General features: G+C 39.3%; 1 protein-coding gene across 2 annotated transcripts; it reads right to left on the bottom strand.

Moving 5' to 3' along the window:
* Positions 1-68,506: 68,506 nt before the first annotated feature.
* BBOX1 (gamma-butyrobetaine hydroxylase 1) lies at positions 68,507-128,131 on the bottom strand. 2 transcript variants are annotated; one of them, XM_045825399.1, is made up of 8 exons: positions 128,107-128,131; positions 118,376-118,629; positions 117,087-117,201; positions 98,230-98,428; positions 84,564-84,669; positions 79,534-79,730; positions 70,497-70,663; positions 68,507-69,072 (listed from the first exon to the last, which is right to left on the bottom strand). In XM_045825399.1, exons 2-8 carry the CDS (start codon positions 118,592-118,594, stop codon positions 68,912-68,914), a joined length of 1,164 nt encoding a protein of 387 aa, XP_045681355.1. In that variant the 5' UTR covers positions 118,595-118,629; positions 128,107-128,131; the 3' UTR covers positions 68,507-68,911. The 2 variants fall into 2 exon arrangements, with proteins under 2 accessions (XP_045681355.1, XP_045681356.1); XM_045825400.1 differs by having other exon boundaries at positions 118,376-118,632; positions 128,107-128,123.
* Between the last annotated feature and the right edge of the window lie 16,048 nt (positions 128,132-144,179).

Raw genomic sequence — 144,179 nt, 5'->3', positions numbered from 1 at the left:
GAAAAAAAAAAAAGCCAAAAGGAAAAAAGCAAATTTTGGAATCAGAGTATATACTCAGTTATTCATCCGGCAGCAGTAAGTGAGGCCTGCTAGGTACCAAGCACGATGAGGTACAAAAGGTAGTTATTCAGTATGCACTCACTTATGCATTTATCGGCTCATTTTATAATGACAGAGCCCCTGCCAGGTCGCAGGCACTGAGGGCGTGCCAATGCCTGGGCAGCCTGGGCCCCGCCCTGTGTGGGAGGTAGGCAAGTGAACCAGCAGTTGAAATACCCGGTTTTGATAGCAGACCCTGACTCACAGTCCTGGAGGATGGGCAGGAGGGAGCCCAAGGGAAGATGAAGGAAGTTAGGCTGTGGGGTGAAGGAATGTACAGGAAGAGAAACTGGCTTTTGTGAAAGCTGGAATGCACGTTTCCCAAGAAATGCAATGGAGGTCCGTGTGGCCAGATAGCGAGAGGAATACTACTAGTCTCTAGGGGTGAGGCCCCAGCCTGCCTGGGTTAGAATCACTGCTAGGCCACTTGTTACTGTGTGCCTTCTGCCAAGCTGTCAAACTTCCTGTAACTCACATTGCTTGTCTGTAAAATGGAGAGGAAGAAATGTCAGGCTGTGATAAAGACTAAATTGAAGAAATACATGTAAAGTGCTTCTACCATACCCCATGTGCAGTAAGTGGCCTGGAAGCATCAGCCGTAGGGAATGATGGACAGAAGGCTTGGAGAAGCGAGCAGTTCCACTCACGTGGAACGAACTCCAGTGCTGGCCAGGCACTGCCAGCAGGCCACCACCAGCAAGTCAAGCAGAATCAGAAAGACCCAGCAGCTGCCCTCAGGAAACTTGCCATATTCAGTGGCTAAAAGCTTGGACCTGGAATCAGAGAGACCTGGACTCTAATCTCATCTGTGTGAGCTTGGGCTTAATTGCCCTCTTTGAGCCTCATTTTTCTCTTCTGTAAAATGATAATGATAGTACATTCCTTATAGGGTTTGAGTAGGACTCAATGAGATAATTCATGTGAAATAAAGAGCTGAAGACACATGGCACTTAACGATGGTAGCTATTATGGCAGTTGGTATAAGGTTAAAGAGAAATAACCTGAACATAAGGGGGACTATCTGATAACAACCAGGAGGATGTGGCCCTTGGACACTGGCTACACTCTCTCAGAGGCTTCCCATTGTTCTGGAATAAAGATGTTCCCGATTCACTGGCTTCATGCCCTGTCTGCCTTTCTGGCTCTTTCTGTATTTCATCTATCCTGTTTGTATATACACTGCCTAGAAAGTTCCACTCCAAAACTTTCAGATCACAGGTGAAGCACCATTTACCAGAGGACACGTTCCCTGACTTCAGACACGGTCAAGTTGATGTCGCCCTGCCACACGTGCTCATAGTGTCATCTATTGTGATTAGCATCTGTTATTCTATTCAGAGTCATGCAGCCAGAGGTCATATCTGCTCTACATACATCTCCAGCACTTAGTATGGTCCCCATAAAAAACAAACCAATAAATATTTACTAAGTGAATGAATAAACAAGAATGCAGTGTAAGAGTATAACCCACCCCACCGTTCCTTTTCCATTATTCCTGTAAATGATGACCTGTTAACTAATATGTGATCGCAGGTACACAGCCTGTTTGCTTAAGAATTCTAGGAACTACCTCCAGGAGAAGCAAACTCCAACCTTCAGATGCTCTGTCTCCAGGTTTGCTGACTTTCAACCCGTCAGCTGAATGGACTTGGCTTGCATGGAATCCCCTCAAGGGAGAACCCTCAACCCCCTCCTTTTGATTTCTCTGTTGTTTTTTTTCTTCCCCCTTACAGAAACTCCTGTCTGTGTCCAATTGTTAAGACGATCTTAGTGATGAGAGAGTCCACCCTCTTCTCAAGCTGCTGGCTTTTGAATAAACCTACTTTCCTTCCACCAGCCCCTGTCTCTTGATTATTGGCTTTTGATTGGCAGGCAGCTAAACCTGGGTTCAATATCAAGAATAGACTCTTAGGAATGGAGAAGCTGGAACCTGTTCCCAAGGCCCCAGCCTCGTCCACAGAGCAGTTTCCACGGTCCCTCTGTGTCCTCTAAGTTAGAACAGCAGACCGCAAGACCCCACTCCGGTGTCTGGACGGCAGTGCAATCACTACCTCGTGCTGTAAGGAACCAGAGGGCTGATTAAGAGCTTATGTAAATGTTCAAACCTTTGGCAGCCTTCATTTCCTTCGATTTTGCCATGACTCAAAGCAAGGGAATTTTTCAAAAGGGAGAGCTTTCAGAACAGACCCACGCCCAACTGTGGAAACCTTAGAAGAATGGAGAGCAGGGAAGGTCCCTGGGTGAGGGATTAGGGGGGTCTGAACAAGTTCTCAAAGACATATGGAGACAAGATGTCAGTGGGAGCTTGTTTCCCTGACAGACTCTGAAATGCTTTTAACCAGCAAGTTTCCAAGAGGCTTTTAAGTGAAGAGGGTAATGGTGTAGGTTTATAAATAAATGAATGTCTGTGGTGACTTCACTTCGGTTCATGTGACAGGGCAGGCTGCGGGACAGGGGCGAGGAGATGATGCCTTGCATTAACAGCTTAATTGCTTCTTCTGCCTCTGGGTTCAGTGAGCAGGAGGAGAGAAAGCCCTGGATGCGGAACTGGGGACCTTTTCTCCTAAGCTTAGCCTGGTCTCTGATGCGAATGTGACCCACGGGTGTGGGAGTAACTATTCTCTGCCTCAGTTCCTTCTTTTGACCAATGATTGGAAAAAACAAAACAAAACCTCATCAAAGTGTTCTAAAATTGACTTGTAATAGCAGTTACTAAAACTTGAGTCCTTACTATGTGTCAGCATGTGTATGGACTCCATGGAGCTACACAACAACCTATGAGATAGATTATTATTATTGCCCCATTTTACAGATGAGGTCACTGAGGTACAGACAGGCTAAACACCTTGCTCAGTGTCACACAGCTGGCAAGTGGTAGAGCCAGCATTTGAACCCAGGCTGCCTGGCTCTGGAATCAGCTTTAATGACTGTGCTAGACTAAGCTGTCTTTTCTAGGTAGGAGGACATGGGTTGGGAAGGGCTTTGAAAACGATAAAGCCCCGTCACCGGCTGGCTGGCCAGGAGATGGACTGCCAAGGGTGGAGTGGCTGCCAAGGAGAGACATCATATCTCTGTGGCATCTCCCCCTCCAGAAGCTGAGGTTTACATTTTTCTGGCTAGTTCTGGGGGAGAGTGCTGAGACCCTGGACTTGAATCCAGGCCCAGCCATTGGTGTGTGACTGTTGGGGGAAGTCCCTGATCCAATCTGAGTTTCACAGCTCACCTGAAAAATGGCACTGTCAAGGTTTCCAGGTGCTGTGTGGATGACGCGAGAAAACGGCAGCATGAAGTGAGTGCTCAGCTGGGTTTCTTTCCTCTGCTTTGTACCACGGTCCCGAGGAGTGAAGTTATTTGGTGTGAGCTGCACTCTGAAACTTGTTCGAGATATTCTCTGAGTTCTTCAGATAGCCTGTATTTTATGTTGAAACTGTTTTTCAGATCAGGAGAACTGATAGTTTTCTGATTCACTCCCACACATTTGTCCATCAAAGAGCGATTTCCTTCTGCTTTGGTCTGAAGCAGATGGCAACTTCCTATGGTGTGTTAGCTTTCTTGGGGGTAGGGTCTCAGCACCATCCAGTGATGGGCTGGAAATGGACATGAAACACAAGACCACTGGACTCCATACACTTTTCCTGGGCACTGTCTCTGTGCCAGGTGTCTGAACCCAGCACTTTGGCCATTCAACCAGGAAGCCAGCTGGCTGATAGGCTGTGCCCTTGGCTGGGGGCATTGAGCACCTGGAAAGGGCTTTCTATCAAGGAAGAAGAAAGCTGGGAGAGTCACAGATAAGCCTGTACCAAAGTCCATGGTAGCTGCTTAGAGTTATTTATCAGAGACCAGTGAGGTCAGGAGGGATAGAGATTATATAAGAACTGAAAAGCTGCATTGGATCTGGAGAAGGTCAAGATCCAGGTGAAGGTGGTTCTAGATTAGTTCAGGTAGATATATATGACCTGAATTTATGACAAAGAGGATACATGGTATGTGATAGCACCAGGTGTTAGCTACAGGCAGGAGGGGGTGGGACAGCTGTTCAGGTGGCGCATTCAGCGTTGGAAGACAGCCAGGTAAAACCTGGATTCCCCGAACACACCAGCCTGGGGACAAACATTTAGGTGAGGAGATTACATTGTAACAGAGAGGAAAACTGACTCTGGTCCTCAGCCCCTACTTAGGTGGTGATGATAATATTTGCATGTATTGAACACTTACCGTGGATCAGGGACTGTGAACAGGCAATCTTCTTTAACCTTTATAGCAAGCCTGTACTATTAGGATCTATTTTTTCCATCTGAGAGACGAAGAAGCTGGGGTCAAGAACATACTGTGACTAACTATTGGTCAAATAGAAAACAGAAGGCTGGACAAGTCATTTCTGACTCCTTGGTTTTCTCTCTCAGTATTTTTTTTTTCTGGGCTCCTGAACTTTCTCCATCCACATTTCTTTTTTCCCCTGGCAGGGTTCTGAAAGGCTTGTGTGGTCTAATTGATAACCGGAAAATTTTCTTGGCTATTGTCATTTCTCCCACCCGGGGCTTCTCAACAAAGACCTGGGGTGCCCTCTCTCCCTCGGCTGACTCTGGCCCCCTGCACCTAGGAGGGCTTCCCTCAGCAGGGTTAGGGATTCAAGGTGGGGGCAAAATTTGTGAGGTCAGGCTAGAGGACCCAGAGTAGCAGCACCATACTGGGGCCTTCACAAAGCTGGCCCACCCATTGACAGTTAATGGCATTTCAGGACAGAACTTGAGCTTTCTCCTTCATTGAATAATGTCCCTGCCCATTGAGAAGTCTTCCCTATTATGCCTATTTACCTGTGTTCTATAGTGTTCACCCCAGGTCTCTGGAGGTAGCCTGTTGGTTCCAGTGTCCTTGTAACATTTTACTCAAGGTCTTGTGGGTTGTTATGAAATCACCTTGGCGAATCTCTGATGGCCCCTTGGAGGGAGGGAAAATTAGACTCCTTTTTCTTGGACAGAAAGTGTCAGCCTTGGTCCATGTCCTCAAGGGGTTGATATTTTCATGGACACAGATTAATGGAACATTAGAAATATCCCTCTGGTCAGTCCTGTCCTGCATTCTTTCTTCCAGGTTAGGGGTCTTATGGCTATTTTGGTATCTGCCAAGTTGTGGAAGGTTGTCCCTTTCGTATACCTAATTCACTCAATATATATTACTTGTGGTGCCTACTGTGTGTCAGGGGATGTTCTGGATGCTGGCAACACGACATACGCCATGTTTTATAGACCTTGCCATCCCATGGGGTGACTGACCTGAGAATAGGGAATTGGCAATATGATAAGCATTTTCCTCAAGGAAGTACCGGGTGTTCCAGAGACTCATAAATGGAACATCACTTGAGATCAGGGAAGACTTCCTGAAAGAAGGGACAACTAAACTCTGTCCACACTTGTGAGGAGTTGGTAAAGGAGTAAAACTTTCCATAAATTGTGTCATCAAGGCTTGAGCATTTTCTTACTCCAAAGGGGATAGTCATATTCACTGTATAAGTTGGGACTGAGCAGAAGATTACAAAAAGGTGAAACATTCTAATTAAAGACTTATCTAAAATAAAAAAAGGTCAGAGTTCCTTTGTTCTATCCCCCTCACTCTCAGTGCAGGGCAGACTCACCTACCCATGGTTAAATTCTTCGAGTCTTAATTGACATTGACAAACAAGAGGGTGTTAAAAAGGCCTGTCACCAAGAGGTAGTGAGACTCGAAACCTTGTCATGAAAGCAACAGGTTGTATTTTGAAGGGTATACAGTAAGGCAGAGGCATAACCACAGGAAGTCTCATATATTGTCTGGGACACAGTAGACCCCTATATTACTCCTATCCTTTACTCTCTCTCTCTCTCCCTCTCTCTCTCTCACACACACACACACACACACACTCCAGAAGGAATGCCCTGAACGATGACTCAGAGTCATTAATAATATGACCACTTGTGCAGCCCAAAGATTAGACAGCCACAAGCCAAGAGTCTGTTATGTTGAAGTGGCACTGGGTGGGAAGCACTCTCTCCAGAGACTGGGGCAGGGTATGACTTGCCAGAGAAGGGTTCATAGAATGTTTAGACTGTGACTCATAAAGGTCTTAGAGGAATAAATAGCTCTCTTTCTGCTGTGACTGTTGACAGGGCTGGTGACAGCTTACCTTTGCAATTGCCAAGGAGACTCTGACTCTGATTTTTGACAAGTTCAACTTTCCTAACTAGCCAGGCCCTCCAGAGAGACCACATGACCAAAGATCTGGCCAAATGCAAAGGGCAATGAAGCAATGGGTGATATTTGGAGGCATGAAATCAGAAGAGCAAATATCTCCCCTCAGCCAAGGAAGAGTCATCATTGGGAAGGGAGAATTGGAGAAAGAACATTTTCTGCTTCCAGGATCGGGGAAACATTATCCTGAATCTTCGTGTGGCCAGTTGGCCTAAGACTCCCACTTTGTTAACAGTTTTAGAGCTTCATAACTCTGGGGAGATGAAAGGTAGTCCTCCTTCTGGAGAAAACTATATAATTTAGGATGTATTTGGCTACAAGTAACCTGACTGATAGTAGCCTAAACCATGAAGATGTTCAGTTATCTCACATAACAGGAGTCTAGAGGTTAAGTACTCTAAAGTGATAACAGAAGCTCAATGGTGTTATCAGGAGGTCAGGTATTTCTCCATTCTTCCAGTTTTTCATCCTCCATATGTATGTAGGTCATTGATTTTTCTACTCTTTGCCTCATGGCTGTGAGATGGCTGCCACACCTCTGGACGTCACAACAGTATTTATAGATAGAAAGGTGGCAAAGGGATAAGGATATAGAATAGCAAAACATCCCTTTCCTGGAATCATTTTGCCATTTTATCAATGAAGGAACAAAAGTATCCCAGAAGTCCTCCCAGATGATTTACATAGATCTAATTGACCAGAATAGTATTAATCAAAATTGGGTCACTTGTCAGTCCTTAGCTGCAAAAGAGTCTGGGAAAATGATCATCTGGTAAATGTTAATGGAAGGCCATAACTGACTTAGACCAATCATCATTCCATCCCCGCAGGGCTGGGCACCTTTTCGTCTTGAGTAAAACTGGTGTTCTGTTGGCAAGGAAAAAGTTTATTGGGGGCAGAGAAATGGTTTCTGTCATACACCCTTAAGAAAGCTAGTTAACATTATCATGACACATCATTAATAAATTAAAAAAAACAGGGATAGACATGTGAATTTGCAAAAATTTCAAGACAAATATTTATAGGAAAATGATGGATTCCAAAGACTATTGTTGCATGCTAATATATTGTAGAGAAAAATAAGTTACTTAACATGCCCTTTGTTGTACTAATCATTTGAGAGGCAGGTCTCCACCTGCTCTTTGAACCTTCAGGTTCTTTGAACCTTCCCACTCCCTCTAGGCAGAGATAGGCAGTCTCTCCCCTCTCCCACTGCACTTTGCATACGCCTCAATTATACAAGTCACCACACAGAATTCAGTCAACAGAAATGTATTGTGTCCCTACTCTGACCTTGCCCTGTGCTTGCTCTCTGTCTGTCTGCATCAGTTCTGGAGAGATCTTCCATGGCTCCCCACTGTCATCAGATAATGGGCATTGATGGAAGGTAAACTCAGGTGAATTTTTAACTTAGTTCACAGGCTCTTTGTACTGACTCAGGCTTACTTCTCTTGTCTCATCTCCTTCTCTTTCAATCCTGCATTTCATCCATTCTCAACTCTGTGGAAGCTACCCATTTCTTCTCTCCACACCATTGCACCACTATCCTGCATAGAACACTTGTCTTTCCCTTCTGGCCAACTTTTACTCATCCTTCAGGCTTCAGCTTATACACTGTTCCCCTTGGACAGCCTTTCCTGGCCCTCAGGGCTGGGCTAGGCAGCCTTTCTCTGCGTTCTTTCACACTCCACATGACACAATTCTAGTCATGCTGTGGTGTACCTGCTGGTACCTCCAGGGCTTCCCTGGAGGTAGGACTGGGTTGCATTTACCCCTTCATTGACAAATGCCTGGTGCAGTGCCCAGTCCATCCTGATGGATGCTTGTTGAAGGGTGGAGTGACGCAAGTTATTGCTCACATATGCAATGCTGGCTCGTATGGCAGAGCCCAGAGCTGCAGCTCTGGTCCAGAGGAGATCTCGAGCACTTGCTGGGGCCAGAAGTGCAATGAGCACTGGGCCAGTTGCCCTGCCTGCTGTGTGACCATGGACAAAGCCATTCCTCTCTCTGGACACCAACATTTTTCTTCTCAAAACAAACAAACAAACAAAAAAAACAACAAAAAGAGAGAAAGAAGAATGATTTTAAACTTTTTTAAAAGTAAGAAAATCCCCCTTTGTTCCATTTTCCAAACGAACTATCACACTGAAGTCTGATCACAAAAACGTAATAGGGGAAGGGCTCTGACTGAAGCTGGGGCAGAGTTCTACGTTTCCCTTCCTGCCCTCACACGTGACCACACAATTAGTGGCTTAGAACAACATGGATTTATTATCCTGTGGCCCTGGGGCTGGAAGTCAGAAGGGTCTCGCTGGGTGAAAATCAAGATGTTGGCATGGCTGCATTCCTTTCTTGAAGCTCTCAGGGAACACCATTTCCCTGCCTTTTCCAGCTTCAGGAAGTGGCAGTTTTTTGGCTCATGGCCCTTCCTCCATCTCCAAAGCTAGCAAGGTTGCATCTGTCTGACCATCCTTCAGTAATCACAGCTCTCTGTCACTGCAGCTGGAGAAGGTTCTTCACTTTAAAGGCCCATGTGATTAGATTGGGTCCACTTGGGATAAACCTGGGTCATCCCCCCATCTCCCTTGATTTCATCACATCTGAAAAGTCTCTTTTGCCATGTAAGGCAACATATTCACAGGTTCTAGAGGTTAGGACATTGACATCCTTGGGCAGCCATTATTCTGCCTATCACAAGGGTCAGGGGAGGAAAGTGGGATGCGTAGGAGCCTTTGCCTATGGCTGGCCTCCCCACTGGTCCCTGGAGCCCCAGAGCACAGCGTAAGACCTCCATGGTCCCTGAGACCTCTTTTAACTTTAATAACTGGGCTGAACATCTGTGGCCTTGAAAAGTTACTATCTCTCTGTCCCTCATTTTCCCAACTGCAAAACGTGAGCAATAAATCCATCTGCCCGATGGACCTCTGCTGAGGTGACAGGAAACAATATGTGCAAAGTGCTTAACATTGACTGCCTGGCATGCAGTCAATGTCCAGCCAGTGTGGGCTGTGTTCATCACTAGGTGCCTAAGTTCCCTTTCCATGACAATACCTGGCTCCAACACCCCACTTAGAAATGTATCTGCAACAGATGGGAGGAGAAACTGATTTTCCTGGGTTATGGAGCCACCATGCTGAAACTTTTAAAAGTTTCAATGATTTTCCCTCAAAAACAAAGCTTATTTTTGTGCCTCTGGGATTAGAGACATTTTGTTCTTTGAGCATATGGAAAAAACGGTGCATCTGGTGGGTACCAGTCGGAAAGTAGCCAGGGTCAGCGCCCACCAGAAAGCAGTGGGAGGCCCTGGTGTTGATGTAGGAACATAGAAAAGTGGCTGAGGCTATGGCCCTGGGACAGTTTATGACACACAACCCCTATGGAAGTTTACCAAATATCGGGCTAGAATTTTATAGCTTCTGGAACAAGAAGCACTGTATTCCAGATGACAATAAGAAATTGGGCCTTCTAAAGGTAAACAGGCCCTCATGGCACTTTTGAAGAAACTTTCTTTTGTCTCCTTTCTCTTGTCTCCAAGTCTTACAGTGTCATCTTTGAGTCAGAGCCAAGTGGGCACGGACTGTCAGTGACGCTCGTTGTATTCATCCTCTCTGATTCAGTCCTACTGCTTGGAGGCTTCTGCCCAAACTCAAAATACGGAAAAAAACTGTAGGCATGAAGATGTTAATTGCAGCTTTATTTATAATAGCTCTAATTGGAGATCATCTCCAATTGTCTGTATTAGGAGGACGCCGTAGTAAATTACGGCGCATCCAGATCACGGAACAAACAGAATGCTTACGGGGAGCTTTGGAGAATCTGAGAAACTGCTTGTGGCCTGTTCCCTGAGAAAACAAAAATGCAGGACACACGTTCGTATGTGTAGTCTGACCTCTGTGTTGTTAGGAAGTACCGAGAGGGGCAAAAGGAGGTTTACAGTTGTTCATATCATATAGAAAATAATACCATAATTAATAAATTATACTACAAGAATAAACTGTTTTGTGTAGTCACAACTGTAAATGTCCTTGTGCCCCACCCTCTATATCAAAGAGATTTTCGTGCTTGTTCCCAGGTGTTTGGAGTATGGAAAAGGGTTCCTTTTCTCTTCTTATTACTATTTTTGTCTTTTTGATCTCTTACAATGGGATGAACAGTACATTGTTTAAACATCTTGGGTATGAAGCCAGTCTGCCTTTGTCTGAGCCCTTCTGCCTATTGACTGACCTCTTAATCTCTCTGAACCTTAGTTTTCACTTAGGACACGTGGGAGTAATAATCATTATTCCAAGCTTGTAGTCTAGCTGTGAGCATTAAAGAGAGAATCCAGGTGAAGGGCTTTGTACGCAGCACTTTGTACACAGTAAATGCTCAAAAGATGCCAGCTGGTATTATCATCTTCTGGTTAGGAAACAATGTCCAACAGAACAAGAAAGAGAAATACATAGTCTGCTGTCCCACCTTTAGTTCAAAGACTTACCCTAAAGGGTTAATTCACAAACTTTCTATTTCCCAGTCTTTGGTCACCGATAATATTTTGGCAAACAGCTAAGTGGTCAGCAGCTTAAAGCTTTTTGAATGAAAATACTCAGTTCTATTTGGAGAATAACCTAAGATCTTGGCTTTCTCTTTATCTGCCAACAAGTCCTGCTTTTCTCCCTTCTCTGTAAGTCAACTTCCACCCCTCAGCACTTTGGGGTAGGCAGAGGGTCTCCCTAGATGCACATCTGTGTGCACACTAACTATGCAATAGTTTGCCGCATGTAACAGAAAGATGACCAGAGTAGTGTATAATGAGGGTATTCGTGATTCATTGTTGCATGACAAACTGCCACAGACTTACTGGCTTAAAATGCCATGCATTTATTGTCTTACAGTTTCTGTGGATCAAGATTCGGGGCATGGTTTAGTTGGGTTCTCTGCTCAGCCTTTCACAAGGCTTGCGAAGAAACTGGGCTGCATTCTCATCTGGATGCTTGGCTGGAAAAGAATTTACTTCCAAGTTCATTCAGGTTGTTGGCAGAATATATTTCCTTGCAGCTATAGATGAGGGCCCTGGCTTCTTGCTGCCTGGAGGCCATCTCATCTCCTAAAGGCCACTCACAATTTCTAGAAGATTCTCTCAGTTTGTAAAGACTTCCCACAGTTTCTAGAGGCCACCGGTAGTTTCTTGTCATGTGGGCTTTTCCAGTCTGGCTGCTTATTTTATTAAGTCAGCAGGGAGAGTCTCTAGAGCAAGTCTGCTAGCAAGATAATGCTACACAACGTAACGTTATCAAGGGAGTGACATCCCATTGCCTTTGCCGCATTCTATTGGTTAGAAGTAAGTCACAGGTCCCTCCCCTATTCAAGAGGAGTGGATCACACAAAGATGTGCCCACCCTAGTTGGGGATTATGGGGGCCACCTCCAGTCTGTTCACCACCACAAGAAAGGGGGCTATTTTTTCCATGGTACCAAGATACCTGAGCCCAGGTACATGGGCATTGAAGGAGCATCTCCATGCTGACACTTCTTTCCATTTTACTATCTTTCATCCTTTTGGTCATAAGATTGATGTTGATGGTCTAGGCTCACACCTTCATTCGAAGAAGGAAAAATGGGAATGAGAAAAAGACACACCAGCTAAGTATGACTTTTTATCAGTAAAGCAATAGATTCCCAGAAGTCTCATCCATACACATCCATTTCCTCTCATTGACTTTAGCAACCATAACCGTATCACCTGGACATTCCACTGCACAGGCCAATTGGAATCTATAGGTTTTAATAAACTGTATCCATGTGACCTCAATAAAATGAGCATATTTTCAATATGCAGGCACATGAGTTAAAGCTTCCAGTGAGGGCTAGCCTATGAAAAAGTTATGGAGCTTGAATGAGAAAATTGAGGATAAATCCTTTGCACAGGGCCTGGCACATCTCAATCAAGGTTGCTTCTTTTCTCCCTTTCTCCCCTTTTTTCCTGATTGCCCCCACCTCTCAGTTGGAATGCTCCAAACAAGCAGCTCCTCCAGAGTTAAGCACCCTGATGTTGGAGTTCAGAGGAGAGTTGAAGAGGGAGGAATGTAATAGCCCCAGCTGGAAGCCTGCCAGGGGACTAGCAACTGCAACACCCTTATTTACTCTAGGGAGGAGCAGCTTGGAAACTTTTTATGAGATTCCAGAAGCAGCAAGGTCATCAGTTTTATGGCCATGCCACTTAGTTTGTAAATACAGCCTTTGAATGAGAATGCTTGGGCTCCATGACAAGAACAAGGCTGATGTGATCTCCTTTGGAACAGGGGACAACAAAATAAATAAAAGATATTCCATTCCACAGGACTGCGAGGCTTTCTGAGTCACTTCAGACCCCCAACAAACAATAACAACAAACCAGCTGTACTTTCAGAGGGCTCCGTTTCCAGGTTGCCCCCCAGCAAAGCCCCTGTGTGTGTCTGAGGCAGGTAATCTGATTTGTCAGGTCCCAGGCAAAGCAACATGTGTTTACTATCATGCTCACTTTCCAGCCAGCTGCAAGTGTCTGGAGGAAAGCTCTTGGTCAGGCCTGTTTGCTGTGATAAAGTCAAGGCCGAGGAGGAGGGCTGGGGCCCAGCCAGCCTTTGTGTGCTCTTGTAAATAGGAACCAGCTCCTCTAGGGACACCTGGGCCTCTCTCTCTAATTGCTCACTGGACCGTGGCTTTTATTGCAGCTGCATATTTACTAGGCTGAGCCCAGGAAACATTCAGAATCCATTGTCTGGCCAGCTGCCAGGGCCAGCTCCGATTGCATTTGGCCATGGGGACAGGGTCACCCTAACTTTGGGGTTCTTTTCTTTTGGGCCACAAGGCACAAAGACAGAGCCAGCTTGTGTATGTCTGTTTATGGGGACTGAGGGAGAGTGTGGTGAGAGGAGGCAGGAAGTGGTAGAGAGGCTGGAAGACATTTTTCATAAGTGGGTGAAATTTTCTCCTTTATAGGCACAATTCCTGGCACCTAATACACTTTTAATGAACATTTGTTGAGTGAAGAAATGAGTGATTTTATTCATTTAACTAATATTTATTGAATGCCAGTTGGGTAAACTCTGATGACACAACACAGGACTTGACAGACAAGATTTGAATTATCTTGGAACTTGAGTTCCAGTGAGGAGATAAAGACAGCAAATAAAGGAGAAAAATAATGACAGAGAGTGATAAATGCTGTAGGAATCTTAGAAGGCAGGCCAGTGAGGAAGAGAGTGTCGGGGATGAAGCGCTGCTTTAAGGTAGGGAGCCCATCCTTCCTGAAGGGAGATATCTGAACTAAGACCTGAATTAAGAGGAAGCTGTAGTCATGGATCCCGAGGGGATGTGTGTTCCTGGTGCGACAGGACACATTTCTGGAAGGCAGAAGGCAGGCTAAAGGTACAAGGGAGAGGAAACTATAGTCCAAACACCTCAGCTGAGGAGGGCACTCATCTTTCTTTCAGAACAAGGGCAAAGATGAGAAAGTAAAGAAAAGTGTAAGGAGTAGGAACAAGAGCTAGTGTTGAAAACAAGGCATTGAATGGAAAGTCTGTATGTAGAACAGGTGATTGTCTGCCCTTGCACCGGGACCCCTGGTGGCTAAGCATCTAACACCAAGGCAAGCAAATGGAAGTGGTGTTCTCTGAAGAGGTTGGGTGGCCCTAGAGAAATAACTTCTCTGTTGAGGAATTTAGGGGATCCTGCAGTGTGACGGTCACCTCCTGCCTGGATGCCTTAAAGAGAAACCTGCTAGTTAGCTCCAGACTCGCCAGGTTACACAGAGCTCCTCAGCAGCTGTTGATGGCTTTCTTTGTCAATAGGGACAATTAAGCTTCACTAGATATGTGAACAAACTTGCAGTATAAATAAATGAATAATATGTCTGTTTATTACATTCTTGGCCTATGAAAGTCTTTCTAGGGGCCTACAGGGCTGGAGGGTTCTTGGGAGCCAGGGAGCCCCCAAACTTCCAAAGTTGGGTTTTTTACATTATACAGAAATGCACAGATAGGACTGAAAGAGGAAGAAATGCAGTATTCATCTTTGAACTCATGTCTTATTACTGAAATACATGCCTGAAATATATAGTGCAAATATATATTACATATGTCTTGCAATTCATCTTTGAAGAGCACCATTATGTCACATTGTATTTTTGAGTGTTAAAAGTGTAACCTTGTTCAATAAATACATTTCATAGCTTTTAAAACTGTTATGACATTTTAAAAATTTTGCAATGAGTCCTAACAAATGGAAAAGACCTGGGAACCTGAATTGTCTGCATTGGAGTTTAATGTATACATTTAAATGTGTAATGTAAGCATCATTACATATTTGTTACAGTTTCTTGGATGATTCTCTCTCACTAATGCAAGTTCCTCTTGTATATGAATTTTAATGGTTTGTCTCTCAGACAAAATCCTTATATCTGAGGTCAAGAAAAATCCTCACGTGGGACAGAGCGAACAATCTGGACATTATCAGCCTGCTCAGGGGGAGAGCACTGGGCTTCCCCTTAGAGCATTTCCTACATGGTAAGAGAAGTCCTAGATAATAAGCACATGAAGTTAAAACTGCATTAAAATGTAGGAGATAAGAGGTTTAGGAGGATCAGAAAGGTGGCGAATGGGAGAATATTGCATGCCAAAAGAAGCCCCGATGCTTTCCTGAAGCTCAATGCCAGCTCCATGCCGAATGCCTTCTGTAAAGGTTCCCAAGTCAACTTTTGCAGGCTTTCCCATCATTACTACCAGTCAGTTAAAGTCCTACCCATTTGTCAAGGTCCATCGAAAAGGCTGCATTTTCTGTAAAGCTCTCCTTGAATTTCCAGATGGAAGTAATCATTCCTTTCCACATATTCTCATGGTGCCCTTAATTCTCTGTCTCTCATCTATCTATCTATCTATCTATCTATTTTTCTATCTATCTATCTATCATGTATCAATCATCTATTCTGTACTGTACTCTCTGCTGGGTACTAATATTTGTACCATGCCTTTCAGCTCACAGAGTGACTTTTGTGTGCATCTTATTTAATTCTCAGCAACTTTATGATACTAAAAATAGAGACACACTGGTCCAGAGAGTACATTGGCTTCATAGATTGTGATACAAGTTAGATAAAATCATGTGAAATATCTAAAATTCAGTAGCCAAAGAGTGTAGGATTCTGTTAAGTTGGACAGAAAAGACATATTCACATAATTTTGGGTTTTATTACATTAAGAAGTCTACCACATTAGAAGGAAGAGACTTACAAAAATCTTAAGTGTCAAAGAAAACATAATCTAATCAAGGGATCAGACTGAGCATGTTGGTGAGGTGAAAGCGAGGTTTTGTATAACTTGAGTTCCAGGATGTGACCCTGCCCCATCTGAAGTTACAGAATCATTGACATAACCTATAAAAATAGAGCTCAGTATGTCACATCAAGGTTACCAAAATCTCTGACCACTAGTCATCCTAGGAATGCTGAGATGGCAACTCCCCATACTTCTTGGGATGATTTAATAGTTTTCTTAGTTTTTGTAAAAAGCACCACCCAAGAAGCCTGAATTTCTAAATCACATGTTCAGCCAAGTGGCTTACTGTGCGAGGTAATTTTAGTTAACAGGGGTGATGATTGTCTTTCTTACTGAGGAAGCAAATTTCATTTTCTGGAAGTTTTAGATTATGTATACACACATTTAAAATAATTAAAACTATAGTTTAAGTGTTTTTATATTAAGGAAGAGTTAGGCCATGTTTGATATTTCTGTATACTTCTACTGTTTAAGAAAATTTGACCTCTTAAAATGATATTCTTGTAATTGTAATTTAAAATATATAATTGAACAAGTATTGAGACACAACTTTAAATAACTACATTAAGTGGAACTTCATGCCAATTATATTTGTAAGCATAATTTATGAAGCTAATTGGGAACATTTGTTGATCAGATAATTGATGTGCTTAAAATGAAAATTAAGTTTATAAATGCAGTTTAGACTACTTGAAGGAATTCAATGACCTACGTTTGCAACTGTAAGTTTGCAAATGGTTAAAGACCCTTTCAAAGTGATTGAAAAAAAGTGATGGTCAAAATTTGCTCCACTTATAAGTAGAAAAATAAGAATTGTAAGCAGATTGTAAAACTCAAGGAGAAAACATATTTTAAAATGTGTAACATTAATAAGTTGACCATTAGCTTATAAATCTAAGATACACTTCTCAGGATACAGTCTTTTCAGGATACAGAACTCTCAGGGCATCAAAATAACCTGGAGTCACAGAGGTGACCCCTCCAGGGTCACATGGCTATTAAGTAGCACAGTCACAACCAACCTGAACCCAGGGTCTAGATCCTGTATCTTTCAGTTGAATTCTGCTGTCCTTCTTGACTGCATTTTTAGTACCTCTTTTATAGCACCTGTAATATTTTACCTGGCATTTGAGTTATTTATCCGTGTCTTATTTTGACTACTTGCCTCTCTCCAGCTGCCAAAACAGGATCAGACTCAGACATGGGGTGGAGTAGGGGAAAACTCAATAAATATATCAGATTCAAATGATTGTGGGTCATAAATAGCCTCTGAGGAGCTGTGGCTGGCATGGGGGTTGCCTATAGAATGCTATCTCTCTGTGACCATTTAGCTTTAAGGGGATCTGAGTCTATAACCCTAATGAAGTAGATGCAAACTAGATTTATGATGTCTGTCTACCTTATTTTAAGATTTGTTTCCATGGATATCTTTCAATGTCTTCCCACTGCTCAGAAGACCTTTCTATGCTTAATGAGACTGGTGTGGTCCAGCCCCTCCCCATCTCTCTAGACTCCTTCTCCACTTGTTCTGAGTTTATGACCTTCATTTGGTTCCCTGAACAAACCAAGATTTTCTACAGATGAAGTTAGGTCTTTACATAAAACACTCTTACAACTCTCTGAACCTCTCCTTCATGACACTCGCTATAGGTTGTAATTATATATATTTTTATTTGTAGTCATTTAGTTAATATCTTCCTCCTATGGAAGGTCTTTAGCTCTGTGCACTTTGCCTATCTTGCTCATCATTATGCTTCATGCATTGTAGGGGCTTAATGAATACAGGCTTTTACTACTGTTGTTATTAACATTTAATAAATGTCTGTTGTTGGGATGAGTGAATGAATGAATATGGGAGGATCGACTTGATGGGGATCTTTTAGACTGGCCTGATCTCCACTGGGCTGGGAAGGATTTTAGATTGAAATCTTATCAGGCAGATAGGGGACATGATGGCTGAGATTCCTTCCAGGCCAGTGAACCTTTTGCTCCAGGATGGCTGTTTGTCACTTCGCTTTAGCCATTGCTTTTATCATTCTCACAGGAAACTCTGTGTGTGTGTGTGTGTGTGTGTGTGTGTGTGTGTGAGAGAGAGAGAGAGAGAGAGACAGACAGACAGACAGACAGACAGACAGAGACAGAGAGAGAGAGAGAGACAAACAGAGACAGAAAGAGACTGAGACCGTGAGACAGAGAGAAAGAGACTGTGCTGGCATGCAAGGCAATGGGAAATGACTCTGGGAGGCCCCCTGCAAATGACCCTAGTGTCCCTTTGTGCCTCATTCAAGCAAGTGAGACCCATTTGGCAGGGAGTGGGCCAGCTGAAAAATGTCAGGCCCCTGAACATCAATGAGTTTTGCATTTCCAAATGATGGGTTTATGATTAAACTCCAATAACTCAAATGCACCATCCGTGAAGAATGCCAGTTTCAACTGGTAATTCTTGTTCTCTTTTAATCCCTTCCCCCCTTTATTTTTTTAATTTATGCCTCAAGGTCTCCCAAACCACATCAGTGGGCGGTTGATGAAATTTTTTTGATGACATGGAGATGCTTTCCTGTGATAGTGAATCCATCCTGAAGATTTTAGGAAAAGACACCAAAAAGCAAGAGGCTGGAAAGGCAGACAGAGTTCCTAAAAAATAAGCTGTAGGATCCTTGCTTTCTTCCTTAGAGAGACTGGAGTTACACTGACATCTAGCTGGATGGAGAGAGTGCTTTCAGCTGGTGTTTTCTACTTTAGTTGTTAGATGTTGGCTGATCAGAAATTAGAAGAAAATATTTGGAAATCTCTTCCCTACCTTAAATGATAATATTAATGCATATTTAGTATTCATGACATACTAGCTGTTATGAATTCCTTTATCTCTAATTATTCCCAATGACCCTGTCAGGTAGGTGTTATTGCACCCATTCTCCTGGCAGGAAAACAGGCTCAGGGCTTCTGTAACTTGACCAGCACATACCTTTATGAGGTGGCTGAACCGGTATTCTAATTGGGCTTGTCGACTCCAAAGCCTGTGCTCCTTCTCTGAGTCTGGCGGAGACCCAGGGGAAGTTTGGGTGTCCTGTCCTCTCCCAGGGGAAACCTGCTCTCTGGGAAAAGTCTTTCAGTCACTGTGCTTATTTGTTCTGCTTCTACCTTTATAATTCCTGTTTATGTTCAGAAGCCAGGCTGAGTCTCCTTCCAGATATGTCAGTCCCTGTAAAAGCAACCAGCTGCCTCCCAGGCCCTTTACTTTCTCAGTGATAACATCTTCATTTTCACAGACTAAGAGCTCTGTTTTAAGCCATGGGGCTGCCTGGTTAGGAGGGAATCAATGAAGCTACTCAATAATGACCTAAAATGGAATTTGAAAACCCAAAATGGAATTTGAAAACCCACCCGGGATTGAAATGTCCAAGAGAGTGTAATTCAATTTTCTGTTTATCTTTCTCTGTGTGTTTTTAAGATGTTCTAGTTGAGATTTTTCTGGCTGATGAATGGGTTTCAAGCTAACTCTGTTCAAACGGGATGGAGGGTAAGATATAGAAAAACAGTTTCATTCTCACTTTGATGAAATGATTGAGCTGAGCATGTGGGTGGTAAAAGGGGTGTAATAAGAGGAGGAAAGGCAATACAAAAAGGCAATACAATTTTGGGTTCTTCAAAAAAATGCATTAACTGATGTGAAGACTATTATTGCTTATGCAATGGGGGTGTTTTGGCTTTCCACAGAGGGGAGTCTCCAAGCACGTGTCTGGGGTGTCCCACTCATGTGGCGAAGGCTTTCCCTGGCTTGTGAGCTCTGAGACACTCAGCTAAAGGCTTTTCCCCTGGATAGCTTCTTGCAGATGGAAGCTTGTCTACAGCAAGTTGACACATTCCTATTGAGGTACAGTGTTGATGACCTGACTTGGTAATATTTTATTTTTTAAATTTTAAAATCTTTTAGTGACCCAAATAAAAATAATCACATGTTCTTTTAGGCATTTTCTGTAAGGAAAATACTTTTTTTGTTGTTTAAAAGTTAGAATTTATACAAAGTACATTTTAAATTAATTAACATAACATTGCCATCTTTTCAAGGCTGCAAATACTTCTATCACATTTTCTTGTTTCACATTTATTGAGTAGACACTCTCCCCGATGCTGGGCTACAGGCTAGATTCCCTTCCATTCCACTAAAGAATAAGTCGTAAGTCAGTTAATGAATCTCTCATTGCCTGGAATTTTGATTTTTTTTTTGTATAAAATTGTGATGTTATAGGCATTGCTGTGATAAATTTTCTGAAGTGGAGTTGCCAGATCGGAGTGACAACTGCACTTCTAAAAATATATGTTTAACAAGTTAAAAATATGTGTTTAAATTCCTCTTCTGGAAAGCTATACTATTTACATTTTATCTACGAGTGTGCATTTCCTCCATGCTTTAGCCTACACGTGGTGACTTCTTAACCTACCAATAAGTAGTATAAGGAAGCTGACAAAGTTGGAGACTAAATACTATCCAGGAGTCTCAATTTAATAAACACTCATAGACAGTAAGTGTGAGTGAAGCATTCTGCAAGCCGGAAAGAATACAAGTACTGCTGAGACCAGCCGTTGTCTGTAAGAGACCCACTGTACAGTGGGGAATTGGGTATGAAAGAGCAGAGTGTGTCTGGAGAAACACTGGCAGACCAGTGTGGCTGGAGCTAAGGGTGTGAGAGGGGATGAGACAGAGAAAGGAGAAGTGTGGGGCTCTTGAATTTCTCTGTAAGGGCATGGGCTGTTCTGGTTGTGGATAGACATAAAAGCTTTGGATAAAGCAAATATTCTGAGTGGATTTGATGTTTTGAAAATCATCCGGGTTCCATTTCATCTTTCTCCTTCTTCCCTTTGTAATTCTTCTGCTCCTGCTTCCTTTGGGAAGAGTGGGTTGAGAGAGTACATGGTTGTTTGTGTTGGTCTGCGTTGTTTAATTCTTAAAACTAAAAGTTTGGGAAAGAGACTTTTTTTTGTGTGTTGGCATTCATGTGGAAACCTAGGGGAACTTAAGAATAAAATGGGAGGCCAGTCAGAAAAGCTAATAACCTCATTAACAGCATTTTCCTTTTTTCACTCTGGGACAAAAAAAAATGAAGATTGATTTTGGAAAAACATTAATAATTTAGCTTTTTAAAAAGGCACTTTCTATTGCATTTCAAATTAATCAGTTTTAAAATTTTTAAATTCAATAATAATAGTCTGACCTTATGTTTCTGGAAATTAAATGTTATGCATTGCACTCTGTTTGAAGAGAAGTCAGCACTACAGTTCGGTTATGCAAAGAGTGGTATATTTAAAAACCTAACAGGTTAGAAATATGGATATTAATGAAGAAAGGACAAATCAAAGGAAGGAAGGAAGGGTCAGAGGGGTAGGAAAAAAAGAAGGGAAATTGAAAGCTTGAGCATAGTTTTTCGAGTCTTTTTTTCTGAAGCAGGTAAAAAGAAAAATTCTTTACAAACACAAACCTTTATTGTTCTTTTTTAGATTAATTTGGTAAACAGATTGCAACACACACAAGACTTGGTGAACCAGTACTTAGTTGTCAGAACAGAAATCTCCTGACATATCACATCCCTTTCACACTTTGTCACCAGTACAGAATGAATCCCAAAGCAGTGTGTTGGACCGGGGTTGCTGTGCAGTTGACAACTGGTTTTCCTTAAATATCCATTTTCAATTCTTCTTGAGCTATAGACCATACTCATTTTGTTTCACTTGTGTGCATTTTCCTTTTTAATAACTGGAACCATGTTTGTCCACTATGCTTCTGGTACAGAAAATTTTTACTAATTGGTTCTTATAATGTCTTACATATTGACCAGAAGTTTTATTCACTTTCTTGTTTAGAAACCAATACTAATAAAACAAGAAGCATCATTATATTCAGGAATTTCTGAAATGGTTAGCATTATGTTTGATCAATCACCTATAATCTGCTAGCATAAATATCTCTTTTGTAGAAATAGAAGGGCCATTCTTTGTGTGTGTGTGTATGTGTTTTCAAATATGTTTCATTTCTGAGTTTTCAAATATGTATTATTTCACAAATGAAGAGTTACATTCTGCTTAGAAATTCAAGGGGCATTTTTCCAAGACACAAACAAAAGGAAGAGACTCAATGAATGAAGACCACCAGGAGGCTCAGAAATAACTTACAGTTTCATCCTACAAGGAAGGGTCATTCTTTACATTCTTTTATTTTATAACATTCATTTACACACATTTGCAATGTAAGTTTATTATGGAACTTAAAGGAATATCCATATGATTTTCTTCCCTAGTCTTCTGCCTTAGACATTTGACTCTTTAAAAATGTTTAATAAGTTTTCCCAAAGAGGCCTATGTCCCTCCTGCATTTTTATCTCCTGTACTGTAAAGGTGTTTTCTATGTACAGCTGGAAACTTCCCAACTTTCTTTAAATTCAGCTGTTTTTGGATAGGCCCATGATGTTCTATTTGAGGCTAATCTTGCAAGAGAAGGAATGTTAGATTATCCAGGTCCATTGGCTCAGCCTCCAACTGAATGATCATAGGTCCTGGTTGAAATGAAGGGAATTGATGATCCTGTCCTGAATGGATTATTGATGGAGGCCCTGAATTGCTCAACCTGACCCTTTGGCCTTCAAATCTGGTGTAACATGAAAAACCCCTTCTAGAGCCATCCTTCTTCATGGCAGTGTCAGGAGCCTTTTGTTTGAATATCTGACTTGTTGGATCACTGAAAGGGAGACAGGGTGTACTCAGAGAAATGATGTTTACCATGGGCATGGAAGAAGACTGATGGAGAATCTCAGCTTATCTAAAACCCAGAGGCCAGGCCTTGATAACAAGCATTTATTTCCAGAAAGAGGAATTTTGCAAAGCACCAAAGCATGGCTGTTATGGCACAAATAGGATCTCCTATCCACCATCCCCTGGAATGTCTTTTTGGAGACTACAGAGGTGTCTTTATGAAGATGAAATTATATAGTGTTTATGAGCCTAAAATCTTAACAATTGGTAATGGCAAAGTGAAATAATCTTGGTTTGGGTGAAAGTGAGGTAAAATATAAGTCGTAAATTTATTCATGAATTTCCCCTCCCCTTTGCTAATACAAACTATCAATTTAAGAACTTAATGTTGTAAGTGCTTTATATAGACTTATCACAACCTTGATTTTATCATCCCCTTGTATGTATGAGAAAACTGAGGGTCAGAAAATTTAAAGGACTTTCCTATGATGCAGAGTCGCATCCACACATCCACAGAAATACATGGATGGAGCCGACCTTGACTCAGTGGGAATGATAACCTACCAATCCCTTGGATGTTAACTAATGAGGATCTCTGTCCATACTCCACTGTTAAAGCAAAAGCCCAAATAGTAGACAGTTAATAGCATAGTTTCTTCAAAAATGCAATAAAAATATAACAGTCTATCCAAGTGAATTTTGTGAAAACAGCAAAAATTTATTCCTATGCCTTTAAAAAAAATTCACCCTAAACAGTAACTGGTAGAGTTGTCATTGGTAGAAAATGGTGCCCAAGTCTGGTCAGATTTTCAGATGACAAGCACCACTGCTACCATTTCTCGCTAACTTTAACTTCCCAAGAGCCACAGAGGATTCATGCTTACTTGAAAGACTTTCAACCAAGTGTAGTAGAAACATAAAACTTGTTTTGCTTATTCCCCAGTTACCCAGAACATCCCAGTTAAAGTTTCTCTATATTGATTTTTTGCATTTCAGGGAACAGGAAAGGACAGTGTGGGTGGGCAGCATGAGTACCAGGAGAGTAGCAGATGAGGCTGGACAGCTAGCATGACCAGTTCAGAGTGGGCCCTGCGAACCCTGAAAAGGATGGAGGGTTTATTACAGTGCAAAGGGAAGCCATTGCAGAGATGGAGCCAGACAATCACATGACCTGATGTACAGTTTTAAAGGGTCATCCCAACTACTTTGTGTAGTTAATATTTGTGCAGTTGATGCATTGTAAGGGGACAGAAGAGACCATGACAATAGATGTGGGAGGTGGCAATTTGACAGAAAAAAGTGGATGTATTTAAGTTGTATTTTAGAAATAGGAGTTATCGGTTTGGTGGTGGATTGAATGAGGGGGAGGAGGAGGGGTAGTGAAGGATGACTCAGGTTTTCTGTTTGAGCAACTGGATAGAAAACGGTGACATTTGTCGAGATGGAGAAGACTGCCGCAATAAGGGGCCTGAAGGAGAAAAAGAAGATTTCAGTTACAGATATGTTAAGCAGATATTGAAGCACAAGCATGCAATAAGCAGACGCAGGTATTGATTAGGAAGCCCAAGGAGCTATGTGGAATGGGATTTAAATATGACAGGCATTGGTATATAGAAGGTTTTTGAAGGCTTGGAAGTGAGTAAGAACCCTTGAGGTTAAAAAGACAAGAGAGCAGGAAAAAGGGCTCAGCTTTCTGCTTTGAGGACTTTAATATTCATTAGTTTAACAGAAGAGGGAAAGCTGACAAAATAGACAGAGTGAATGGAAACCAAAGGGAGAATATTTTGAAAGGGAGGGAGTGGTCAATTATGTCAGCTGGAATCAAGTACGATGAGGATTGCATTGCAAGGTTAAATACACATTTACCAGGGAAAATCGTATGCCACGGTGGTCTCAAAATTAGGGATTTACAGAGGTCTCAGGACATGTATCGGGCAAATATTAAGAGTTTATTGTTAGTTGGTAGAGCATAAAAGTTGCTTTAAATCACTTTTTAATCCAACTAGGTTATCAGTATAAGCGGGGTAGGATTTGGGGCAAAGTCAGGAATCCTTATCCAGTTGAAATCCTCTAATACACAGTTCACACAGAACATAAAGTTCTTAGCAACGTGCATCATAATTAAGGAAGGGAGAAAATTTAGGGAACGTTCTTCACAAAACCTAGAGCAGTGTGGACTAGGCATAGTATATTGTCTTTATGGTCACAGCAGAATTATTAGGTGCCTTTTTCACCATTTGACAGACTTTTGAGAGAAGATACAATAGGGGGATCTTGAGAAAACCAAAGGTTTTATTAGACTTTAAAGACCAGATCTTGCTTTGGGGGTCCCGAACAGAAACTGGGGTTCTTTTTAAAAGCAAGAGAAGCAGGGTATCATCTTCTTTTTAAAATACATTTTATTGATTATGTTATTACAGTTGTCCCATTTTCTCCCCTTTATTCCCCTCCATCCTGCACCCCCCTCCCACTAGCATTCCCCAGCTTAGTTCATGTCCATGGGTCATACATATAAGTTCTTTGGATTCTCCATTTCCTGTACTATTCTTAACCTCCCCCAACTTTGCACCTACCATTTATGCTTCTTATTCCCTGTACCCTTTCCCCCATTCTCTCCACTTCACCTCCCCATTGATAACCCTCTAGGTGATCTCCATTTCTGTGATTCTGTTCCTGTTCTAGTTGTTTGCTTAGTTTGTTTTTGTTTTTAGGTTCACTTTTTGATAGTTGTGAGTTTGTTTTCATTTTCTTCTTCAAAATTTTGATCACCTTCTTTTTCTTTGATAGGTCCCCTTAACATTTCATATAATAAAGGCTTGGTGATGATGATCTCCTTTAACTTGGCCTTGTCTGGGAAGTGCTTTATCTGCCCTTGCATTCTAAATGATAGCTTTGCTGGATAGAGTAATCTTGGATGTAGGTCCTTGCCTTTCAAGTCTTGGAATACTTCTTTCCAATCCCTTCTTGCCTGGAAGGTTTCTTTTGACAAATCAGCTGACAAGTCTAATGGGAAGTTCTCTGTAGGTAACGCTATTCTTTTCTCTTGATGCTTTTAAGATTCTCTCCTTATCTTTCATCTTGGCTAATGTAATTATGATGTGCCTTGGTGTGTTCCTCCTTGGGTTCAACTTCTTTAGGACTCTCTGAGCTTCCTGGACTTCCTAGAAGTCTATTTCCTTTGACAGACTGGGGAAGTTCTCCTTTATTATTTGTTCAGATAAGTTTTCCACTTGTTGCTCTTCTCCTTCCCCTTCTGGTACCCCTATAATTCAGATGTTGGAACGTTTAAAGCTGGCCTGGAGGTTCCTAAGCCTCTCCTCAGTTTTTTTGAATTCTTGTTTCTTCATTCTTTTCTGTTTGGTTGTTTCTTTCTTCCTTCTGGTCCACTCCATTGATTTGAGTCCCAGTTTTCTTCCCAGCACTATTGGTTCCCTGTGCATTTCCCTTCATTTCACTAAGCATAGCCTTCATTTTTTTCATCTAATTTGCGACCAAATTCAGCCAATTCTGTGAGCATCCTTATCACCAGTGCTTTGAACTATGCATCTGATAGTTTGGTTATCTCTTGTATTTGCTCTGGAGCTTTGATCTGTTCTTCTGTTTTGGGCCATTTTTTTTTATCATGTCTGGTCAGTTACCTAGTGAGGGGCGGAGCCTTAGGTGTTCACCAGGGTAGGGCAACCCAGTCTCTGGGTTGTGATGCTGTATGTGGGGGCAGGGTCCAAGAGGGAAAAATGGCACTTGCTCCCCTCTCTGTTGGATTTCAGTCCCTTCTGCCACTTCCCCCAAGCAAACTGGGCCTTTCTGGTGCTAATTCATGTGTGGGTGGGCTTGTGCACATTCTAGGACCCCATGGGTCTCTCCAGTGAACTCTCCTGTGAGGCTGGGAGTCTCTCCTGGCACCTCAACCCCCACAGGTGTTTTCAATCAGGGTCCTGAGGATCTATTTCCTGGCTCTGGGACCCTGTGTTGCTCGCAGTGCCTTGCTTCACAATGGCTGCCTTGCTGGGTCTGCTGGTTGCCACCCCGTGCCCAGGGTCCTCCTGCTGTGGTCTTGCTTGCTTGGGATGCCTTACGCACCTGGTCCCACCACTTTTTGTGCTTCAACCCCTCTCCATCTGGCTGCCTGACTCCACCCCTCCTACCCAGTCTGGATGAAAGTGTCTATTTTAGCTCCTTGGTTGTCCGACTTCCATACAGTTCAGTTTTCTATCAGTTCTGATTGTTATTCTGTTTCTAAATTGTTGTTGTTCCTCTCTTGGTTGTGCAAGGAGGCAAAGTGTGTCTACCTACACCTCCATCTTGGCCAGTGGTATCATCTTCTTATATGATTGATACCTAAGATTTCCCTTCAGCTGAATTTGAAAATAAACTGACCAAACCTGCTTTGACCAATTTAGGCTTCTCCTGAGGTTGAAAACAAATCAGAAGACTAAAACAGAAGAAGAGATTATATCCAAAGGGGTGTAAGAGATTTGTGACAATCACTACAGAGAATCAGAGGGACACCCATGCATGGCTGGAGGGACAGAGAGGAATGGGACACAGCTCACCCAGAGAGAGCCCACGGCCAAGTGGGAATGGGGATTCTGTTGTGAAGAGACCACGTGTCTCAATTCCCACAATAGAGTAGTTTTATTTATGGGAAGCCAGTTTCTCTAAGTCCCAGATCATTTCCCAATATCCTTTACATGAGGAAAATATTGAACATAGGAAAGAAAAGTGTTAAGGACATGAGTGGTAGACCATTTGAGTTTCTTTTAAATATAATTTTGAATAAAAAAATCAAACTGCAGAAGAATGAAAACTGTCTGATTCCATTTCTAAGTCATTTAAAAACGAGTGAAACAAAGAAGCAAACGAAAAAAAAAAGGAAGCACCATCTAAGGATATAGCCATAAGCAGTGAAGCTCAAAAAAGAAGCCAACAGAATGAGGAAAAAAGGCAAAGTTGAAGAGAGTGGATACTTGGCAGGGTAGTGGATAGGTGGCCTGAAGGAGGGGCACACAAGTAGCTTCTAGTTCATAAATTAAGGGGTAGATTATGGTGTTTATTATATTTTATGCTTTACTACTTTTGTGTGTTAAATACATTACTTTGTAGATAGCAACAATTGCATAAGAAAGCAATAAAAAAGGAAGACCAAAATTATAGGATCTTTTCAGCAGACAGAATAAATGGGTCCAAAGTGTGCCATAAATACCTCACTGAGGCAGGAGGACCAGTCAGGCCTTTCAGAACAAAAAGCATCTGGCTGCTCCTCCTCTACCCACCTTCCGCCTCTGGACTGATCTGCCTCAGGGTGATAATGCTTTGAAAACTTAACCCTTGTCACTTAGCTGAATGACCTTGACCAGGTCCCTTTCATTCCCTGTGCCTTAGTTTCTGAAACTGAAATTACGGCTAGTTGGTCAGTACATGCATACCTTCCCGCATTCTGTGACCCTGGCAGACAGGAATAACTGATCACAGCACACATTGTCTCTCAACTGGGGAGAGACCTCTCAACATAGTTGTTTTCAACATAGGACTTCCATCAATTGGTCACAGGTAGCAAGAGAGAGAAGTCTATATTCCTAAGACTTGCTGAAGTTCCTACCAAGCTTGCCATTCCCTGTGTCCCTTTTCTCCTGTTCTATATTTAGTCACCCTAATTAGTTTGGGGGCTCTTTAATGTTTGGTACTGTGCCTTATTTCCACGGCATCACCCATTCCTCGGGCTGTTCAGTGGACACTAGAGTCCTAGTGAAAACTCGCTGGCTACACAGCACCATTTCCTCCACCTTTTTCATCATTCATATCTCAGATGAAGACTGAAGAAAATCTTCTAGAACCCATTGAACAGATTCCGCACGTTTGGGAACTAAATCCAAAAGAACCAGAATCTAGTTTCAGTTGGCGATTTGTGAAAAGGGCAAAGGAACTTAGATTTTTCTCTCTCTTGACTTCACTGACCCACATCTCTCTCAGGGCTGCACCTCATCTGTTAAGTCTGTGGAATAAAGGAGGTACTTTCTTTGATTCTCTGATTCCAATTCAGTGGACAGAAATTGAAGTTGTCAGCGAGAGAGCTAAAACACAGAAGGATGTTTTACGACCGAGCCCTGCACGCCCTCCAGTGGTAGGAAACAAATAACTCAGGTGAAAACAGAGAACTCAGTTTTTGCCTAAACAAGATTTTGGAACTATTATACATTTTTCTTTTGCACTCAACTGGATATTGTGGATTCTAAATATGTTAAAAATGCTGCAGTGTTGTGCAAGAGTGTTATGTCATGCTTTCAATACATAGAATGTCAGAGCTAAAAGGAATCATAAAAATAATTTATCTGATTTTTCATTGCACCGAAGGCAGGACACGTACAGAGGGAGAGGGAGAGGGGCAGGGCTGATGTGGCGACCTCCACCTGCCAGCTTCCAATAGGCGTTTGCTCCACTCTGCCCCTCCACTTCCCTACAGCAGTACTTTTTGAACACTTGCCATGCACATGGCATTGTGTTACAGGGGAATAATGATAACAGTTATCAATTATTGAGTCTTAGTCTTTGTAAACTACTATTCTAAATGCTTCACACTTATTTCTTACTGTCACAGCAACCTTATGTGATAGTATTATCCTTACTTTGTAGGTGAAGAAATGAGGTCCAGAGAGAGATGAAGGGAGTTACTACTCGAAGAAGTAGACCATAGGCCCCCCTACACTCAAGTCATTTGCAGCCTACTGAGAAAGACGAGCTTGCTTCTCTTTGCTGGAAGGAAAGGTGGATCTGTAATTAACTGATTACTTTGTCTAGGACACTTTGGAGCCAGGACACTAAGGGCTGAGAAAGAAAGTGGGGTTTCTAAGTGGATTTCTTAGTATTGTTAATAGATGGGACTCACATGAGCACTTTAGGTCAAGGTGACCAGTAGGTTCCAGCTCTCACAAGCACTCCCACAGAGCGGTGCCCACTCTCTGCTGGACTCTGTCTAATGGTTCTATCCGGGCTCAGGAGGAAAATGCGTTTGAACAATTCCTTATGTCTGCTATGGGCCAGGGATGGGGCAGTTGGCATGACGGCATGCATTTGCCATAATTGCTCCAAATAAAATGGTTATTCATATTTCCTTTATTAGGCTAACATTTTCTTTATTTTTATTTTTTGAATAATATTTTTAAAGAATGGTATTCCTTAACTGTCTTTGCGAATCACATTTTGGGTGGAACTCTTAAGTATATACCTGCTCCATCCTGCCAAACATTACCCAGTGGAAGAAATTTAAACAATTAAAAAACATATCGTGTGAAACCAAGAGCTCTAAAGGCTCCTTTTTAGGGGGAAAATAACAAGAGCAACTTTTGAAAACTCTATCATAGAATATAATGTTCACCACCATACTCCTCCTTCACGTCTGCAAATCCATTCCGTAAGAAATCAGTGGCCTGGGGAAGTGAAGGAGCCAGGCCAAGTGGCATCACTGCTGTTTTGCAGAGGAGGAAAGTGAAGACTGGATGGGGTGGGGGGAGGGGGGAGTGGTCAAAGGTTACACAGCTGGCCGGTGATAGAGCCAGAATCAGAATGTAAAACTTTGCGTTCTAATTATGCTCACCTGGTATTAAAGACTTTTTTTTTTACCAGCTAATTACAAAGACTATTCAATAGATTTAATGTATAGATTTTATTGTATTCTAAAAGATAGGAACATCCACTTTTTAATGAAGACCAAAGTTTTTTTTGTTTATGGTCATCTTCTAACACCTCATGAACATTTTGATAGCAATTCTGTTGTCACAATTCTGATATCACATTGTTTTTGTTTGATACTAGTCACACATTTATATCTGGTCTGAGGATAAAATCCATTTACCATTGTAATTACACAAAATAGACACTTTTGGTTTTTAGAGAGTAAAACTGTAAAGTCTGAGGTCATTTTCAGGTTCAACCCCCCTGCTTCCCAGTTTAGAGCTTTCCAAGGATGGAGTCCATAACGAAGCAGGACTTCTGAGGAAAAGAGGCAGGCTTCTTTTCTCCCTTGGAATTGCCATGGGACCTGGTGGCTGCTTCTTTCACCCACCCCTCTGATCAGTTTTACTGGGACGCCTTGCAATCCATGAGGTAACTGATGTTTCAATGGAAGTGGCTATAATTTTAGTTTACATCTTCGGGAGCACTCCTTATGGCATTTGATCTGAAATGTGCTGAACATTTGTAATTGGGAAGCCAGTGTTTTCAAATACATGGACACACACAGAGAACCTCTTTCAACTTTATGAGAGTTTATAGAATGGGAGAAGCCACTGGTTAGCCCTCATGCATAAAGCTTGCTCCCTGTATATCAGCCACCGTTTTATCATCCCCACGACACACCCTGCACTGCCCCCAATTAAGACCCATCCCCAGATGCTGTGCAGCTGTCCTGCAGGGATAACCTGCCACCAGCCCATGCTGCAGAAGTCTATTCAGGGTGAGAAACAGGCCCAGAATTCAGTAATTAATGAGGGTGATGGGAACTTGTAAACACAGCTGCCGGCTGCTGGCTTCACAGACCTGCCTGCATATGGCAAATGAAGAAATATCGGGTGGTAACACAGCCTCATTGTCTGGGCCTCCTTAACTGAACGTGACAGCAGATCACCAACAAGGGAGCCAAGAGCAACATTCCAGGCTCTGTAGAGGCACCTACAGGCTGAGCTCCTTTGTGCCTGCAGTTTCTCTCCTTAGGGTCAGCCTGGTGATGGGTGAGAATTTTGGAGAAGAGTAGGAAGAAAGCAGCCCCGTGTTTACGGGAGGCTATCTTTTGCAGTCATTGAGCACTTCGGTCTTTTGTGAGTCCCCAGAGGAGACAGTATCTGACCTTTTCTTTGCAACTGCCTTTTAGTAGTTACTACTTACCCTTCACCCCAAACTGGACCATGGCTATTTCTTTCCAGGGAAGACCCTGTCATCCTTTTAGCAGACAAAATTGATTGATATATGACAATGATAGCACCTTATTTTTCAGAAAATCAGAGGCTACAAAATATTTCCACACTTGCTTTTTCGTAAGAACTCATTGTGCAGATGAAGAAACTGAGGTTCAGAGAGGTTGAAGCACCTTGAACAAGGGCATATAAGAAGCAAGTAATGGCGATAAAACTTGAATGGAGCATTTAGTTTCCACACCTGTGCCTTTCCTACCACCTCCTAGAAGAGGGGTGTTAAACTCATTTTCACTGGGGTCCACATCAGCCTCACAGTTGCCTTCAAAGGGCCGAATGTAATTTCAACTCCTTAGCAGTGAAGGAGTAGTTACATTTATACAGTCCTAAAATCATTTCGGCCCTTTGAAGGCAAACATGAGGTTGATGTGGCCCCCAGTGAAAATGAGTTTGACACCCCTGGCCTAGAAGATGCACCAGGTCTTCTGGGAGAAGCAGAAACTCATGACAAAGTCTGATGCTTGGCGTCAGGCGTTGGGATCTCCCACGGGTCTTTGAAACCAAAGCCCGGGCTGGCAGACCAGTACTTCCTGAGCCAGTGTTTGGACCAACACTCAAAGCTCCCTGACAGCATGTTCCTATAGCAGAAAAAGGAAACACATGAGGCAGCTTGTTTTGTCATTAAAAATGAGAGGAAAACAGGAAAGCAAGTAGACTTACAGGCAAGCCAAAGATGATGGTTGCTTTTAATGGGTTTCTTCCTGTTTCTGGCAAAATGTTTTCCATTCATGCTTCAGAAGGCCCACAAGATGTTCAATGTCACTGGAATTTCTTTGCAAACAAAAGATGCATTACACAATACATGTATTATATTAATAATATATTATAATATAGAATTTTTCTGACCAGATTTATTGGGTACCATTGGGCTCCCAAAATATATCATCGTGCACCTGTAGTTTCTAAAGCATAAGAGTAGATGCTGAGGGATATCAAAAGTGACTAAACTAGGCTCCCTGCTGCTTTTGAGTTACTTCCAGCCATGTGGAAAGACTGTCCTATTGAAAACTACTTTTTGGAACATGAGGCAGAATGAAATAAGTGCTGTAAGTGAATGAAAAATTAAGTGCTGTGTGAGCCAGAGGAAGGAAAACTTATTCTGACAGAGATAATGGAAGGCTTCAGGTAGAGGAGTATTTTGTGGAGTGTCTTAAAGAATAGTAGGATTAGATAGAAGAAAGCTGGGGAAAGGCATTCTGGGCTCAAGGCCCAGAGGAATATAGGCCAAGTTATCTGTAATGTTGTATATCACCAGTGTATGTGTCAGATGAAGGACCTGGGAATGGCTGGGAGCAGAGGAAAAGGGCCAGGCTTAAAGAAGGTAGATCATACAGGTATTAGGAATCAAGGGACCGGGGAAGGCTTAGACCTTCCTTACCAGATAGTTTTCCTCCTACTTGATCTTCCAGGGGAAGTAGAGTTAAGGAGCAACAGCTAAATGGGAATTAATAGTCCCAGGAGTACCCAATAACCCTCACTATGGAGTTCTAGGGGAAATGCTGAAGACTGGGGGAAAAGCTAGAACACTAAATTGGGTTGTAAGTCTCGAAGACTTGAATCTGAATCGTATGGACCAGCTCAGTTTCAGAGAACATCAAGGGCCGGCATGCTTGGGCATGCATGTGGAGATATGGTTGGTTTTCATGGATGTGCACTCCTAGCTATACGGAGACGGTAAAGGGGTAGACTGATGGGTTTGTACTTTTAGCACATAGCAATCTAACTCTGGACAAAATGTGACATGGAAAATGATCTGGAATTTTTATCAGTCAGATTAGTAACTTGTAATCTGTTGAAGGTTAGGTAGAGGGCTAGGAAGAGCTGGAAGAATTTTTCATGCATGAAGAAAGGGGTGGAAACGTCCCTTCTTCTGGAGGCAGAGATGGGTGGGAAGGGGATGAACCTCCATGGACTAGGAGGATACAGATTCTTGTTGGCAGAACAAAATGTGAGGGCTCAGGTCAGGAGACAGGCACTGTTTTCTGGTAAAATTGATGGAGATCATGAGCCAGAATAAGGTGGATGGTCAAATGACCAAGAGATTGACAGGAAATGAGGAGCAAGCAAGACAGGTAGGAGGAGGAACAAGACAAATGGAAGCATTGTTGCCCAACTGTTGTCTTAACTCATTGAGATCAAGTCCCTGGTGAATCTCAGGCAATGGTGCCTGCGAGTGGCAGACCTGATAGCAGTGGAATGGGGTGGTGGGGAGACATTTGCCTGTGGTGGTGGAAAGGAGGGATGGGTGAAAGGCACTTCAGGGCCCTCTCCCCAACTCTAGCAAGAGTGGTTCTGGCATGTTATGTACTCATGTGCAGTGTACAATATTGTTTCTCAAAGAGGATTTTCAGTGCTTTCATATGTTTGAAGACTATTAGTATGGCAGAAAATACTGGATTGGAAGTCAAGGAACAATCCGGATTCTGCTATTTCAGCTCCATGACCTTGAACAATAATTAAAACTATAATAATGACCATGATGATTGCTAAGTGATAGTGTGTTAAGCTGTGTGTTAGACATTGTATGTAATAAGTCCCTTATATATATTACTTCATTTAATTCCCACAATAACTCTAGGAGATAGTTATATCATTCCCAAGTTACAGATGAGGAAAATTAGATGCAAAAAGGTAATTTGTTCAAGGTGATACACAGCTGGTATCTCAAACCCAGGCCTGTCTGATATCAAGGACTATGATTTTATAGTGCACATTCAACTGCTTCTTTTGGCTTTTGTTCCCCCCCTCATAGATGAATAAGGATCGGTGTCTGTCCTCACAGAATATGGTGGGGAATCAAATGAATGAATGCTTTGTTGAGAAAAGTGTTGTAAGTCAAAAGTGCTTTAAAAAGGAAGTAATATTACTTTTTCCAAAGTCTGGTGCTTTTAAATGTTTGTTGAAAGAATATATACTAAATTTGGAATGTAATTTATCTTTCTCTCTCTCATCTATCTCAACATTTTTTTCATTCTAATTATATGAGGAAGAATTGTTCTAAGCCACACAAAAACGATTTTCTAGAAAATCTTGTAGTTCAAGGGCTTCGTCCCCAAATTTGGTTGGCTTTAGAGAATTGAAAAATGATTGACCTTGGGGTACCCTTTATGACAAGTATTATAAAAGATCCCCCTCTTTTAAACACACTGTTTATAGGTGTACTTGTTATCTCATTCAGTCCTCAAGTGTGGGCATTATTATTTTCATTTTATGGGTAAAGGAACTTAACCTTTAAGAAGTTGAGCAATTCATTCAAGTTTATATAGCTCAAAGTGCAAGCATGAAGCCTGAAGATACTGAATGCCTTGGAAAAGGATTACAGCTTTAGAGGCATTGATTAAGAAGGACCTTTCACTTCTTACCAAGCCAAGAAAAGAAAATGGGTATCATTGCTTCCTAGAAAAACTTTCCTGAAAGGTTTGGATAAATATGAATAGTTTCAGCAGCCCTGTGACCCTCAGAGTGAGGGCTGGTTACTCCCTGGAGCCCTGGTATGTGTCTCCAGATCTCCTCAGTAGCCTTGGCTTTGGCACGCCTCTGGCGAGAATCTTGTTTTCTGCCCCAGCATAGCTGGGCTGGAGTTTTTGATAGCATTTGACTTCGGCAAGCCTCCACATGAACCTCTGATCTAATGTTGGAACAAAGCAACAGTGGAGGGAGGCCCAGCGTGGAATGAGTCAGGTGGAGACTGATGCTGTGTTTCTTGTTAAACACTGTTTCCCCTCCAGGTATGTACTTTTCCCCAACAGTCGAACTTTGTCAACACAAGTCTGGGCTTCCCTCTCCCCACCAAGGCAAACACTGTCAATAGAAGGAAAAGAAAAAAATGTCCATGGCTGGAATCTGAAAACCTCTGCTTTCATGTGGAGGATCAAGAGCCCTTCGCCTTGCCAAACATTATTTGACTTTTGTAGAACCAGCACTGGAGTTTAAGGGACATCCTTGAATTCAATCTTTGGCATGGGAATCACTGGTGATTACTCTCACTTGATGTACTGGCTAATTGCTTTGAGGCAACATGACAGACCCTATCAGAGGATCGTGTATGCATTTGCATTACCCCACTGTTTTCTAAATAGTGAAGAAACTGGGTCCCATAGAAGGTAATTCACCCAGGATTCTATAGCTGCTTCAAGAGTGAGCTGTGTAGAACCAAGGGCTCTTAACTCATTTTAGACTGCCTTTTCAACTATAGTAAGCTTAATTCCTTTTTTTGGTATCAATATCTACTGAAATGAAAGTATTTGTTCTGAAGCAGCTTGAAAACACATTCTGAAGAAATGATCTGCTGGTAACTAATAGTATATACTTGCTAAATATTCTGACCCAATTTACCAGCATCTCTAAGGTTGTGGTTGAAGGTGCAACTTCAGAAATTTCCCTATGTGTGTATCTCAGCTGCACCACTTATTAGCCCTGTCATCTTAGGAAGTTTTTACCTCTTTGCATGCCAGTTTCCCTTTTCATAAAATGCCAGTGGTAGTAACACCCACCTAATGAAGTTATTGTGAGCATTAAGTGAGATTATGTGTAGATAGAAGTCAGAACAGTGTCAGGCACATGGTAAATGTCCAGTCAACATCTGGTATCACTACTGAGACATGGGACTGTAAGAAATTTATTTTTGGGTTCATCATTAATTAGCCTCTTACTCTTCTGTGCCTCAGTTTGCTCATCTGAAAGATAAAAATTCCTATTGCTTCACCATTCAAAATTGAATGAGTTTATAACTGCTATGCAATGGAGACATTTATTTGTTGACTTATTCATTGCTGAGTGAATATTTATTGAGTGCCAACTGTGCCAAGCACAATGTCAGCATGACAGAGAAATTTCCTATTTTCAAGGAGTTTATAGCCTGCAGGGGAGACAGAAAATTATATGAGCAGTTGGAGTAAAGGATGACAATTTTAATGAGAGCTGAAGTATGGGGTGCTGTGGAGGTACACAGCTTGGGTAACTCAGTATGAGGGTGGAGGTGGGGAAGTTAAGAAAGACTTATTGGGAGTAATAGTTATGCCAAAACCCAGAGGATGGGCAGCAGTTAGCCAGGCAATAAGAGGGAGAGAGTTGATCTAGGAGGAGAGAGCAGAACACACCAAAGACCAGCAATTGGAGGAAGCAAGAGAATGAAGTGGTTCTACCATATTTCATCTCCTATGAGGTGCCATTCATTTTAAGATATGCCTTTATTTTATGTACCCCTAAGGGAAAGAACAAGCATTGTCAGTCAAACTGTGGCATATGGTTTTCTTATCACTTGGTGATTTAATACTTTTTGAAAGGGGATTCCTTATTTGTAATTGGATATACAGTATATTTTATTATATAGCATTCTATCAAATATAGCAGAGGAAAAATATTTATGAGAGGGACTTCTGGCCAAGATGGAGGTGTAGATAGACACACTGTGCCTCCTTGCACAACCAAAATAAGGACAACAACAATTTAGAAATAAAATAACAACTAGACCTAATAGAAAATTGAACTATATGGAAGTCGGACAACCAAGTAGTTAAAATAGACACATTCATCCAGACCAGTAGGAGTGATGGAGCTGGGCAACAGGGTGAAGAGGGGTCACAGCACAAAAAGTGGTGGCACCGGGTGTGTAAGGCATCCCGGGCACACAAGATGGCAGTGGGTGGACCCTGGGCATGCAGGTGGCAGCTGGCAGACCTTGGGCATGGGGTGGTAATGGGCAGACCCAGCGAGGTGGCAATAGTGAAGTGAGGCACTGCGTGCAAGGTGGCTGGCTGACCGGGCGGTCCCACATTCGTGTGCAGATAAACCAGGTGAAATTGGGGAGTAAGATAGACTGTACAGCTCAGGGTCCCAGCGCCAGGAAATAAAACCTCAGGGCACTGATTGAAAACACCTGTGGGGATTGAGGTGCCAGGAGAGACTCCCAGCCTCACAGGAGAGTTTGTTGGAGAGACCCACAGGGTCCTAGAACGTGCACAAGCCCATCCACCTGGGAATTAGCACCAGAAGGGCCCAGTTTGCTTGGGGGAAGTGGTGGAAGGAACTGAAATCTAACAGAGAGCACAGAAAGTGCCATTGTTCCCTCTCTGAACCCTCCCACATATACAGCGTCACAACCCAGAGACTGCGTTGCCCTGCCCTGGTGAACACCTAAGGCTCTGCCCCTCATATGTAAAAGGCATGACAAGACAAAAAAAATTGGTCCAAATGGAAGAACGGATCAAAGCTCCACAGCAAATACAACTAAGCAACCAAGATATAACCAACCTATCAGATGCACAGTTCAAAGTACTGGTGGTAAGGATACTCACAAAATTGGTTGAATTTGGTCGCAAATTAGATGAAAAAATGAAGGCTATGCTTAGTGAAATGAAGGGAAATGCACAGGGAACCAATACTAGTGGAAAGAAAGCTGGGTCTCCCATCAATGGAGTGGACCAGAAGGAAGAAAAAAACAAACAACCAAAAAACAATGAAGAAATAAGAATTCAAAAAAATGAGGAGAGGCTTAGGAACCTCCAGGACATCTTTGAATCTTCCAACATCTGAATTATAGGGGTCCCAGAAGGGGAAGAGGAAGAGCAACAAGTGGAAAAGTTATTTGAACAAATAATAAAGAAGAACTTCTCATTCTGGCAAAGGAAATAGACTCTCAGGAAGTCCAGGAAGCTCAGAGAGTCCCAAAGAAGTTAGACCCAAGGAGGAACACAGCAAGGCACATCATAATTACATTACCCAAGGTTAAAATGAAGGAGAGAGTTCTAGAAGCAGCAAGAGATAAGGAGACAGTCACTTACAAAGCAGTTCCCATCAGACTGTCAGCTGATTTCTCAAAAGAAATCTTGCAGGAAAGAAGGGACTGGAAAGAAGTACTTCAAGTCATGAAAGGCAAGGACCTACATCCAAGATTGCTCTATCCAGCAAAGCTTTCATTTGGAATGGAAGGGCAGATAAAGCGCTTCTCAGATAAGGTCACGTTAAAGGAGGTCATCATCACCAAGCCCTTATTATATGAAATGTTAAAGGGACTTATCTAAGAAAAAGATCAAAAACATGTATAGTAAAATGACAGCAAACTCACAATTATTAACAACCACACTTAAAACAATAACAAAAACAAACTAAGCAAACAACGAGAACAAGAACAGAATCACAGAAATGGAGATCACATGGAGGGTTGGCAACAGGGGAGTGGGAGGAAGAGAGGGGGGGAAAGGTACAGAGAATACGTAGCATAGATGGTAGGTAGAAAATAGACAGGGGGAGGGCAAGAATAGTATGGGAAATGTAGAAGCTAAAGAACTTATGACACATGGACATGAACTAAAAGGGGGAATGTGGGTGGGGGGGGTGTGCATGGTGGAGGGGAATGAAGGGGGGAAGTGGGACAACTATAATAGCATAACCAATAAAATATATTTTTTAAAAAGAAGCCAAACATAAAAGAGTAAACCTGTATCACTATCCTTAAATAAAAGTTAGAAACAAGTGAAAAACAATTTATGAAATAATTTGCTTTCACTATTCCTGAAACTTCACTTTTAGAGTCAGATTCTTCTGAAAGGGCCTTTTTGATTCAGAGGCATCGACCTCGAGCTTTTCCATATGATATGGTCAAGATCATTAGTGACACAGCATTTCTTTCTTTCTTTTAAAAATTACTGATTGGTTGATTTTTAGGGAGAGACAGAGGAATGGGAAGAGAGAGGAAGTGGGGGGAGGGGGTGAGAGCGAGAGATCTACTTGTTGTCCCACCCATTGGTTGATTCTTGCATGTGCCCTGACCAAGGATCAAACCCACAACCTTGGCAGATCTGGACGCTGCTCTAAGCAACAGAGCTACCTGGACAGGGCAACAAAGCATTTCTTAAAAGGACTCATGGACAAACTGCAAGTCAGTGGGGCTGCTCTCTGAAGCTGGGTTTGTGAATTTGCGGAATTCCTAGTGTTCTTTTGATTCCCACTTGGGTAATGTTGCTAAATGCCTCTGATTCACTACCTCCCTCCACACCTCCCGACAACATTTGGTGCTTGGGGTTTAAAACAGGGTCCACTGTTCTTTCTGGGATCTTTGTACAAGCTAACACTCATTCTGACAGTTCGAAGCTGGCGCTTTTCATGTTTGTGCATGTAAGGCCAAAACAATTAGTTAGCAACTGTTGCCTGTTCTATTACAAATTTCAGATATGTCCCAGCCTCAAGAGTGTTATGACATGAAAAAAAAGTGCATCTCCAAGAATGAAGAAATGGGGCTAAAGTAAAGGGTGTGTGTGTTTGTGTGTGTTGCAGGGAGCAGGGTGAGGAAGGCAATTGGTAACTTTCAGTCAGATCAGATATCTTAAGGTGTTTTGATTTTATCCTAAACATGCGAGTTAAGCTAATAAGGATGTCTGGCAGAGGAATGACAACACTTGGTGGCGAGCATAGAGAGTAGACTGGGTGGGAGCATGGCGAACGCTGCGGGCCTGGGGGAGGGGCTGCTGTGGGGGACTCCTGCTCTGTGGGTTAGTGTCCTGAAAAGAGGGGAGTGGTCCTCATCGACCACTGAGAGCTGGGAGCCCCCAGTGGGCTTCAGCAAAAGAGACTGCTCACCCAGGGTAGCTGGCTCTCCCCCGGTTTTTATGGAAAGGTGATGTCCCTAGGGAGGATTAATACAGAAAGGTACCTAGCTTTTCACTCTCAATGAATAAATTGCCCAGATAACAAACTTATCCCTTTAAAAATGAAATTCTCTTTTGGATTAAAATCTCTCAATTCAGTGCCCATTTATAAGGGGACTAAATGGTAATGGAAAAAATACAATAAAAATTAAACTTAAAAAATAAATGAATATAACCTATTTTTCTGTCTTTCTTTTTTTTATTACTGAACACTATCATTAAGAATATCAGTATTCTTTGAATGAAATGTCTGCGTCAATGAGTAGGAAAGCAATGCAATAAGTTCCAAGAGGCTATTGAATTGTATGAAACAATTTGCCCTGAATTTTTTTTAAAAGGAGATAATACCTAATATTTGCTCCCTCTGCTATTGTCTTTGAAGGATGTTTACAGGGTGTGTAAACATTTCATTTGATTGTCACAGCATCCTGTGTGTCAAATCAGGTCCCTCTGGAAACAGATGCTTAGATAAAATTAAAAGTGCAAGAGATTTATTGAGGGAAATGCCTGTGAAAGGTAAAGGGGAGAGGGAGCAGGAGCAGACAGGGAAAATCTCCAAGCACAGTGTGGGTCTGACAGCCTTGACGGGATGAGAGGAGGAAGGAGACTCGGGTAGGAAGAGCCTCAGGCTGCAGTGTAGCTGTGAGTGCATCTCTGGGGGCCAGTGGGGTGCCCTGAGCAGAGTGTTCTCTAGAGGAATCCTGAAACAAGCAGGAATGGCCTGGTTCCAGTTCCACTGCCCTGCTCAGTCACTGGCTGGGAGCGACCTGGGGAGGGTGTGGCCTGGCGTGAATGCTTCTCCTGTGCTTCCCGGCAGTTTTTCCTTTTTAAGAACAACCTCAGCAGCAATTGTCCAGGATGGCTACACCCAGTGAAGTAGGCAGAACAGATACTATTGGTCTGATTTTAAAGAAGTTTCAGATAACTAAAGGTATGCTGTGATACAAGAAGATTCACAGGTTTGGTGGCTGCCCTATTAAGTAAATTTTTTAAGTAGTTTTGAAAACTCAGTGTGATAAGTGATTGTTGGGAGAAAGCCCCAAAAGTCTAAATTTGTGATCTATTCTCAAGAACTGACACATTACCTTATTCAAATCCATGAGAGCTTTAATAGAAGAAGCTTACATACATGGGCAAAACATCTGCTGGCTCCCAGGTCTGGCCAACTGGGAAAAAATCCATGCCCTCCCAGGACAGGGTCTTTTTTAATAGGGGTTAATAGTCAGACCATATGGTGCGTAGTCACAAACACCATCAGAAAGGACAATGCATTTCTAAGTTAACAGATAGCATCAGGCAATTATTCACACTCTGTACATTCATTAACCTGCTTCCTGGGCACATGACATTTATTTTTGGACGGTGTGCTTTCTGGGTAGTCAGCCAAGCCTGTGGCTACAGAGAGTTACAGTCACAGAAGGTTAAACAGAGAGTCCAATATTTCCCAGCTGCCTTTACTGCCGGAGCCATATTGCATCTCTGACTTCCCCTATAGTGATGTTCAAAGACAGCTAGCATCTATTACTCCATTCCTGTAGGTCAATCTGCTCCTTGTATCCAGAGGTGAAATCTGTTATCCTGCTCCTTAAATCAGGGCTAGCCCTATGCCGTGCTTTGACCAGCAGAAAATATTCTGAAATATTCTGGAAATCAGAAAATATTCAAAATATGAAAAATTACACCAGTGCTAAGAATTGCCACAGGCCTATGTTGAAAGGAAGAGTGAATCCAGAGATCAGGGATGGGTTTTGGGGGACATTCTTAAACCATCAAAATTATGTGCAAAATTATACATAAATGGGAGACGGTCCACAGCAGTCTTCAGAACTACAGTGAGACAGAGATGAATTTGGTTAAAGTCATGTGCTGGCAGGACAAGGGTGGCTCTGGCAGCCCAAGGTCACTTATTTGGGGCCGTGAACTATTAATACCTGGTTGACACATGTCTCACTGTGGCCATACTTTGCTTCCCAGTCCTGTGAGGCACCATGCTGGCCCTTCCTTGAAAGTTTGTGCATCTGCTTTTATCTACTTGTCCTTTTCCTCCTCCTTAGTCCTTTATTCTCTTGTTGTTCACTGATATGTAATCTCTGTCCCCAATTTAGCCACTGCCATTGTCCATTTTATTCTAGGACTGGGCTCTTCTCAGAATGCCTCAGCCCATCACACATGCACACACGGGCACACACACAGCTTTGTTACCTTTAGCTGTTAGAAATCATTTTTCTTCTGTGTGCAATGAAATAAACGAGATATGAGATCTCCTTGAATGGTGACGGTATGGCAAAATCCAGAGGTTAAAAACATCTGTAGTTTGTGGCCACGGAGGGACAGGGTTCAGTGGGTCCGAGGGAGACCCTGCCAGGCAACAAGAGGGAACTCTATTTTTTCTATGTTCATATAGTTTGTGAAAGGAAATTGTGTGTGTGTGTGTGTGTGTGTGTGTGTGTGTGTATGTGTGTGTAATAAAGGCCGCGGGATAAGGGATAATTTCCAGGGCGTACCACTAGATGGAAGTCCTGCCTAAAGAACATACTCGAAGGCTCAAGTACTTCAATCTCACAGATTTCCTCCTCCAGATAAAACTGTGAATTAGGGGCACTGGATGAAACCCTAATCCATCCAAAGGGCTCTGTAATCTTGCCTTGTTGTGGAACATGCTTCCTCTCGAACTACTTCAGCAACTCTCTCAAATATGGGCCACTCTGTACCCCATAGTACCTTACTCTTAGACAACTGTACGAATGTTTACCTTTTCAATTCTTTCCCCCTTTTGAGTGCCAGATGGCCAGTATTGTGTTTTATTCTTCATTTAATGAGCTTTAAGTGTTGCCTGTCCTGCAAAAAGTTCTTTGTTTCTTGAAAGGAAACCTTGCAAACACAGGTCATTCTCCCAGTATGGGGTTTTGAATGCAAGCAAGGTAGTAAATAAACTCAGACAAATCTGAAGCTAGCTAATCTCTCTTTCTGGGAGTTGAGCTGAGGTTTTCTGACTGATATTGATTACCCCATAGCTAAGGAACTTGGGATTAACTTTATTTTTATTTCAAGGATTACTAGAAGCAAGTGTGCATTTATTCTGCAAATAAAACTCCATTAATTTAAATGTACTATGGATCAATTTAATGAGCTATAAACCTGCAACATTTGTACTGGCTGATGTAGCTCAGTGGACTGAGCATGGGCTGTGAGCCAGGGGGTTGTTGGTTCGATTCCCAGTCGGGGCACATGCCTGGGTTGCCAGCCAGGTCCCAGTGGGGGCCATGTGGGAGGCCACCACACATTGATGTTTCTCTCCCTCTTTTCCCCTCTCTAGAAATGAATAAATAAAACCTTTGAAAAAGAAAAATGATCTTTAAAAAACTCACAACATTTGATATTTTCACCACAGAAGTTTTCACACTTGAGATTTAGACATGAACTAACAATTCATGGAGTTTACCTCTTTCCCTTTTGTGTGAGAAATCCACAACTTTTCACTTGACAAAGAATGCTTTCTTTTCTAGCTCAGCCAGATGAGGAACTAGGTTACACTAAGGGTAGCCTTGAGAAATCTTCACACTGAGTAACCTCTGAATCCCTCCTTGCTAGGCTGACCAAGGTCAAGGTGTCAAAATCGAGGGCTAAAGATGTTCCTTTCCAGTGTTCTCAGTGCTCCATGAGGACTCTGCCGCTGTTCAGCTCCCTTACCTCTGCATTCTTTGCAGTCAGTAGCTGGGGGCACATTTGTCATTTTACCTGTTCACCCCACCCTTGTCCAAGACTGGGCAAAGGGCAATATTATCCTCTAATCCCAGCCAACTAGACCAGGGCGATTCCATCAGGGTCCAAAGGAAGTTGGATGCTGGTAATTGGTTACACAAGTAATGGAAGAGCTGAGAAGCCCAAGAGGGCAGTGACACAGCCCAAGAGGTCATTACTACCTCTAGGCTGAAAGGAAAGAAGGGAGAAGGTGGTATTACCTGAGCCCAGGGCAGAGGGTCACCAAACAGAACCTGGAACTGGGGCCAAGGGGAAGATGCATTCCCTAGTTGAGATGCTACCAAAGCAGAGCAGGAGGGGGAACTATCCTCGCTTTTCCTTCCATTGGTTCTCCAATCTTCCAATAATGCCTCTCAGTGGCTAGATTTACCAGAAGCCAGCTGAGAAGAAGCTTGGGAAACTCTTCCTACAAAGCACCAGGACCTGGGCTGTAGAGCAAAGCAGAGGAAGGTTGAACAGGCCCAGGGGAAGCACAACAGGTGAACATCTACAGTAAGTAAGACCACTCCAATGTTTTCTTTCAGGAATTGGGATTGATTATGGAAACTAGCACAGTGGCTTTTGGGTGTTGTAGCTGGGAGGTCCTATAGCGCTAATATTGTTGTATTGTATAATATTATACAGAGGTGCATGTATACATGTAAATACACACACACACGTGATATCATTGTTACTAAGCATAAATCATAGACATGATCATAACGCAATTTTAATTTTGTTTTCTACTGTCCCTTGGTTCTCATTTGGGGAGCCAGTTTCCTGTTTTGTTTTAGAGAAAAAGAGAAAACCAATATGGAAGGAGAAAAGGAGAGATAGAGAGAGGAAAAGTGGGGAAGGGAGAGGCAAGTAAAAGGTGCATTTAAGAAAACGAGGGAGAAGCAGAGATGTTGGCAGTATTATGGAGCTAGGAGGTAAAATTTGGTAATCAGGGCCTTCCAAAGACTAAATACTCCAAATAAAAGACAAAAGTCCAGGAAGAACTGATGATGCTTAGGAATGTCTCTACTTAGGGAAGTATCTTTTAATGGAGCTTCTAATTTTAATTAGGTGTGTTTATATTCTGTTCCAGAAGAGAAGGAAACAAAAAGTCCTACAATTTTGTAGCATCTAAATTTGGTGACACACTCAAAATAATTGTACAACTTTTTTAAAAAAAGATTTTATTTATTTTTAGAGAGAAGGGAAGGGAGAGGGAAAGAGAGGGAGAGAAACATCAATGTGTGGTTGCCTCTCAAGTGCTCCCTACTGGGGACCTGGCCTGCAATACAGGCATGTGCCCTGACTGGGAATTGAACAGGTGAGCCTTTGGTTCTCAGGCCAGTGCTCAACCCACTAAGCCACACCAGTCAGGGCTGATTGTATAACTTAAAAAAAAAACACACCAAAACTGTTGTAATAAAATATTTATTAAATAAAAATATTTTAAACACAGCCAAAAAGAGAGTGTCTCTAGGCATATGTAGGTGGAACTTTTATATATTTAATCCAAGAAATGTAGAAAATGCTAATATTCTCTATTTAGCAGATGTTGATCTGAATTTTCTATCAATATCAGCACATATAAAGTATTTTTAAATTAAATGTATAATAGCCTACTGAGAAGAGTCAGTTAAAGTTGTCACCAATTTATTAACCATAAATGCAACTTTGAAGCTTGCAGACAACTTCATGACAAAACTAAAAATAAGATTCTGTGAAACGAAATATTTAATAACAAACCAGTGATACGAAACCCAGGTATATGTCCCAATGATATTCTGCCCAGTTATTTTTCAATGTTTACAGTATTTATATAAAGAAGTTTTAAAAATTATTTAATGTACACAGGCATGTCATTTTAACTTTTTGAAATGAACTGAAATAATTTTAAAATGATATATTGCATACATTTGGTAACACAATAAAACTAATTTGTTGATCAGTAAATAAGTACTAAAAAAAAATCAGACCCACTTTTCCAGAGAAGCTTTTGTACAGTTAGGCTCCGGGGTCCTGACTGCTGCCCCTGAGCTGCCTAGCAGCACCCATGGGGGAAGGACAGAGCCTGTCATCTCACGCTCCCCTTATTTTCACTTGTGGACATTTATCTCCCCTCTGGGGGGACCTTAGCCCCCAGCTCTCAGCAAGACCCTGTATCATACTTCATTTTCGTTCCCCCACTCTGAAAGCAGACTGCTGTAATCCTTGCTGCCTTCTCAGAAATGACCCACACAACAAGTTGACAGGTTCCTGGAGGAGAAAACATTCCACTCTCCATGGTTCGACTGTGGGATGTTCCTGCAGATGATATCCTTATACTTTCCAATGATATAGCTTAGACACACAGAAAAGCTGTAACAAAAAATAACTTGACTAGAAAACAAAAAAGAATGCTACAGCAATTCAAATTAGAATAAAAACAGGATAAAACAAGAAAATAAACTTGAATCATAATAAAGCCCTAAAAGAACAAAAAAGAGAGCAGTATAAATGATAATAAAAACACAAAGTAGACCAAAGGCAATGAAAATAGAGTAAGAGTTGAAATAAAAGGAATAAAAGATTCAAAGGATAAATCAAACTAAAAATAAAAGAGATGAGAGTAAGTACAGGTTTAAGTTTATAAGCACTAAATCAATTAAAGATTGGATGAGGACCCGGCAGCATTAGGAATTCTTTGTCTCACCCCGTCATGTGAAAACAACCTTGGCCGTACTCGCTAAGCCAGGCCTGTAAATTCTAGAGACCTCGCCGGACTGTGGAAGGAACTCCAGGGCAGATGGCCCTCAGTGCTGTGAGGTGAATAGCATAAATCTCTGAAGAAAAACTTCTTAGATCTTATTGACTACTTAGGCCACAGATCATGGTGCAGTAGATGCTTCCTTAGAAAAGTCATGTAGTCCAATTTCTTTGTTGAATGAAAAGGCGCAATTCCAGTGATAGGTATGGATAGGTGGAGACGTAGGGAACATTTCTTGGCAATGCCATCTGATTAGGAGGCCTGTCCAATGAAAAACCCCATGCTCAGCACCATTTTAAATAATTCTTTTTCTTGTACCTGAACTTTTGGAGTCAACACAAGTGCGTTTAATGTGCCTGGTGGTCAGTTGGCTCCTTTGGGGTCCATTCCCTAGGCCGTCGAGTTTGACTGGAGGGAGCGGAACTGCACATCTGAGATGTGTCCCAGAACAGGAGTTTCTCTTCAAGGGCACCGGAAGCTCAGCTGGCCTGGGGAGGAGTCAACATTGGTACAGAGGTGGGGACTGAGAGAGTCGAGTCCCGCAGAACCCTTGGCTGGGTTTGTTAGAGACTAGAGAAACCTCCTCCAGGGGGAAGAAAGACATAGAGCAGACCGCAGTCCTGGGCTGGCCCCAGGTTTACTCCACTCTGAAGTGGTGCTTGGGCTGTCTGCAGAGCTGCTCCTTCAATAGGACCCCGAACACAGAGCGGGTGGTGCCTGTCAAGGCATTTACGGTAAGACCCAAAGGACCAGTGGCCTCTTCAGTTACTCCAGTTCTAGAGGAAGTGTCTGTATTAGTTTCCTTTCACTGCTGTAACAAACTACTATAACTGTAGTGGCTTAAAAAATACAAATTTATTATCTACAGTTCTGGAGGTCAGAAGTCTGAAATGAGCTCTATGGGGCTAAGATCAAGGTGTCAGCAGGGTGATTTCCCTTTGGGGATTCTAGGAGAGAATTCATTTCTCCCCTTTTCTACCTTCTAGGGACCACATGCATTTTTTGCTTCTTGGCTCCTTTCTCTGTCTTCCAGCATCTTGGTGTCTTCACATTTCCCCCCGGACATCTCATCCGTCTTTTTTTCTCTCTTCTATGTCTACTCCCTACACTGACTCTCCCACTTTGCTCTTATGAGGGCCTTTGTGATTATTTTGGGCACACTAACATAATCTGGGTTAATCTCATTTATTGATAGAAATCCTTTGTTTAATTACATCCTCAAAATCCCTTTTGCCAGGTAGGATCATATTCACAGATTCAGGAGATTAAGATTGTGAATATCTTTGGGGGCATTATTCAGATGACCATAAGGGTTTTCATTCTCTGTCATTTCAGTAGGTGGCACAGGGTCTTGGTAGAACCACCCACACTGGAGATGCCTGTTCTTCAGCTGCTGGTCCTTACCACTCTTTTGGTAGGAGCTGAGGGAGGCTCTGCCTGGGACTTCATTAAATGGTGAGTCATTGAACCAGCTGCTTTAGGGTGACTTTGGGGCTTCACTTTCTATTGGAAGTCTCAGCAACTTGGGCCTTTGGATCCTTAGGAAGAAGGGAGCTGAGAGTTGGGTATAAACTTTATAGAACTAGATGTATTCATTCAACGAACATATACTTAGTATATACAGGGTGCTGAAAACTAGGCAAGGCAGCAGAATATCATTGGTGAATAAAACTTGGATTTTACTGGTTTTGCTTTTTGACAGTTTCCCATGTGCTATAATTTAAGCTACACACAGCATAGACGTTTCTTATCTTACTCACTACCCAACCCCTGTTTCACCTTTTCATGGGCGTAGATGGTAAATTCTCAATAAATTTTCACTGAATCAGGGAAAGATATAATCTTTGACCTCAGTGAGTTTATAGTTAAATATACTAAACTAGGGGTTGGAAAATTCCAGTTCTTGGGTCACATTTGGCCTACCCCTTGTGTTTGTGAGTATAGTGTTATTAGAACGCTGCTGTACCCATTCCTTTACCTGGATTTTTGGCTGTTTTGGGCTACAGTGGTAGAGTTAAATGGCTGTGACAGACTGCATAGGTTATAAGTTGGGGCTAAAATGTTTACTATTTGGTGCTTTGCAGAAAAAGTTTGTCATCCCCTGGGTTGACAAATAATAGTAACTATATAGCATATAATAAGATTTATGATGAGAAATATACTGACTACAGAGGCATTCTTTGGTTATTCTTAGGGCTTCCCATGCTCTCAAGCCATGTCTTTAAAAAGACCCCTTAAGGTATTTGTCAAACTGCCCATAGTCATCGTCATGGAGATGCTTTCCTGTCACCTGAGGATCTTTGTTGAGGTAGGAACTCTAGTGTTAGGGTTTAGTGTCCCTGGATAAGCCACTCTGTGTTTCCTCTGAAGTTCTCTCCATCTTCCTGCTGTAGTGTTGAAGCGTAGGGCTTGGATCTCTACTGTTCATGAGCTTCTCCTCTCCCCCTGCAATGTCTGACAATTGTTTTCTATGACTTCATCACCTCTTGCCTCTCTCTACTTTCCAGGAAATCTAACATAATCTAATTTTTTCAAAAGATTTAGACCTTCAGAAAATACCCCAGCATCTAATTTCCTCTCATCAGAATCTTTAAAGCAAGAAATTAAAAAGCTTTGTTACTGGTTTGGAATAAGCATTAGGTAGAAATGGAGATAACAACAAAAAACTGGTATTTGGGAAGTAATCTTGTTTTATTTTTGCTGCTAAGCAGTTTGGACCATTACCTGAAAGCAATACATTTTAATTAAGAGAAAAGTTTTAAGGAAACAGTGACAGGATCAGCTGTCAGGGTGACATTCGATATTTAGCACCTGCTACCTGCGATGACCACTCAGTCCTAAACAACTGTTGCAGTAATACGGATACATAACAGCTGAGGATCAGCTGCATTTGTGTGTTGCGAGCTGGTCTAGCTGTCAAGGGCAAAATAGACAGGAGGCATCCCTATAAGATCAGAGGGAGACTAGGGAGGAGAATATTGATTACAGCAATCTAGGAAAGACATGGTGGGACCTCTACTTGGAAAGTGACAGTGGGGATAGAGGTGAGCATAAAGTATCTAACTCTCAGATGTAGAATCAAAAGGGGTTAGATGAATGATGGGATGCCATTACTGAGGGGGAGGGAAAGGCATGGACTGCTCATAGGTTATGGGCTTGGGCAATTGGATGGATGGTGAAGCCCTTCACTGAGTTAGGAGATGAGGTGGAGGAGCAGGTGCAGAGTATGTGGGAAGATGTAGTATCAATTTGGCTGGGGCATTGAACCTTTTGCTCCACCTCTGGATCATTTTTAATGCTTTAGTAAAGGACTTAGCCACCCCAGGAATGAGGAGTCCTCAATGTGAACATCTCTGCATCAAGGGAACTGTTCTGCTTTGTGCAAGCCCATTCAGGAGGCTGGAAAGGGTGCATACTGTGGTGGGGGCATAAATGTTCACCAAGTCAGTCTCTGCTGGCCTGTCAGCATTTCTGTGTATAGACATCCATTAAATTTGGAGCCCTCTAGCCCAGTCTCTTTCTCTTCTATTTTAGGTCCAGATGGAGCTATATAGGATTTGAGATCACATAAAAACCACAGAAAGCCTCTTCTATTCTGACCCTATAAAAAGTTATGCTTTTTTAAATTTATTTTTTCCTTCAAAATAAGTTTTACAAACCCCATAAAATACAGTTCATACTGAATTCACTGACTGTGATTCTATGCAGAGAGATTTCCTGACAAGAAAACCCAGATAAGACTTGTGGCAAAATTGACATTGGGCCTACATTTGTTTCTAATCCCAAATATTATGATAAAGCCTTATCTCATAAGGACAGGACCTGACAATAATAAAATGGTCATTTTTAAGGAAACCAACTGTATGGAAAAACATATTTGCCAGTGTTAGACAAGTATTTGATCTCCAAAATATATAAAGAACTCATATGAGTCAATACCAGGAAGACAAACAATCTAAACAAATGGGCAAAGGACCTGAACAGACACTTCTCCAAGGATGACACTCAGATGGTCCATAGACTTGTGAAAGAATGCTCAGTATCACTAGCCATCAGAGAAATGCAAATTAAAAGCACAGTGTGATACTACTTCACACCGGTCAGAATGGCCATCATTAACAAATCAAAAAACAAGTGCTGGTGAGGATGTGCAGAAAAGGGAACCCTAGTGCCCTGTTGGTGGGAATGCAGACTGGTACAGCCACTGTGGAAAACAGTATGGAATTTCCTCAGAAAACTAAGAATGGAACTGCTTTTTCATTCAATGATCCCACTGCTGGGATTATACCCTATGAATCCTCAAAGACCAATTCCAAAGAACGTATTCACCCCAGTGCTCATAGCAGCACAATTTACCATACCTAAGTGTTGGAAACAGCCTAAGTGCTCATCAGTAAATGAGTGGATCAAAAAACTATGGTACATTTACACAATGGAATACTATGCAGCAGAAAGAAAAAAGGAGCTCCTACCCTTTGTAATGGCATGGATGGGAATGGAGAGTATTATGCTAAGTGAAATAAGCCAGGAAGCAAAAGACAAATACCATATGAACTCACCTATAAGGGAAACTAATGGACACAACAAAATGAACAAGTAAATAGGACCAGAGACATGGAAATAAGGAATGAACTGACAGTAACCAGAGGGGAGGGGAGGAGAAAATGGGGTGGGAAGATGGGTGTGTGTGGGGCTCCGCCCACAGAGCCCCCCTGGCCGCCATGGATGAGAATAAGTCTACCAAGACATGATCTGCTTGGGGAGGAAAAGTGGCCAATCTCTCAAAGGGGAAGGGCCAAGAGCCTTTTCCTCAATGGGCTTTTATTGGGTTCATTTGCACAAGAATACGGGTAAAGCTCATTAATCATTGTCAGGCAATAAGGATTAAACAATAGATAACAAAGAACTCTGAGGGCCTATTTTGACTCAGGGTCAGATAGCTAAAGAGCAATAAAACTTTTGAGGAACAAACTCACTTCTTGCTTGGATCCTTATTTAATTGAGAGCATTCCAAACAAAGCAAGTTTCACAGGATTTTACATATTCTTATTTAGGCCTGATTGCCTGGGGAACCCGCCCTTTCCAGCACAGGGCTGCACCACCCTCTGTCATTGTTTCAGGCTTAAGGCATTGTCTCAGGCTTAAGTGAGGCAGGGGTAGTAAGGCAACCAAGAGATTAGGAGACTTCTTGCAGACAGAATGAGGACTCAGGCTTTGTCAAAGCCGAGGGGTAAGGGTCCATCACCCCTTTTGCTGTACTCCCCAAAGTCCTTCCTTGGGGGCCTCCCATGTGATTGTGCCTGGCTTAGGTCCTTCCCCCCTTTGGGGAATCTTACCCATCATTGGCTAACCAGCCAAGCATTGGGGGCCAGTTATGGATGAAGTAAAAGGAGCAGAAGTGGTGCTCCTGCCAGGGAGATAAGCTTTGTCTCCTTAGTGGCTTCTGGTACGAAGGTTGCCCACTCAGCCTTAGCCATGGGGGTGTTACAGCTTCTGAAACCAGGCAGGGTGGTTCCCAACAGATGGGGAAAAGTTCAATCAAAGAACATGTAGAAAGGACCCATGGGCATGGACAACAGGGCAGGGATTGACCTTGGGAGTAGAGCACCAGGGGTGGGTGTGCAGGGCAGGGGAGAGCAACAGGGAAAAAATAGACAACTGTAATTGAATAACAATAAAAAATGGTTATTTTTAGATTATCAAATTAAAATCTGCCATTGAAGCAGATGGCAAAATTATAAAAAGAAAGTATTTAAGACTACTTCCTCTGGTGTCTCCTCCACTTTTTCTCCATCCTTTCTTTCTCTCCCACCCTCTGTTTCTCCTCCCCCTTATCATCCTTCCCCCTGTGATAGTGAGTGCGGATGACCATGCGGCAGCCTGAACACCCTCCTCTGCCTAGAATTCCCAAAAGAGAAAATAAGGGCAAGGTTAAGAAGGGCATTCGTGAAGAAACAAATGATAAAAACTGTTCAAAAATTTCCCAAACAGAATTAAGCCTGATTCAGTTCAGTTTTTTTTTTTTTTTCATTTAAGTGGTTGAACCCACTCAGGATCACTGCAGACAGTAAAATAAAATTTTAAGAGGCAAATTCCTTCTGGTAATTGAACAATACTAGAGTCTGCTTTTTTGGCTTTCCACTACATCCATAGCCAAGAGGGACAGATATGTTGAGCAGGTAAATGTGCTTTTAGAGACAGTTTTTAAAAATTATTTTTAAATTCATAAATACTTTTTATGGCAGTTTACAGAAAAATGAAGCAGAAAGTATAGAGAATTCTCGTGTACTCCCTGACCCATGAACAACCTCCACGCAGGTGGTGTGTTTGTCACAGTCAATGAACTGACAGGGGCCCATCATCATCGCCCAGAGTCTGTGTCATTTACGTCATGGCTAGCGTTTCGTGTTGTACGTTCTACAGGTTTTGACCAATGTACAAGGACATGTATCACCACTATATACAGAAAACTCCCATTGCCCTACAAATCCTCTTCAGAAACACCTTTACAGATTCACCCAGAAAGTTTACCACTTTACCAATTACCTGGACCTCCCACAGGCCTGTCAAGTTGACCCATATGATTAACCATCACAACAATATTTGCTTTACATATTTATACCTATTTTAGAGATATTAAGAAAGAAAACATGTTTTTTAATTTACTCAGATTTTACTATTTTGGATGCATTTTGCTTGTTCTGAAAGACCTGTCTTTACCTAAGATATTTAGCATCTGTTTCTTTACCTGTTAAAAACATAATTGAAAAATGTGATGTGGAATGCTAACTCGTGTCTTCACATTGTAGGTATTCAGTATATGCTAGTTTCTCTCACTTTGTGTAGCTCCACCAAATAAGGGAGATTCAATATATTAGATAAACATAATGCAAAGTGAAATAGCTTTTAACCGAGGATAATATGGAGGAGCAATAAAGAAAGGCCACTTCCAACAATATGGAAGGAAATGGGAGAGCTTCATGGAGGAGATAATGTTCAAGCTGAGCTTTAGAGGATGAATAGAAAGGACAGGCTCAACAGCATGCGGAGGCTCCAAAGCATCTGACACATTTGGGAAACTAGAAATTGCCATTGGTAGAATAGAGATGCCATGAGGTGGTAGGGGAAGGAGGAGAAAATGTGGCTTGGATGACTCCTTCTGGATTTGGGACTTCATTTTGTATGTTATAAATAACCATCTTGAAATTTTAAAATAGAGAACTGATACACTCTTATTTTGGAAAGATAATTTTATGATAGTGAGAGCAGGACATGGAAGGGTGGGTGATTAGTTAGGAATTTCTTACAATGTCAATCTCTATTATACATGGATCAAGTATAGTATATTAATAAAGTATTTGTATTAATCATAAATTAAAATTACATATTTATGTTCATCATAAATATTAAGATCACTGGGATAGTTTTTGAAGATATTATCATTTATTTCTTATATAACATTTAATCTTCATAATAACCTCTAGATTATTGACTATGTCATTTTACAAAGGAGGAAGTTTAGGCTCAGATAAATGAAGTGGCTTGCCCAAGACCACACAGCCAATGAGAAACCAAGCTGAAAGAACTGAGCCAAGTTTGCAGGACTCTAGCAGGTCAGGCAAGAAATGATAAGGGAAAGAATTAGGACAGAAGAAGGATGGACTTTTTCCTTTTTTGTTATTTGAATCAGATCTGGCTTTGTAGCCTCAGAATCATTCTTCCTTTCTTCCTTCAGTTCATTATGCCGATCTTGATTGCCACAGAATTAAGCTGTTTTCTCCTTAGGAAGAATTACTTAAGAACCACTGTTGAAAGGAATATTGATGCACCATTTATGAAAATTCCCACCTTCTCACTTCCATCTCCAGAGGAAACCTCTGGCAGCAATCTAGTTTTATCTTTCTAGTCATACATATCCACACATAATATTATACAGAAGTGCATGCATACATGTAAATACACATACACACATACAATATAATTGTTACTAAGCATAAATCATAGATATGATCATAAAGCAATTTTAATTTTGTTTTCTACTGTCCCTTGGTTCTCATCTGGGGAGCCAGTTCTCCTCCTGCCCTGGATGAAAGCACATTTAGGTCCCATGCTTTCTCTGACTATGTCACATCACAAAATACCATCTCATTTAACTAATTTACCTTGTTAAGTCCCAAGTAACACTTAAAAAGTCTGGATTTGATTTAAATTTGAGGCTTTGTCCCTAATTCGTGTTGGTCTTGCTTCAGGAAAAAAAGGAATAATTATTTTTATCTACATTTCCTCATCTGACCAGCATTGTCTTTCTGACTCCTCTGGGTCATAGTGTCTTTTCCCCATTTCATGCCAGTATTTAAAAGTTTTTCTTCTACTCTGATAAACAAAAAGCCCTTAATGTGTTTTTTAATTTATAATTTTTAATTATTAGTGTGATAGAACATCTTTGCATATATTGATTGGTCAGTCACATTTCTTCTCCCAGAAGTTGCCTGTTCATGTCTTTTTACAATTTCTTAATTAGCTGTTGTTTAAAAAAATAATTTGTAATCCTTTGTTTTGTCTACAATGCCATTTGGGTAAATATTTTGAACATATTTTCAGTTTGTTATATGATCTTTGTCTTCATGCTTCTCGTACAGATGTTTTGCTTTTTTCAAGTGCAGTTTTTCCTTTGTCTTCTAGGTTTTGTGTCTTACCTGGGAAGGTCTTCCCTACTCCATGATTATAAAATATTCTTCCATAGTTCTTATCATATGCTCATATTATCTGCATTTATTTTAATTCCATAATCTATCTGGAGTTTATTTTTATATATAGAGTGCAGCAAGTAGGGAGGCAGGGGAATAGTCTAAATGTAATGTTTTCAAAATGGAGAGCCAATAGTTTACAGTGCTGTTTATTGGGGGGGAAAACATCTTTTCCCCACTGATATGAAATATCACTTTTATTAAAATAACATTATGGATATGTTTCTGGACTCTATCTTATACCACAAAAGAGTTTTCTATTCTTGTGCCAACACCGTGTTTTGTGTTACTGCAGCACAGTTTATTTGACATCTGGTAGAGTAGAAGTCCCTTGTTCCTCTTTGTTTACTTTGTTTCTCATGTTCTTGGCCAGTCGTGCACCATTTGTCTTTTACATGCACTTTAGAATTAACTTGTTATAGTTCATAAATGATCCAGTTGGGATTATGGTTCTAATTATATTTTATTATAAACTAATTAATTGGAACAGAACCAGCATTTTTATAATATTGAACTTTTCTATCCGGAACCATGGTATCTCTGCATTGTTTAGGTCTCTTTATGTGCTTTAGTGAAATTAACATTGTTTTTCATCTAAATCTTTCATCTATGTTGCTAGATTTATTTCTCCTCTCTATTCCAAGTTTCCTTTCAAATTGCCTTCTCTAATTGGTATGGTATTGCTAGTCTTGTTTTGGCCAGAGTTTGCACATCTCAGAGAAATTCATTTATTTGAGTCATAGAAGATTCTGTCATTGATTTTAGAGAGAAAGGCAGAAAATGGAGAGAGAGAAACATAGATCAGCTCCCCCCACCCACCATATGTGCTCCGACTGGGGATCAAACTGGTAACCTAGGTATGCACCCTGACTGTGGATCAAACCCATAGCCCTTTGGTGCATGGGATGATACTTCAACCAGCTGAGCTACCCAGCTAGGGAACTAACATTAATTTTCAGTACAGCTGTAGAATATATACTAGATTTAGAATGAAAAAAATGGGATTATGCACCCTCCCATTCTATTTAAATCATTTAACTTTGTGTGTGTGTTCTCAGATTCTCATCTGGAAATGGGAGTAATAATTTTGACTTCACACAGGGTCATTCTGAGTATCTAATGAGATGCTATTTGGAAATATGTCCTATGTTCATATAAGGGACTCTCAGAATTCTCACTTTTCACTAAAATTCTTGGACAAAAAACATGAGTAGTGAGCATTTTTATGGACTTAAGAAGCTCTGCAATATTCCCATAGCTGAAATTTTTCTACATGTTACAATAACCCTTTAAATTAAAGCAAAGTAAAAACTTGTTAGAAAACTTCTTAAAAGCCTGTTTGAACCACTGCACAGGTATGTTTTGAGAGCTTCAGTTTGTCTAGTAGCTGCCATCTAGTGAGCATCTTCTAGGGTTCAGTCACTGCCCTAAGCACTTGACACATATTATTTAAATCTGTAGGTAGATTGATCTCCATTTTAATAATTACTTCCTTCCTTTCTTCATTTTTCCTCTCAAACTTACTGAAAGTCACAGGAATGATAAAAAGGGTTTATGTATAATTTTAATTCAGGTTCTCTAAAAATTAATATATTACTATATTTACCTTTTTATTCCCCCCCTCACATTTGTAGTTTATAGAAGACTCTGTTTTATAAAATCATTGGACAATTATTAGAACCAAATAATATTAAGACAATGCTACCATTTCAATGCAGACCCCACATTTAAATTTTGCCAACTGCCCCAATAATGTCTTTGCAAACAATGTGCTTTCCTTTTTCTCCAGGATCCAGTCTAGGATCACCTGTTGTGTTCAGTTGTCATATCTTTTTAGTGTCCCTCTATTTAGAAGGATTTCCTACTTTTTCCCTTGTTCCTCGGGACTTTGACATTTTTGAGAGATTCAGGCAAGTTACTTTGTAGAATATTCCCTAGTTTGGTCTATTTCATATTTTCTCAGGTTTAGGTAAATGTTATTCGCTTTTTCTTTTGACAAGAATAGTACAAAGTGATGCTGGGTTCTCAGTTCTTCACATAAGGAAGCACATGTGGTCTATTTGAACTATCGCTTGTAATATTGTCTTCTATTATTTAGTTAGGATGGTATTTGTAAGGTTTCTCTACCTTAAGGTCCACTTATAACTATTTTGCACTTATTCTTAATAAGTAATTATGTTAATAAGAAATTAATAAGTATTTTATAGTGAGCTACTTTGAGACTATGTAAATATGCTGTTCCTCAACAAACTTTTACCCGCTAGTTTTGAATATTCATTGATGGTTTTTATCTGAATCAATTATTACTGTCATAGTGGCTTCCTAATTCCATTATTCAGTTTACACAATTACTATGCATTCCCCTGAAAGGTAGAGCTTTATATTCACCTCCATCAGTTCATTTATGTTAGTATGGACTCAGGAATTACTCTTTATGCAAACTATTGCCATAGTCATTTATTTGGTGCTCAGATTGCCTATACTTTGTCAGCTGAATCCCCTCAAGCTTGCTCCTGTGTCCTTTTGACATAAATTCTGATGATTAAGACACTTCTTTTCTCTGTGGCAAAAGACATTCTAGCTTAACCTGTAATTTTCCTATTTATCTGAAGTCATCTTCTTTTGATGGCTCTGGAGTCAACCACCATTCCTAGGATCTCTAATTTCTTTTAGTGGATAATGGCTGTGAGATGTCAGCAGCCAGTACTCATAGTAATTGGGATAATGAATGACTTTCCTGAGGGAAATATGGTGGTCTACAGTGCTCACTACATGTGGTATAGTATAGTACAATGTTCCTCTTTGTGTGTTGTGGGTTTTTTTTGTCTTAAATACTATTTTGAAAGAGTGCTGACCCATTTTTTGTCTCATATTTTTTCCTGTATGTTTTTCCTTTCTCTATTTTTTCCTATTAAGTATCTTTGATAAATAACATGTTGTTGGATTAAAAACCTTTTAAATTCCCACTTGAAGTTTCCTTTCTTTTAACTCATGAGCTTAATCCCTTTATATTTAGAGTAATTGCAGTTATTTGGGGACTTATTTTTGCTCATCTTTCTCTCCTTCCTTCCTTCCTTCCTTCCTTCCTTCCTTCCTTCCTTCCTTCCTTCTTTCCTTCCTTTCCTCCTTCTATACTATCTTCTTGCTTCTTTTAAATCATATGTCACAGTTCCCTCATTCATTCTTAGCTGAACTCATCCTGCTGTGTATTTCATATATTATGCTCTTTATTTAAACTACTGTGTTTTTCATATCTATTATTTTGACTAAGTTAAAAAAATAAATTTTTATTATTGTCATATTACTGCCCTCCTTTATCTCTTTAAATCCACACTTTCTTGTTTATTTTAAATTATTGGTCCATTTGTTCTGACTTGCTCTTCAGTTACTGCCTCTCTTTTGTGGTAGTCATATCCTCAGATGACTGATTATTTTGTTTGGTGAGATTATATTGCCCTAGGGGTAAGAATTTCTCTGCAAATTAATACTGATGAAGGGCCAGGGCCAGGCCCTAGTCTCCGTTCACCTCAGAGAGTCGAAGGAGAGGAGCAGCAGGAGGCCCTGCACCACAGCACGGTGGCAGACCATAGACCATTCTGGGTTTTGTAAGCTACCACTTCATCTGGTAACTTCTCTCTAAACTCTTAGGGAAAAAGAGTATGGTGAGGAGGTGGTAGCTATAGGTTGTCACATTGCCAGTCTTGGGGTTTTGGAAGTAGAGGGGTAGGATCTGAGAGGCCATATCTCTTTTCAACAATTTTTCACCTCATCGAGGCTTTTTAGCTGCCTTGATTTTCCCCAGTGGACCCCTGCAGCTCTGGATATTGTTGTTGCTTTGTCAGGTCATGATGTTCCCAAGGTGAGAAGCATGAGACAGAGAAGAATATTAATTTATTTTATTTTATTTATTTAGTTTTAGAGAGAGGGAAGGGAGGGAGGGAAACATCGATGTGTTGTTGCCTCTCATGCACCCCCTACTAGGGACCTGGTCCACAACTCAGGCACATGCCCTGACTGGGAATCGAACTGGCGACCCTTTGGTTCACAGGCTGGCACTCGGTCCACTGAGCCATAGGAGCCAGGGCAACAAAGAAGAGAATTTAAAAGATGTCCCCCAACTTATCTTCTCACCGATATTCAGACCATCTGCGGCTGAATACTGCATTTACCCACTTCCTACACCACCTGGACAAGATACTCATCATGCTCTCCAGGATGCCTCGCATTTTCCTGATTGTTCCAGAATCCGTATTTTCCTCTGAAGGCTGTGGCTTTATCAGGTGGGATCTTTGGTAGGGAGCCAGCAACAGCCCTTGCTGATTTGCTACTCAGACAAAAGCCTTGCAAAAATAATTTATATATTCTGATGGCTATGATTTTTATTTTATAGTTTCTGGGTTTTTTGTGAAGATTGTATATGCAGTCTTCTAGGTTTATTGCCAAGATTTTATTCTTTAAAAAATTTAAGCTATCCATCTATAATTTATTTTTTTGTAACTGGTATAAGATTAGGATGAGGAGGTTTCTATTTTTATTTTTCCAGGAGGACTGACAGTTGTGTCATCATCGTTAATAAATAATTCATCCTTTAAGTTTGCAATTGAACTACAATTTTTGTTATATAATACTTTTTTTTTCACACAGTAGGTTTTATTTATGCATTCTCTATTCCATGTCACTGATCTGTTTGGCGATTTCAGTGCCAATACCTTAATCAGTGAATTAAAGTGGCTCTGCTACGAATCTCTCGAATCATTAAGGAATCAGCTGAAGTTACTCTCAGGACAATTCTGTCCAAAGATGAGACACATTTTCAGAGTCCCCAGTGCTGGCTACGACTTCCTGTTTCAATCACAAATACTTGCTGAGCCACGTTGGCCGTTGTTGTGTGCCAAAATGTGAAAGGTAAAAATGGCCAAGTGTCAGCATTTGAGGTAAGCACCATCTGGTTCAGTTGGTCTATTAGATAAATTGCACCTTTTTTTTTTAAAGTACCACATTGTTGTTTTTTTTTTGTAATTAATTTTAAATGCTCCATAATTAGTGGTCGTTGCTAAGGGAAAGCAAATGACATCTTAGATTTTCTTAAGAAGTTTCCACTTGGATCCCGGTCCAGTTTGTTCAGCAGATAGTTCCAGTGTAGAGCAGCTCGGTGGGAGCTTCAGATGGGGGCCTCTTCGAACTCGGGATCCTCCGTTCCTGGGAAAGCAGGTCCATTATTCATCACCACCAGTGCTTTTAGTTGTATCCAAGAAAAGGTGGAGGACTTTCCCAGAGATCATTAAATGCTAGCTTTCTCGAGGGTTTCATTTTAATTCTGGTTGAATCCAGTATTTCAAAGATGCTGCTGAAAATTTGAAAGCAAATTGTATAGGGGGAAAACAGAAACCACTAAATAAGTTTTCTTTTCATGTGCATATTTATATTCATTTCGTCCTTTTCCCCATCTGGATCTGCCCCACCACTGGGCCAAGAATCGTCTCTCTGTGTTTGATTTAACTCAAAGCAGCTAGGACTGCAATTTTGCCCAAATGTATTAAGAGGAAATGCTGTAATTTATGTCTTAAAATAAAACTGCATATCTATGTGTGTTGTGTCTTCTTGTACCCTGCTTCCCCTCCACCGGTTGAAGAATTAGGTCTTTTTGTGTATGACTTAATCCAGAACAACTCGGGTGGTAAGATCGGTAATTTTGTATAAATCTAATAAAAGGGGAACCTTGTGATTTATGTCTTTAAATATGTAATGAACATTAAGCAGCTGGGTCAGCACACGGAGATTTCTTGGAGAGAAACCATAACAGTATTTGGGTTCATCAAACATCACTGACAGTGATATTTTCCATATGTCTTCCAGAGAACATAAAGCTTAGCTCAGGGCCACTGCTTACATTATACATAAATAAGCCCAAAGCAGCCTTCTTGCACTTATTGTGAATGTTTTCTCATTATATGGATTTCAGCCATTTGAGACCATTTATAACCAGTATCTTCCAGGCTACATTATAGAATGATCCTTGGAAGTGTCGTGGTCTCCAAAAATAAAAGGAAGGCAGAAAAATTTTCCTCTTTTCTATCTACTAAATAAAAAATTTGGATCCTTTTCAAAAGGAAAAAAAATCAGTACCCAAAAGTGATACTTTGCTTGAGTATTCAGCAACAATTCATTGAAGGGTCTCCTGAGCCCCGAATATGCTATGTACTATGAATACCACAATGCATGGGGGCGGAAACCTGGATAATTAATTACACAGAAAGCCCTTTGATTACTGTTATGATAAATGCTGCCAAGGAAAAGTTCAGTTTATAAGGAGAGTGTGTGCTCAGCAAGAGACTGAGGAAGAATCGACTTCCCAGGGTTAACAGAAGGATCTACTTGCTGACCCGTAATGACAAAGAGTAGGGTAGGGAGACCCTCTCTGACATCTCTCTTCACCACAGATGTACTGAAGGAAGATAAAATCTTGAGCGACGAGAGTGAAGTAAACGCAGACAACGTGTAGCCATTGAAAAGTCCCAGAGGCCTTTTAAGCCAGGTCTGGAATGCTTCTTTTAGACTGTGTGAACAGAGCACTGTTTCTTTAAGTGTGGTCCATGGACCACCTGGAGCCAGATCCCTGGGATGCTTGTTAAATAGCAAGATTCCTAGACCTAGGCCTCTTGAATCCGAGTGAGGGTGTATTGGGAGTCAGCATTTCAGGGAAATGGATTCATTCCTGTGAGAATCACAGGATTCTCAGTGATTTTTACGCATTCCATAATTTGAGAACGTTTGCACTGATTTAGATTCTCATGTTTATTACACCCTCAAATGACTTTTGTGCCCTTTCACTTTTTGTCTCTTTATCACCTGTGGGATCACTTTACGGGGAGTGCAAGGTAAAGCCATTGGTCAGACATTTAGAAACAGCAAGGAGCAATCCTAATTCCACATGAAATTAAAATCCTCACAGTGTGGAAAAGGAGAAAGAAAGAGAACTGAACTGAAAATCAAAACTTGTGTTTGAATTTTGGCTCTCTCCACTCAATGTTTAAGGCCAAGGGAAGTAATTTCTCTTCTCTCATTCCATTTGCTTGTTCATAAAAGGATCCACATTTTCCAAATTTCAGGCAATGGAATATCACCTTCGAAATAGCATCACCTGTACTACTAGAGACATTTTATTTCCCATAGTTACTTAAGTTTAACTTTAAAAGAGTCTTTATATCATTACCATAAATGAAAACCAATCATCACTTACTATAATTAGAAAGTCATAGCTATCAAATATATAACAACTAAAAAAGTTTAAAAATTGCCCTGACTGGTGTGGCTCAGTTGGTTGGGCATCATCCTGCAAAACAAAAATTTGTGGGTTTGATTCCGGGTCAGGGCACATGCTTGGGTTATGGATTCATTCCCTGATCGGGGTGCATGTGAGAGGAAACTGATCAATGTTTCTTTCTGACATTAATAGTTCTCTCCCTCTCATTCTCCCTCCCTCCCTTTTCTCTAAAAATGAATAGATAAAATCTTTTAAAAAAATTAAAAAGTTTATTCCTAAAGCCGTAAAATTCAAGTCCTTGAGTATTCTGTTCTGTATTTTTTTTTTTTTTGGTCTTTTTTTTCTCTTTGCTTTACAGTCTTGGCAATTTCTATCTTTATTTTTTCAATCTCAGAAATTCTTTCCTCAGCTATGTCCACTCTGCTAAGGAGTCCATCAAAGATATTCGTTTCTGTTATAATGGTTTTGAGCTCTAGAATGTCTTTTTGATTTTTTCTTAGAATTTCTATCTTTCTGCTTACATTATCCACCTCTTCTTGCATGTTTACTTTTCCCATGAAAGCCCTTAGCTACTACTAATAATAGTCTTTTAAAAAAATTAATTTCCTGGTCTAATAATTCCATATGATTGCCTTATCTGACTCTGATTCCAATGATTGTTCAGGCTCTTTGTGCTGTTTTTTGTCTTTTGTTATGCTTTATATATATATATTTTTTTTTTGTGGAAATGTGACATGATGTACTAGGTAAAATGAACTGTGGTAAATACGTGTACAATTATGTAGTGGTAAGATGTGGAAAGGGGAGGGGGTGTGCTATAATCCTGTGATTAAGTCTCAGTCTTTTGGTGAACCTCTGTCTCTGGACGGTGAATTTCACCAGTGCATCTTCGTTTCAACCCCTTAGGTGAGACAAGCTGGCTGGAGGGGTCTGGAGTTGTGTCTTCTCCTTCCTCCAGGTAAGTTAGTCTCTGATGAAAGTTTCTCCTGAGAGCAGGCCTTGATAAGGACAGAATAATCTGGCAAATTTCAAAATGGTCTGTCTTCTTCCCCTCCTGGAAACACAGGCAATTTTTCTGATATTCACTATGAATATCTATCAGAGCTCCTGGAGGTAACCGCCCACCCCCCCCAAAAAAAATGTGAAGGCCTCTCTATGACTGGGTCCATCTAGAATTTTTATATTTTAGGTTTGTCCACACGGGGCCTTTAGCAATTTGTCCACTGCTCATCAGGTTTCCCTGCCCTGGCACTGGTTCCTGCGGAGGTTGCTGCTCCGGGAAGTTGTGATTCTCTGTACTTGCCGGTTTGTCTCTGCAGTTTTGGAGGCAGCGGTGTTTGCCCTGTGACTTCCCTTGTCTGATGAATCTGAGAAGAGTTACTCATTTTTCTATTTGTTTAGCTTTTTACCTTTTTTGGGGGGTGAAGTGAGGACTTTGAAGCTCCTTATATGATAGTCTGGAAACTGGAAGTTCCCTGCTGGGATGTTTGTAATTGGTGTATGGCCTGATCCAGGTAGAAAACGGAAAAGCATTTGAGGCTTGGTTTGGGTACGTGTATAGATGACATGTGTTAGGAGGGAAGAGAAGTGAAGTTCTGTGGGTTACAAAAATTGGGACTTCTCTAGATGACTTCCTGGAGATGAGATTTGGGTTTCATCAAGATGTCAAATGGAGAATACTCAAACAAACAATCATCCTCCTAGCTCCTTTCATTTGTTCCACAAATATTTAGGCACTGGGGAGACACAAATAAAAATCTCTCTTGCCTAAAGAGTTCACAATCTATTGGACACTGTTGGTGGGCTACTCAGTAGCGAGACTCATAACCTTGATCTGTTTTTTCAAGAGTAGCATCTTGCCTACTAGGTCAAAGCCCTTACTCTTTTTGTTCTCCTGGTAGGTTGACCCTGCCTGCTTGCTCTCTCCTTTTACCAAGACAAATATTTCTTGTCTAGAGCAGACACTGGTGGTTGCCTGCGTGTCATCTAACGTTCATCTTCATCCTAGTTTTTTAGCTATGCACTCCACCACACAGTCTTGTACACCAGGGACCACCTCCCTAGCCTGAGGGTATATCCTGATTCATTTGAGTTAATCATGGAAATTTCATTTCCTATAGCTGTAATTAGTTTATGGGAGTATATTTGACACCATTCTGGTTGGGGAGGTATTAGAGAAAACCTGCAGGGGGGTTTTTAAGGAAGATTTATCCCCTTTTAAGAAAGAGGCACAAAAGGGAGTCTCTTTATTTTTGTCCATTTTATCAGTTTGAGGATAAAGCACACTCGTAAAGGAAGACAGAACCAGGAGAACCAGAGATGTGGGACTGGGGAGGTACAATGTGGGGAGCCAGCCTTATATCCTGGACTTTGTGTTTTGTGAGATAAACAGTTTCCTTATTGTTAGATTCAGAATTGAAGCATCAACCAGCATCTCACTTCCTCAGGAGAGGCCTTCCCTGCGCTCCACTCCCCGGAGATTAGTCCTGCCTTCTTATTTTATGATCTTGTAGCTTCTTGGACTTTTTATCTATAGCATTGACCAGAATTAGTAATTTATTTCTGTGACTATTTGAGCAGTTTTTGATATTCCTACTGGACCCTTAGCTTTCTGAAGTCCCTTATGTCTGTCTTGAATAACAGTACCCTGAATAGTGTCTGGCACATAGTAGGTATGCATTATTATTGCTAGAATGGATGAATATAAAAATGTGTATTGTGTAAGGCTTGGTGGAAGCCTAGGAAAGGGTGTTTAAGCATGACTGGGAGAACCAGGGGAGGATTCACAGGAGAGGTGAAACTTAAACTGGAATTTTGAAGGGAGAGAAGAAGTCTTCCAGGCAAAAAAGGTGATAGGAAAGAGGATTTTGGGCAGCTAGAAAAACATGTGCAGAGAACCAGAGACATACTCTAAGCCATTAAGTCCAACTAAATCTCATTTTCATTGCAAGAACTTATAGTTCAAATTTATCCTCAAAAGGATACTTTTTTTGAGAATGACATAAAGGGGTATTTTTGTTTATAAGCTGTCTCCTGTTTCTTAATTTAAATTCCTGAACTGAGAAATTACTCTCAGTGTCACTCAGTTTTTCCATAGAAGTAGTTTGATTGTATAAATTCTCTCTAAGTATCTAGTAGATATTTATTTACTCACTGTTTAGTGGTCGGCCTAGGGGGAGAAGTAGAGACCAATGAAGACACCTTGTGACAGGTCATTCTGGTGACATGCAGAGTTATTCCAATTAACCAGCCAAGAAGTTGATATTCTCCAAGTCAAATCAGAGAGAGAAATGGAACAGACAGTGAGTCCAGGCTGCCAAATAGGGGTAAATTTTAATCCAAGTTACGTCAGACCTATTATGAGTTTGGGGGAAAGTCAAATCTTTAGACTGTTATATCCAGGAAACCTAATCATCTTTAGTCGGCACCAGATCCCATAGCCCATAATGTGTCATGCCCTGTATAACACTTCAGAAATTGTTGCAACTGTATCCAATCCTTCTGTCCTTCCTTTCCAGGGAGGAATAATTTTTCATCAGAGAAGGAAACAGCCAGTCTGTGGGGTGCTGCCTTAAGACGCTGTCTTCTAACGACAAAATACAACATGTAAGAGGTCTAGCTGATTTTGACTACAAGCCACCTGATTCTTTATGTATAGAGTGTAACTGATTCCACAAACTAGGCCAATATAATTAGCTTATCATCATACCATGAGGCTTATAACCTTGGTCACAATCATGAAATGTCTCCAGGAAAACAAATAATGATGTCATCCTCTATCTACATACTTTCCAACTAGAGTTCTCCAATCTAGGTCTTTATCCTGAGCTGTATGTGTATATGAATCAACTGCTAAATGAAATGGCTCATGGGCAATGCAAGTTCAGTCTGTTCAAAACTGGCTTCATTTTCTTGCCCACAAGCTTGCTTCTGCTATTGTGGCTTCTCTCCTTAGACACAGAATCACTGTTAATTTCTCCTAACTGGAATCCTGGGAGACATCTTAGAAATCTCCCTCATTCGTCACTTGCAGTGGGTCATCATCATCAAGTCCTCGGATTAGCTTTCTAAGTATCTCTCTATACTCTCTCCCAGCATTCTAATGCAATCTTCTTAATTTCTCATCTGGCTTGCTGCAGTAGATTTATAACCTCATAAGTAGATTTATGGTCTCTAGTCTTTCTCATTTACAATTCCCTCCACGATGTAGCCAGATGGATCTTTACAAAATGAATATCTGATCAAGGCACTTTATTGCTTGAAAGACTTTAAATGGATCCTCATTGCTTTCAAGATTAAACATCAACTCGTCACTGTAACACGTTTCAACATTTCGTGACTTGGCTCCCATCTCTGTCTGCAGCTTCATAGATGTCTTCTCACTCCAATCCACCCTCTCTTGCTACAACCTGTGTTATTAGACATAATAATAGTTAACATCTATTGAGCACTTACCCTAAGCAAGGAACTATGCTAAAATCTTTAAATCGATATTTTCCAAAGTTCTCTGTTGATACATATCACCAGGGATGCTTGCTAAGAATACAATTCCTGGTCTCTATTCCAGACCCACTGAATCCTAATCTTCAGGAAATGAGCCTTGGAAGTTACAATAAAAAACAAAACAAAACAAAACAAACACAAAAACATCATGATGGCTCTTACCATCTGAGAAGATTGGGAAAACAATGCTTTACATAAGCTTTTCATTTACTAAAGATTAATGATATAAGAACTATTGTTAGTTGCATTAATAGATAGAAAAACTAAAGCTTAAGAGGAGAGGTAATTGTCCAAAGATACACAGTTAACAACTGATAGTCATTATTATGATTTGAACCTAGGACCCAAATCCAGAATTTATACCACTGTTATATTATACTCTCTCACTTGTGTGTCAATGCATGTGCTGTGTTTGCTGTCAATTCTCTGTGCTTCCTCTGTCCTTTGACTTGGAACATCATTTCCCATCATTGCCTGGAAAACAATTAGGTTTCCTGTGAACCATTCTGTTGACATAACATATCCTCATCTATATCCTTATCTGTTTCCCTACCAGACTGTTAGCAGGCACATCTCAAGTCCTTGGGTGTCCTTGGTCTAATAGAGTGCCTGACATGTACCAGGTATGTATGTGATAAATATCTGTTGAGTGAAAGAAGTTTAAGAAATCACTTCATCTTGGCAAGTGCCTAGGGTTTAGATGCTGTGAATCGATGGAGCTAGGGTCACTCCAGGGAATTATTCATTTTTAGGTATTGAATGCTCTCCCTTAGGACAGACCATGTCCCTTTGAACTCACCTGGCTTTCATTCTAGGAGTGTCTTAGGAGAGATGGGATTGAGAACCCAACCAATTCTTTTTGAAGCTCAAAGGAATCAAGTGGGTGATATACTATAGTCACTCCAATCAAGACCAGATTATAGAAAAAGACAATGAAGGCCCCAGAAAGGGTCGGTATTATAAGGGAATGGGGCGTCTGAGCTGGGGATGTAGACTCAATGCCAGAGCTCAGAGAATCAGAGGGGTGTGTTGACATGGGCTTAGGGTGCTCTAGATCCAGGCTCCCCAGTGCTGTGGGTGCATTCTGAATGTGAAACAAAGTTAAAACATAATTGGAGGTAGTGTTTTGACTTGGTCTTAAGGCAATAGGTAGAGTTTGGCCATGGTGGCAGTGGTTAAGACTTTCAAAATAGAAGGCTTGTTGAGGGCCCAAAATGTATGGACTAAAAGTCTACATACCACCAGGATTTCAGCAAATAGTAATGCTGAGGCTGCTTTTTTCTGGCAGGGACAGAGAAGGGAACATAGATACTTAGGGAAACTAGATTTCTTCTTAATTTGGCATGTTTGTGTTTGGTGTCATAATTTAGGCTTAAAGGAAATTTTGAGATCACCAGGTCTGTGAGGTCTGGAAATTTGGGTAATAGAATTCTTTAACACAAGAAAACAAATCTTTGAAAACATGAAGGCTTTTCTCAAGCATGCTGAAGATAGTCATATATAGTCACGAAAGATGATACCTTATGGACAACAGAGCAAAAACATGTTTTATATGAGATAAATTTTATTTGGAACACAAGATTTATTTGAAACATGAGCTTTCTTTAAAATGGTGTGATTTGAAGAAAGGTTTTATTTGATACAAAGCTATTTCTAGGCATTCTGAAGACTCCCATTGACAGGCAAAAGAAATTAGATCATACAAGTGCTAGAACAGAAGGCATGCCTTGTTTGGAAGAGAAAGAACACTGCTACAAATATCTAAAGAGTTGGCATTAGAGATGATTACATAGAAAAAATTCTTGTGAGAAAGGTGACACAATCAGTTTAAAGCAATTAGTATGTAAATGATTGTGGCCTGTGGCCTGTGGATTGTGGCCTGTGGAGACATCCTTACATCATCTTACCAAATACACTCATTGGAATCTTACTGAAATTATAGTCAGAAGATTCAGTCTCTGTCCTGGATACTCTTCCTTAAGATGCGAAGCCTGGACATTACCACATCCCAGTCAGCATAAGCTCCTTCTAGATGGCGGGATATCTCAGTTCCTGCTTCATAGCTACTTCGACCATGAAGCAAGCGCCAATTATCAAAAGTAATCACATCACCTAGATAAAAGAGGTTTTCAATATGAATTATCATGTCTTAAAATTTGCAGAGATAGAAAATGCAAAAAATTGTCAGGATGGTCGAGTGGTCTAAGGCACTGCGTTCAGGAAATGCAAAGTGCAAAATATCATTGCTACTCAGTTCACATCAAGAAAGAGTATGTTTATTTCTTTACTTAAAACCCATACATCCACTTTTCACACAAATCAGGCCACAGGGTACAAACAGCTTTAGACACTGTGACATTTAAACTACATAGCCTGGCAGACTCCTGTGGACACTTTTATAGTTCTTACTTGAATTGTACTTGAAAACTTTTGAATTGTTCTTCTTGACTGCTACTTATCTCTTCCTTAGAAATAGTTATTTCCAGCTTAACAGCCTCAAATAATTATAAAAATAGTGACATTCTTGGTTTGTCTTCTATGTTTCTTATATTTCATGTATATTATTTCTAAGCCTCAGAAGAATCATAAAAAGAGAATACTATCTCATCTTTTCATATATAAGAAAACTGAGGTTCTGAGAAATTAAGGGATTTGCCCAAAGCTATGATTCCATTAAATGGTGAAGTTTGGATTCCAACTCCTAACTATATTGTATTTTTCTCCCATGGTATCTCCATTTTACCCATCACTGCTCTTAAAATCAACCTGGCATGATTGCCAAGAATAAAAAAACAGCAGGCTTATGGATATTTTTAGCATTACTGTATCATACCACGATCAATTAAAAAATAACAACAAGTGAAAAGAATCTTCCACTTAGTCAAAGCAACCTCAGAAAGAAATTATGCTTTTTATTTTAAGTATCAAAAGCCTTGAGTCTTTACTGAGTCTTTACTGTCACTTTACTGAGTCAATATAGTCCAGGAAAAACACAGTGCTTTCTGCTCCTTTATTTCAAGTAGCTGGAATATTTCAAGTACTGCTTTATTTCAGGTGGCACTGGTCTGCCAGATCAGATAAGCTTAAGGAGTGAAAACCACTCATGTAGTTTAGAGTGAGAACCATGAGGGTAATTTTATTTGTTTACCAGGATAGAATAATTGAGTACAAACTTCAGTTTATGTTGGTTGGTTATCAGGATAGAAAATATAAGTCATCAGTCTTCATAACAGACATTAGATTCCATTTGGCCTATAGTTTGTCTTTCAAGTATTTATTCTTTAGGTTGGAGGTTATTAAATTTTGGTGTGCTTAAGGAGTACGTAAGAGCTTTGATAAACATGAATATTTTAAAGTCCAGAGAGTCAGGAGTTGGGGCCATGAGTCTGCTCTTTAAGCAAGTTGGCTGCTAACCAAGATTCTACTGTCATATTCCATAGTTCATGCTTGAAAAAATGGCTTTGCATATTGCTTTAAGTGGTTAAGATAGAAGAAAATGCATCCTCTCAGTTGTTTGAGAAAACATGTTCACTGACCTGGATTCATCTTAAAAGTGAACTTGGATTCTTTACAGTTCATGAGGTCCACAAACTCCTTCAGAGCAGTATAAAATGGCTGAACTTTTTCAACAGGTACGTCAAATATTGTATCTCTTGTTGCATTGTTGAAGTTGATGCGAACCACTTGGCCTTTGTCATCTAATCTATTTGTTTAAAGAGAAAAAGTTAAATACATGAGTCACAAACTATCTACTTACATTTTAAGGGTTAAATTTGTCCTGAAAGATGATTTGGAAACACAATATTAAAAAATCCAAACACATGTACAGAAGATGTGAATGTTATCTGTGGCACAATGTATTTATTTCTTTTTTTACTTACCCATTTAGCAAGCATCTTTTGAAAAAGACACACGAGTCCAGTAAGTGCAGAGAGGCCCAAACAAGTTGGACCCAAAGACGTCTATACCAAGACATCATAATTAAACTGGCAAAGCTTAATGACGACAGAATCCTAAAAGTGGCAGTCGAAAAGCCAGTAGTTATCTACAAGGGAGCTCTGATTAAACAGTCATCTGATCTCTCAACAGAAACATTTCAGGCCAGAAGGCACTGGCATGAAATATTCAAAGTGATAAAAAACAAGGACCTACAATCAAGGCTACTTTACCCAGCAAGGCTATCATTTAATACCGAAGGAGGAATAAAAATCTTAGACAAGTATAAGCTAAAGGAGTTTGTTAACATCAAACTAGTACTGCAACAGATGTTAAAGAGCTTGTCTTAAGAAGAAGAAGGAAAAGAAAGATGAAAATATTTAAAAAATAAAATGATAATACATAATATATATCAGTAATCACCTTAAATGTAAATGGCTTAAATGCTCCATTCAAAAGACATAGGGTAGCTGAATGGATATGAAAACAAGACCCATATATATGCTGTCTCCAAGAGACCCACCTTGGATTGTAAATGTACACAGATTGAAAGTAGATATGGAAAAAATATATTTCATACAAGTGGAAATGAAAGAAAAAGTTGGAATAGCAATGCTTATATCTGACAAAAAGACTTTAAAACCAAGTCTATAGAAAGAAACAAAGAAGGACACTACATGATGATAAAGAAAACAATCCATCAAGAAGATTTAACTCTAGTAAACATTTATGCACCCAACATAGGAGCACCTAAGTATATTAAGCAAATCCTGATGGATGTAAAGAGAGAGATCTACTAAAATACGGTCATAGTACAAAATTTTAACACTCCATTGACCTCAATGGATAGATCTTCCAGACAGAAGATCAAAAGGGAAACAGCCTTAAATAACACATTAGATAAAATGGATTTAATTGATATCTCTAGAACATTTTAAGCAAAAGCAGCAGAATATACGTACTTTTAAAGTACACGTAGAGCATTTTCTAGGATGGACCACATGTTAGGATACAAAACAAGTCTCAATATATTTAAGAAGATTGAAATCCTATCTTCTTTGACTAAAATGCTACAAAACTAGAAATCAATCACAGGAATTACACTGAAAAATACATAAAGACATATAAGCTAAATAACATGTTGTTACACAGTGAATGGGTTGACAATGAGATCAAGGAAGATATCAAAAGATTCCTTGAAACAAATGACAACAGGAACACAAAAACTCAAAATCTGTGGGACACATGGAAAGCAACCCTAAGAGGGGAATTCATAGCCTTACAGGCCTATCAAAAACAAGAAAAAGCTCAAATAAACAATCTAACTTTACACTTAAAGGAACTTGAAAAAGAAAAGCAAGCAAAGCCCAAAGTGAGTAGGAAAAAGAAATAAGATCAAAGCAGAAATAAATGATATTGAATCTAAAAAATGAAACAAAAGATCAATGAATCTTTTCAATAGATGGTTCCTTGAAAAGGATAAACAAGATTGACAAACCTTTAACCAGATCAAGAAAATCAGAGAGAGGACCCAAATAAATAAAATCAGAAATGAAAGAGGAGAAATAACAACTGACACCATTGACATTTAAGGGATTGCAAGAAAATATTATGAACAACTATATGTCAACAAATTGGACAACCTGGATGGAATGGTAAATTCCAAGAAACATACAATCTTCCTGATTGGCAGAATCTTTAGCATTTTCTTTGTACACTATCATGGCATCTGCTAACAAAGGTAATTATACTTCTTCATTTACAATTTGGATGGCTTCTAATTCTTCTTGTCTGAAAGTGGACATCCCTGTGAACTAACTGAACTAACATAGGAAGAATCAGAGAATCTAAATAGACAGATTATACCTAGTGAATTTGAAGCTGTAACAAAAAAACTCCCAACAAACAAAAGCCATGGACTGAATAGCCTCACAGGTGAATTTAACCAAATGTTCTAAGAAGAACTAACACCTATCTTTAAATTATTTCAGAAAATTCAAGAGGAGGGAAGACTCCAAGCTCATTTTACAAGGTCAGCATTATCGTAATTCTAAAACTGGATAAAGATACTACAAAAACAGAAAAAAATATGGGCCAATGTCCCTGATGAACATAGATAATAAAACCCTCACTAAAATATTAGCAAACTGAATGGAGCAATACTTAAAAAAGATTAGCCCTGGCTGGTGTAGCTCAGTGGATTGAGCTTGGGCTGCAAACAAAAGCATTGCAGGTTCGATTCCCAGTCAGGGCACATGCCTGGGTTGCAGGCCACAACCCCCAGCAACCACACAATGATGTTTCTCTCTCTCTCTCTTTCTCCCTTCTTTTCCTCTCTGAAAGTAAATGAATAAAATCTTTAAAAAAAAGATTATACATCATGATCAAATGGGGTTTATTCTGGGAATGCAACATTGGTACAACATTCACAAATCAATAAAAGTGATTCACCACATAAACAAAATGAACGATAAAAACTACATGATAATATCAATAAATGCAGAAAAAGCATATGATAAAATCCAGCAGCCATTTATGGCAAAAACTCTCAGCAAAGTGGGAATAGCAGGAACATACCTGAACATAATAAAGGCCGTGTATGACAATCCCACTGCCAATATCATACTCAATGGGTTAAAACTACAATGTTCCCCTTAAGATTGGGAACAACACAGGGATGTCCACTTTCAGACAAGAAGAATTAGAAGCCATCCAAATTGTAAATGAAGAAGTATAATTACCTTTGTTAGCAGATGCCATGATAGTGTACAAAGAAAATGCTAAAGATTCTGCCAAGAAACTACTACAATTGATAAATGAGTTCAGCAATGTAGCAGGATACAAATTATTATCCAGAAATCAACTGCATTTTATATGCTAATAATGAACTAACAGAAAGTGAAACTAGGGCAACAATCCCATTTATGATTGCTTCAAAAAGAGAAAAATTCCTGGGAATAAATCTGACGAGAGAGATAAAAGATCTGTATTCAGAAAATTATAGTATACTAAATAAAGAAATTGAAGAAGATACAATTAAGTGGAAGCACATACCCTGTTCACAGATAGGAAGAATTAATATCATTAAAAGGTCCATACTACCCAAAGCAATCTATAGATTCAACGCAATTCCTATCAAGATTCCAATGATGTATTTCACAGAACCAGAACAAATATTTCAAAAATTTATATGGAACCACAAAAGGCCCTATATAGCAACAGTGATCTTGAGAAAGAAAAATAATGTTTAAGGAATCATGCTACCTTCTATCAAACCGTACTATAAGGTCATAGTAATCAAAACAACATGGTTCTGTCATAAAAACAGACACATAGACCAACGAACAGAATAGAGAGCCCAGAAATAAACCTCTAATGTCAATTAATATTCAACAAAAGAAGCAACCACATACAATGTCCTGACATAGTTTATTCAATAAATGGTGTTGGGAAAATTGGACAAATGTGTGCAGAAAAATGAACCTAGGCCACCTTCCTACACCACACATAAGAATAAATTCAAAATGGATTAAAAACTTAAATGTTAGACCCAATACCAGTATAATCCTAGAAGGAAACATAGGCAGCAAAAGTTTGGATATTCTTATAGCAATATTTTATCAGATATATATCTCTAGTCAAGGGGAACACAAGAAAAGAATAAACAAATGAGACTAAACTAAACTAAAAAGTTTTTGCACAGCAAAGGAAATCATCAACAAAGTAAAAAGACAACCCAAGGAATGGGAGGACATATATGCCAATACATTTGATAAGAGGTTAATATCCAAAACTTATAAAACTCAACACCAAAACCAAACAACCCAATTGAAAAATGGACAAAGGATCTGTACAGACATTTTTCCAAAGAGGACAAACAGATGGCCAATAGACATATGAAGAGGTGATCAACATCACTAGTCATCAGTGAAATGCAAATTAAAACCACAATGAGACATCACCTCACACTGGCCAGAATGGCTATCATCAATAAATCAACAAACAACAAGTGTGGGAAGGATGTGGGGAATAGGGAATATTTTTGCACTGTTGGTGGGAATTCAGACTGGTACAACCACTGTGGAAAGGAGTATGGGAGATACCTCAAAATATTAAAAATAGATTTGCCTTTTAGCCCAGCAATCCCACTTCTGGGTATATATCTAAAAACCCCCCAAAACACTAATTTGAAAGGACAGTAGCACCCCTATGTTCATTGCAGCATTATCTACAATTACCAAGATAGGGAAGCAGCCCAAGTGCCCCTCAGTAAATGCATGGATAAAACAACTAGGGGACATTTACACAATGGAATACTACTCATTCTTAAAAAAGAGGAAAATTTTACCCTTTGAGACAGTATGGATATAGCTGGAGAACATTATGCTAAGTGAAATAAGCCAGTCAGAGAAAGACAAGTACCATATGATTTCACTCATTTGTGGAATCCAATGAACCAACTGATCTAACAATCAAAGTAGAGACAGACTCATAACAGGATGACAAGAACGACAGCCATGGAGGGGATAGTAGGTGGAGGGATGGAGCAAAAAGGGAAAAAGACTCATGGACTTGAACTGCAGTGTGATGATTACAAGGGAGGGTGTAGGGTATAAGAGGAATAAATGGTAATGGGATAAAGTACATCAAAAAGTTTTTAAAAAGAAACTTCTTGGGGGCTTTTCATCCTAGCCACTCTGGTAATCAGTTCTTTTTTTTGCTAACACCACAATTTCTTGATGGGAATGACTATGCTAGTTATGAGCGCTCTATTTTAGAGTCATGTGAGTATTCTCACATACCAGTTAAAGGAACTTGGTGATTTATTACTATAATGAAATCAGAATCATATGTCTCATGGTACATTGTGTGAAGATTTCATTTCCAAGAATTCACATATATAAGCAAAAATAATCAATTTTCTGTGTGTGTGTGTGTGTGTGTCACAGTCTTGGTCTCCTTTCACCTGGCATGTACTTTCTGTCTGAGAAAACAAGACACAAATTTGTTATTTAGCATTCTCAGAAATGACATGAGGGGAAATAGAGAGCAAGTTAGCTGTAAGGTCTAGAGAAGACATTATTTTGATGATTGAAAAATGTTAAAGGAGATGAGTGGCTGGCATCTTGAAGAGCAACCTGAAACTGAATCTTTGTAAGAAGGAAATTATTTGTACAACAGAATGAGAGGAAGGTCCCAATGCAGGGTTACCTGCTGAGGAAGGGTGAAAGCCCCACAAAGTGAGGAACCGTTTGCTATATATCAACTATACCTGAAGTATAGGGATTTAAACATAAATCAGCAACATGGTAACTACAAACCAGCAAAAGATCATCAGCAGTGCCAACAAAAGAACACAGCAAAAGGATTGTAGAATCACCTCCTACAATCAGCTGGTGCTGTAATTCCTTCTCGTTTGTTACAATATTATGTCTCATTGAGAGAGATGGTATTTGAAATGTCACTATAGTGTTGCCCACTACATCAAATTTTATGAGGATCTGTAGTAAAAAATATTTATTTCGGATTAGAAGCATTTTGAATCTTGCTAATTAAATGTTTCTTTTTTTTTTATTGGTTTCTAAGAAACTCACAGCTGAAATTGAAATCTATCACTGGTAAATGTGTTGGACTTTATGGAAATTAAAGCTAGCTAAAATATATTCTGCCCTTCCTGAGTCAGAAGAGAGCATTCATTTATTATCTCCAGTAATTCCCACTTCAACTGTATGTGGTAGGGATTAATATTACTCCCTTTTTACTCACTCCCCCACCCCTTTTTTTCACTGTAGTTTAGCCAACAGACGTCACTTGACCAAAATCAAGACGTCACTTTACCACACTCGTACCACTAACAGAGAAGGAGATTTATTCCTGTGATTGAATCTGTAACCACTAAGAAGTATTGTTATTGTTTAATCTTACCATTATTATTTTTGTACAAGTTTATTTGTTTTTTTTCTCTTGTACTGTACTTTGTCAACAGCTGCCAAGGTCTTTTTATACTAGATAGGACATAAACATCACAAAATAATTAAAGAATTTAATTAAAAAGAAAATGGAATGAACCCAAACATAGAGATGACCAAGGTTCTTGATTAACTGAAACTCTCTTTGCTTCCTCTCCTGTTGTTAAAAATACATTTTTAAGCAAGTTAATGTTAAATATTTGATATTCTTGATATAACCCAAGACCATGAAAATAGCCAATTTTGGACTTTTTCTACCCCAAATAAGAAAGCCAAATAGAGATTCAGATGGTCAACATTAGGTTAATCTCACTCAATAGCCCATATTTTTTTTTTGCATCTTTTCACTGGCCCTTGTACCATTGCAATCATATTGTGCCACAACAAAATTAAAATTTGTTATGGTTCTTCTCCCTCCCAGTGGGTCCCTCCTGGTAAGTCTAGTACCCACTTGGAACCATATCGAGTTATCACAATATTATTGACTATGTTACCTATGCTGTACATCTCCATGACATTTTGTAACTACTTAATCTCTTCACGTTTTCAACCCACCCCTAACTCCCTCCCCTCTGGCAACTATTAGTTTATTATCTGTATCTATGAGTTTGTTTCTGTTTTGTTTATTTTGTTATTTAGATTACACATATAAGTGAAATCATTTAGTATTAGTGTTTCTCTGTCTCTCCTGGGTTTTTAAGATAACTTCTGAGCAATTAAAACTATCATGTTAAAACTGGTAATACAAAAGTTATTTCTCTTTCCCACCTCAATGACTGATCTCTCAGAGAACATTATTCTGAGCTAGAATTTAGTTTTGAAGTCTCTCTCTCTCTTTCTCTCACACCACTCATCTACTATAATAGAAAACTATGCTCCTTTGACCTACAAAATGCATCCCAATGAACCCTTCTTCACACTCCCACCATCACCACTTGGACCACTCATGTTCAAGGCACCCTCTCCTCTAACTAGAAGTTCTGCAGTCGCTTCCTACCTGGTCTTCCTGTTCCACTCCTTGCTTTTTGCCTTCCATTCAGCACAGCAGTCAAGATGATGGATTTAAAATGTACATAAATTTGTACAAATGTATATACCTCTCTTTTGCTCGAAGTCTTGCAGCAGCACCCCAGTGAAATCCAATGACTTACAAAGACTAACAAGGTTCTATTTGAACTTGCCCCCATTTGACCGTCTCTCTTAATACTACGCCCTTCACCGTCCCTTTGCTTTCCTTGATTGCACCAGGCATGTTCTCAGGCCCTCTTAGCTCCTTTGCTCTTGTTCTTTCAGCAAACTGCTTATCTTTTGGACAATCTTCCTCATTCCTTTATGTTTTCGTTTAAATATCACCTACTCAGTAAAGCTTTTCCTTGCCACATTGTTCAGTGATGCAAGTTCTACCCTCCCTAATCTTTGGTCCTACAAATTCTCCTTATCTTGCCCTACTTTTCCTTTTTTCTTGAGTACTTAATGTTCATTGTAATTCACTCATTTAAAAAAAATTTCTAACTCTTCTTCTCTTTATTAGTCTATAAGTTGCATGAGGACAAGGACCTTTGTTTTGTTCACTGACATATGCTAAGCACCAAGGAGAGTGGTTGGCCTCAATAAATATTTGTCGAATGAATAAATAAAGGCTCTATGTGTATATTAGACAGCTGAGTTAGTATACTGAAAATTTGATTATTTATTAAATGAGTTTACTTGCATATTAGATGGCCATTTCTCCTAAAAGAAGAATATAAAGTCAGTTCCAAAATTATAAACACCTCAAAATTCACAACAGGATCTGATTAAATCAACCATGTCCTAGAAACACAATGTAAGGTAATTTTCAAATAAAAGGATAAATCTGTGGCTTTTGTATATACTTAAAAATTTATCGTCAAGTGATGTCAAATGAAAACAGAACACCAAACATTGTATGGAGGGAACATATGATTTTTGTTGGCATCAATTTGGGGAGACATCCTTGTTTCATTCTCAGCCCATGTGGTTCACATGAGGCTGTCCTTGCTCCAGAGATCAATGTGTGACCCAGGAATGGCTAGTTAGAATTGTCTGACTTTCTCTGTACAGGGATTGCTTCAAGGGTACACTTGAATACAAACTGGGCAGTGAATCACTGAGCTTTGTTGTAGCTATTGGGAAATATGAGTTTTCTCTTTGTTGTGATTACCAGCTCTAAGAATAATGAGAGCTTGGAATTCCCATTTATTATCTGTGCAAATAAGCCAACAAAAAGGATGGAAAAGCTAAGAGGTGAAGAAAAAGATCAATTTCAGATAACACTGTTTAACTCCTGGATCTATCTAATGCATTAGATCCTTTTACTTCTGGCTGGAAGAATTCTGACTAGGACAATCATACTGATTACAAATACGTAGAACTTAGGTTTTAAAAATTAAGGAGAATTTAAGTGTATGTGAAGTCTTAGTTATTTCTCCAAATTGACAAAGAACAGAGATTTTATAAAATTAGATAAGTAATTCTTTTATGGTGAAAAGATTCTGTTTCCCCCCTTTTCCCTGTAAAATTGGATTAAAAGTTAATAAAAAGTAAACTCTGCAGTTAACTGAAGCTTTTTGCTGTTTAAGCTTTATGTTAATACAGCTTTTGCTGTCAGTTGTCTTATTGCTTTGACAAATTTATAAAAAACACGTACTCTATAATTTTGTGTTTGGATTGTACAGAGAAATCGCAGTAATCCACTCCAATGTCTGTGAAGTCCACAAAGGTAGAGGACAAAATCTGGAATGCCCGCAAATTTTTTTCCTTGAGCTTTTGGCACACATTAAATCCATCGACAATTTCCGAATCTCCCCCAGTAACTGTTTGCTTTATGCAGTGGAGAAGCTGAACCTTCAAAAAGAAATAGAGAGAAATACATTTTAAAATGATATGTACTTACATTTTTTGACACAATATTTAAAGAAAGCTACAGAAAGATATAGATGCACTGAAACTGACCAACCTTTTTCATTTGTTACTGTCAGCAGAGAAAAGGGCAGGGGAGAAAAAGTTGCTTGCTATCAATATTTTATAGTTCAAACATTGTTACAGTTGAAAACATGGACACAGGCGTGCTAGTGTTCACTCACGAACAAAAGGCACAGAGGATAATCACTGAAGGGAGCTAGCACTTCATGTTGGGGTATTCATGCATATGATGGTGGCTTTACAAAGGAGGTGGGATTTCATCTGGGTCAAGGAGGATGGATACAATGTTGAATATGTAGAATAGAATGAAGAGAGAGAATCACACCCCTGGGTATCAAAAAGTTTGCCTTCAGCAGAGGGTCACACCTGGGAATAGTAGATACAGTGGAAAGGTAATTTGGAACCTCATCATGGAGAGTCTTGAATGTCAGATGAAGGGTATTGGACTTTGGTGCTGAGAGGAGGATAGTGAAAGGCTTTTGAGTGTGGAAGGAAAGACTGAACTGGAGAATATCAGTCCAGTGGTGTTACATGGGATAAATTATGTAAGGTGGGAAGCAGTGAGAGTCTAATGTGATAGTTCACTTGTAAAGATAAGAAGGTAATGAGGTGGAGTGGTCTATGAAGATGAATAAACCCAAGAAACCAAAAGGATAGTAGTTATTTTTACTAAGATTCAGGAGGAAACATAACGTTTAACATTATTTCATTTTGAAAATCAAAACATAGTAAAGATTTTTTTATTGAAGTTTATTTATTTGGTTATGGTACTCCTCTTGGCAAGTCAGCGCGGATGGGTTATTTTTAATACCTATATTTAGACGATGATTTTCTGCTGAGGGAAACTAAAACTATTCAGTTATGAAAACGTTATTCTTACTGAGTAAAAAAATATAAAAAATTGTTTAACAGTTCTTATAGGAGGGAAGAAGCAAATATGATCAAATATCCAGACTAGGGGCATGTGATTATGAGTGGGGAAAATATCCATTTACTTGCTTACCTCTATATTGTCTACAACAGCGCTGCCCATTTGAACTTTCTGTAATGATGGAAGTGCAGTCACTAGACCCACATGGCTCTAGTGCACTTAAAATGTGGTTAGTATGACCCAGGAGCTGAATTTTAGATTTTATTTCATTTTAACTAATGTAAATTAAAATTTAAATAATCATTTGTGACTTGTGACTACTGTATGAAATAGTGCAGGTCTAGAACACAAATCCTCCCTCCTTCCAAAACTGCATACATTTTGTTAATATATTAAATCTTATATATGCTTATTCTCAAATTATGACCACATAATTTAGATTTATTAAGCCTTTACGACGGTACTTAGAATTTATACCTTCATCTCAATTTTATAGGTGAAGAAACTGAGTGAGACCCAGAGCTGAAATTTTTGGCCAGCTAGTACAACTCAGCTAATAGGTGGTAACACTGGTATTCAAACTTTGGTCTCTTTGCCTCAGAATCCTCAGGCAGCCAGTTCCTTTCCTATAAAGAGGGAAATCTCTTTACAGTATTCCTAATAATTCAGTATTGTGTGGTGTGCATCTATATGTTTTGTAAACTTTAACTTCCATTTTAGATTGATAATAACTCATTTTCTGTTGTTAGGAGAGAACTGGTCTAAATTCATAATAGCTCAGTTCTTAAATGGATGCAAGTTTTTTGAAACTAAGAAAAACAGGTGCCTAAGCTGACTGAGTCATTGTAGAAAACACTCTCATTACCAGGGCAATGAGGGGAGAAACAGCGTGATTAAAAAGAAGGTAAGACGAAAATCCCACCTTCAAATCTACCAAACGGCAAGAAGGCAAAACAACATTGTAGCTGTCTCTGGGAGAATCAGAGTGTTCTTTAAATCCTTTTAGACTTTGCCATAATGAAGTCATAGAGTATTTCAAATATAAATCTTTAAAAAAGGTCAGCTGATGTCTTTTACATCTGGCAAGGCCAAGTCATAATCTTTTCTCGTGGACTTACATTTTAATGTAATCCTATGAAAGAAGAACGCTGATGGAGCCAGACAATGCTTTCACTGCTAATTGAAAAGGAAAATATATGTCTGATGTGTAGAAAACCCAATTTTATTTCATGTAAGTCATTCAGGACCAAAGATATTTTCTTTCTAAATGTTACTTTATGGCAGCACGTGACTCTTGGACCAAACAAAGAAGTCAGCGAAGCAACATCTGTGTTTCATTAAAGCTGTCTCCTTGTCCCTGCCCCATGTGATCCAAATTGGTCAAACTGAACTCTCAACAGGTAACTGATCCAGATCATTGCATCTGGACTAAAAGAGCACTGACTAATTCTGCTTGTTATAAAAACACTCCAACTGAGGGACAAAAACCGCTCAACAATTCAAAAGGGAAACTTGAACAATACACAAAGACCGTCTACATTGAAATTATTCTGCTACTAGAATCTGGACATTTTGAGAATCACCTTTTATTTAAAAAATCTTCTACTGGGTCATTTAACTTTGGATGTTTCCTTTGCTGATGCAGACAGGCACAAATTTGTGGCTTCCCCCTCACCCCCAGTCTTTATAGCATATCTGTTAAGTCTCTATTGCATGAAAGGTGTTAAGTCTTGAGATATAGAGAAGTCTAAGATTAAGTTCCTAAATTTGAAGTTTGTAATGTATGACAGTGTCTATAAATAATCATCACATTACATAAATTATGGAAGTTAGGAAGTCCAACTCAAGACCCATATGGTGCAGTGAAAGATGGAGGCCAGGGTTCAAGTCCAAGTTCCCTATTAATCAGATGTCACCCTGTGAAAGTATTTAACCTTGCTGTGTGTCATTTCCTCATCTGACATGAAAAAGACATGATCCATTCTGTCTACCTTAAAGGAATGTATCAGATAAAGTCATATAAGTAAAAAATGCTTTGAAAAAGTATAAAATGCTATGAAAATGTCAAGCATTATATTCTACTTCAGGAATATTTATGAAGTCATTTAATCACTTTTCCATAGGCTTTCAATTTTAACCCAGAAACAAACCTCAACTCGTAAAAACCAGCAGATAATTTAAAAATTCACAAAGAAGTTTGGTTGTTAGTCCATTTTTTAAAACTTTATTGCTTCTAACTTCTCCAACCTATCTTGAGCAGATGAACTGAGCTGGTTAGTTTGGCTTTTAACCATAAGGGTTTTAGAAATTGTGGGTTTCTGAACCACAGTTAAAACAAATGATATTGTGTGTCTCTTCCTGTCCCCAAACCCCACCCGAAAAGGTGACTGCAGTGGGCATTTCAGTGCCATTTAGTTCAAAGAAATCATGTGGTATTTTACAATCAACAAAATCATTTAAAATATAAAGTCATATTCTAGACTAGCTTAATTAATACTGTCAAGGACAATGGGTAACAATAAGGGCACAGAGAAAGCATGTTCAGTTAACATGATGAAAAACAGACTAATTTTGATTTTCCCCCATTTTACCTTCATTAACTAAAGAATTGTCCCAAATTTCCACTTCCATTTACCTTTGAAGATACTGATTTCTCTGTAATATTTCATTTAGTACCATTTAGTTCTAAAAATAGGAACAAATGGGGGGATGGAAACAGGGGAGGAAGGTAGGGAGGTTTGGGGTGGTGGGGGGAGGTGGGGGAAAGGTAGAAAACTGTACTTGAACAACAATAAAAAAATAAAGTGCACATTTCTATGATAAAAAATAGGAACAAAGTATCTTTTCAAAGGTAGTTTCCTAACCATTTATTTTTTTGGTTTAGCAAAATCATGCTTTTGTAAAAATGCAGCTAGTTTAGTAAAATGACAATTTTGTAATAATTTAGTGGAAGAGGGTCCCAGGCACTCTCCTGGGGGCTCTGTGGCTCCATGCTGAACATGCCCGCCCTTGATGAGGAATCTGGTAGATGGGGGAGTAGATGGTTTCTAAAACTTGACAAGGATGTTCTGCTCCTTGTATTTACACCCCTTTGTAGTCCATCTTTGCAGCTTCTTTCATAAAAGGTGGACTCTGCTTCCTCCCCTCTTGAATCTGGGTTAAACTTATGACTTGCTTTGACCAAATAGCATGGCAGAAGTGACACCGTGTTGATTACTAGCCCGGGTCTCGAGAAGCCTCGTAGATTTTGGCTGGCTCTCTGGAAATACTGCCAGCTGCATGTGCTGCAGCCTGGGCTAGCCAGCTGGAGGAAGATGCGATAGAGAAAGTGGAGTGGAGACCGGCCATCTCAACCACCACCTCGGCCAAGCAGCCCCCGGCAGACTCAGCAGCGGCAGAACTGCCTGAGGAACACAGCCCAAATTGTAAAAACATGACCTAAGCAAGTGGTTATTCTTTTAAGCCACTAAGTTATGGCGTGGGGATTTTTTTTTTTTTTTAGTAATAGCTAATATGAATGATGGCCATATGACTTTGTGGGGAAAACCCTACATTGTTCTCTTGTTTTATTTTTTCTTTTAACCCTCTTGGGAATGATAAACGTGTGAAAACACCTCAGGATGTACTGCTGTGGTAAAATGTCTTGGCAAAGCAAAAAGTCCGCTAGTTACAGGGAGAAACAAAAATTGTTAAAAAGTATACATGAAAATCTTTTATCTCTTAGGAATGTGAAGTTCTTCAGGATTTAGGTACAGAGGTTCTTTCAGTCTGGAGAAAGAAGATCTACATAACACAAATTAGCTATATAATATAGTCTTCTCGGCTCACAACAGAGGATGTTGGTCCTTGGCCTGCCCTGTGGAATGTGCTGAGGCTCACCTTACCCCAGGTGGATGGTGGAGAGCTGGATAATCAGTGTGAAAGCTTAGCTTCCCAGTTGTGTAAGCCACATTGTTTGCATCGATTTTATCTTGCACTTGCCAAGTATGTCTGTAAAATACAAGAAACATATGTTTAAACAGTCCATAGCTAAGCCAGAGGAAATGTGTTAAAATGAACTTGATACATGGGGGAAATGGAAACTTTTCGTTTTATGAAATAATTGCCACAATGATGATGAGCCAAGGAAGAGAGTCTGACCTTTCTTTGTCTAAAGTAACCATTTCCAAACTAGCCTCTCTCCATTGCTCTTCTTCTCTCCAAAGCAGAGTATGATCGTCTATTGCACAGAATTTATAAAGAGGTATAAGTGGAATTTTAGATTTTTTTTATTTAATACCTTTATAATGCTGGTAACCACCACTTCTGTCAATCTAATTTCAAAAACATTTCCATCACTCTCAACTAAAACCTCTTACTTATTAAGAAGTTTCTTCCCATTCAACATGTTCCCCTGTCCTTTGTGTTTCTGAAAATTGGCAGCTACATGCAAAATCTTGGACAAATTCTATTTTCTCTCTTTGGCAAAACTATAGATGACATTATCTTCTTTTATTACAGGACACAGAACGTCTAGAAGTCTTTCTTTTTGTAACATTTGTACACTTTTATTAAGATCTACTTTTCTCTGAACTACTATTTGGTTTCCCCATATAATAGCTTATATAGGGTGATGAGAAAATGCTTGATTCTTTCCCTTTATTTACAATTTTTGCAAAGTAGTGAGTTAATTTTCTACAGCTATAAAATGAATGACACACGGACACGGGCAACAGTGTGGGAACTGGCTGTGGGAGGAGCGGGTGGAACAGGCAGAGGAGGGCAAAGGGGGAAAGTGGGGACAGCTATAATAGAATAACAACAAAAAATTTTAAAAAGATGAATAGGTTTTTAAAAAATAATAGTATTGATAAAAATGTATTAAAACTAGATAGAAGTAGTGGTTTCAAATTATTGTCAAGGTACTAAATGACACAGAAGTGCATATTTCAAAGTGGTTAACTTTACATTACATTGACTTTATCTCCATTAGCAAAAAATAGCTTGGCGTAGTAAAAGTTGAAGAAAGTGTTAGTTAACAACAACAACAAACCCTGGGGATTACTCGCAACTTTGTGACAAGGAAACAAGGCGTTATTCAGATTTTGTAAGATGTTTCCCTGGGAAGATTAAGATGATGGGCCACTGAAAGGAAACAGTGTTCTTAAATGAACCCAAGGCAATGGGACAAAAACGTCACTGCATGTGCACATCGTGCTATTGCTGTTACAATGTCGATTTATTAACTTCTGTTTACACTTATGAAATAATTTTCAATAAATATATATTGACCACTTACTCTGTTCCAGGCATTGTTTTGCAATGGGGCCAGACAAACCAATGACCAAATCTGATATTACACAGAGATAAGTGCTATAAAAAATGAAAGCAGGGTAAGGAGATAAGGGCTGGGGGCCGGAAGACTATCGCGGCAGAAACGATGCTTTTGGAAGTGCTCTCGAAAGAGCTGGAATTTTTCACAGAAATTTCAATAAAATCAGGGAAGGAGAGGTATGAATTTCTGGGACATGTATTTTAGGCAGCGGAATCTGAAGAGAAAAGGTTGAGTTTTCTCCTCATTCCCTGAGGTTGAGAATAAAACCACCTAGTTTGCTTTTCTTTTTTTCTCATTTAAATTCAGGATGGGAAGTCCGTGTGTTGCAGGAAGGGTTAAAGAGCTATCCACTTGTGGCCATAAACTGCAAAGAGACCCGGTGAAAGGTGGAGGAGTATACATCGCCTGCTGCAACTCATCTCAAGTATGAGTCAAGCAATCCATTATATATGGTGACTGTAGCCAAGAAATACATATTCTCTACAAAGGTCGTGCCACTCTACGTCCCATACATAATACAGATTCAGATGTTGTCAACGTCAGCATTCCAAGAATTATCAACACATAGGAAGGAATTTAAGGAGACAAAAAAACAATTTCCTCAAGTTGCAGAATATATATTTAATATCTTCTGACTAAAAAGATACTGCTGTTGACACTGTCAGTAGGAAATGACTACATTAAAATGATCTTTTTGAAAGTGATGATAGTTTTGCATTGATTCACCTACATTCTCCTTCCTGGTTTCTTCTACGATCAAGAGTAAGCTAACTGAGTTTTGCTGCAGCTGAGAGCTGGCTGAGATTCACGGTGCAAGCTTTAGCAGGGAACAACTCTCTTCTTTGTTTGACATTAACCAGCTTCTGCAGGGAAGGGGCCTGTGACTTGGCTTCATCAGAGCAGCTCTCCAGCCCTCTGAGCTAACTGGCAGGGGATGACAAACATTTTTTAGCTCTAAAGTATCTTAGACACGGTATGGGACATGTAGTCTGAAAGTCTGTGCTCATACACAATGATAAATCCTGGGAAAGGAGCTCACCAATTCCAATCACAAAACATTCTCCTAATAGTCTTAGCATAAGTCTGGAAAAATCCTAGACATGTCATTTGTTCTACCTTTCCTTATAGAAATGAATCATGCCAGGAAGGCTGCTGCTGAGGGTCTATGACTCTAAGCTTTCACTTATCCATCTCAAATCCAAATCTCCAATGAAACACAGCAGAAATAAACTCAAACACAATCCATCAGCTTGTGTAGAAACTAATTTTTAAAAGCCCACTTGTGGAACTTTAGTGAGATGAGGGTACACTTACACGCATCTCTTATTATAGACATATTCTAACAGTGTTCCAAGTAAGGCAACTACTCAAGCAGATTATCAAGAATTCTTATGACTGAAGCAGAAATGCAGGGCTAGATTCTTCTGAAGCTAAAGACACAAGCTCAGCACAGCATCTTAACCCAGTGGTTGAGACTTGCCTGGTATCGTGCTACAAATAATCCTGCTTTTGCCCAAGATGCAGTTTTAAAGAAAGCTAAACAAAGATGAAATTTTCAACAAACCACTGAGCTAAAAGTACAAGATGTCATTCTCAACATTTAATTAGAACTTTCCCTTATATTTTTCATAAACCTTATATTTTTCATAAACCTTATATTTTTCATAAACCATAAATATTTTTCCATATTCAAGGGTTTTGTCAAAAGCTCCTATATATGAAAAAAAATATTTTTAGAAAATATTTTATGGGCTCTTGGTTTTAAAGCTAATTTATTAGATTTGCCATAATCTAGATGGCCAGTCATAGATATCACTATATTTCATGATATTAATAGTATTTGGTGGCAAATTAAAACCTTCAGAGTTTATAGGATGCTTAAATATTGTTTTCATTAGATTTGTCCTTTATACCTTTGATGATAGTTATTTAAAGATTTTATATGCTTTGCAACTGGAAAGTATTATGCTAAGTGAAATAAGCCAGGCAGTGAAAGACAAATACCATATGATCTCACCTTTGACAGGAACCTAAACAACAAAACAAAGAAACAAGCAAAATATAACCAAAGACACTGAAATAAAGAACAGACAGACAGAGTCCAGAGGGTAGAGGAGAGGGAATTTCAGGGGAAAAGGGAAAGGGTTTACAGGAACGAGTATAAGGACACATGGATAAAAACTAGGGGCGGGTGGAAATGGGAGGGAGGAGGGGAGGGTTGGGTGGGTGGGTTGGGATGGGAGTAAAAGATAGAAAATTGTTCTGCAACAACAATTTAAATAAAGTTAAAAAAAAAGATTTTATTTATTTATTTTTAGAGAAAGGAGAAGGCAGGGAGAGCAACATTGATGAGAGAGAGAAATCTTGATTGGTTGCCTCTTGTATGCATTTGGACCGAGGATTGAACCTGTAACGTGGACACATGCCCTCACTGGGAATCAAACCAGAGACCTTTTGCTTTGTGGGACGATGTTCAATCAACTGAGCCACACTGATCAGGACTTGATTTTGTTACTCTTTCAGTTAGCAGCTTACACTTGGAAAATCATGCTGGATTCCTTTGTAATCTTTTTTCATTTTTGAAGTACTACTTACATAAAAAGATGTTCTCTACCTGCAGCCTGGATTTATGTCACCAGCAGGTGCAACCCCCAATGTTGACCTACAAGCTCTTCTTGTCAAGTTGTGAAAAAATACTTTCTTTTTCCATGTTTTAATGTTTCAATACTTTTGAACATTATTACTATCCCAAGAGACTTAAAACATAATGTTCATATCTTATTTTTAATTTTTAAATTTTAATATGCAAAATGACCCACTCATAAAAATAAACAAAAAATTTTATAGTTAACCATCCAAAGGATATCGTAATGTGTATTATCTGTAAGTATAGTTGTGATACTCCACATGAAACTTCCCAGATGCAGTCAGTCACCAGAGTTCCAGACATTTATTTTTCCATTATCGTTTACTAGACTCACACAATGGGCCAGGAACGGAGGATACAGAAGGGAGCAGAATAAATTTATACTTCATGAAACTTCCAGTGTATGGGGAAAAATTAGTGTGATTAATTTTTCTCTTTTTTTTAAGAATTTATTTATTTATTTTAGAGAGATGGGGAAGAGAGGGAGAGAAACATCAATGTATGGTTGCCTCTAGCACACCCCCTACTGGGGACCTGGCCTACAACGCAGGTATGTGCCCTGACTGGGAATCAAGCCAGTGATGCTTTGGTTCACAGGCCTGTGCTCAATCCACTGAGCTACACCAGCCAGGGCCTGATTAATTTTTCATAGCTAAAATACAAGGTGTTAGGGGAGTAAAGAAGTGAAGATAAATGGAGACCTGAAGATTGAATAGGATTTTCCTAGAAGAGAAAAGGTCGTTGCAGGTAGAAGAAATAGCTTGTCAGAAGGCCCAATGGTGGGAGAGAACATGGCCTCACAGAAGAAGTGAGAGGAGTTCAGTCTGGGCAGAAGTGGAGAGAAAGTTTGCTTTGTGTCTACTTTTGGCTTTCCTTCAAATTTCTGCTTCCCTTATTGTCCTGTGAAGTCTTACAAAAATTACCTCATTACTTTAGGGAACTGAGTTTGAACATATTCTTTATCTCATAGCAATTAACTCTCTATCAAAAATGTTTTTGAATGAAAACGTGGATTCTATAATAGTAAATTGTGTTATTTTCCTGATTGTCTGACTATATTTTTAATCCTGATATAAATTATGTATTTTAGGTCTACTTCAATTGTGACTACTTTAGCCATCCATTGTCATTGTCTTGTTTCTAGGGGAGGGTTATGGTTACTTGTAAATAATAGTTGGCAAAATCACTAAGGTTTGTTTTTAAAGATCATCACCTTTCAGGCCTATTTGCATTAGGGACACAAATTTACATTGCATTTATTCTTAAATATAAACAAGTTCATACCATTTTTTAGGTGAGAATTAATATTCCCAAACACAAGCTAAAAATATAGAAGTAACCTTTCTCATGTGTTCTTACTCAATCCACTAAATTTATGTGTTAATCTCCATGAGATATAAACATGTGAAATAAACAAGGAAGATTTTGAGGCTATGATGCTGACATAGATTTTAATTACTCTGAATTCTGCCAGCAAAACATCTGGAGTGTAAACCCCAAAACACAGGGACAACACAGAATCAAAATTAGGTGACAAGATATATCCATGACTCCCAACCAGCAAATGAGCAGGTAGAGATAGACCTTCCAAACTCATAACATGTGGTATCAGCAACTGTATAGGAGAAAGCAGAGGGAGCAAGCAGGTACCTGATAGAGCTGAAACATTTTCAAATTGCTAACAGATATTTACTGGAAAATGCAACAGGGCAATTTGAGAATGCCAATTAAACCTGAGAGGGGATTTTCACATTCCAGTAGAGCTGAGCACAAGAAGTTCATGGTCAGGGACTGAAATATTCTGGGCCCTACGATCTCTTAAAAATTTACGGAACTCCCTTCCATGATTAAGTTTCCTTTTGAGAAAAAACACTCCCAGTTGAGCATTGTAGGGACAAAGTAATGAGGAGATCCAGATGAAAGTGAAGGAGAAGAACCAGGAGGTCTTAGAAAGCAATCAGCCACAGTTTTGAAATACAGTTTAAAACTGTAACTTACAAAGGTTTCTGAATCATAATTGTCTTTAATAGTTAAGAAAACAGATTTCACATAAAAATTAGTAATATAAAATGATTAACATTTAGCGTCATAGTTATTTTTCTAGAAAAGAGAATAAATACCAGAATAGTGTACCTATAGACAATATATGTCAGAAAAATATTCCCTCAAAAGATTATATATATATTTCTATTTCTACAAATAGAAATTGCCCCAGAACAATCAACAACACATAGTCTATAAAATTATCGGTTTTAAAAATATATATATATTGGTGGCATCCAGGTACAAAATGTCAAACTGCTTAGAAAGAAAAGAAAATTAGATGACCAATAAAACCATAGTGCACATATTAAAGATGCTGTTGGCCAAGAATTTTATATTTAGCCAACTTGATTTTCGAGTGTGAAGTCCTAAAAGTGCTGTCAACATGTAAGAATTCAGGGAATATTGTTCCCATGAGTCCTTCCTGAGGAATTTACAAGCGAATGAGCCTCAGACAATGGAAGTGAGTAGTAGTGATACATAGACATAGCACTGGTGCTGATGACTACATTTGTGTTTACTAATAGAACTGATTACAGGGGAGAGAAACACAGATACCCCAAAACTGAAAAGTTGGGAAACCAAACCATAGCGCTAAGTGATGTGCACTTGAGTGATAATATTATAAGCCAAAAAAGGTGGAGAAGGTCATAAAATTCAGAACTGTTACCTTTGGGAACAAAAGAGAGGTGTGTAATGGGTGGGGATATGCAGGTGGGTTCTGGAGCTGCTGGCAATGTTCCAATGACCTGGGTAGTGTTCAGAAGTGTTTGCCTTGCTATAATTTACTGAGCTATACTTTTGTTTTATGTGATTTTTATGTATCTGGACTATATTTTACCATGAGAAGTATTTTTTAAAATTTATTTTTAAAGTTTAATGATACTTCCGATAATGAAAATGAAGACAGGTATATATAGAAAAATAACTACCTCTGAAAGGTAAAGATAAAGGAAAATGTTATAGAAATTATCTCCAAAGGCCTTCATTATGAACAACTTAGAATGCAATGCATTGCAAAATAATAATAATAATAATAAATTATTTGTGAAAATTCTTTTGCATAGGAGGTCAAATTTTGCTGAATTAATTTCATCTGAACAAGAATTGGATGCTAGTTTAGATTACTGATGTGAAAGACTTAAATATAAACTTTATCTTCCCTTGTGATGAGTTATCTAATTTTTTGTTGATTGTCATTTTGCTTTTGCATAAACATTTGCCTATAATTGCCCTTAATAGAGTGAAAGGGAATCCATAATCTGGTGCTGTTGTTATAATTTAATTTAAGAAATTTGTACATTACACCGTCAAATATTCCTTGGTGTTTGAGCAGTAAATATGAGTAGAGGCCAAATTTGATAGTCAACCTTGTTGTGGTATTAGGAATTATAGGGGAAATGTTCGGTAACAAGAGACAGCCCTCCTACCATAATGGGAAGGAGGTACTGCAGGCTATTGAGTCAAGGATACTTGGATTTGCAGCCCGATTGTTCTACCTCAGTTTCCTTACCTCTAAAATGGGGAGAAGGATTCTTATAAGAATTGAGAAAAAATCAAGAATATGATGGTAAAGCATTTAGCCCAATACTTAGCACATCAAAGATGCTTAGGAAAAAATTATTTTCCCGCTCCAATAGTAACAGCTGCCTGCGCTGCCTGCACAGAGTACAACCAAGGAAGCAATGGGGCTCAGGCTTGTGGAGAAGCAACTACGTTATTAGGGTATCTCATAAATCTCTTCAAGTGATTTCTAGAGGAGCACGAGACAGAAGTTCTTTTTCCTTTCATTCATGAGATGATCTCATACTCAAGTGGTTTTGTTGGCAGCGACTTTAATGACAATGAACCCTGATATTACAGAGGAAACCCCAGGGACCCAGACTTGGCTGATAACATAAGCTGGGGTTCACAATGGCTGGAAGAACATAGCTTGTAATTCTGCTTAGGAAACCCTAATACTCACAAAAACACACATTTGAAAGGCCCCTGCCCAGACTCAAACACTGTGCTTGGTACTAAATCTTAAAACAGCTCATTAAGAAATCCCTGTGTGAACTTTTTACAAAGTGGGATGGAATTACAACTAAATTCAGAACTCAGACAAGTTTTCTTTGCCTTCTTCCCAAGTCTGAATTGCTTTTAGGTTTTGATTTGATTTTTTTTCATAACTCAGAAGCCATTTTTATTCAGGATGGGCCCTGTGGTTTTCTCAAGCAATTTCTTGGCTAGAACTTCAACGAAATGGGTAAACTTGTTCTTTTCTTTCTCTGTTCAGCCGCCACACTTCACAAATGTTTTCTGGTGACATGTATATCAGCCGAGTAGCTCCCTCCAAGTCAGCTTTGGAGGCAGTGCTAATGGTCGTAGTAATTTCTAAGGGCCCAGATGCCATAGAATAGTATTTTTCACTTATACCCCTTAGTCTCTAATACAACCTCATGTGTGAGATGCTGCCGTGCTGGCATGCAGAAATGCTAGCAGAAATGCTTGTACTTTTTAGAAGCTATTTCAGTTTTCTTAATTCTTAACTGGACTGGCGGGCACACTTCACAAAAAGCCCACTAGAAACATTTTCTGTCTGACATCTCATTCACCTCATGAAGCCTCCATGCAAGGCACTCATGCTGAGGCAAAGCTGGGCAGTAGCAGTAGAATTTTACATTTTTTCCAGCAAATTTTTACCCAAAGGTCTCAAAGGGCACGGCAGGTATTCCAACACTCCTATGGACAGAGAAAAGCAAGTCCTCAGTTGAGGAGAGTCACAGAGCTCCAGAGAATTAAATGAAAGGTTTAGATCAACTAGTCACTTCCAAATAACCGACTGAGAAGGCATGAATGTATTCTGTTTCCATTGTTCCTTTGGGCGCTCTCTGGGCAGTAATGGAACACAGATGCTCTGGGGCATTGGCTCCTCAATTCTTTTTGGAGCTAAGTGTTCCACAGTATTTATTTATTTTTTCTCTACAATGTGTGGCTCTATAAGTTTTTCCAGCGGCTGCACAGCTTCCATGTTTGCTTCTACAAGATAACATGTAACTATCACCAACATCCATACGTTCTTTTCTTTTCCCCATTTTCTTCATCATCTCTCACTGTTTTTACTTTATTCCTGATGCTAGTGTTTCCAAAAAACATATTTTTAACTTTCCCTTCATTGTTCTTATTAGTCTAATTACTACAAGTATATTAATGCAACTTGCTCATGCCAGCAAATAAAATATTTTTGACAGAAGGAAATCTGATCTTCTGGGCTTTATTCTGGAAAGAAGTTGGCCTTGCTAGTTAAGGCTGAAATTTTTAATATCTCCAAATGACTTTCCAATGACAAAGGGTCACCCAGAGTCAGTCTTGAGGTTAATTTTCTAACTAAGGACTGGTAAGTGTCAACAATGCTAAGAAAGAATTTTTGATGTTTTCTCCAATGGATACCCTCAATATCTTAGCATATACTCCTTTTCATTAAAATTTCCCTAGAGAGAAGAGTGTAGGCCTTGAACTAGTACTATTTCCTGTTGGGTTAAATTATGTCATAAAATTCAGACAACTTCTTCAATAAAGAAAGTCATTTATATCGATTTTTTTTGGCGGGGGACAGGAACTTGGGATGAGCTATGTGGCCTCACTCTGTAAAAACTACACAGCCCTGAATCAGAGGTTTAAATCCTTCTAAAGAAGTTATCATTTTATATACTGTTCCACAAGTATACATATTTGATACATATTTAATGACAATGGAAGTTTCTTTATCGACTTATTCTTTTCTCCCTGGAATGCTTTCATCATCAAGGTGTTGGGATACTGAGCATTTTACATGTTTGTGTGAAAAAAGTCTTGTCCAGATCACGGGTGTCAAACTCATTTTCCCCTGGGGCCACTTCAGCCTCGAGGATGCCTTCAAAGGGCGAAACGTAATTTCAGCACCTTAACAGCTAAAGAGTGGTTACATTGATACAGTCCTGAAATTATTTTGGCCCTTTGAAGGCAACTGGGAGGCTGATATGGCCCCCAGGGAAAATGAGTTTGACTCCCCTGGTTTAGACATTGCAGTGACAAAAGAATGACAAGAATCTGAGATAATACAGATGTGGGTAATGGATGACATGCACTTTTGTCCCCAACGTTATTATCATTTTTGATTTAGAAGTTGAACATAATCGTATAATTATAAAATGCTCTAATAATTATTGCATTCATTTGCTGCCTTGTAGTCTTCTAAAAGCATCTAGGCATGCATTTGTTCATTAAACATTTATTCTTTGCCCACTATATACCAAGGCTGCACAAAATGCTGGAACCTACTGTTTTCGTTTATCCAATCAACAATTTAATAATTGAGATGACAGCCAAAAACCAAAATTAGATATTATACTTTTCATTTTAGACCGATGCAATTCGAATTCTCCAAGTATGACCCTGTTTGAATGGAAAAGTGCTAGGTGGGAATTGGTTCCCAAGGGAGGTGTGTGTAAACTAACACCTTGCTATTGACTGGTTTTGGCATCTAAGCAAGAGTGGAATCCATGTTCCCTGAAAAATGTACATGAAAAACAAGGTTTACCTTTAACATTACCCACTTTCCTTTCTCTATCCCTCTCCTAATTCTGGCAAGTCCGTCTCATCCATTATGTATTGCCTTCATTCATTTATTATGTACACTTACTCGCCAAGCAATTATTTTTCAAACAAGAAGAAAGCACCGTGCCAGTGGAGAAGCAAAGATAGCAAAGGGAGGGGTCCTGGCTAAGGCAGCTACTAGTTCTATTGTGAGGATCAGTCATGTCCAGGCATTGGCACAGGACAAAGATGAACATGATAAATGCCATTTAGGGTACATAACTGTGAGAGCTGAGAGGATGTGTAGCACCCAAGTCGTTTGCCAAATGAGACTTGGCTTCTCTTGAAGGACACTTCCTCTCAGCCAGAGGTTTGTAACTGTTGCTGCACATCAGAATCACCTACAGTTTTAAAAATTCCTGCTACTCAGACCAAATCCAAGTCCTGCTAAAACAACAACAACAACAAAACCTCTGAAGAATGAACCCAAACATTCTTCAGGGAAGATGCTTTGATCATTTTCTTAACAACAACAACAACACCCACAAATAAGCAAAAGATACAAAGCAACAACAGTGAAACTGTGTTCTTCTGTAACTTCATAAGCTAGGAAATGAAAGAGCACCCCCACTCCCCCACCAAAAAAGAGAGATCTTGATGATGAATGCTGAGAGTAGCAGTAAGGTGGCAAGAAAGGCACTTGTGGCCTGTGGTATAGTTTGCTCTCACACTTCAGGAGAGAAGTGTGATCGCCTGTGGAAGGTGAGACTGAGTACTGGCAGGTTAAACCTATCTGGTTTGCTGCACTGGGCTTGGACAAAGGACATGGAATAATAGTAGGAGGTCTGATTTATTTTGACAGGGAACCTTTAGTCTTTATTCCAATAAATTTCACAATATTAGATCAGTGGCCAGATTATTTTGTTACCATTCGTAACAATAAAACAAAACAAAATACAAGTCATACATCAGGATGCAGAATTGACTCTTATGTGGTGGGTGGGAGCAGGAGTAAGAGAACTACAATGAAGAGCCCCCAATTTGGCCACTGTTATGAAATACCCAACGTGTTGGCATGGATACAAGAAGTCTGCTGTAAGCAAATGAAACCTAAGTGCAACAATGTAGAAGATATTTATTTTGAAATGTTCTGTTTACATCCAGTGCCTGAAAGCATCTTTTCCATGTTCTTCCTTTTTATTATTGGTAGTGACATGGATTAGGAAGCCAAGGGGTAGAAAAGACCCAGATCCCAGCTCTGGTTCCTTTGTAACTATGTGTTGGGAATGTGGGTCATGGTTGAATTCTCTGGACTTCAGATTCCTTAGAGTGAAATGGGAGATAGTATATACTTCAGAAAATTGTGAACATTAAAATAAAGAACAAATAATACTGTTGAGGTTTTTAGTAATTTCAAGGCTTTTCCTCCTTTTTTTTTTTTTTATTGTTTGCCCATGACTGCTGTGTGATCCCTAAGGCCATTCAAATTCTTCCAGCTGTAGGGAAGGTACACATTTTATGAGACATTCTTGGAGTGGTGGTAGGGGCTGGGTCATTCAAGTCTGAATAGGATAGCATCTTCTGCAAATAGTTAACTTGCTGAAATCACCGGGGGCAAGTAACCGAATTTTTCAATCCTCTGTTTATTACCAGATGAAGTCTTACTGTAGATTCTGGTGGCAAACTTGAAGGCCAGCAGGGCTGGGGAAGGCCTTTGGCAAACTGGGGAGTGAACATGTGCTGTCTTCAAGGAGCAGCCTCTACGTTGGACCAGCAGGTTGTCAGCATGCAGGAATTTAGGCTCAGCTGTTGCCAGACTTGATTTTTTCAAGAAATGTCAGATCCATACGTAATGTAAAATCTCCCAGTTTTTAAGTATTGATGACTAATTTCATTTTCTTTGAACATCATGTAGGCCCAGCAAAACACATCTAAATACAGTCTGTGTGCTACCAGTTTCCAACCTTCAGATTTTGAAGGTCCTTTCTCCTTCCAGTGCCCTCTACTCTACGAGCCCAAGAATCATTGTCTTCACTGCACATGAGAGGCTCGCCCTAAAGATTAGAAATGAAGTCATGCCCCCACTTCCAGGTAAGTATTTTCTGTTGTTAGTATTTCACCATCCATAATTAGTTTTACCTCCCAGTAATTCTTATGCGAACCATTTCTTGTTCCAAAGTTAAAATGAATTATATATTTCCTGTTACTTGCTTAAGTTCATAGACTTAATTTTCTGCATGTTAATTTTATCTTTTTATTTTTAAACACATCTGGTGGCTGGTTTCAATCCCCTAGGGCCCAGTTTTATTTTTCGCCAACTCTTGGGAGGTAAAACTTTAATGACTTTTAACATTTGTAGAGCTGAATATTTTATAAAAATCTTGAAGAAACCCAGTCTTCCACCCCACCTGGTTGGGAATTGTGTCTCTCCACAGTTTACACGAGGAAGCCCTAACTAACCCTCAATGTGACTCTATTGGGAGAGAGCGCCCGTAAGGAGGCAATCAAGGTTAAGTTCCAAGTGTGGGGCTTCTAGGCCTGGCAAGAAGAGGGGCAGACACTAGGAGTGTGGGTGCATGGAAGAAAGCCCACGTGAGGAGACGTGAGAAAGTGGCCATCTGCAGGCCAGGAGGAGAGGTCTCTCCAGAAACCAACCCTGCTGGCACCGTGATCTTGAACTTGTGGCCTTCCAAACTGAGAGGAAGTAAATTTCTGTTCTTTAAGCCACCCAGTGTCTGTTATTCTCTTACGGCATCTCAGACAAACTAATATACACCTATAACTAGACTGATGTCTTTGGGCTTTTAGATTTCTTAACAATTCCAGTGATCCTCAGAGAAATCTCACTGTTAAGAGGTCAGCTTCTTATCTGACTTCCTGCTCAAGATAGTATGGAAATGTCTGTATCTCCAACCAAAACAGTACCCCTCCTGAGAAATATATTCAACTTTATATATAATGTCAGAATATAAACTATTTGGTAACTCACCCATAAAATGTGAGATAAAGAAAACCAATCCTTTTGCCAAGTTTTAAAATTTCTCCTCGTTTGCTGGATGCCCCTGTGAGTCGCACGATGCCTACTTTCTTGAGGCTGGAGAGCCACTTGTATGCATGTTCATCACTTCTTAAAACATCTTCGAAACTCAGCGTAGGTAGCTGGAGTTCTGAGCCCCAATACTGACATTCTGTGAATTAAGAAAATGAAGAAACCAGATGGGATCACACTGTTTTTAAACACAGTGATAACCTCAGAGGCAGGACAAGTTCCATGAAGTTGACCTTTGACTTACCATGGAATTTATTAAATTTTAGTCATATTACAAATGCCCAAGTTACCATATTTCCCCCCTGGAACCATGCTAGTCTACTTATATACACCCTGCTTACTACTATTCCTGACCCATGACAGGTATTCATTATATCACATTTGTTGAGAGAATGTAGATTAGCCTATGGATGGCTCTTGATCTGTGTGTACTTAAAACTTCTCTGTCTGGACACTGTTTAGAAATAAGCCTGAATACTGTGTTTTAGCAACCAAGTCTTATTGCTGAATTCCAAGAAGATGATAAAATCGGAACGGTGGACTGGAACATCACATGCCTAGTCCTGGGAGTGGGGGAAGTGTTTCCCACGAGAGGTACAGTTCCTTCTTTCTTATTTTATCTGATAAGAAGCTTTCTCTGGGGTTGAATTGTACTTTGGAGTCAACAAAATCTGGCTTTGGGGAAGAGAAGAGGAAAAGTGTGGTCCTAGGGTGCTCAGACACCTTGGTGACAAAGCCACAGGAGACAAAGTCAAATGCATTCTTTGATTCCTTATGATTAAATTGCTCATAAAAATGCATACTTAAAAAAACACAAAAGAAAACAAATATGAAAAATAATTTGATTGTAAACCAGGATCTCCCAAAAGAGGTTGGACACAAAGAAAATAACTTAGATATTACAACTGCATTCAGAAAAGACTTAAGCCTAGCTAATTCATTTCATTTCTTTATTTTTCAGGAATAAATTTGTGTTAGGAAGGCAAAGCTTCCTAACAAGTGACAATATGAGAATTTATGATCTTAATGCCATCTAAGCAATGCCTCACTTTTGTAACTGGGGAATATTTGTCATGTCAAAGAACACAACCTTAATAGCCCCCCTTCCCATTTACAAATGAGGAATGGGTCAATGTCCCCTTGTCATAATTGTAGACTGGAAATCATTCCCTGTTGTGGCAACATGGCTATTTCTGCAGAAACAAGGATTTCTTAGGAGTCAGATAGTGGCCTTAGGAATGAAAAGACACAGGCACGTGCGGGGAAGCCACTTCCTGCTCCTCTACCAGCTAGTGACGTAAGGACATTTGGAGAGGTGAGTAGGTGTGTGTACGTGGGAAGACCCAGGCAGACTACACACGCATATATCACCAAAGTTTCTGAGTCATTAAGCCGAACAGCTTGCATGAGGCAGAACTTCTGGGGCCTAAACTGCAAACTGTAAATTAGGCCTTCCTGGTTATTGAATTAATTCTTTTGGACTATGTTAACGTTCTTTAGTACAGAATACATTCCACAGGCCAAAGTGACTTACTGTATCTTCTCAGGAAGTCGAGCTTATATCCAGCTAATGATTCCTAATTGCTCATTTTAACTCTTCTCTCTCTTTGGCACCAACCAGACCTGAGAGAACAATAACCTTACCTCTTTCTTCTTATCTTTTCTAAAGCATTGCTTATCGAGTGCTTCTTACATCTGAGAGGACCTTAAAATTTAATATCAAACAAATGACTTGGGCAAAGAGAAACAGCTCAGCATATGGGTTGTTTTGTATCACATCAAAGGGGGTTGGCTAAAGCAATAGCAGACAATGAGGTGTGAAGGTTTTGGGATAATGATCATATTCTTTTATTTTTGGAGGGGGGATGGTTTAACATACAAATTCTTGGTATTCCTTGATTATATCAGCTACTTAACAATTATTCGTTGCTTTATCTTTTCAATAAGCCTAACATTTTACCATATTGTAAGACACTGTGATAGGCAATAAGTTTTATGTTGCTCATAATCTGTGGGAGAACGGGACATGGGAACTGACACTTAAAACACAATGCGATAGTTGCTGTAGTTGAAATATGTTCAGGACACCACAGAGGCATCTGATCTTCTGGCCCTTTATGCTCCTTCTAGGGTGCTAGCTACTCTTGTACATGCATGAAGGGCCCCAGGTCTGTTTCTCATGCCTCAGATATTCCTTCTAAAATCAAACAGGACTGGTTTTACATGAAAGAGACTCTTCTCAAAGAGGCAGTCTGCTTGGCTTTGTTCTCAACATTCAGTTATGCGGTTGTTTGCTTGGCCATCCCATTTGTTCTTTCTACTTAAAGTTTCCAGATTGTAGTGTGTGATACCAATCGAGAGAGTCTGCAGAAAGAAGGTGATAAATGTTATAAATAATGTTTATTGGCTGCCTAACTAGACAAGTCATTTGGCTTCCAGTTAGGAGAAAAATTTCCTGAGTAAATGTCAGTGTTAAGGACATAATAACAAATCACCATCTCCTCTTTCCAAAGCTTACTCTAAGTAGACAATAGCTAGAAACTTAAACGGTATTTCAAACAGCTTTAGCTTATTGACCCCAAATGAAAAGCACAAGCCCGTAGAGGACTAGAGGTGAGTAGATGTGATGTTGGAGACTCTGCCGGTGTTTGCACACTGACTAGGGTTTCCCATCGTTATCGGTTCTCACTGCTGAACAACAGGATTGTCTAGACCACAGCTGAGGGTCCTCCTAGTTCTCAGACACTGTGATAACCTGGCTGAGGACAGGTTTTTCATTCCTGTGCAGACTGTTGGATAGATTAGTGTCATCTACATGGTCATGCAGCAAATGGGTTATCCTGATTACAAAGAGTTAAATAATCTATTGATGAACCTGTGCTGTAATATTTAGAAGAATATCTTATGTCCTGTAGAGAACAAACCAGCCTGGAGAGTTGGTGTCGGTCCGAGGCTGCAGTATTGTCAAATAGAACTTCTGAGATGACAGAAAGATTCTGTATCTGTGCTGTCTAGTACTGTAGCTATTCGCACCGACATAGGGCTATTGAGACTTGACATGTAGCAAGTGGAACTGAGGAACTAAATTTTTTATTTAATATTAACTAACTTAAATAGTCACATGTGTGACTGTATGAGACACGCCATGAATAAATTAAGAGCCTGGAGGCTAGGGGGCCTGGCTTTAAATAATTATCCTGACTCTTTCCAGCTAGTTTCTTGGTCTCTTCTCTGAGCCCCTTTCTCATAATTTATAAAACAGCCCCAATTATATTTACATTGCGGGTCTTTCATTACCATGCAGTGAGATCATACAAGGAGCCTCATACAGTGCCTAGCACATAGCAGACTAATAATAATAATAACAGCAACAATAATAATAAGTAATAGCTAATATTTGCTGAGTAGTTTTTTAGGTGTCAGGAACAGTCCTAGGTGCTTCCTGTACATTATTTCTTTTAATATCCACAATAAATAGTTGCGATAGACGCTTTCAGTATTTTCATGTTACAGGGAAGGGAACAGAGATCCAAGTCCTGCTGCTAATGTTTTGCAGAGCCAGTTAGTCAAATCCAGGCGACTGATTCCAAAGTCTGTAATTTTATCAGCTGCACAGGAATATTTGAGGCCTTGAAATACTGTTATCCTGTGCATTTTTATGTTCAGTGTCTGAATGTCCATAGATTTTTCTGTCCCTTATGAAGGAAATCTACCAGACAAATAAGAAAGCAGAGCAAATTAGAACTGGGAACACTTTGTCTGAACTTGTTCAAGCATGGGTGTTGAAAGATGAACCTTGGCTACTCATCAGCATTTCAAACACAGAGAAAACACCGTGAGCCGGCCCCATTGTGCAACACTACAACAGCACTGCCTTCCACTTTCTGTGAGAGGAACCAGGGCTTAAAAATCAGCTGGCTTCTCTAAGCTATGCTACGGTATTTCAGTGGTCCTTGATTTTATGTGAGGCCGTTATCACTTTCCAGAGAGTCTGGTGACTGTGGCAAGGACATATAATAAAGAAAGACTGAAAAAAAAAACCATTTTCGCTAGATGTAAATGTTTTTAAAACTTCGAGTTTGTATTTTGACTGCCTTGTGGATTTCAGAAGTACCTGCTTTGGGCACACGCGAAGCACATCTGTATGCACTCACAGCATGTTTTAGTGAGTTTGTTTCCACGTGAGTCCCCTTCCCACTACAGACTAACACTCACACAGGTACAACATGCTCTCCAGCACATGAGTGCACACACACAACACCCTCGTGTTAAAAACACAGAGTGAGTTAGAGTCTTTTAATAAGTGTTTTCCTTTACCCGTATAAAATCAACCATATTCACACTAAGATATCCAGTACAAACAAGGCTATCAATACCATAGACAGCATAGTAGGTACTATAAGTAAATCAGATTTACAGGATTTTACTTTCAGAATGTGGTTACAAAAGTTTTTTAAGCTCTGCAAAGTTTACAATTTTCCGACTCTAGTGCTCATTTTGGTGTGCTCTGGCGGGAGCTTGGCAGAGATCAGAGACCAAGGGCCACAGCCCATTGCAGAACTGGTGTCCCAGGAGGAGCCACCCAAATACTCGGTAATGCTAACTGTGACTTTCAGAGACAGCACGGTGACTTAATCAGTTTCTAAATCTACCATAACACCTCAAATATAAGCCACTCTACTTTTATTCGAGATAAGCTACATTTTGTTAACCACCAGTAAAATAATTCTGTGATACCTGCACAGAAACCTTAACATCGACAATGTAATTTATAAGCATTTTTTCAGTCTCCTCCAACTGCGAAGCATAACTCCTGGGGACCCAAAAGAAAACACATTTGGCTAGAGTAAATCATTTGTCAGGCAAATACATTAAAAGCAAATTTAAATTTCACACTTGGGTCTGGATACATAAACAGTATGGAAAATGACGGAATATTGAAGGCATGAGCCACTTTGTCCAATTTAACTTACGGCTCTGCTAATAAATACTTCCTTCGAACATGTGCTTCACACATCATAAAGTTTATGAACAGGCTACATGCTGGCTTTCAAGAAACCATTTGTACAAGATTTCCTTCTTGGGGTTAAGAATCACATTCCTGAATCCTAAATTGTATTTCAGAAAAGGAAAGGACACAAAGAAGCTCTTTAGTTACAGACTCACGCGTGCAGCATGCTGAGTTGCAATGTGTTATTTTAAGAGTTTAGGACCTTCTGTCCACCTGTAGTGAACTGTGCTGTTGGCTCTGAAATAGCGAACACAGTGTGCTGGGGATCTGCCAGTCCCTTACTATCTTTTCTACAAATACCTCATAGGGGTCTTGCCCTTCCCCTGCCTCTCCCCGCCAAAAAAATCTGAACCCTAGTAGAGGAAAGACACCTGAGTAGAAACTAGGCTTTGATTCTTTTCTCTGCACTAAGGGGGCCCAGCTTTGAATGTGCTTTTACTTCTTGTCTAGTGAACTCTGAATGTCTTTCAAGATTCTAGGCATGTGTCCTCACTTAGATTGAAATTTTCTGAGCCTGAGATGGGGATTTGAATGCAAGCAATTTACTAAAGTGCCCTGGGTACACCGTTAGGAGGTAGGGAAGTAAAACATGGAAGGAAGCCTCTAGAAGGTGTTTTAAGGAACAGGTTACTGCTTTTGGCAACAGGGACTCAGCACGGCTGGACCTTGTGGCAATGCTGTAGAATACTTCAGAGTTGTCTAGGCTAGAATTGTCTAGCGCAGGCCACCCATGCCTGCCTGTCCCTGGGTGAGGGCTGTTCCTCTGGGCATTCACGGACTCCTGGGTCTTTCTGGACTCTCTGTGTCTCCTGGCCGAACATGCTCCCTCAGTCAGAGAAAGCCCTCCAGCAGAGTGGCAATCGAGCAGCAGGAAGCTGCTGGCAAGTACAGAGGGGTGCCCAGGGGCTGCAGGGGTCACCTATAGCCTCTACAATGCTTCCTTCAGGACCTGCAGAGGGGGGTTAGGTGTCTGTCTTCTCTGGTCCCCCAGTGCAGATCCACACTACAGCTACAGTGCTTGCCACATGATGCTGAAATGATCATTCACCTATTCAACACACATTTATGGAAAGCCTAGCGAGGCAGAAGAGATCTCATGAGCAAATAAAAATAGAAGTGATTGCTGCCTTTGTGAGGGAAACAGTGAGTAAAAAAGGAAGCCAACAAGTAAGCACGTAAAGGTAAACACTGCAGCAGGTGGTATGGGGTAAGAGATGAGGTCTATTGGTAATTATTGGGGGATCGATGCGGAACCAGTTTAGACATGGTGGTTATGCAAGGACCAGCTGAAGAGATGCTATTTAGGCCAAATCCTGAGGGGTGAGAGGAGCCATGTATTCTAAGGGCAAGGGAGCAAGGAGACGGGTATCCTGGTTGGAGGGACAGTAGGAGGATGGGGGGTCTCTTAGCTTGTTGGAGGAACTTAGAGTCACTGAGGTAGAACACACGAGGCAACAGGCAGAACACACGAGAACACATCTGCATGTAGCAGATGAGGTGGGAAATCAGTCAAGCCTGGGTCAGGTGGGACCTCGGCTCCCTCTCCCCGGCTAGACTGTAATCATCTTACAAATTTTGGAGATCAGGTCATTTATCTTTACCTTCTCGCCACTGTTGCCTCCTTCTCTCCCCCCCGCCCCCGCAAGATATAGCCCAGGGCTGGCACCCAGTAGAGTTTCAGAAAATGAGTATTTTCTGTATCCTAAGGAAATTTTTACTTTTTCCTAAAGGACCACCTGGTTAGAGAAAACAAGAACGCATGAAACACAAAGTGACACTAAATGGCAGTGTGTGATGAACGCTTGAAAAAATGAGAGCTAACGTTTTTGAGCACTTATGATGCCAGGTATTCCTCTAACCCCTTACGGATGGATCAGTTCATGCAATCTTCACAACCACTCCATAACAGAGGTTCTATTTATATGTTCTCCTTTTATAGATGAGGAGACAGACACAAAGATATTAGATAATTCACCTAATTACATGCAGCTAATACATGTCAGAACAGGGATACCCATACAAACAATTTGACTCCACATATTAAAAAAAAACATTGCTTGTGGAAGGAAAACAAACACCAGAGGATATCAAGAAAGGAAATTAGTATCTCAGACTTCCTTAGAGTTGGCAGGGCAAACAGAAAATTCATTTTTACCCCCTGTTGTTACTGAAAGGTTACAGAACAACCTCTTGATCACTTTCAATTACACAGCACACATCTTCCTATAGAGCAGCTGATACTGCTTAAGAGAGTTGTACATTAACCCTTCAATTGTCTCCAATTGACAGCTCCCATCGTCACAAGCTTCTTCCTTACACTGAGGCAGAATCTACCTCTGTTACCTTTCTTTGAAGCCCTGATCCTGTGCTCTAGATTCACACAGAACATGGTAATCTTGGAGATGCGTGCAAAGACAACTAATGTGTTCAGTTTTCTTTCAAAGACTACATAGCCTCTTTCTTCCCCATGTTTTTCATGTTTTACGGCTCCCAAGCCCTGCACTGCCCTCTCTGGTCTCCTTTGGATCCTGCGTTCGAGTTTGCTGATGCCCCATGAGAACCTTGCTGCCTTGAGAGAGACACAATACTGCAGGTGAGACCTGGCCCATCCTATATGGTGGGCTCACCACTACATTTCCATTCATGTGGCCCCAATTTAATCAATCTTTTTTGGGGCAGTCTCATACTGACTTTTGAGTCTATATTGACTCATACTGACTTCTCATTTACCCAAGACTTTCCAAAGCTAGTTCATTGAGAACATATTAAGCACATATAGAGATAAAGATATTGCTCTGATTTGATAGAGACATTGTGTCAAAGTTAATAGCTTAACGTTTGAAGGTAACAGAACTGAATTCAAATATGAATTCTGATAATTTTCATCTGCATGACCCTCAGAAAGTGATATATTCTCTCAGTTCAATTTCTTCATCTGGAAATTATGGGATGAAAACAACCTGCGGGGTTGCTGTTAAATGAGATGATATCAATAAAGAGCTCATCATAGGGAACTTGATTAAATGTACACTTGAACTAGAGCATCTGAACATGGCTGGAGGAAAACATACTACAGTGACTGATCTTAGTGCTTACCAACTAATCTCTTCTTAACTCATACTCCCCTAGCTGACTATTTCTCACATTCTCTATCACCAAATCTCCCACACTTCCTCCTTCTACTCATGCTTAGCTGGCAACTTTGCTTCTCATTTCAGTAAAAAGTAGGACTCAGAACTTTCATACACTCCCACCACCACATTCCTCAACCTGTCTGTGTCCGTGTCCTTATTGCCCATTTGATGTAACATAGATATATTTGTAAATTTATCGGTCACTTTACTAAGATGTAAACTCCTTAGGAGCAAGGCCTTTCTCTGTTTTTCTCACCACTGCATCCCCAGCACCTAAGACAGTGCCTGGTACATCCCAGACACTCATTATTTGCTAAATAAATTCATAGTAAATGGTAGATGCTCAATAAATGATTACTAATCTCAGTTATTTCCCTAGATTCCAACTGTCTAGTGGGGAAGACAGCCAATGCACAGACAGTGACCATTCATGGCTATAACTGCAGTGACACAGAGAGAGGAGCCCACACAAATTGTAACCACAGGGGGCGGGGGGCCAATGTATTTAATAGAACAGATACTCTTGAGTCAAATCTTGGCTCTGCTAGTCCTTGTCTCTTTGATTTTGGACTAATTACTTCGTTTCTCTCAGTGTCATTTTCCTCATGTGGAAAATGACTGTAATTATCATGCTGCCTTTGTGAAGATGTTTAGAGACTCTGCTTCCTCCTGGTATGAGCACATTTTTCTCTTTAGATACGTAACCTTCCTTATTGAGATCATCTACTTGCACATGGCCATGAATTGTGCCTAGTTTGAATCTGGGATTTATTTCATTCAAGTATTTAGTTCATACATGAAATACATTTGTTGAGTGCTGGCATTTTTGACCTATAGCAACCCTTAACCAAGTAATAGATAACATAGCCACTTTCTCCCACGTTTGCTGACCCTTCCGGCTTCAGGATACATTTCTAAGTTGCAGATTGAAATTAGGTTCATAGTTGACCAGTTTTTTCACTGCCATCCTTAATTTTATTTAAATCAAACTATCTGCTGGGAAGGTAGATTTTTGGCCCAGATTTCGGACCAGTGTCTGAAAGCTTAAAATCTTTTTTTTTTTAAAGACTTTATTTATTTATTTTTAGAGAGGGAAGGGAGAGAGAAAGAGAGAGAGAGAAACATTAATGTGCGATTGCTGGGGGCTGTGGCCTGCAACCCAGGTATGTGGCCTGACTGGGAATTGAACTTGTGACACTTTGGTTTGCAGCTCACGCTCAATCCACTGAGCTACGCCAGCCAGGGCTTGAAAGCTTAAAATCTTTCTCAAGGCAAGGGTTCACCTCTCAGCCAGTCTCATGTTTTGTTTTTTTTTTTAATCAGAAATAGAACATGATTTTTCTCTATGTAAGGGGGACTCAAGCATAAGATATTATTATGCCACTGTTGTTTCTCTCTCTTCCTGTTCTTACCTAAATGCTCTTTACTATGTCTCTGCTCTTATGTCCATGGCTCTCTAAATTGGAGAAAAAAGGGACAGGAAAGGACCTAACTGGTTTTGAGCACCCACAGTGTCCAGGCACTCTGTGATGTATAGTACTTATATTTTATCATCTATTCTTCACATCTCAAAGCTGAGCAGATCACCTCTTTTACATCTAGAAAAAGTGAGGCTCGGATCATTTACAAAACTAAGTCAAGCTCACAAAGCAGAGAATCAAAGCCAGATCTACTGACTCCAAAGATGGTTCTCTTTTCATAACACAGCGTTTCAAAGGTGGAGAGCTTTCTTGACATACTGCACTTCCACTTTCTCTCCTAACAAATTCTAACCATCTTTTTTGAAAGACATATCTGCTTCCATTGTTATATTACAGCCTCACATTTTCGTGTTACTGGTGAAGTGATATTTATTTCTTGGGATGACTTCCTTTCTTGTCTGTAGTTTATTGTTTTGCTCAGGGATAAATATAAATAGAGGGTTGAATCATGGGTAAAGGGCTTCCCTGGGGTGGGAGTTGGACCTCACAGGATAGATGGGTGAAGGTTAGGCAGACAAAATGAATGGCATAAGGAGAGCATGGATAAAAGTAGGAATGTACAAGCTTCTGGAGGTGGTGCCAGATTGTGGGATGACTGGAAAGTCCCAGGGAAGACTTGGGGCTTCATTGTGCCACAGTGAGAATAGAGCAAGGGGGAGGAGGGCTGGTGATGGGCATCAGCAAAATGAACCTGCAGAGTTGTGCAAGGTGGGTGTGAACACCGAGGCCGTGTTATTTCAGCAACCAGACATGAGATGATAAAAAGCTCCAGCTGAATTGTTGGCAAGAGAGACAACCTATACAATCTTTTCTTCCTATAACCTGTTGAGTATCAGTCTGTTTTGGGCAAACGTATGACGTATGTGGAATCTTGACAGCCATTGGGGGAAAAGGGAGAAAGAGATTTCACTAATGGGATCCAGCATTTTTTTTTTTTTGGTAAACAAGTGTAGTGCTCAAGAGGATCAAGAAACCTCTTAGGACTGCCTGGTCTCCATAGTTACTTACACCTGTCATTCAGGGAACCTTTGAGAAGGTTAAGTGCGTTAATAAGTAAAGTGTGGCATTGCCCTTCACTCAACATTGTGTAACTCTGAAAGATACATAGATAGTATTTCTATCATGCAGATAAAGATTTGGGGGCATAGAAATGTTAAATAAGTTGTTTAGGGTCGGAGACCTAGCAATACCTAGAGTCCAGAGCCCTCTTAACTTCATTGTGACACTGTTCTCGTGACTAAGAGCAAAGTTACAAACTGAGAAAAGTAGAGAAGTTTGAGAGAAAGAATATTGTTAATTTAGAGCATTCACTGAATGGAACAGAGGTTAAAAATTATCTAATATGTTCAACCAGAAATAAGGCAAATCAATAGGGTGTATAAATAGCAGCAGCAGAAATTTTAAAAAATCAATTCTTTTTTATACAGGGATAGAATTTTTTTTTAATTTAAAAATATTTATTTATTTATTTATGTATTTGCCATGGACACATTTGAAAGTTTGGGACTGAAACTTAAAAAAAGGAATTTAAGTATGATGAAGATACTCATTACCCCCAAACTAAAGTGTAGTTCTATATTCTACTATTTTGAAGAAGCAAAGTAGAACAAGAAGTGAGAGGTAACAGTTTTGCAACCAGTTGTTCTCTGGTGGTTTTTTTCTTTCTTTTTCTTTTTTTCCTTATGAATATCCTGATGTGTAGGCACTAGCAAAAATGGCAGGCTAAATATATAACATGTGTGTAGGTTTGGTAAAAATGAAGCCAGCATATGAAGTGATCCAACTTTACTTCTTGAAATCGTCACAATTTTGAATTTTCTAAATTTATAAATGCTAAATTTGGAGTCTAACTGCCAATGTTATAAAACTCATTTCTGTTCTGCAAGAAAAAGTAAGCCTAGTTTATGAGAAATGGAAGCTTTTCATTCATTGAAGAAAGTTCATTCTACTTTTACTCTGTTTGAAAAAAATAGGAAAATAAGAAGTAAACTTACTTTGGTGTAACTACAGAAAATTGTTTTTCCAGAAAAAAAAACATTAGTGTATTTTCCTTAATTTTTGATGTGGCAAGTTTACTGAGAAAACATGAAAAAGAAATGGACTGTAATAATTCTTCCTTGATTTGCTTTAGGTTCTCAAAAATATCTTCAAACTTTTTCATAGCTTTAAACACACTAGCTTTTAAAAAAAATACGTAAAAAACACATGGCCAGGGTATTATTTATTTAAATGTTTAAATATTCACTTATTATCTTTTTAACTGAAGTAAAATTGGTATATAACATTATATTAGTTTTAAGTGTATGGCATAGTAATTTAATCTTTGTATATATTACAAAGCAATTACAACTAGTCTGTATAACATCCATCATCCTACAACTGACCCCCTTCACTCATTTTGCTAATCCTCCAGCCTCCTTCCCCTCTGATAACAATCTATTCTTTGCATCTATGAATTTTAGTTTTGTTTCTTAATTTGTTTTAGATTCTACATATAAGTGAAATTATACAGTACTTGTTTTTCTCTATCTAAATTATTTCACTTGGCATACTACCTTCTAGATCCATCCATGTTATTGAAAATGGCAAGATTTCTTTTTTATGGTTGTGTAGTATTCTCTTGCATGTACATACCACATCTTCTTTATCCTTTCATATATCAATGAACACTTAGATTGTTTTCAGGCATTGGTTATTATAAATAATATTGTGATGAATATAGGGGTGCATATATCTTTTTGAATTAGTGTTTTCATTTAAAAAAATAAGTGCAGAACTGGAATAGTCAGATCATGATGTAGTTCTATCTTTAATATTTTTGAGAAATTTTTGTACTGTTTTATATAGTGGCTGTACTGATTCATATTCTCACCAAAGGTATGTGAGTGTTCCCTTTTCTACACATCTTCTGAAATATGTATTTGTCTTTCTGATAATAGCCATTGTAACAGGCATGAAATATCTCGCTGTGGTTTTGATTTTCATTTTCCTGATAATTAATAAAATGTGCCTTTGGGCATCTGTATGTCTTCTTTGGAAAAAATGTCTACTTAGATCTTCAGTCTGTTTTTTAATCAAATTTTTTGTTAATGAGTTGAGTTCTTTACATATTTTGAATATTAACCCCTTATCAAATATGACTTGCAAGTATATTTTCCCACTCAGTAGGTTGCCTTTACTTTTTAATAATAGTTTCCTTTGTTGTATAAAAGCATTTTATTTTGATGTAGTCTCACTTGCTTTTTACTTTTATTGCTTTTGTAATCAGATCCAAAAATTTAACAAGACTGATGTCAAGAAGAGTATCACCTGGAGTTTCATGTTATTCTTCTAGGAGTTTCATGTTTTTAGGTCTTACATTTGTGCCTTCTATCCATTTTCAGTTCATTTTTTGTATGGTGTGAGACAGTGGTATAATTTTATTCTTTTCATATGGCTGTCTGGTTTAAGAAATTATCCTTTCCCTACTGTATATTCTTGGCTCCTTTCTTATAAATTAACTCACCGTATTTGCATTGATTTATTTTGGGTTCTCTATTTGGTTTAATTGATTTATGGGTCTGATTTTATGTGTGTACCATACTGTTTTGATCGATATAGCTTTATCATATAGTTTGTAATCTGGGGTCATGATAGCTCCAACTTTGTTCTTTTTTCTCAAGATTGCTTTGGCTACTTGAGCTTTTCTGTGGTTTCATACAGATTTTAGAATTGTTTGTTTTAGTTCTGTGAAAAATGCCATTAGAATTTTCATAGGGATTTTATTGAATCTGTTTAGTATTAACATTGGATGATAATATGATACTTTGTTTTATGAAGTTAAGTAAAAAAGATTTTCAAAGAATATAATTAATATTCTTTAGAATATGATTAATATTCTGAGATTTTTTAAAAAATATAGTAGTGTACAGTCTTTTAAAATAATTCTTTAATATATCCCATTGTAAAACATACTTATCTTTAATATTTATCTCTGACCATGTGGTATGTGTCTTCCAGGTAGAAATATGAATGGAGATTAAAAAAAGGCAAAAGGAGGATATTACCTAGCACTTACAAGTGAAATGAAAAACTAGGCAGATGATGATGGAAACAAACTTTAGATTATTTATACCTGCTAAGGACACTATAGAATGCTACAGGACAAATCTCGGGTTGTGAGTCTTCCATCCTGGGATCACTGACAGAACAAGGGTGACTCCAACTGTTGTAGGAATATTAGAACCTTTGCTATTATGCCCAAGTGTATCAAGTTCAATGCAGAAATTGAGTGTAACAATAAATGATATGTAATTCAAAAAAGAGCAGGACACATTGGAAGACATTGGTATAACCCAGAGTAAAAATGAAGCAAAATATACATGTATGAACTCACTGGCATTTAAAATACCCATATTTGTTTTGTCAAAGCCCCAAAGACATTTCTATGAAAGTCAGTAGGTCCCTTTCACATATAAGAGGTAGAACAGAATAGAGACTTGTTTCTTGAACATATGAAGACTTTGAGCTGTTATGCCACCTACGCCTCAGAGGGTGAGCTTGGGTGACCTCAGGGAAGGAATCTTTCATCCTTCTTTAGGAAGGGACTCCATTAGGGTATGCGATGTGGTGGCTTGATTGCTCTGATGCAGCTGTTTCAGCAAAGCTGTTCTGAAGCCATTCTGACCTGGCAGCTGTGACACTGGTTGGGATGGTCTAAGGCAGCCTGAAAAAAGCAACCTCCCAGACCCCTTTATAATAATTAAGCAATATATGAAACCAATGTCCTCACCTTACCTCTGCCCTGCATTGCAGAGTCCTGCCTCTGGGGGTTTAAGAATGGGTGAAGGTGGGGGGCAAGGCTTAGAGACAGGGGCAAACTATCACAAGGGAGTTAGGTATATTTAATATGTATATTACTTGCTAATTAAAAAAAGCAGTGATTCTTTGCTTTTTTAAAACAAATCTGTAAAAGTACTGTCTGTACCAAAACAACTCTATTCCTTGCATTATAATAAAAATCTTATTCTTCAAGGACACACATGGCCCCCTGCAAGCAAGGGGAGGTATGTTCCAACCCCCTCTTCCCCACCGTCCCCCTTCCCCCGCCCCAGTCATGGGCAACCTGCAGTGATTTAGAGGGCCCAGACAGTCATTTGAGAGTTTCCACTCCCTCTCTGGCTTAGTCCTTTTGAAACAAAAGAGGGGGTTATGGCTGTGGGCTGAAGGGAGGTAATCTGATGAAAGAGACAGGAGGAGATTTGCTCTACTATAAGAGGGGCATATCAAATTGAGAAGAAATGTTCTTTTCTGACTATGGAATGTACTCAGTCTCTGGACTGCTGAGAAAAACTGAGCAGACTACCTCCATGGGAAAAAAATCTGCTTAAAATTACAAATGTTTAAGTTTCTGTTTGCAGTAACAAATATTACTAAAGTCAGGGAATAATATGCAAATATTTCAGTAACATTTGAAAGAGATAGAATAAGCATTCATTCTGATACTGGGTGTTAATTTAAAAAAACAGATTTTTAGATATATATATATATTTATATTTATATATATATTATATTTATATATATATATTTATAATATATATTATAATATATATTTAGATATATATTATATATATATTTATATATATAATATGCACAACCTCATATTGTGCATTATTTGTGTATTAATTTTTTTCCATTTCAGTCCTATCAATTATGTTATGGGAATTTTGCATATTAAAGTTAGTCACAAAAATAAGTGTGCAATTATGTCAGTTTCACATGGAAGCTAAAATATGATTACATAAAAATCTTCATATTTTGAATGTGCTAGTAAGTTTTCCACTTTCATCCATATATTTGGACACGTACATGTGTTGGTTTTCATCAATCCATTTTTAAGTTGGTAGAGTTTAAAGAACAGGACCACCAACCTCCTATCCTGCAGGTCATTATATGTTTCTCTTGAGTACAAATTCTAACCCCACCGTCTGTGCTGCTTCCCCAGTTTAGGCTCTCAGTTCTTTCACGGGATCATTTTTAGGCCACATTATGGTCACTCTGCTCCCGGTCACTCGTCACACCAGTCCCTTCAACACAGATGACCAGACCAAGACCTTCCTACAATGTAGATCCAATGACTTCACTGTCTTTTGTAAAATGAACACAAATCAAGAACCAAAGGTGTACAATGGAGAGGGGAGAAATGCAACAAGAGAAAAACGAAGCTGAGGAGACATTTGCAAACTGGTATGGATTTTGAATAATGATATGCATTTGGTCAAAATGCATATACAACTCTGAAAACATAAAACATGTTCCAAAAAAAATCAAACCAACCCCAAAGCAATCTTCTCATTAAATTTATAAAGATCTTAAATTAATTTCTCTGGCCTTATAGAATAAACCTGAGAACTAATGGAACAGAACATGCTTGAATTCTATGTTGAGGAAACTTCCTTATCTAAGGGTTTAGGACTGAGACTCTTAGTCGGACCCTAAAGCGACTTGATGGTTTGGCCCCTTCCTTCTTCTCTGTGGCCTGACAATTTTAACTTTAGCAGCACTAAACAAATTGCAGTTTCCCAAGCCTACCCTGCTATTTCACACTTCCAGGATTTTCCACAGGCTTTTTCCTCTGTTGAAGATTTCCTGACTTTCTACCTTTGCCCGACAAACTGATTCTTCAAAACCTAGCTCAATCATGACCTTCCTTCCGAGGACCAGTTCCTTATCTCTTCAGATTCCTTCCTTTATGTTATGATTAACCAGCTACGCATGTCGTAATGGACTTAAAATAATGCATTATACATATTTGTTTTCACAGCTAGTGTATCCTCCTAGACTTGATAAACCCTCGAGGATGGAACCCATGTCTTTTTTAAACTTGGTAGTTCCTTAAAGAGGCTCCAGCACAAAATAGGGGCCCCATCTATGTGCCACTAAACAGAAAATTATGAGGGAATGATTATTGTCCAAATCTTCCTTCTGGCTGTGTCTTTCCCACGACCGAGCTTCTTCTGGCTGCTTATCATTTGTCTTGTCAGGTTCGAGTTCAACATCTAGTGCCAAGGGAAGATCAAGGGAAAGTCTACATCTTGATGCCAGATTTTAAAAGGCTTTTCCTCACTCTAAGGAAAGAACAGAAGAGGAAGAATTGCCCCTGAGGACTAAAAACAAAACAAAATGCTTTCACAAACGTAACTGAGCTTGTTTACATATTCTGGAGAACAAATATTTGAAAATACGCGAGCGCAGTGGAATAGGTGTCAGATTCTACAGGCAAACAGCCATAGAAGCAATATTCCAAAATGGCCCATTAATTTCGTCTTTAACCCACCAACTGCACAGCTTGAGAATATATTTTAAAAACCTGATCTTGTTTTAAACCATTAAAATATTTTCCAGTGCCTAAAGCAGCCAGTTCTCCTTACATTATTCATGGTTGCAGTCTGTCAGTGTGACCAGTTTTTTCCACTACTTAACTAAGTATAGTATCGTTTCCATTTTGCTACTGCCTGATAGTATTGAGAAATGTAAGCTATAAACTGCACTCTTCAAGAAATATTCATGCAGGGGGCGGGGGCTGTATCCTTTTACAATGCTTAGAAGCTTAAGCTGTAATAATACAAAAGTTTCTTTTATTTCCTGAAATAATGAAGAGAAGAGTCCACAGGAAATTAAAGTAAAATCCCACAGGATTACTAAATTCAGGCAGGGTTAAAGAAAAATATTTTGAGTACCAGAAGAAATGTAAAATAAATAAAAAATAATAATACATTAGTGATTCTGCTATGTGACCCAGTCACTCCTCAGTTGTGTAACTGGGGACCTCTTGAAGTATCCAGCAATGCACTCACTTGGGAAAGTAGGAAATATATACTTTCCTGGGTACCCACGAAGGTTCTACCAGCAGGCTGGGCTAGATAAGGAGGAAAATGGATTCCTGGTGGTTTAGACAGAAAGCACTAGAAGAAAATCTTGTCAGTTGTCAGAATGGTGAGACTAAGGAATAAAAGAGGCTGGTTCTTGACAAGACTGGCCTATGATTCAACTGGAAGGGGGCACTATCATATCCCGTTGATAACCACAGGCCCAGGGGAAGGTGTGCGGTTCGAGATGACTAATTGATAACATCTCCGTATCCAGTAAACTGTTTAAAGCCTAGCATTTAAAATCATGGAGAGTTACCACATATATCTGAGGATTTCAGTATTGAAAGGAGTAAGGTAATATTGCTATCTTGGGATATGGCCCAGAATTCCCAGAGAGGAGTTACAAATTCAGCAAGGTTCGAAGAGGCAGAAGTTCAGTATTTCTGGTTGATAGTGGGTAAGAAAGTTTAGGGAAACTTGCCTTATTAGTGTGTTTGTAGAAGTCAAGATTCTAGTAAATACGTAAAAATCACCATGTTTTTAGAATTTGCCTTTGACCTGCATAATCTTATGATACAAATCTTCAGAATACACAGAGAGTAAATTATTAACACTTTCTACTTCTCTCCAGTGCCACTGCTTAAGTCGTAATTATTGTGCATCTCCTAAAAAGTTGTACTTTTAAAAAGAGCTTTCTATCTATATGAAATATTTAGTTTATTTCATCTCTGCTCAAGAATAAAGGCTTTTTGTCTTTCAAATCCATTTGTTGCAGATTCTATGAACATTTATGTGATGACAGATTCTCTTGAGACCCATATAAACTCTCCCCAAGCCAATTTGCTGTGCACACTCATACATGTGTGCATACTCTCATATATACACAATGCTGTACGTGACTTCATGGGCTCCATGGACAGCATAATTTTATCTGTGGATACCAGGATAGGAATTTCTGCTTAGCTGACTTGGTGTTATTCTGGACTTAGGTAAAATTATTAAGAAGGGCAACTCTGGTTTGTTTCACAGTTTTGCAGCGATCACTTTTGGATTGTTTGTGGTGTGCCAGGTTTCACAGTATATGAGAAAGATACATGTTTGTTGTATTTCTTTCCTTCCTGTCTCTTTAGAATGTCTAGAACTGATCTATATTTCTTTTCATCACTCTCCAAATGATCTGTATTGGCAAACCATTGAACATTCCACATGTTCATCATATAAATCACCATAATATTATAATGAAAGCACAAGGGTTTGAATTGGCTTTTGAGAAAATTTCTTACTGTACAAGTTTAGACATTGAAGACCATGGGAAGGTTACCTGGAAAAAACAATTCCCTTTGGAGCTTTTCCCTGGCGTGCTGTGAAAAGCATCTTTTCTTCAGCCAATCAGCTTCAAATTCACTGTAATGTTCATTTGGCCATGTGATAAGAACCTGATAACACAGAAAGCAAGTATCACCTACATGTATATTATGCTTCCATATACTTCAGTTCTTCACTGTTGCCCTATTTCTTAATGTTATTTAAGATAATCAGGGAATTCATTTCTTTTGTCTTTTTTTGCCTATGCACACACAAGCATAGAATAAACTTCTGGAAAACAAGGATGCTGAAAGCCAAGGAGATCCCTCTGAGTTCCGAGGCCCCTTAAATATCACACAAGAAATAAATCCTGGCTAGATCTGACATTCTTGTTCTATATTCTCTAAGTCTGTGGTTTCCAAACTTTCTGTGATGACTTGAAGTTAGATATCACTTAATGTTCCTGCCCAGAATGTCAGAAATAGTAGTGATGTGATCATGCAGATAAAAATAATAGCACAAAAGTAACACCATTTTGAGTGCATACTGTAATAAGAGCACTACAAACATACCTCATCAGTCCTCATGCAACGCTAGGGAGAAGGTACTACTATCACTCACATTACTTCAGGTGAGGAATGTAAGTAAATGCTATTTCTATGGTCACACAGCTACCAAGCGGTGAACCCTGGGAGTACCTCCTCAAGTGGAGATGAAGACAAGAATGGGAAGAGGGTGACTGGTTGGTCACATTTGCTTTTCTGTAACTATGCTAATAAATTTGGAAGGAAGAAACACAAAACGGTGGCCACATGTAGTTTGTGGTTTTGAGAGCTATGCTTTTGGGACCTCTGGAATAAACCTTGTACATTTACTCACCAATTTGACCACTTATTATATGCTAGACACTATGTTAAACACTTTTACCCATATTATCTCAGTGAATCCTCCTCATTTCAGCTCTCTGAACAAATTCTGGTGGAATAGCTGTCTTACAGATGAGTAAACTGAGGCCCAGAAGCATTCTTTTTTTATAGAAATAGTTTGTATCTTCAAAGCTGTCCCTCACTGAAGGAATAAGGAGTAACACTGTAGATTTTATTAAAAATAGTAGCAGTAATAAAAATGGTAGCGATAATAACAGAATCTTCTATTTACTGAGCAGGCTTACTTTGTACCAAGCACTATGCAAACCTGGTAATATATACAATCAAATGAAAAAATTCATTATAAATTATTGGAGACTAACACCTTTATTTATCTTAGGAGAGAAGGGAGAAATGGAGATAATTTAGAGGTAATTACCCTTTTTCTGTCAAATGACACGTCTTTAATACCAATGTTCACATCAAGAGATTCCACGAGAAATTTCCGTGCTTTTGCAGAATCCAGGTAGCAGTGGGGGCACTGGCAGTTGTCCCTCAGCCACACGGCGGGGTAAAAGGACTCTGTGCCATCATGCCAGAGAATCTGCATCAGATGAGCCCCATCCAGCACTTCTGCTTTCTGGATGGCACAGTGCATGTTTCTGGTCCTTGCAGGCAAATCTCGTCAGCCTCCTGCTGTGACAAATCAGTGTTAAAAGGAATCCCAGGCACATTGGGTCTAAACTTGACCTCTAAGAGTGCAAACAGTTCAGGTGGACTCTGGCTTTCGCTATTGCTCAACTGCCCGAGTTCAAAGTTTGATTTCTCAATGCTGGGACCTTTGTTCTGGTGAGAGTATTTCATAGGCTGTAAACAGAAACACAGTAACTAAGAGTCAGTGAGATAAATGTGCTGAGTCAAGTTCCAAATGAAAAGAATTCCTTGTTTTTCTCACAGACATGTTAGATAATAAGTTCACAACCAATGACATGTGTACTTTTATATTTGTATGAAAACTTTTAAAGGAGAAAAATGCTCTGCAAATTAGAAGCCTAACAATCATACTTGTACTATTTTAACTGATGCCCAATTGCACATGCCTCTTGAAAAAAAATGTTTCTATGGTACAAAATTAGTAAACTTGTTTTAATGAGAAGAATACTAACACAATTTTTAAATTTTAAAAGGTACTGCAATCCAGTACATTGTACTGCTTCTACTGAATCACCTTTTTTTTTACTTATACAGTCCATTTTCTCAAAGTAATATAAAAGCTCCTAGGCTCTGCAAGGAACTTGCTGGTTTGTTCCCTGAGATTTTCTGTTTTAACAGAGTGTGACTTGATATTTTGGTTAGTTTACTCTAACCCTTTACTGAATACTTTCATGCGTTTACTTGGGAATGCATCACTTCTTTTTATTAAGAAATCCACCAAATTAAGAATGTGCAGCACTGACAGAAAAGGAAATCAAGCGAAATAGAGGCACCGTGGTGCTGTGGACAGAGCACCTTGGTGTTGACTCCAATTTCAATCATGACTATGAGTTTGACCTTGAGAAATCATATCAGTGTTCCAAATCTCACTTTCTCCCACATAAATTTTGTTTCTAGAGTCCTAGAACATAATACATGAACTTCTTTGTTTCTTTCACATAATAATTAGCTCATCATTAATAGGAGGTTACGTGTGGCAATGAGCATAAAACTTTATTGTCTTGGGATGAAGGAGAGGCAGACACACACACACACACACACACACACACACACACACACACACACACAGTGACTAGAACAAGTATCTTCCATGTACCAGACATTGCAGTTGTCAATGGAGGGTTCAGTGACAAGAGAGATGAAATAGCTCCCTGTCTTTCTTGAGCTTATAAATAGGAAAGCTTTAAACATCTTTAAAAATACTTTCCTCAACATTAAAATAAAACAGCTTTTAGGTGGTTGTTCTGCATGCCTTTCCTCCAACCATTAGCTTGGATAATGTAGTCAGGTTATGAAGCAGAGCCGAGACAAAAAAAAGACTGCTTTCTTCATTTAGCTAACTCCCTCTAAAGTTATCTAACGGTGAAAAGAAAATGCAATTCATTGGGATTCATGCTTATTCCTACTTGGAAACTCCTATCTATTTTTTCTCCCCTCTCTCTCTTTTTTTTAGATTTTATTTTTTTTTGAAAGAGGGAGAGAAACAGGGATGTCAGAGAGAACACTGGTGGGTTGCCTCTCAAATGCACTCTGAGAGGGGATTGAACCCACAATCCAGGCATGTGCCTTGGCCCGAATTGAACCAGTGACTTTTCAGGATTCTATTTTCTCTTCATAATTTATATAGCAACAGGAGAGTATTATTACTGACTAAAAATTATCAAAAATATAATTTAGTCAAACTTGGGTGTTTATCTCATAGATTCAAAAAGAGGCCCTCAGTAAGTCCAAATATCAGTTTCTCTGTGGAATGAGTAGTGAAGTTAGCTTTCCTGATAGAAGGGGAGGCTGGCAGGTTTTCTCGTGTAAATGGTTTCAAAAGACAGTGATGATTCCAGTAAGTCTGGGATACTATAACTACTCATTAAATAGCGCATGACACACATGGACAGAATGGAAAGTGTAGTAAATTTTTATCTCAATCAAGGGTTGGCAACTCTTTGTAAAAGGGCAGATAGTGCCTAATTCAGCATTTGCAGGCTACAGACAGTCTCTATTGCATATTCTTGTTTTATTTTTCCAAACACTATAAGAATGGAAAAACTATTCTTACCTCAGGGGCTGTGGAAAAATAGGCCATAAGCCATATCTGGTGGTAGGTTGCCTGTCCTTGACCAAGTTATCTAAGTCATGCTTTTGCTACAGTGGGATATAACCATAGTTAAAAACAGAAAATAGCTCTCTTTTTCCTACTCATATACAAGGTTAAACTTATTCAGGTATCTACTAAGTATCTTATTTCTGCCTGCTGCACGAGAGGGTGCAAAGACTACCGTGAAGTTCCAGACCTCAGGGAACAGTGAGATAATTATGAAAGTCAACCAAAAATAAGACTGGGCACAAATGACATTTTTTTTTGTCTGAGAGGCTCCAGGACAGTTGCTTAGAGAAATGGCTATTTGAAGAAGTCTTAAAGGATCTGTGATTGATGTTGCTGAATGGCTATTGATCTCCTATTATTTTTCTTCTTCATTCTTCAGTGCAAGCATGCAACTAGTTCTTAGCTATATTTCATGGCTTCTCTTGTAGCTAAGATTAGTGTGTGATATAATATTGGCCAATGAAATATATTTGGAAGTTTCTGGATGGAAACATTTTTTTAAATAAGTGGACTCAATTGCCACATGATGTTTTCCTTCTTCCTGCCTGGAATGTAGATGTGGTATTGGCAATGGAGCAGTCATTTTGTAAACATGAGGCAAGAAGCAGAAGGTTAAAATCTAAAAGTAACCTGGACTCTTCTTGGTTCTGTGAAGTCATATTACCAGTACTGGACAGTCACGTCTGGACTTGTTTTTACCCAAGGAAAAAATAAACTCCTTACATATATAAACCTTTATATGACATTTTTTCTGGATACAAATAGATTGGATCAAAAACAGAAAAAATGTGCAAGGTGTTTCCAAGGAGAGGAGGCAGAATGAGCCAAGGAACTAAGATTTGAAAATATGGAGCTTGAACGTACTTTCAAACTCCAGCTAAAATATGCCTTTGCTTCAGCTAAACCAAATAAAAACATGGTTTAACTGGGGCAGAAGGCCTATGAGAGAGAATACAGATGAAAAGAAATTAAAAGGTGTGCTGTTACCAGCTCAAGAAGAACTACAGACAAAGGAGTCTGGGCTTAATTCTGTTATAAGTGGAAAATTTTAAACATTTCTTTCAGGCAGAAGATTGACAAGGGACATGATTCTGACAATGTTCTAGTCTCTAAGGAGCAGGTAGCCACACTAGAATTCTAGAAATTGTTTGGAGATTTTTATTTATTTTTTGTAGTAACCAGGTTCAGAATAAATGAGAACAGTGGGAGTGGCAGTGTAGAAGGAGAAAGAGGGAGATGTGCAAAGTTGTATTTGAAATCATTCCTCAGTTTTTGTCTTCATAACTTTTTTGGCTCTTTTATTAAAAACTGTTTATGAAAGAGATTGACTTTGTTCCCTGATTCTAGAATAAAACAATTATTTTTCTGAGCTTGCTTAAAAAGAGCAATTATAATCTGTTATTTTAAAGCTGATCAAGAAATGCAATACAGAATGCAACTGTTTACATGCACAGCCCTATGAACACGTGGCTGTGTTTACCAGGCATGTGGATATACCAGGATTTCTTGTCATGCAAGACTGTGCTTTTTCAGTGAGTGGAAAGCACATAGAGAGATAGGAAAGATTCTGGTTTCACAGCAAATAAATATCAACAGGAATGAAGGAGCATCCAGAGGCAGAATAGAAGCAGGAAAAATATTTACATATATCTTATTTTGTTTGTCTTGTTATCCTCTTTGTTATTTAATCTATTTATAAACTGATGGATTAATCACTTGCTAAAATTACTTGCCAAGAATGAAAGGCAACAAATATCTCAAAATACTAACATACACAAAATAAACACATACAGCTTTCAAGCTCATCTACTTAACACTGAGACTATATTTAACTTTTAAAGTACATTTTACAAAATAGCCAAGGAATGTAAAGTACAACATAGAAGAATAGTTAATAATATTTTGATAACTATGCATGGTGCCAGTTGGGTACTGGGAATATTGGGGGAACACACTGTAAAGCGTATGATTGTCTATCCACTAGGTTGTAAGCCTCAAACTATTACAAAATAATATTAAATGTAAACTGTACTTAAAAAATAAAATTAAAAAATATATTTACAAATTGGTCCTGGCTTGATTTTTCTGTTATTGTAGGCTATAATCATATCCCCTTCATTCTCTCTTTTCTCTAAATCTACTAATTTTTCAGACTATTTTTCCTAAGATGTGACATCTAGATTCTGCATCTTTCCAGTTTACATTTGTCTTTCAAATGAGGGGGCTCCAAATTATACAAGATGGCACAGATATAATATTTCTACTATAAAAACCAGAAAAACTAGTACTTTCTCTAGAGAAAGAGTAAAGAATATCTAAAAGGTTTTTGATTTTTTTTTTACCTTGTGAGTTCTAAAGAATAGTGGTAACTTTATGAGATCTTATGAATTATGAAAGAGCAACTGGTTTGATTCTAAAATAAGAATATTTGTCTTAATTATATTGATAGTAGTGTTACAATAACAGTAAGTAGAAGTAATAATTTACATTTACTGAATGCCTTTTCATGCCACTCACTCTTCTAAGTGCTTCATGTACATTAACTCGTTGACTCTTCATTACAACTCAATGAAAAATCTACTGCAATTACTCAAATGAGCAGCAAAGGAAGAGGTTAGAGGAGATTAACATACAGATGATAGTAAAAGCCATCTTAAATTCTCCAAGAGAGTGAGACAATTAAGAAAAAATTCTTCTTATTTATGTTTATCATCCCAATTCCATGTGTGTTGGCATATATTCTGAACTCAACTCATTGTCATTATTTGTGTTCATTAATGGGTTTGAAATTGTTTGGAAGAGTTTTTCTAAAACTTGAAATCAAGGATTGAGCAAAAAAGAGAAAGGACTCATGGACATGGACAATAGGCAATTGCTGGAGGAAGGGGGTATAAGGGGACCAAATGGTAATGGAGAAAATATAATACAGATTATATATTAAAAAATAAATGAGATACATTAATTCTTAATGGACACTTTATTTGACGAGTGCATTTTTCACTACAAAAAATGCTGTTTTCTGTACTTAGAGATGGCAGCATGCCTACCTACTACTCACTGTTGAAGTGCTCACATCTACACACATCTGCACCAATGAATGGTAGTGATGACCCAAATGTCCACTTTAAGCTTTCTGTCTCTCTTTTCTTCTTCCTTTTTTTGTTTTTTCTCCTCCTTCTACCCAGCATTTTTTAATTGGAGAGGGAAAATCACTTTCCCAGACATCAGGGTAACCTGAAACTCTTTCCCCCAACTTGCCTGACTGATGGATATCCTTAGGAGGATATTGTAAGACAGGTGGCACTCTGAGGCTGGTGGCTGATGGGAGGTTGCCCTAGGCAAGAGAGTATGGAAGAACTGGAAAGACATGGGTGTTGCTGAAGCAAACTGTTTGAGTTCTATAAAGACACTTGGCAGGTCATTTCTACTGTTAACAATCCCTTTCTCATCTGAAAAGCAGAGCTTGGATTGGTGGAGATTCCTATCCAAAGGGATAGAGCTCTTTTAATTTCATCCCATCACTTGAAGGGCAGTGTGTGTTTGTGTATTCCTTCCTAACTCACCCTATTTTTCACCTTCAAAGTTATAGGAGTTTGTTTGGATCTCCTGTTTGGCAAAACCAAATTGTTTGCTTTAGTGATTATCCTACTTCAGCAATGGGTGTGGTTTTTATCTTTTTTGATCTTTTAAATATTTTGATGGATTGTAAGTTTGTCTGCTGGTTTCTCCAACACTGTTTGGAAAGTCAAGCAAGCAGTTCTGAAAGTTTGGTTCAGGGCAAGGAAAACAGAAGCTCAGAGATGTTGGGTGTGATTTATCCAAGCCCACACCACTTGTGAGTGGGAGAGGTTGTCCCAAAACAGGTTTGGCAGTCCAGTGTGCACATATAAAGGGGATATTTTGTAATTTTAAGAAAAGAGAGTGAAAAATTTCACAAATGCTAATTACAATTAATTTGAATCATAGCTTTCAAATGGGATTCTCAGGAAGTTGATTCAGAAACTTTATAGTGACTGTGCACATAATTAAAATTGATGGAGAAAAACAATATACACCTGTGAAGGTTGATTCATTTACTAGATTACTCACCACTGAAAAGAAAAGGTTGTTATTCTTGACTGTTTTTTTAGTGGAAGACAAGAACAGAGTGAACTCATGTTATCAAATGTCAGTATCTAGTTGTCAATATCAGTTAAATTTCCTTTTTCCCAAATAATTAACATGGCAGTTCAAGACAAGATGGAGGCAGAGGCAGAAACACTTCTCTCCCTCACACAACCAAAAGAAGGATAACAACCAACTTAAAAACAAAAACAACTAGAACTGCTAGAAAATCGAACTGTATGGAAGTCTGACAACCAAGAAGTTAAAGAAACATTCGTTCAGACTGAAGTGCCACAATGTAGAGCGAAGTGGGTTGCCCTGCCCTGGTGAATACTTAAGACTCCACCACTTATACGGTAATAGGTGTTCCAAGACAAAGAAATATGGTCCAAATGAAAGAACAGATCAAAATTCCAAAACAAAGAACTAAGCAATGAGGAGATAGACAACCTATCAGATGCAGAGTTCAAAACACTGGTAATCAGGATGCTCACAGAAATGACTGACTTTGGTTGCAAAATGAAGGAAGAAACAAAGACTATATGAAGTGAAATAAAGGAAAATACACAGGAAACTAACAGTGAAGGGAAGGAAACCAGCATTTAAATCAAGGATTTGGAACAGAAGGAAGAAATAAACATTGAATCAGAACAGAATAAAGAAACGATAATTCAAAAAATGAGGAGAGGCTGATGAACCTCTGGGACAACTTTAAACATTCTAACACCCAAATAATAGGGGTGCCATAGAAGAAGACGAAGAGCAAGAAATTGAAAATTTATTGGAAAACTTTCCCAGAATCGTGAAGAAATAGATTTTCAGGAAGCTCAGAGTGTCCCAAGGAAGTTAGACCCAAGAAGAAGCACACCAAGACAGATAATAATAAAGATATCCAAGATTAAAGATAAGGAGAGAATCCTAAAAGCAGCACAAGAAAAAGAGACAGTTCCCTACAGAGGGGTGCCCATAAGACTATCAGCTGACTTCTCAGAAGAAATCTTGCAGGCAAGAAGGGGCTGGAAAGAAGTATTCGAAGTCATGAAAGGCAAGGACCTACATCCGATATTACTCTATCCAGCCAAGCTATCATTTAGAATGGAAGGGCAGATAAAGTACTTCCCAGATAAGGTCAAGTTAAAGGAGTTGATCATTACCAAGCCCTTATTTTATGAAATGTTAAAGGGACTTATTTAAGAAAAAGAAGGACATCAAAAACTATGGACAGTAAAATGACAACAAACTCACAACTATCAACAATTGAACCTAAGAAACAAAAACTAAGTGCACAACTAGAAAAGGAAAAGAATCACAGAAATGGAGGTCACATGGAGGGTTATCAGTGGGGAGGGGGAGGAAGAGAATGGGAAAAAGGTACAGGGAATGAGAAGCATAAATGGTAGGTACAAAATAGACAGGAGGATGTTAAGAGTAAAATAAAGGACATGGAGAATCCAAAGACCTTATATGTATGACCCATGGACTAGAACTAAGGCAGGGGGTGTGCTGGAGGGTGGAGGGGTGCAGAGCAGAGGGGGATAAAGGGGAGAAAAATATTGGGACAACTGTGATAGCATAATCAATAAAATATACTTAAAATTTTCCTTTTTCCTTCCTTAAGTAAGTCATCAGACCTACTACTGTATAGCAGGATACTCTACTGTGTTTGAGGATGATAGGATCAGAAAAATGATCCTGCTTCTAAGTGGTAGAATCAAAAAATGATCAAAATGTAAGAAATGTGCATATTATATCAGTGTATGCATATAAGGTGTATATATAAAGCCATTTATTCAGCACTTACTGTTTTAGCCACTCTGCTAGTGTTTCCTGCAATACAATATATAACAATATTATTTAATCTTCCTGACAACCCTATGAGATTGGTACCATCACTTCCGTTTTATAGGTAATCTTGAGCTTAGAGAGGTGAAGTAATTGACTTGAAAGCAGAGGAAATAGGAATTCTTGGTTACTGCATAGTACTGCATCATGGAGAGTCTATGGATGAATGGTTTTCCAGGCAATAATTTTATTTCACCAAAATGTACTATCAAAATAGTAGCTAAAATCTCCAGATTGTTGGTTTTTAGTGAACCTCACCATACTTCTTTTCATCATTAGAGGGAGAGGATGGAAAGTTGTTTCTTAGTCATTGTACCACAAAGACTTAAAAATATTACTATTCTTTTCTATTTTAACCTTTAAATCATAAAACTCAACTAATTTCCATTTGGTAGGGTAGAGGTTGACCACACTGTATTAGTGGTGTCTGAACTTTAATATTGCTTGAATACAGACACATTCCATTCATTAGACTTTCTATATAAGGCCCTTCCAATGAGAAACTGTTTTATTTTTTAAACTTAATAAGGGGCTGAGCTACTTAATAATTCAGGCATATATTCTCAGGTGAATAATTAGTTCCATAAAGTCATTAGAAGAACCAGTCCAGTCTCTTGAGCAGTTCACCATTCTACTTGATATCTTGCTTGAAGTGTCAAATTTTATGCAAACACTTCCTTCCTAAACTGTAAAAAGGAAAAACCTGAGCTTCACTCTGGCAGAATTACTACATTCAGATTGGAACTCAAATTTTCAAGGCATTCGTTTACCGATGTAATGCAGAGTCCTGATGCTAGATTTTAAGAAGATTGCTAAATCTGTGAGACAGCATATATATTCATTATGAGAAATTTTATATTTTCAATGACACTAATGCAAAATACCTATCATATCTCTTCTTGAATGGCATTCAGGGAACAAAGCAATTGAAAGGCTGCACAATAACTTTTTGACCAGAATTCTAAAGATGCTAGTTACATCCAGCTTTTTGGGCTTAACAAAGGGCCAAGGTCTAATATGCAGTCACCTTTCTTTGGACTGGGTTGTAGATAATTCAACAAACATTTCCAATCAGAACCCTCCCTCCATGCCCCACCATCCAGTCTGCTTTTTAGACAGTATTCTCTCTGTCCCCTGTGTATGCTTTCTGGATCACCTTAGGGACTGCAAAGTAATTTGACTGCTAGACTACGCCAAACATAATTGGGAAGGAGAAACTGCCAAGAAGCAATCAGATCAACTGCATTCCAAAGTCAAGTCTATTCCAAATGCCTGCTGGACCATCCCCATGCAGCGCACATGGCTATGAGATTCATGTGACTGGATTTCTTATTGGATGTTCCCCCACCCCAATCCATAGACCTGAATCTACAAGCTCTTTAAATAAAAAAAATGGAACTCAATCATACCTGTTCTCAAATGTGCTTTAGGCGCCAAACCACGTGAAGTATATGAAGGAAAGAAAATGTCAGCTTCGATCCTAAATGTCCTTGAGAAGGGAGCCTCCTGGTGCCCAGCACATCCCAGATTGATCTGCCCTCTGTTTCCCTGTGTCTGATGTGGTGCTATTACTTGGAAACCTTTTGTTCTGCTCCTGGCAGCTCTACTGCAGCCCTGCCCCCAGACACAGCTAAGATTTGCAAATGAGGAAGGATGTCACAATCTAAAGGTGCAGCAACTCCTGAAAGGAGCTGGGAGATTTAAAATAAAATAGAAAGGAAGAAGGAAAGAACTTTTATGGCCTAGAGGGAAAGCAGTTAGAAAGAAAAAACTTTCACTACTTAAGTGTCCAAAACCACAAAACCCCAGGACTCAATGAAAAGCATGGCCTTAGCTTAGAATCTTTCCTGATAGAAAGAAAAGCAGGTCTCACCTGTCTTTGTCTCCTGTCCTTGAGCCAGCAGTAGCAACAGAAGCAGGTGAAGGATCTCTTTCACTCCTGTCCCACCTGTTCACAGTGACAGCTCTATTATTGCAAAACTTACTTGGAAGAAAGGCATTGAGATGTGTATTTAACAGGGAGGAGCTACCAGCCCTCACCTGAGCAAGAGGAGAGGTGGCATCTACCTGGCCATAGAATATTCCATATGAGCCCCTTCAGAAGGAGTATGATTAGTTGTCAGGGAAGGGGAGCTGGTAGGAAGGCCAGAATGGGTCCCCCTGAGCCTGATGCCCTCCTTTCTCTGCCACATTGTCTGGAATGAGCCGTAGCTGCCAAAGAGCATTGGACTTTTCTGAACACATTGCCCAGTGACTTGACTCACAACGCACAGTCCTTAGGGCAACAAAAGGGAAAGGCCAGAGTGAGCAGTATGCCAGGGACCCAGAGCCTGGCAGCCAGGCTTTCAAATGGGAAGTGCCCAGTGCAGAGTGGGGAGAGAGGGCTGGTAGACAAGTATTAAGTCCTTGTTCCTGACTGGGTCCAGATCCCATTAATAGAAACTTTGCAGGTGGCAGAGAGAATCTAGCAAAGAGGAGCATAAGCCCTCTGCCTTCCACCGACCACCTCCAGAAGTGCCTCAGCCAGCAACTTGTTGCTTCTTGCCTGAAGGACATTCACAGCTATGAGACTCAGACAAGAACAAAAGAGCTAGCCATAGAGAAAGAAAGTGCAGCCCAACTCTCAGGTGACCTCCCCTACTGGTTTGTTGTCCTGACAACTCCCCCTTCCAAGAATGTGGTGTCTCCTCCTCCCTCAAACATTCTCCTCCCTCAGCTCCTTTCACAGTAAAATTTAAATTTGGTTCCTTCCTGTGGTCCCTTCCTCCATCTTTTTCCTTCTTCCCTCCAGTCTAGGTCAAAGTACTGACACCCAGTGTCCAGTGACAATAACCAAAGCTGTTGTTTCCCACGTAGAGCAGGAGGGTGTGTGCATGTGGAATGCTTTCATAAACACTCTTAGCTTTTTAAACCCACAGTAACTGAGTTTACAGGTATGTCAGTAGCAATCAACTAATTATATTCTAAAAATTCTGATGATGTAATAAAAATATACTCAACAAGTCCTAGCTAGTGTGGCCCAGTGGATTGAGTGCCAGCCTGCAAACCAAAGAGTCACTGGTTCAATTCCCAGTCAAGACACATGACTGGTCCCCAGCTGGGGGCATGTGAGAGGCAGCCATACATTGATGTTTTTCTCTCTCTTTCTCGCTCTCTAATAAAAATAAATAAAATCTTTAAAAAAAGAAAACAATACACTCAACTAATTTTTATTTAACACCTTGTGCTTAATAACTATTAGAATAAATGTGGTAAATTCTGTTCAAGTTTTAAGAAAATTGTTGAAAAAAAACATGTTGCATATCCATGGTTTCTAAAAGATGAATAAAACAAAACAAAAACAACAAACAAATCTGTCAAGAGTTAAAGTTTAACAACATGCACATAAAGAATTAATTCCCACTTTGGAAACAAACAACAGACAAACAAATCCTACTTTTGAATGTGAGAAGCTGAAACCAGAAAACTCAGCATTCATCCTGCCTGTCACTACCAGAACCAATAAGTAGAGACAAGGATTGAATCTTAATGGATACTTTATTCAGATGCCAGCAGTCTAAGAAGACAGCAGGTTATGTACCCTAGAAAACCATCTTAATATCTCATCTCAAGCAGACCTTTTTATTAGGAGAATAAAAGGGTAGGGTTTGGAATTCAGGGGAAAAGGTTAATCTTATAAAAGTTGCAGTATATAGATTTTCCTAGCTTCCCAGCAATTCTTTATCTGTGTCCTGGTTGGTGGGTGTTCCCTCCCTGGAGTCCAGTGGCTCAGATACCATCTTGATTGCTTGCAGTCTTCCTGGGGCACAAAGGTCGAATTTCTTCGGGGCCTCCTGGAGTCAGGGTAGGTCTGGTCATGCATTCCAGTTCCTGCAACAACAGCTTTCTACATGCATTAATCACTAAACATATTAACTATAACTAAACATTTTTAATTCTTGAGTTCTCCCATTAAAACCTTTTAAAGTTGAAAAAAATAGGGACATTTCTGTGAGGATTCTCTCCTTCCTGTGTCAATCCTTCGGTCTCCAGCTTGATTTCACAAATGGCCTCTCAGTATACTATCCTGGAAGGAGAAGGAAATATGAATATTCTGGGTTTCAAATAGAGAAAAATGAGATTATAGAAGTTCATGAATTATAAAGAAGGTTACAAAAAGTGCATTGGTACCAGAATAAGAAATGTTGAAATTTTGCCCGTGTGTTCCTTTTTTTCAGATTTAAGAAAAGTTTGTTCTTAAAATCAATTCCATGTTAAAGACAGATAACTGAACTTAATAATAGCCAATGCATTAGACATTAGAAATACATTAAAACTCAGTGTTCATTTTCAACAGAAATACAATGATACCCTCATCACCAGTGAGCATGCACGAATGAGAGATGCTCTGGATTATTTGAAAGACTTCTTCAGTCATGTCTAATAGCAGTAGTTGATGAGATTCAGCAAGATCTCATTCAGAGATTTTTTTTAAAGAAACTTACTTTTAATTATATGACATATGATACTATGTTTATTTCAGGTATACAACATACTGATTAAACATTTACATACCTCACGAAGTGACCACTAAGGTAAATCTAGGAACCATCTGTCACCATACACAGATATGACAATATTATTAACAATATTGTCTATGCTGTACATTACATCCCAAATTACTAATTTTATGACTGGAAGTTTATGCATCTTAATTCCCTTCATCCCCCTATTTCCTTCCCATCTGGCAACCATCAGTTTTTTCTCTGTATCTATGAGTTGGTTTCTGTTCTGTTTTGTTTTTTAGATTCCAGATGTAAATGAAATTATACAGTATTTGTCTTTTTCTGTATGACTTATTTCACTGAGTATGATATCCTCTAGGTCCACCCATCACTTGGAGATTTGATGTTGGGTGGTATTTCCAGAGGACAAAACCACTGGAACCTGGTGACTCCAGTGGCAGCAGACTTATATGATTTTCAGCACATGCTTGTACTCAGGGAGCTGTCCTGGGCATAAGAAGATATTAGAGATGGCAGGACTATTTAGCTGCAGTGAAATCTAGTACCTATGCAAAAATCCTGCTGCTTACACCATTTTGTATTTTGAAGAAGGAAGAAAAATAGGGTTTGCCAAGGATTTTTCTCATACAAACAGTCACAAGTAGCATTCTTTTAAATTAAATTTTGATAATTTTATCAAGGTTTAAAAATGTCATGTCACTTAAACACAAAAAATAGTTTTAATGAGACTAAAAATAAAATTTTATTTATATAATTTCATATAAAGAAGAAAACCAGGACTTCCAGCCAAGATGGAGGCATAGGTAGACACACTGTGCCGCCTCGTACAACCAAAATAAGGACAACAACAATTTAGAGATAAAATAACAACCAGAACTGATAGAAAATTGAACTGTATGAATGTCCATCAACCAAGGAGTTAAAGTAGAGACTTTCATCCAGACCAATAGGATGGGCAGAGTCGGGCAGCTGGGCAGAGAGGGGTTGCAGCAAAAAAAGCGGTGGCTTGCAGACTCCAGCTGTGCAAGACAGCAGCAGGTGGACCCCGGGTGCGGGGTTGCAGCAGGCAGACCCAGCGTGGCGTAATTGTGGAGCAGGGTGCAGTGCACAAGGGAGCTGACTGGCTGTTCCACATTTGCATAAACAGATAAACCAGGCAAAACTGGGAAGCAAGACAGATCAGGCAACCCAGGGTCCCAGCACCAGGAAATAAAGCCTCAAATCACCAATTGAAAACACCTGTGAGGGTTGAGGTGCCTCGAGAGACTCCCAGCCTCACAGAAGAGTTTGTTGGAGAGACCCACAGGGTCCTAGAATGTACATGAACCCACCCACATGGGACTCAGCACCAGAAGGTCCCAATTTGCTTGGGGGAAGTGGTGGAAAGGACTGAAATCCAGCAGAGAGCAGAGCAAGTGCCATTGTTCCCTCTCAGTCCCTTCCCCCATGTACAGCGTCACAACCTAGAGACTGGGTTGCCCCACCCTGGTGAACACCTAAGGCTCCGTCCTTCATATGTAACAGGCATGACAAGACAAAAAAAATTGGTTCAAATGGAAGAACAGATCAAAGCTCCACAGCAAATAAAACTAAGCGATGAAGAGATAGCCAGCCTATCACATGCACAGTTCAAAGCACTGGTAATCAGGATGCTCACAGAATTGGTTGAATTTGGTCACAAATTATGTGAAAAAATGAAGGCTATAGTAAGCAAAATAAAGGAAAATGTACAGGGAATCAATAGTGATTGAAGAAAACTGGGACTCAAATCAATGGAGTGGACCAGAAGGAAGAAAGAAACATCCAATCAGAAAAGAATGAAGAAATAAGAATTAAAAAAAATGAGGAGAGGCTTAGGAACCTCCAGGCCAGCTTTAAACGTTTCAACATTTGAATTATAGGGGTCCCAGAAGGGGAAGAGGAAGAGCAACAAGTGGAAAAGTTATTTGAACAAATAATAAAGGAGAACTTCCCCATTCTGGCAAAGGAAATAGACTTCCAGGAAGTCCAGGAAGCTCAGAGAGTCCCAAAGAAGTTGGACCCAAGGAGAAACACACCAAGGCACATCATAATTATATTACTCAAGATTAAAATGAAGGAGAGAATCCTAGAAGCAGCAAGCGATAAGGAGACAGTTACCTACAAAGGAGTTCCCATCAGACTGTCAGCTGATTTCTCAAAAGAGACCTTACAGGCAAGAAGGGGCTGGAAAGAAGTATTCCAAGTCTTGAAAGGCAAGGACCTACATCCAAGATTGCTCTATCCAGCAAAGCTTTCATTTAGAATGGAAGGGCAGATAAAATGCTTCTCAGATAAGGTCAAGTTGAAGGAGCTCATCATCACCAAGCCCTTATTTTATGAAATGTTAAAGGGACTTATCTAAGAAAAAGAAGATAAAAAACATGCATAGTAAAATGACAGCAAACTCACAGTTATTAACAACAACACCTAAAACAAAAACAAACAGAAACTAAGCAAACAACTAGAATAGGAACAGAACCACAGAAATGGAGATCACATGGAGGGTTGGCAACAGGGGAGTGGGAAGGGGAGAGAGGTGCAAAAGGTACAGAGAATAAGTAGCATAGATGGTAGGTAGAAAATAGGCAGGGGCAGGGCAAGAATAGTATGGGAAATGTAAAAGCTAAAGAACTTATGGCACATGGACATGAACTAAAGTGAGGGAATGTGGGTGGGAGAGGGTGTACAGGGTGGAGGGGAATGAAGGTGGGGAAATGGAACAGCTGTAATAGCATAATCAATAAAATATATTAAAAATAAAAAAGGAAGAAAACCAAAATGACCCATAATCCCACTGCTGTCATATTACTATTAAGAAAATTATAGAAAGATATTAAATACATACTTTTTTGTCTTTCAAATTCCTTTTCCCAAAGGCAATTACTGTTAATAAGTTTTTTGCCTATACAGAAGTATTTACTATACATATGTGTAACCCAGTGGTATGCTGGTAAACATTGAACAACCAGCTCTCTGTGCCCACATGTTTTTAATTCTCAGGTAATAACTGAACTGTTTTCATTGTCCATGGTGACAGGACCAATGAGCCCAATCCAGCATTTGTGAGAAGATTCAGCTGGGTATATGGAAAGAACCCTTGCATTGTGTAGGAATCATAATGTGTCTTGACTTCTTCCAATAATAAAAACTATTATGATAAATAAATATTAGTGATTATTTTGCTAACTAAAATCAACAGCTAAGCTTTGAGTTTTTAGTTATTCAGCTCTAAGACCTTAGTAATTTCTGAGTAAATAAATAAGCTCTCAATAAATGGTAATTCTTCAAATTATTTTACTTGGGCTGAAAAAATGGTGGTAATAAGCCAATCTAATCTTGAAAATAATTTGTCTCAGGTATTTAACTATTTAATATTTAATCTATTAAATCTCCCCTTTGTGAAACATGACCTCCAGGAAAGCTTTGGGTTGGGGCTTCTCTACTTAGTCCCATTCTTAAAACATGCAATGGAGGCCTCTGCCCTCTTACCTGTGTGTTAGGGCTCTCTACTCTGGCCCTTTTTTATTTGTACCATTTCCCATGGTGATTTATCTACGGCACCAAAGGACCTACCCAGAGCCTTCACCATCCCCCCAATCTGGATAATGTTCTGTCAGCCAGACTCGAAGTTTCAGGCCTTTGGAGACCTGTGACTGCTTCCAGGGTCTGTGAGATTTCCCTTCTCTTCCCCAGGTTACTGAAGTTGCATTGCTCCACTGGTCTGTACACCCTGGTCCCAAGAGGTGGTCCAGGGGTGGCTCTATATGTGTGTGCACTGGGTAGATAGATGAAGCTTAGATGTACATTCTGGCATGTCCACATGGTCTCCCTCCCACTACAAGATCAGACTTGAAATGCAATGATAAGTGGAAAGAGATGTGGGCCTCAGGCTGCAAGATGGGGCCTGGTGTCTAGGGACTGGTTCTCCCTTCCCTGCCAGATTTTAGTGTGAAACAACAAGGAATATGGAAATTCTAAATTCAAGCTTGATCCTCTAGGATATTATGAAGGTTTATTTCCTCATGTTGGTTTATATAACTTTTTTAATCCAGCAGGTTGTTATAAGCAACGATATGTTGCTGGTAGTTATTTAACAAGAGGTTCTCTGAAAAAAAGACAATGACTTGATTGTAATGTTTGCAATTGTGATGGTGTAAATGATCCTGCCGTGGCCAATGTCAAGCTACCAATGCAACATTACTGAATGTGAATTTAGGAAGAGGGATATAAAGTTGACTCTCCTGAACCAACAACTGCTGGGTCCGGCACATCACTGTTTATAATTATTTTAAATACAGTCATGCTCCACTTAGTAACTGGGATATGTCCTGAAACATTGTTAGGTGGTTGTGCAAGCATCATAGAGTGTGCTTACACAAACCTAGATGATATAGCTTACTGCACACCTAGGCTATCTGATACAGCCTATTGCTCCTAAGCTATAAGACTGTACCACATGTTACTGTATAAAACAACATAAGATTGAACATAAGATGAAATCCAGTACAAGAGAAAATGATGCAGTCAAGAGAGAATAAACAGGAGATACATTAAGTTATAGCAACACAACCAGCATAGTTTTATAGCAAAGTTATTAAAAAATATTTTAAAAAGATTTTATGTATTTATTTTTAGAGAGGGGAAGGGAGAGAGAAAGGGAGGGAGAGAAACATCAATGTGTGGTTGTACCCCAGGCATGTGCCCTGACTGGGGACCTGGCCCACAACCCAGGCATGTGCCCTGACTTGGAATGGAACCAAATACCCTTTGCTCAATCCACTGAGCCATACCAGCCAGGGCAGCAAACTGTTTCTAATAAGTAGAAAGTGTACACTGTAAAATAACAATAAAAGTGGAGTATAGTAAATATATAAACCAGTAACAGTCATTTATTATCATTATTATCAAATAGGTACTGTGCATGACTCTGTGTGTTATGTTTTTACATGACGAGCAGCATAGTAGGTTTGTTTACACCAGCATCACCACAAATACATGAGTAACGTGTATGACATTAGGAGAGTCACACTGCCACTAGGTGACAGGAGTTTTTCACCTCTGTTATAATCTCATGGGACTACTGTGGTATCTGCAGTCCATCATCAACCAAAACATTGTTGTGTGGTGCATGACTGTATTTAGATATGGTATAAGAACCTCAGTTTGTAGTCTCATCCTTGGACCCCCCAAAGGTTGATGATTCATCCTACTGCATAGAAAAGAGCTGACATGCCCTGGCTGGTGTGGTTCAGCAGGTTGAGTGCCATCCCTCAAACCAAAGTATCTCTGGATTCATTCCCAATCAGGGCCCATGCCCAGGTTGCAGACCAGGTCCTCAGTAGGGGTTGCACGAGAGGCAAACACACACTGATGTTTCTCTCCCTCTCTTTCTTCCTCTCTTCCTTCTCTATAAAAATAAATAAATAAAGAAAAATAAAAGTGCTGATATTTAGTGGACCCTTAATAAATATTACTTGAATAAAAGGCCCTATTAATTGTATGACTTTAGGTAAGCCATGCACCCATAAATTAATCTGTACTCTAAGGAATTATTAACCAAATAATACAGCTTATGTGAAAGCATTTAGCATAGTACATGGCACCTTATTTAAAATCAATAATTTTCAAAAGAATGAATAATACACAGGCAATCAATTTTATTATCACATATGGGGAAAATTTAAAGCTTTTTAGTTTAAGCTATCTTAGGTGTTTTCCACTTTCTGCATTTGTCTCTCGATCAAGACAAATGCCCATTTCTTTTAGGGTTTTTCTTGGGCCTTTGTAGCAGACATCTCATTTTCATACTGTTCCCTAGGGAACGGCGCTCACACAATGTTACTCACTTTAGAAAGTTTGGTGCAATTCCATTTGGCTGCAAGTCTGTCATCTGAGCCTAGGGGAGGAAATGCAGTGTTTTATGCTTTAATTTTGTTCTAGGCTACATCTTGTATCCCGAGATAGTAAGGAGGAAAATGGCTTTGAATTAATACTTGAAATTTAGTCATTCCATATGTTACCCTTAATGAGGAATGTATTAAGTTTTTAAGACAAACACAAGAGAAAGAGGAAGTATAAATGATTCAGCAGTGGGATTCTTCCTCTCATTTGCTTGGGTAGTTTAACAAAGCTCAATCATAAGTGGCAATTTCTACTTGGAACAGTTGTCACTCAGGAACATATTTCATTGGCTGGCAATTGCTATACTTGGTATAAACATTATTTTTTCCTCATAGAAGATATTTGACTCCTCAGGTGGATGTTTTCTTCTTCCTCAATTATTTCAATTTGCTACCATGAGCTCAATGAGTAATCTTTTCCCTGCCCTCTATTTTTCAGCAGTTAGATATTTTTTCTCTTCACAGTGCCAAAATTAACTTTTAATTTTTCTGACACCTCCTACAAAAAAAAGTTGTTTGACTGAACTTTGCTTCCATAAACTCAAAACCCTAGGAAATAAAGGTCTTGTAAACATGGGAATCTTCCTTTATACTATCAAAATCCCCCCAGAAAACAAAACCAGTCTTTCTCCAAAAGAAGCATCCCATTAAGAAGTATCCCATATCAGATCACTCAAGTGTTAACTCGTCTGAACAGGCTGCTGAATGAGAACACAGATTCATCAAAATGAACATCAACATACAGGCAGAGCTCAAGAAAATCATCAGCAAATGCAGATGTATAACTTATAGTTTGGAAGAAAGTTAGCTATCTTCTAATCCAATCATCCTATTCTATAGATGGTGAATCTGGAATACTCCCAGCCTAAAAAAGAACCCGGTATCATCAAGGGCAGTCTAGAGATTTTCTTGTCTGTATTAGTGAGAATGGGCTGGGGTGTAGTCTGTAAATAGATATCCACAAAGCTCGGTGGTTTAAGACAGCAGAGGGGTATTTCTCACACACGTGACATGCTAATCCTGTGTAGGCAGTGGGGCTGCTCCATGGGCTTGGGGATCAAGACTGGTAAAGTCTCTACTGCCTGGAACATCACCAGATGCCGTGGCAGAGGGAAAGCAAGCATGGCTAATTATGCCTGGAATTTAAAGTCTCCCATCGTGTCACATATTATTTCTACTCATTTCATTAGTCAAGAAGTCAAATGGTCCCTTTTCCCTTCAAGGAGGTGGGGAACTGTGTTATTGGAAGGGGGAAACTGGAATATTTCCCAATAGTCTCAATGTCTGCCAATCCTTATTACTCCTGCTGTCATCGACACTTTTCAAATATGCAAACTCAGAGACACAGCTAGGAAACATGAAATATGCTGAGGCATAATAAGACCTTAAAATAAGCTATTTTGAGGATGCAATTATAGAAAATTCACCCTAGAAAATTATCATGGGATTGAATGGCTGAAAAGTTTCTTTCATCTTTCACCTGGCTGAATTAGTAACACCCAAGCAGTTGTGGGATAAATGACATTAAGATAGCTAAGGGAAGGATCAGTAAGAAGGTGAGGAAACTCTGAAAACCAGGAGTTAGAAAAAGAAAGCTGATGGCACTCCTCCATCACCACCCAATGATTTTGCAATATAGGTGGATGTGTTAATGTCCAATAACACTTATTATTCAATAATGTTGGAAACCCAAAGAGAGTTCTCCTTGCTCAGCAAGACATTTTTATGTAAAAATTTGGCTTGCACAGATTTTTTTTTTCTTAAAGAGAGATAATGGACTGCTCAGACAAATGTGAATATTTCACAGTTGAGAGTTAAGTGTTCTTGTTCTAATTCAACACCTTGGTCTCTGCATTATATGCTTAAGTTTGGACATTGGAAGGCAGCCTCACTAATTGTTATCAGCTCTGGAGACTGACATTTTCTGGTTCTGCATGGCCAATACTTGATTGTGGTAAATTCACCCAAGGGAAGCTACTAGACAAGACCTTCTACTCAATGGTCAGGTAACTTTCTGGCAATATCTGACCTCTGTCTCAGCCATCTCTCACCCTCCAAAAGACAGTTCTTGCCTCCTCCATTGGTAACATTACCTTTAAAGTCTGATGCGAAGGGTGCTAGTTAACTTCCCTTCTTAATATGATCTATTTTCTGCCTAACGAAAATAAACCAGTGGAACGTGTCCCATTGATTTCAAGGCAAAGCATTTCATCATGATTTAGTCTTTGCCTGAGCTCTTGTCAAATGCAAATGTCCTTTGAGAGAAGCACTACTTTATCACTACTGTTTGCTGAGCTACTGAGCATTTCTTAAGGAGGAGACACCTTAATCGGTGGTCAGGTAGATACTATTATTCTTACTTTACAGATGAAGAAACTAAGCTCAGAGAGGATTGGTAACACCCCAAAGTTTACTAAGCTAGCAATTAGCAAGGCTTGGATTCAAACGCAGTTCTGACTTCAAAATACAAGCTCCTTATCACTATGTAGCAATGAAGGGACTAAAAGTGACTGTAATATTCATTTATTCAATAAGCAGGTTTAAGAGCCTACTGTGAACTCTTCAAGATGCCCTTCAAGGAGCTGTTGAGGAACACAGACAGTGTGTAAATAAAGTAATGCGATAATTTCAGTTAGTGGTGAGTAGTGCAAAAAATACTAAACTGGGAAATAGGATGGTGAAAAATTTGAGTGAAAAGGTAGTAGTCAGGCTGGTCTGGAATAGTTTTTGAAAAACAAGTTTATGGAAAACATGCTCCAGCTGAGACCTGAATGATAAGACAGATCCAGTCTTTGGGAGAGGGTGGAAAACATTCCAGGCAGGGAGAACAGAGGACCGGAGAGAGGATAAGCACATTCCAAGCAAGAAGAAGAGCTCTGCAAAAATGTCTGAGGTAAGGGTCAGCATGGCAACTGTGAGGAACAGACACGCCACTGCAGATGCACACAGTGATAAGGGGGAGAATGGCAGATGACATTAGCAGATGGGAGGAGTCAAATTGTTTAAAGCAGAACATGAAAAGAGCAACAACGTCTACTCTTGGATGTAAGTAAAAGGTTTAACAGGGAAAAGTTTAGGAGTCTCAGAAAACAGAAGTTTTTAGCTTTATATTTCTTTCCGGGGTCAGCCCTGCTCCCTGTTATCCCTAACTCTGATCCCCTAGCCCCAGACCCAGTGATATGTAGCACAGATTTGATTTTAGATGTGCAAACCATTGCATTTCTTCAAGCACCCATTGAATATGAGACAAGGGAATGTCTAGTAGGGTGTCCAACCCTTTGGTGTCTCTGGGTCACACTGCAAGAAGAGTTATTTTGGGCCACTCATTAAACATAGTAATCACATGTAATCCCCAAAAAATCTCATAACATTTTAAGTAAATTTACAATTTTGTGTTGGGCCGCATTCATAGCTACCCTGAGACACACGTGGCCCACGGGCCACAGGTTGGACACCCCTGGATAGTACTGACTGCAGTTGGTCCAAGCCCACATTATTATAATCAGCTTGGCCTCAGCCACTGCCACCCCCTTCAGAAGTTAGTGTTTAGAATTTGACATTTAGAAAGATGTATAATAAGATGATGGTGGTTGAAATGAACTTTAACAGCTGGTAATGGGATGAAATGAATGTTACCTGTAGATTTGAGGACATTACACTGAGAAACTGATGCTTTCTTAAAATCATCAAATTTTTCCCAAATCAACTTTTGCAACATTTGTCATAATCCCATATGTCCACTTTGAAATGAACAGGTTTCCTCTAAGTCTCATGGGAAAGAGTCAAGTGATCCTGAAGTTGGAAAAATGTCTTTTATTCTTTGGCTAAATTCTAGCAGACTCAGTGGGACTCAAGGGACCCATACTTGCTGTTTTCATTTTTTCCCTACTTTTTAAATTGAGATATAATGGATATAACATTATATTAGTTTCAGATATACAACATAATGATTCAATATTTGTACATATTGTGAACCCATCGTTAACACCCATCAATGTACAGAGTTACAGTTTTTCTTTTTCTCGTAATAAATGCTTTTAAGACTTAATCTCTTAGCAACTTTCAAATATTCTTTCAGTTTTCTTGTGAGTGTACCTCCTGCAGAAACCCTCTCTGCAAGCCAGCTCTCAAGTTACTTCAGCAAAGTAACACACAATCCTGTTTGCTGACTTGTTTAACAAATGAAGTACTCTCCAGGCAGTTGGAATACCTCTCAGCAAAAGACTTAAACATATGCCTAGGCAAATAGATTTAGAGTTTGATAATATGCTTGGAAAGAGGAATTTAGAATGTGTCTGGAAGAAAATATATGCTACACTGGAATCTCTTCACAAACATGGTCCAATGTATGTGATTTGTGGGCAAACTTGCATTTGGGAAAGTACAGTGATGTCTTTTGTTCACTTGAAACTAGATCCTAAATCTCACATACTTTTCTTATTTAGACGTGTTTACAATACTTTTTATTTGTTCTTACTTTATAGGATTCTATAACATTCTTTGTTTTTCTTTCATGATCATTTTTTCCAATTAGCTCACAAGGTTCTGACTGCATTTTTGGCATAAAGAAGGTAACTCCTTACTCACTGCACGTTTTGAGCAGTGGGTGAAGAGAGTTAACACACCCTTTATGTAAAGCATTTGGAAAACAGTGTTTTGTGAGTTTATTACTTGTCTAGCCAAATCTGAATTCCTCAAAATACTCTATTTTTTCCTACTTAGGAAACTATATCATCTTGAATACCAAAAGCCACTATTAAACACTTCATCTAGACATGTGTGCTTAATTTGCCAATGTCGGAGTGAATTTTAATTTTGAAATGCTTTTAGATAGATAAATTGAAAATATAAAAATATCTCAGTGGAAAAATTGTTTTACTGCTCTAATAACTTACTTAAGAAGGTTAGTCTGGAAGGTTAGACTAAGAATTAAAGGCTTTAAAAAAATCATAAACACAGAACTCTAAGGCTGAAAGCTTTGTCCTGAAAGAAATACAAATGGAAATCTGGAAGTCATTTGTTTTATAGTACAACAGCATGACGTGGTTACTTTCATGAACCCAGCTACATATATGTGTAGCATAAGATTTTCTTCATATTGCATCCCTTTTACTTAATAAGAGGGTTATCATTATTGACTGCCTTATCAATAGATGATGTTTAAAAATTTTTTATTTATAATTCACAATATTAGTCGTAAATGCCAGGCACACAAGAATTGAGACACATCATCTGAATGTACTAATTTATTTCTCAATGAGATTGTAAGAAATCACTAAATGGAGATTATGGCTGCAGAATTCTGGATAATGAAGATTTTTGTTTTATATTTAGAGAAGCATTTTTATCTATATCACTTTCTTTTATTGTAAAATCTTACATGGTCATAAAATTTAAAACAATACAGAACTATGTAAACTTCAGAATTAAAGTTCTCTCCTTATTCTTCTCTCCCCAAATTAATTAGTCAGGCAGAATATCTTTCAAGAGTTTTAATGTTTACATAGACTTACCTAAAGGTATGCCTATGAACACACCCACATACATACACACCTTATATATCTCTGATATATGTTTAAGTTCACATGTATATACAAGATGTGAGATTATATTACATGTAATTCTACAACTTGCTTTAGCACATATATCGTGAAGAACTTTCCATGTGTGCGCATGTAGTAATGCCTTCTTATTTTCAACTGCTGATATTGAAATAATGAGATTGTGTTTTACCTATTAGTTTGGTAAAAGTGGGAAAGATTAAGGCCTATCTTTAGGCAGGCATGGAGGAACAGGCCCTCTTATATCCAGTCAATGGGACTGTAAATAGTGACAGTAGTTACAACAGCTTTCCTGGGACTTTGGGCAGTACGTGACGGAGTTTTAAAGCAAAATGTGTTTGGTCTAGGAGATCCACTTCTAGCTTTCTAACTTATAGAAATACTTTCTCAAATGTGTAATGATATATGCAAAGAGATGTTCATTGCAGCTCCCTATCTCTCTCTTTTTTTGAGACTGGAAACAGTCATTTCTGAGAGCTTTGGAGAATGGTTCTCACCCCCCACTCTGCCTTGATGCATTTCTTTGTCCCTCTATTATTTTTTTATTTCCACCATTCTCCTCCTCCCATTTGACAATCATTGGCTTCTCTATTTATATGTCTGTTTCTATTTTGTTTTTCTTTTTTTTAGGTTCCTCATTTTGCCATGTATAATGTGCCTTTTTTGCCCGAATTTTTGAGGGAAAAATAGGGATGTGCATTATACATTGGTAGTACTAATTCTGTACTTATATAAACATTTTGAATTTCTTTACTTATGTGTATGCATTAAAAGTGTAATTCTAGAAAGGAATAACCATATCCATATGCAAAATACAATAATACAAAAACAAGTATCTAAATATAAATAAATAATTGAATTAAAAAATTAAAATGAAAGCTTTTTTTTTCCTGAAAGATTGGGCCAAAAACGTGAGTGTGTATTATACACAGGAATGTATTATACATGGCAAAATATGGTATGTGAAATCATATGGTATTTGTCATTCTCCCTTTGATTTATTTCACTTAGCATAAGTGTTCTCTGCATTAAGAAATTTGAAAAGGCAGACAACTTAATGCTTATCAATATAGTGGACTGGCTAAATTAACTCAAATGTATTTGTTGCTCACATTGCTCCAATTGTGAGAAATAAATACATTTAAATTAATTTAACCAGTGCCCTGTTCCAGACTGGGCTTGCCTGCAGTTTGTGAGCTGGGTGTATGTCTGCCCCATGTGTCTTCCATCCTTTTTGGACCAGTGACCACTGTGGCATGTTCTCATGGGGAAAGGCAGGAATGCAAAAGGGCCGGCCAATCTACATAAGTGCTATTTAAGTTCTTGCTTACATCAGATCTGCCAAGATCTTACACACCAAATCAAGTCCCATGGCGGAGCCCGACATGAATGGAGAGGGTCTGAGCCATTCTCCTTCCCTCTATGGAGGAGGTCAAGGGACAGGGAGTGACCATTTGAAAATAATCTAATTATAACTAATAACATGAACTATTTT

Source organism: Phyllostomus hastatus, unplaced genomic scaffold (assembly GCF_019186645.2).
Source record: "Phyllostomus hastatus isolate PE091 unplaced genomic scaffold, TTU_PhHast_1.1 phas_scaffold_585, whole genome shotgun sequence".
Taxonomy (NCBI): domain Eukaryota; kingdom Metazoa; phylum Chordata; class Mammalia; order Chiroptera; family Phyllostomidae; genus Phyllostomus; species Phyllostomus hastatus.
This window is presented reverse-complemented; position numbering and strand designations above follow the sequence as displayed.

Bases quoted from the DNA above. Each gene is read 5' to 3' on its own strand.
- BBOX1 (XM_045825399.1), bottom strand. From the start codon at position 118,594: ATGCACTGTGCCATCCAGAAAGCAGAAGTGCTGGATGGGGCTCATCTG. The intron at 98,429-117,086 runs GTAACCTTCCCA...CTTAATTCACAG, and splicing joins AAGGGAATTGTTTTTTCCAG to AATGTCAGTATTGGGGCTCA. The intron at 70,664-79,533 runs GTACGTGTTTTT...TTAAACAAATAG, and splicing joins TCCAAACACAAAATTATAGA to ATTAGATGACAAAGGCCAAG.